Source organism: Ostrinia nubilalis, chromosome 30 (genome assembly GCF_963855985.1).
Source record: "Ostrinia nubilalis chromosome 30, ilOstNubi1.1, whole genome shotgun sequence".
Lineage (NCBI taxonomy): Eukaryota > Metazoa > Arthropoda > Insecta > Lepidoptera > Crambidae > Ostrinia > Ostrinia nubilalis.
This window is the reverse complement of record NC_087117.1, coordinates 4,347,473-4,491,008: the sequence shown is the minus strand read 5'-3', so window position 1 is coordinate 4,491,008 and position 143,536 is coordinate 4,347,473. Positions and strand designations below refer to the sequence as shown.

Sequence of the window (143,536 nt, the reverse complement as noted above, 5' to 3'; positions counted from 1 at the left end):
CTTGTCAAAAAATATCTAGGTATTTACTAAACTGGACAGTGGGCACGGTTAATCAAATAGTTAACTTCATTAATCGTTAATCCGTTACTAAAAAAAATAACTTTGTTAACGTTAATAAACGTTACGTTTCGGAAGATTAAATGTTAATCGTTAATGAGTTAACATGATGTACTTAAATTGCATTTTTATATCGTTGCGTTAGTGATCTTACAAACAAAAACTGTTCAGGTTCTGAAAGTTTTGGAAGCCCGAACGTAGGTATTCGCCAGAACGCGTTTTTCGCGACACAGCGCGGTGCCTGCGGTATCTTTTTGGTTAATACTTGTAGTAGTTACTGGATTAACGATTAACGGACTTAGGATAATTTTAACGGAGGTTAACGAGTCCGTTAACATTTTTAAAGATAACTCAAAAGTTAAACCTGTTAATAGAAATGTTGACTTCGTTAATTAACGGATTAACGAGTTAACGCCCAGCTATGGGTATTAAATATTTATGTACAAAGCCTCTTTCAAACAAACAATGAAGAATGTTCACTAATTTTGTTTTTTAGCTTTCTGTATTCTCTGTTAAAAATAAAAAATACACGTGAAAGAATTATTTCGATACGTTAATTAGTTTCCAAGATATTGAATTTTAAAAGTGCGGGCGGCGTCCGGCCCGCCATTTTATGCGCGTGACGTCATATTACATCGACTGGCTCATATTTGTATGGGTGGAATCTTGCAAACTGAATTAAGACCCACTTCCAGGCAACCGATTAAGCTGAAATTTCGCAAACACATGTGATTTGGATGACCATGCAATATTATGATGACATGGAGCTGATCTGATGATGGAGCTGGAAGGTGGCTATAGGAACTCTATAATAAAACGACTTAAATGCATCGAGTTTGGGCTCGTTCGTTTTGTATTGATGAGTATTTTAATTCTATATAGTAATCGGGGTCTAATGATGGAGCTGGAAGGTAATTCGCAATAAAACGACACAATCGCATCAAGTTTGGGTTTGGTTCAATTTTAATTTCTGTGATGGGTCTGGGTGTTAATATGTATAATAAGTTTGTATTTACAAAAAAAAAATTATTTAAGTATGTTAATATCCGTTTTCTAGTGAGCGGACGCTGTGAATGTACGTCACACGGGGTCACGTGACCGTCGGCGGGACTCAATATTTAAGCGAACTTTGAATGCCTATAAAATCATAACTACTGGGTATTTTTGAATGAAATAAAAACTAATGTATTTGTAAATGTAAAAGCTTAACTGTAACATAGGTTTCAAGTGATTTTGCATACCTAGTAACATTCTCACATAATATTAGCGTTAATTTAAAAATTCAAATAACAGCCTGTTAAATCATTAGGGTGTTTTTAGGGTCCCTTACTGTCAGGTTAAGCGCATTACATCTCGAGGGGTGCCGTTTAATGTCACTGTCATTAGTGTCATTGTGACATTTTCGTTGCTCTAATTCGGCCATTTTGGGTTTTATTGCGCGCTTGATTGACAGGTGTAATATTGTTTTGTTAGAAAATTACAAAAGTGCTATTACAAAAAGTTAAAAATACGTTGAACATTGATTTAAAATGACTTTTCCGTACCAAATGACAATTTAAGCAAGTGTTCAACCGGCGTTTAACTTTTTGTAAGAAGAAGCCCCATAATGATAAACATTAGATAAACAAAAGATTATTCGGTAGTAAATAATAATATAATACGCGATCGCAGACTTTTCTTAATAAACGCTACAACACAGCTTGAGTTTTTTCCAAATTCTTTAAAAACAGTCTTTTTCATAATTCTACAAAACAATAAAATTGAAAGAAACTCTTAATATTCTCTTTTCTTCTTCTTATCATAAATATGAAAATAACTGGGTTTGTCTACAAAATTATAGGGTATTTTTTGCGAATCACTTGAAACAAAGCCTAGGCAGGCACAGACCACCAACTTTTAGTTAGCCGTAAGTTTAGTCAGGCAGTTAATCAGTATGGGCATGTTTGGAAACTAAGTGCGCACATTACACCGATTTGGTATCGGCCGATTCTTCATACAAATTAAAATCGGGCCCAACTATCGGCCACCTAAAATTCGGTGGTCTGCACCTAGGCAAAGTGATCTTTTGCTATTTTTATGTAACAGACCATTAATAGGCTAGTTTCCTAAAAAATTTTTTTTAGTCCGTAATGTTTAATATCAAAAAATATTGGACACATATATTTTTATTTGTCAATCTAACAAATAATTACATAGTTATGGTGCGTTGAAGTTCCGCACGACGTCACAACGTGCGGCACTTTTATGCACGCATTGACGTCACGGGCCTCTTCTTATGAAATTTGGCGCGCTTTATCTCTTTAAATTTTCATTAGTTTGAAAAAGTGAAAAATACGTGTACCTAGAGTATTTTTTGATAAGTTAACTGACGGACTAATTAAAACTCTTGCTTTTTGACCCAGGAAACATCCCTATTATATAGCCAAAGCCAAACATATAGAGCAAATGTGTTTAAAGAAATCTATATCTATAAAAGCGAAAGGTCACTTATTGACTGACTCACTCATCAAGAAATCTCAGAAACTGCAAGTGCTAGGAGTCTCAAATTTTGCATGGGGGTTCCTTTTAAAACGTAGGTGCTCACTAAGACGGGACTTTGCAAAATTCTTAAGTATCTCTATGCAACAAAAAACATGTAATACACAAAACCGCGTGCCATTAGAACTTATTAATATTTCCAGCGAAGCACTTTCATTTTGATGAAATAAAAAATAAATGATTCAACTTTTATCACCGCAAATGTCGTGCTGTGTTGGATATGGCTTTAAATTACACTAGCCTGCAAAACTTTTATTCTTTTTTTCTTTTAATTTTTTTTCAACCGTTGAAATGACAAACTGAAATATAATAACTGCCTCTGTGGTCTGGTGGTAAGACCACCTGCTTCAGATGCAGAGGTCCCGGGTTCGATTCCCAGTGGGGGCAGATTTTTCTGTTCGGTTTGGTTGGTGGAAGAGGTTGTTTTAAGTCCGCCTGGTTAGCTACCACCATCTTACCTAAGTCTGTCGCCATAACAACAATGTTAACATCATTGTTGTGTTCCGGCAGTTAGAGGTAAGATGCCAGTTCCTCTGTGGTTCAGCTTCCCCGTTGGGAATAAAAAAAAGTGCTTTAGCTAGGCATCTCATCATCATCATCATCTTCATTTCAGCCATAGGACGTCCACTGCTGAACATAGGCCTCCCCCAATGCTTTCCACGTTGATCGATTGGTAGCTAGGTAGGTAGATCGTCCGTCGTCCCACGCTGAGCTTTCTGGTACGTGGCCTCCACTCCAGAACCTTGCTGCCCCGTCGGCCGTCAGTTCTGCGTACTATGTGCCCTGCCAAGGCCCATTGCCACTTCAGCTTGCTAATCCGTCGGGCTATGTCAGCGACTAGTTCGTTAACGGATCTCCTCATTTCCAGGATTCGATCTCGTAAAGAAACACCGAGCATAGCACTATCCATAGCACCCTATGCAACTTTGAGCTTATTTTAATTAGGGCCTATAGCGGGAGCCACGTTTCAAAAAAAGAATAGACAAAAAATATCCAATCTCAAATTTTATGCCGCCTCCACGTTTCGTAGTCTGTGGCCCGAGTACCTATCGGACACAGATTATGATATTAAATTGTTTCACGGCAGACGCGCGGGGTGGGGGGCAGGACGGACTCAGGGTGAATGGAGCAATTTGAAAAAATATTTGCGGGATAAAAAACAGAATACTTGCCAAATATTTGCCAAATTGTCTTAATGGTGTCTGAATGCACCGAGGACAATGCTTGATAGACGCTTGGGGACTTTTTAGCGGAAAAGCCACGATAGCCGAACGGTGAAGGGACTGGCCGACTCGGGTTCGATTCCCGCCGCTCGACTATTGTGGTGAGCTCACTCGTAACACAAGCATAAATTATTAACTTACCACGAAAAAAAGAATGTGGCAATAGGTATCTTTACTGAAACTTAAGGGCACTGAGGATTCAATTAATCTATTAGGTATTAAGAGTTTCATTAATCAATATTACCTTAATATTAGTTTATGACTCTGCAAACCGCACATAGCCAAAATAATAAAAAAAGATTATGAGACTTGGCCCTTGATTTTTTTTTCCAGTGATGACTGTAATAATGTGATATTAACTTGTTTCTAAGAGGTAATTAACACATTTCCTCCTAAATCCGTCCCTGCGTCAATCAAAGGCTTCGCCGACCGCAAATCACAGTGGAACCACACCCCCTAAATCTGGCCCCGCCCATCGCGCGCATGCGTCCGCCCGCCCAATCCGCGCCCTGGATTCACCCCCACTCGGCACCCATCGACAATCATACACCCTCGATTGACCGCTTTTCGCGTAATGTCATTTTTTCCCTCTAAACCGATACCATAGACAGACACGCCTAGCCAATTTTAAAATTACCCTTTCATACAACCGCAGGCAAACGCGCTCGAACCATCAGTGATTTCGCTCGTCTATTGCGAAAATTAACCTCTAATTCACTGTGCTACCTAATTACATCTCAATTTAAACTGAACTTTATCTAAACAGTTTTAAAAGTGGTTTCAAATTTTAATGTTCAATCAAATGTTTTAAAAATGATGGAACAGCGGCAGAACCAGATTTACCCGGCGAATTTGACCGACTTGCTGGCGGTGTCGGCGTATCAGCAGAACGTGGATAGATTGGCAATTGACGGCGAAGACAAGTACAATGCCGACGCGTTCGCCGACGGCCGTTTCGCCGACAATGCTGAGCGGTCTTCGTCGCCTGTGTCGACGACTGATGACGGTGATAGCGAGTCGGCGTTCGGTGTTGATTTGACGGGGAAGGGAACCAATTTGGCGGGGAAATCTTTCACGATTGCCGCCATTTTGGGGCTGACTAATACAGAGGAGGATGTGATGAACCTGAGCGTTCAGGAGAGGCTGCAGCAGAACCAGAGACACCTGCAGAACTATTTGTACGGTGGACACGAGATGCAGAGGCTGAATGATGGATTTTGCAGGAGTATGAACGTGCCGACGGGTTTGCGACAAGGTAAGTAAGAACCTCTTTTCACATAGCATAGCAGAACACTATAGCAATTCAGAAATTATATAAATTATTTTGAGTTAGTAATAGTTATCCCAATAATTCCAAAATTATTTTCCCACGTGTTAAAAATAGGCTTCCTTTTCCTATTGAGGTACGGAACGGGGAACCTTAAAAAGAACGTTATTAATTTTAACAGCAGATATTAAATAAGTAGAATATTCACTTATCCATTCTTATGCATTTAACTAAAGAAATTATAATCTCAAATAATAACATAGGTACGGGATTTCCTTTCTTTATATTAGTTTGTACACTATACTTTATGCGTTTATAAGGTTTTTTAGCTAGTCTGTAAGATATTAGCCGTGTCTAATTGACGTGACTTTTGTCTGTACTAAATAAATAATAATTGAAAAAGATTTCTTACAAACAATATTTAAGATATTACGGGAACAAAATGCGCTCCTAAATGAAAACTCTAACAATTAAAAACTTTGCATAACACTTTAAAGAATTGAGGATAAAATATTGTCCCAAATCTAACGAAACTATCTTCAAAATAGCATTCCAAATTATTAAATTTTCTGTAAAAACCAATAAATTTTCAAACAATTTAAATGAAAGTTGAAATGAATATCATTATGGTCTACAATTATTTTAATAGAGTCTGAGCCTAAGCAATCAATTAAGTAAGCGTTTATTTTTAACACTCGTAAATTAAAATGTAACATATCAATTCAATTTAGGATTATTATGCTTTCAAAGCTACTAAAAATCTATTAATTGAAATCCAACTCGATTTTCAGGGCTAGATTATTATTAAATACTGAAAATTAAAGTTTTTAATTCTACAGGCCCTAGTTCCTAAAATAAATTAAATTTTTGGGATACGGAGTTTTAGTTGTAGAACTACGGAGCCGTAGCCTGTAGCCTACGTTACTACGGACTCCCGTAGTCCCGGTTCGTAGTAACGTGGTAGCTTTCGTAACGCTACGAACGGCTGTAGGTAGTCAGTTCTACGAAACTGTAAATTACGTAACAAGACTACGAAGGGGATTTTTTAAAATAAAATAATGTATGAATTATTATTTTTGTATGCAGAACTGTTGATTTTTTGAATGTTATTATTTAGGAGTTACCTATTTGTAACGACGAAGGCATATTATTATAGAGCTTGAAACACTGTAACCTTATGCCCTTATTTGGTTGTCATTTATGTGATATTTTGCAACTACAAATATACTAGATACTTAGACTAATAAAAATATATACCTATAGATATAATATGGAAGAACTGTCGATGTAATTAATTTCACGGGACCACATAATTATGTTTAAAACATTCTGATTTCATCTGCTGAACTATTCTATCCGCTATTATGGCGATTCTTTTAACGCCTGCAAGTAAGTGAAATATTAATAATTTATAATATTAAGGCTGAGTTTAACGGTAACTACAACGATAACCGGTGCTTTTGGTTGTATGGAGTTTGACAGATTTTTGACGTTAAAGTAAGATGGTGCAATCCAGCCTAAGTGTTTTTTAAGTCTCGTCGGTTCACCAAAATAGTCCAGCGTACGAAATAATGTCATTATTACAACTACAATACCTACTTACCATAAATTAACAAATGCAAGTTTTGAAACACAAAAATTCGTAATAATATGAAAATTTTACGTTTTTTACACGCAATAAGTTTTTGCTTTCCTATTTCGTACCACATTTTTACCCGACTGCGCCAGAAGGAGGGTTATGTTTTCTTCGAGTGTATGTATGTATGTATGTATGTATATTTCTTTGGCACGGCCTACAGCCTAAACGGCTTGACCGATTTTAGCGTGAGGGTGTAGTTAGATTCGTCTTAATTGTGAGAGTGACACTGGCTACATTAAAATTGGAAAAAATCAAAATGGCGGATTGTAGGCGCCATAGTGTCTTCAAAAAACTTTTTTTTCTCGAAATCTATCGTGTGGGTTATCAAAATAAAGGGCTTTTTAAGTAGCTTGCAAAAATGTATTCATATATTAATAAAGCTAATATTTGCGCAGACAGCGAGCGCACCGAGCTGAGGCCGCAGCAGCAGATCAAGAGTGCCAGGAGCCACTCCATGGCGTGTTCCAACAGGTTCGTTGACTGACAATTGCTTGACCACTAGACCTCTAGTCCAGCGATCGACGCGTATCTGACTGCATTAGACAGTCTGCCAATAGAGAGAGATGGCGGGATATCATGCGGAGAGCTGTACCCGCCTCTACAATCGACGTGTACTGCCAAGAGCGGAAAGACTGAGAAGAACTTGAGCTATTTCGCTCATGGCTGTCTGTTCATTGCGTTACTTACGTGGCATTGTAAATAAGTAAAAGATGTCACTTATTAATTACAGTTAAATTACAGAGCGAAGGCGCGCTTTCCGCAATTCACATTTCGCTGTCTTCTTATTCGTTACGCTCTTGGCAGAGCAGTCGTAGTCACGTTGAGGCGTTGTTCAAATCGGTTGTAGAGGCGGATACAACTCTCGCACGATCTCCCTCCATCTCTCTCTATTGGCAGACTGTCTGGTGCATGTCACATACGCCGTCTCCCACTGCTGCTTTCACTTGGTCGGTCCAGCGCATTGGTGACCTGCCACGCGATCGGGTTCCTTCGACTTTTCCCTGGACGACCAGTCGTTCTATGGAGTGGTCATCCCGCCTCGAGACATGTCCGAAGTATTGCAGTATTCGCGACTGTACTACGGTTGATAAACGCTGAGTGACACCGAGCTCCTGGAGTATGGACACATTGGTACGGAACTCTGTCCATGATATCCCGAGCATCTTTCTCCAGCACCACATCTCTAGGGCATCTATCTTCCTCTTTTCCAAGTCGCGTACTGTCCATGTCTCTGCTGCGTAAAGAAAGATGGGGAATACAAGCGCTCGCACAAGTCTAACTTTGGTGTCTTTGGTAATGTTGCGATTCCTCCATAACTTCCTTAACTTCTCCATCGCAGTTCTGGTTATGGCCATACGACATTTTACTTCATTTACGCAGCTGCCATTATTTGAGATGAGAGCTCCAAGATATACGTAGGTCTGAACTACGTCACAGTTTTCGATTTCGCTGAACCTAAATGCAAGAGCGACACAGCTCTTATGGTCAAACTATAAACCCATGCCAAAATGAAAAAATCCACATTGTATTGGTTATGACTGAAAACAGCATATTAACCTGCCAAAAAATGTCTAAGTACCTTTTGGTATTTCAAACTTACCTGTACGAATGAAAGTTGGAAAGCAATGAATTCCGTTGTTATTAATATTTGTAGTATTTGCTACACAATTTTACATAGGCGCATGGAAAATTTTGTTACAAGCTAACCAAGGCGGTAGTCTTAGGTACTCTACAACTAGGTACTCTATTTAATAATAAAGCGTGTACTTTGGCATTGACTATTAATTTTCCCTACAGCAGCTCCGGCCGAAGTAAAAGGATACGCACGATCTTCACTCCAGAACAACTAGAGCGCCTGGAAGCCGAGTTCGAGCGGCAGCAGTACATGGTGGGCCCGGAGCGCCTGTATTTGGCACACGCACTGCAGCTCACAGAAGCACAGGTAACCTGTTCAGCTAGCATAGAATGCCTGCGAATGAACGCGAGCACGTTCGTGAGCACGCTCGCGAACTCTGTAGGGGATATAAAAGATGATGGAGCGGCGGACGCACGGCAAGTTTCAGCGATCGCACAAATGCACGCGAGCATGCTTGCGAGCGAATATTGACTCTCTTCAACGCTGGTTACACATTTCGCATGACGTCCGCGAAGCATCTTCATTCTTTCATCATTTTTTAGCAGACGCTTAAGACCGCATGCGATGCTCGTGAACTAATTAACTCTCTTTCATAGAAAAGTTAAAACCATCTTAGTTTCTAATCCGTCTAAGTCTATGAAAGTCGTCTACTTTCATAGACTCTAAGCTCTATTTTATGTTTTTAAAAAACATTACTTTGCAAGCAAACGTATTCCGTGTTAAATTAAGTATATTGAAATTTGAATTGAAGCGAGCAATTTTAAAGCACTGTCTCTTATCCAGGTAAAGGTGTGGTTCCAGAACCGGCGCATCAAATGGCGCAAGCATCATCTGGAAGTAACACAGCAACGTTTGGCTGTGTTACAGCGACACAGGCCGGACGAGCGCGATGACGACATGTGAGCGGTGACAGTGAAGTGAACTGTTACAGACGCGGTGAAGCGAGTGAAGTGAACTGTTACACGAAGTGAAGCAAGTGAAGTGAAGTGTTACCAAAGTGGAGCGGAATTGAGTGAAGGCTAAGTGATTGTTTATAAAGGGGATACTACATTAAATTTAAGTAAATGGGGGACAGTGAAAGTGAAATTAAATTTTACCAAACTATGTAGATACATCCGAGTAGAGAAAAGTGAATTATCAATTTTAATTTTAATTTATTTCAAAGTGCAAATATGGATTATTTCCATTAGACTCTACTTTTAAGCCTATGAGACTAAAGTGACAAGTGAAAATAGACTTAAGTCACGTGTAAAGTGAATATGGGAACAATTACTTTTTATCGATATTAATTAATTTGCTACTGGTAATATAAAACATTTAATATCAGGTAAGTAAAGTACAGTAGAACGCCGATTATCCGAACGCCGATTAACCGAATCGCCAATTATCCGAATCGGTCCTAAGCGTAATATAAAAAATTAAAACCAAGTAATTTTTGATTTTTTTGTTAGAATTCGGATATATTTCAACTGAGCGTTATTGTAGCAGTTCTACAATAACGCCAAGTAGGAAATATATCTGTTTGTTAAACTAATTAACGTTTATTCTATGTGTGACAGTTGGTTTTTCCCTATTACCAGTATATGTCCGATTATCCGAATTTTCGATTATCCGAATCGACCCCGATCCGAATTAATTCGGATAATCGGCGTTCTACTGTAATTGATTTAAAAGTAAGTGATCGTAGACTTATACGAAGGTAAAACGGTATTTTGTAATTAATTTTGTTAATATTTTGTAAATAATATCACAGATTACATTGTACTTAGTCATTTGATTGTCCATATTTATCTAAATTTAGTTTAAAACATAATTTTAAATATGCATCACAGTTATTATCACATAAGTAAGGTTACATAAATCTCTAAATGTAAATCTAGTCATTAAATGTAAGATTTTAAATAAAATGATAGTTTTTTTTTCACGGAGATTATTTTTTTACTTCACATGACGTCAATTGACTTGGCTCAGCTTCCGTTGAGGAAATTCTTGTGGTTTTCAACGGGACTTGATGAGAATTAAAAGGTAGGTATTATAAAAACAAGATAAAAAACAATGTCATCTTAACTATGCCAAATTGTTGTTTTGTGTGTTTTTCTGTGCGTGATAATTATAAGAGGTTTTTTAAGATAAAAAGTGTGGAGACTTAGGTATAATAGTGAAGTTTAAGCTACGAGTGAATCCAGACTTAATTTTGGACAGAATATCAAACTAAACGCTAGGTATCTTAGATAAATGATACTTTTTATCCGTCAAAATGCGACTCTTCTATAGATTTTGTTTGGTAATAAGCTAGAATGAAGTGTTTTTCATGTTCAAGGGCAAAATCAAAGATTTTTATTCAGTAGGTCCTGTACTTAGGCCATTTCCAGGGCGCCTATACATAGGATCTTGTAACTAATGGTTATTTGCGTCTACAAATAATTTTGCAACAAAAATTATAGAATTTACGCGTGTGCGTACATTTCTCTTAATATTTTGTTATTCTAAGGCTGAGTTGCACCACCTAATTTGACCATAACTATAACGATAACCGGTGTTTTTTGTATGGAGTTTGACAGATTTCAGATGTATGTCAAAATTAAAGTAAAATGGTGCAAACACAAGCTTCTTGTCGGCTGTTTGGAGTAGTGGTTCGAAACGGACTACTATTCCGGAGGTAGCGGGTCGATTCCCGCACAGTACAAACATTTTTGTGCATGAACAATGAACATATTTGTTTGTATTGGACTGGGTGTTTTCTGTGTATAATAAGTATGGATTTACAAAAAAAAAGTAATTAAGTATGTTTATATCCGTTGTCTAGTACCCATAGTACAAGCTTTGCTTAGTTTGGGACTAGCGGCGCAGTGTAAAATATCCAAGGATATTTATTTATTTATTCTTAAGTAGTTGTAATAGGGTTGAGTTTGCGACAGAAAAGTATACTCTAATGTGCTTACGTCACACGATAACCTTACGAAAGTCGACGACCTCTGTAATCAGAGTTGTTAACAGATAAACAAATAAACATGATAAGGGCTTTGTTTTTATGAAAATCATTATCTCTAGACAATTTGTTAGGTAAGAACAATAGAAAGAAAGAAACAGTACCACTCACTGATTAATCACGAAATCTCAGAAACTATACTCCTTCAAACGTGAACTTTGGCAGATAGGTTCCTTATAGAGTGTAGACATCCGCTAAGAACGAATTTTACGAAACTCCACCCCTAAGCAGGTAAAACGGGGTCCATGCGTACGAAGTGAAGACGGCTGCTAGTGTTTAATATTTAGAACTATGAAAAAAAAAACTTATTCAAAAACAAAACAAAATTATAGCACCAAATTAGTCACAGCTTATTTATTTATAATAAGATTTAGGGATAATGTCCCTAACGTTGAGAAAGAGTTTAATTTAACTTTTAGTTAGATGGCTTTTTTCTTGCATGGATTTCTGTGATAAAAAAATAATCATAACGACATTTAATAATTTATCTATCTACCTACACTAATATTACAAAGAGAAAAGATTGTATTGAGTGTTTGTACCTACTGAATAGGCTCCGAAACTACCGGACCGATTTGAATAATCCTTTCACTATTGGAATTGGTCAGCTAGTAATCGATAAAAAAACATGATTTTGAAATCTACGTGAACGAAGTCGCAGGCAAATGCTAGTTAAAATTTAAATAAGATTATCGCTGGGCGACAACATCAACAGGAAATGTCATTGGATGAAGGTGAAATGAACGCGGGTTCAGTGACTTATTGAGTGGTCAAAAACAGACATGTTGACACAAAAAAATTGGTAAGTAATACTTGAACCATCGACCTTTCTTTCATCATCATCATTTCAGCCACAGGACGTCCACTGCTGAACATAGACCTCCCCCAATGACTTCCACATCACACGGTTGGTAGCGGCCTGCATCCAACGCCTTCCTGCTACCTTTATCAGGTCGTCGGTCCAACGTCGGGTGAACGTCCCACGCTGCGTTTTCTTCTTTAAATTAGTGTAAATTGGATTAAAACTTATAATAACCACATAACGCCCTACTGACCTAACCCAAGGTTAAATTAGCTAACCACCAGTTAGCTAACCATCCAAGTTGTGACGTGCATCTAGGAAATGGCGAAACCGACCGGTTGCACTCGCTAGTGATGTCCGTGGATTGTTTGTATCGATAATTCGATAGCTAACATGCTCTATCTTATCTGACGATTACGATACGACTTAAAGACCGATAAAGATTATGATTGTTTTTAGATAAAAAAAGATTGTGGAAATTGTCTTCTTTGTTATTGTAGGCATGATGTCACTAATTAAATAAAGAAAACAATATTTTTTATATTGATAAGTGCAGTCAGTACACAAGATGCAAATATTGCAAAAATGGACGATGAAATTTCCGATGTCACAGCGTTTAGCTAATACCTAATAAAGTTCTGAAAAAGAACCACATAATATTTGAAAGAAGGAAAGAATGTTCATCCACTCAGCATTCAGCATATTTTATTTATTTATTTATTTAAGGATAGTACACAGCACAATATCTATCTGTAATAACAATGTTTTTAGTAGATTTTGTAGGCCAATTATGACTATCCAACATTAAACATATAGTTGATATTCTGCTGAAGACACAGTTGACAGTTGACACAGTTGGAAAGAGCGTCATCAGTGGATGCCTTACCTAATACTCGTGTACCATTGAAAACAATCAATGACGTTTACAATTATTATACAATGTGTTAATTTTATACCTACTTGATCAAACAAAAAATGGTTTCACTGCTCAAATGCAAAAACTTTTCCTGCCGAGACCGAAGTTCAAATGTAAAAGGAACTAGCTTTCCGCCCGCGGCTTCGCCCGCGTTGAATTTTGTCTGTCACAGAAAAACTTTATCGCGCTCGTCATTGTTTCAAAAAACCGGGATAAAAACTATCCTATGTCCTTTTGCGGGACTCAAACTATCTCTATGCCTTTCATGAAAATCGGTTCAGTGGTTTAGGCGTGAAAGCGAGACAGACAGACAGACAAAGCACAGTCTTTTATTTTTCCTTAGAAGCGGACATCCATGTTTTATTAATTCAATCGTTAGATATTACTATTATGTATAAAATTGATGAAGGAACTAGTAGTTGTATTTGCTTAGTTTCGAAGAAATATTAGATTTTGTGATTTAATAAAAAATCAGTTTTAGAAGCATATTTTCTAAAAAAACTACATGAAGTCAACATTTTGTAAATAAATTGACCTATCACTATAACGTCTACCTTTATGCAAAAATAAATGGTTATTGCTGCAGTAATTTAGGAATTATTTTAATTTATGATTTTCAGAAAGCATTTTTTCCTCCGTTGTCCTAGAAAATTGGCAGCTATTCTTACTTTATATTGATGCATAATACAGTGTGAGTCACGTTAAAGTGTACATATCAAAATAGATGAAACTAGACCTATTTTTATCGACAAAAAAGAGGTCAAAAAATTTTTGAGATTTATTTTTTATTTTTTATAGATTTTTTTTTCTTCCAATTACTTATTGTAAAGAAAACATAATAACTTTTAAACTAAGCGGTATATCTTGATACAATAAAAACAGTAACAATGCTAAATAACAGGCAATACTAAAAAAATACATAAAATACACAAAAAAGGCCAACAAATAATAAAAAATGATACTTTTTGAAAAAAATCTGCTTAAAAATTCGTGTTTTTTTGGTTATTTGATAAATTTCTCCAAAAAATGCCCCTATAACCGGTAGTTTTTATTACTTTGTATTATTCTCTATCATAGTACCTTCGTAAAACGAAAAATCGTATGTCTCTATCCCTATCACAACGTTTGCAATGATCGTTTGAACTAAGCCTCTCCGGGCGCGCCATTCAACGCTTCGTTAACAACAAAACTGAAAATGGCTCTAGATTTGTAATTTTGATAAAGACAAGTTAGATTTCAAATAAAAACAAAAGATTTCGAAGTAAAATAAGCATTTTAGTTAAAATTAAAATTGTCTCTACCTGTAGCGGAGAATAATGTTGTGGCAGGCCTTTGTTCAAACGATCATAGCAAATGTTGTGATAGGGATAGAGACATGCGATTTTTGGTTTTACAAAGATAATACGATAGAAAATAATACAAATTAATAAAAACCACCGGTTATAGGGGCATTTTTTGGAGAAATTTATAAAATAACCAAAAAAACACGAATTTTTAAGCAGATTTTTTTCAAAAAGTATCATTTTTTATTATTTGTTGGCATTTTTTGTGTATTTTATGTATTTTTTTAGTATTGCCTGTTATTTAGCATTATTACTGTTTTTATTTTATCAGGATATACCGCTTAGTTTAAAAGTTATTACGTTTTCTTTACAATAAGTAATTTGAAGAAAAAAAAATTCTATAAAAAATTAAAAAAAAATCTCAAAAAATTTTTGACCTCTTTTTTGTCGATAAAAATAGGTCTAGTTTCATCTATTTTCATATGTACACTTTAACGTGACTCACACTGTATAATTATCTGTAATACCTTATAATATTACTTGCCTATCCCATAGGACTTCGAAGTGGGATGTATTTTTTTTTTAAATTTAAATAAGTCCTGTAGTAAAAGTTGTAGTTGTATTTGAGTAGTAGAATCCACCTTTTTTGTTTGATCAAGTATAAAATTAACACATTGTATTATACGTCATTGCTTGCTTACCAAACAAAATACTTAGGTACCCATCTATGAAAAACAACATTTTGACGGCTCATAGTATAAATTGCAAAACACTGTTCAAGGAGCGTGTAAGTTTTATTAGTAAGGGGATATGTCAATAAATTGACTGGTGGTGTCTTAACTCTATTATAGTAATAAAGAACTTTAAAACTGCAATTAGCAACTCACTTTATCACGTAACATTGTAATTAACGATAAGTGAACACGTGTATTTAAATCGCTAGTTAAGTGACGCACGATAAGAATTTTACTACTAATAAAAATATGAAAGTTTGTGAGGATGGTTATACAGGGTGACAGGTAAAGCGATACATTCCTTGAAAGGGGTTAAAGTAGAGCTTATTTGCAGTCATTTAAGTCATATGACACCATGTCCGAAACTTGTTCATTTCCAAGTTATTCGAGATTTAAGTATTTTTTTTAAAATCTCCAGTTTTTATGTTAAAATGTACCCTTGCAATGAAGAATACGGAATAATGTTAACTTTTTTGTTGTATTCGTATAGCTAAATAATAAGATTGACATTTTAAATTAAAATTTGCAAGAAATAATCGTCATTACTCAAGTAAAAGCTAAAAAACCATGTATTATTTTGCAAAAAAAATATGTTTTAGGTAATTAAACGAAGAATTTCCAAGAAAAAATGTACGGAATGTTGTGTACAAATTACAGAATTTAGTTCCTTGATTCATTAGCTATTCAAAAAGGTACAGGTGTTTAACAAACAATACATAATTATTTTTTTATTTGAATTTAAACGTCTAGTAAGATACTTTCATAAAAAAATAAATAAATAAAAAAGTCACACTAACAACTGTTCTTGGGTCTCAATGAATGAAAACTTAGTATTTTAATAATAATTGTATCACCTTATTTTATCTAGGTACATTATTTTAAGTCCTGCTCAAACTGTGAGCCCCGTCTTCTAATACAAGCTTGTAGTCTGTTTCTCACTTCTGTTTTTGTGACTCTTGTTGTCAAACTTTGCTGAATATCTTGAGCTGCCCTCTGAATGCGTTCACGAAGCTTTCACACACACAGCACACTTTCGGCTCAGTGTACGCCAATGGATGGATCAACAATATCCACTTCGTTGGATTGGGCACGGTGGACCCATTCCTTGGCCAGCCAGAAGTCCGGATCTGACCCCTTGCGATTTTTATTTATAACGTAAACAACGAGCAAAAGCTTCGTGAGCGCATTCAGAGGGCAGCTCAAGATATTCAGCAGTTTGACAACAAGAGTCACAAAAACAAAAGTGAGAAACAGACTACGAGCTTGTATTAGAAGACGGGGCTCACAGTTTGAGCAGGACTTAAAATAATGTACCTAGATAAAATTAGGTGATACAATTATTATTAAAATACTAAGTTTTCATTCATTGAGACCCAAGAACAGTTGTTAGGATGACTTTTTTATTTATTTATTTTTTTATGAAAGTATCTTACTAGACGTTTAAATTCAAATAAAAAAATAATTATGTATTGTTTGTTAAACACCTGTACCTTTTTGAATAGTTAATGAATCAAGGAACTAAATTCTGTAATTTGTACACAACATTCCATACATTTTTTCTTGGAAATTCTTCGTTTAATTACCTAAAACATATTTTTTTTGCAAAATAATACATGGTTTTTTAGCTTTTACTTGAGTAATGATGATTCTTTCTTGCAAATTTTAATTTAAAATGTCAATCTTATTATTTAGCTATACGAATACAACAAAAAAGTTAACATTATTCCGTATTCTTCATTGCAAGGGTACATTTTAACATAAAAACTGGAGATTTTAAAAAAAATACTTAAATCTCGAATAACTTGGAAATGAACAAGTTTCGGACATGGTGTCATATGACTTAAATGACTGCAAATAAGCTCTACTTTAACCCCTTTCAAGGAATGTATCGCTTTACCTGTCACCCTGTATAGATGGATGCTTGGTACTCTTTCACGCGAAAACGACTGAGCGGATTTTGATAAAACTTGACAGTAATTATTGTTTACACATTGTTAAATACTAATTTCGCACGATACGAATCCATTAAAATTGTACTTGTCCGTGTGTTTCTTTTAATTTGTCTTGGTTATGTTGTGGTCTTGTGGTGTGCAATAAAGAGTTCTATTATTATTATTAGCAATGGTGTAACCTTATTGGTGACTAGCGACCGCCCGCGACTTCGTACGCTTCGGATCCCGTTTAACCCCCTTAGAGGTGGAGTTTCGTAAAATCCTTTCTTAGCAGATGCCTACGTCATAACATCTACCTGCATGCCAAATTTCAGCCCGATCCGTCCAGTGGTTTGGGCTGTGCGTTGATAGATCACGATGTCAGTCAATCAGTCAGTCATTTGGATTTAAAAATAAAATGTTGAGTTATATATTTAGATCTAAAAATAAAATTTTCACGCCGGCGAAGCCGCGGGTAAAAGTTAGTATAGACTAGGTATTATCGACAACGCGCGCTTGCCTCCCTACAGACAACCGCGCGCAGTTGTCAAAGAAACAACATTCGAGTTGTTTACGTTCACTTGTTTTTGTGAGTTCGCGCCAGAAACTTGTGATTGTTGTGTTTTGTTTTTGTCATGGGGACCGAAGTGATTTCAAGTGAGTTATTATTTGTTTTTGTTTTTTTTTCTGTGCGTAAGTAAAAAGAGAAGAAATAAAATAAAAGAAAAAAATTAAATTAATTTCGAAAGAGACTTAAATTAAAATATTTTAAAGTATTAGTGATATTATTATCATCATTTTGTTATCAAAAAGTTCAATAATTAAACATTTTAATTTAGTTTTTGTTATTGTTATGCCTACAAGTAGTTTACAAAAACAATTTACAAAAACAAACTACTATTATTACAAGAATTACGACACAAGATTACGAACAGTTACTACGCATTTCTTACATAAATAAACATTATTATGTACTATGACTTAGATAATTTATTATGTACTGTAGATTGTAGGTACAGGTATTGTTGAAAACATAATATTTGTATAATTTTAAAAACAATAGGTACTTAGGTACTTAGTATGTTTTAGTATGGAAGAGTAGGTATCTACGCTTTTCTAAAAAATATAAACAAAGGGCATATTAAACTAAAGTAAAAATGTAAAAAAACGAGTAATAAAATATTAAATTCGCAATCAGCAACTTCATCTTCAATCTTCTAAAAAGTTAAGACGTTTTCAAGTTATGGCATATCCAGGGTAAACATGGATTCATTATTAAAAATAAAGATTATACGTTTACCTAATGAAAGTATAAATAAAACTAAAATAAAATATCAAAACAATAATATAAACATCATTGTGGACTATGACCCCTTTATCAAAACCGGGCAATATACACAATGTAATGTGGATACTTACCTACATACTTAATAATCAGTTACTAGCTTTGGATAAAGAGTAGGTAACAATTATATTGTAACCATGTCCTATCTGATAAATTTCGTGGCGGGTCCAATGACAGTTCAACTTTCCCCCGGGCCCGGGACAAACTTTTACTTTTACTGGCGGTCAAGCTGTAGATCCTGGCTACACAGGAGTTGCAATGGTTGGATTTAGTCCCGTTTATTCCAACGGTAGAGTGAGACTCTACTTAAGGGTTTTAGGTTTTTTTAACCACAAGGTGGTAGAACCTCTTGGCTTGCATCTCACCTGATGGAAAGTGATGATCAGGCCGAAGGTGGAAGCAAGCTTCACTCGGCATCCTCAACCACGGAGGAACTGGCTATCTTACCTCCATCTGCCGGAACACAAAAATGCTGTTAACATTGTTGTTATGGCGACTTACGCCCGTGGTCATAAACATCACTATGAGGTCTCACAGTGCTGGGTTGACACACGAACCAATCACGCTGTGCGTTCGATTTGCTGCTTCACTTAAGCAAGCATCGTTTGTGAATACGGGCGTTAGGTAAGAAAATGGTAGTAGCTAGCCAGGCGGACTTAGAAAAATCTCTACCACCAACCAAACTGGGTTCAAAATTTTGCCCCCACTAGGAATCGAACCCGGGCCTTCTGTCTGGGACAGTGCTACTAGAAAGATGCTGTTACATCCAGACGTAAAAGCAGGAAGGCGCTGGATGCAGACCGCTACCAATCGGGCGATGTGGAATAAGTCATTGGGGGAGGCCTATGTTCAGCAGTGGACGTCCTGTGGCTGAAATGATGATGATGATGAAATTCAAGCCGGCAATGTATCAAGGTAGCTCCAAAGTCCATAAAACTAAAATAAACCATTGGCAAAAAGTGAAGAGTTGGCAAACATATCGAATAGATGAGATTTTTCTATTTAACAAAAAAACTCGCTTCGCTATGTTTTTAGTACGGTGTAGTTTGTGTCTTGTAGGGTTTGGGCTCGTTTTACGGGATCCAGTAATGCCGGATCCCTGAACTGATCCTGCAAAAAACAGGATTTCTCTGTGGGAAAACACCCTTACTTGGGTTGGGGCGTTATAGATTAACGTCCGTATTAATTCACAAACATTAGGTACCTACTGTGAGATCTCACAGTGCGTGTGGACGCACAGGGTGACACATGAACCAATCACAGAGCTCTATTCAACGCTGTGCGTTCGATTTGCTGCTTGACTTAAGCAAGTATCGTTTATAAATACGGGCGTAAGAAGCTTTAGTTAAGGCGTATAGAGCAAGAAGTTTGACTCTACATGGGATTTGATAACTTTTTGACAGTACGAGTTAAAATTTTTACATGAAAATGTGAAATTATGTTTTCCCTGGGTCTCAATCTATCTTCCCCCTTTTCATCATCATCATCATCATCATTTCAGCCACAGGACGGACGACGCACTGAACATAGGCCTTCCCCAATGACTTCCACATCGCACGGTTGGTAGCGGCCTGCATCCAGCGCTTTCCTTTTACCTTCAACTAAATCGGTTCAGTAGTTCAAAAAGATCTACCAGACTTTCGAATGTATAATACTTCTAGTGGTCAGCCCCGGCTTCGCATAGGTAGTTGTAATGGAATTTCTCGGCTTTTGTCTTCCATAATGCATGTTTTATACCTTTATATCCTCCTCTTGAGTCACTCTATCTATTAAAAAAAACGCATCAAAATCCGTTGCGTAGTTCTAAAGATCTAAGCATAATAGGGACTGACAGCGGACAGCGACTTTGTTTTATACTAAGTATGAAATAGTGATAACTAACTAGTGATTAATTGTTAGTGTCATTGATGAAATTATTTATTAAGTACCTACTTTTACATTACAACATTCTTATAAATCAATTAGAAAGTTAGGTAATAATCAAATCATAATCATAATCATTTATTTGCAATTAAACATGGTAGAACAGTTAGGTAGAACAGCTAGGTAATAAATTGTTTGTTTTGTGTGTACGTACGTCATCATCTAAAGGTATAAACGTAAACAAATACCTAAGTATACACATATTATATCATCGATTAGCGAGCAAAGGTTAACGAAAAACGTCAATTATGATGCCGAAATATTGACAGAATTGACGTAAACATTTTTTGCGCTGACTTTTGTGAGTGACGTCCACTTGAGTTGTATTGTGCAAATATAAATAAAGTTGAACGACTTTGAAACGTCAAATGGCAAAGATCGGAAATAGTCACTCGGCATTGATGGCAGCGCCCTCCTGCAAATGACATTTCAGTGTATTCCAACGTGGCAAAAATCGGAACCAGCTATCCGGTATTGACGGTGGCGCCCCCCTGTCAATGTCACGGGTGGGTTGAGTTCAGTTCATCTTTAAGCGAGGATCAGGCTTGGCCAGTGTAGGTCAAATTCTCCATTTCGTTCGTTCGTTCCTTGGTTTCAGCCTTAAGACGTCCACTGCTGGACAAAGGCCTCCCCTAAGGTTTTCCACAAAGACCGGTCCTGCGCCGCCCGCATCCAGGCACCTCCCGCGACCTTCACCAGATCCTCGGTCCACCTAGTGGGAGGCCTATCCACACTACGTCTCCCGGCTCGTGGTCGCCGGTCGAGAACTTTTCTGCCCCAGCGGCCATCAGCTCCACGAGCTATGTGCCCCGCCCACTGCCACTTGATTTTATCGATTCTGCGGGCTATGTCAGTCACTTTGGTCCTCCATTTGCCTCTGGTAAATTAGCGTGGTGTTCCTGCAGTGGAGATTAAATGACGATAATGGTGATGACGATGGAATCGTAGTAAATCGCTTAGTTAATAATTACCGTCTCTTTCATCATAAGCAATTAAGTACAGTGTAGGTACAAAAGTCGATACAAAGGTTTACAACTACTTCTGAGATAGGAATCGCAATGTCTAGACAGTTAAATGTAGGTGTAGTCAACGTCAAATACTTATTGACACCCAACGTAGCCAAAAAGTTCGCAACACGTCTTTGTTACAATCTGAATAAGGTGGTCAAGTCGACTTTTTAGTCACCTTTGGTGTCAAGAACTATTTTTCGCAGACTGTTGATTTAAACTACAATACAACACATCATTTTACACTTTCGCTGCAAAATAACACTTCCTATGACTTTGAACATTGATCTTTTGACATTTTCCGATGCACCGCGTAGGTTGCAACTTGCAATATGCCTAGTGTATAAATAGTATTAGGTATATTAAACTGCAATTAAAAATTTTACGAGTATTATGTAGGTACTAGCGGCCGCCCGCGACTTCGTACGCGTGGATCCCGTTTTACCCCCTTCATCTATCTTACGCGGTTTAGATTTTTTCATACAAATGTTTTTTCTCGCTAACTCCCGTTCCCGTGGGAATTTTGCAATATCCTGTTGTAACTAAGCTTTAAGTTTACTAAGGTACCTACATACCAAATTTCAAGCGTCTAACTTAAGCGGTTTAGATTTTTCATACAAAAGGATTTTTCCGCTAATTCCTGTTCCCGTGGGAATTCCTAAGTATCCTATAACCTGCCCAGGAGTATGAAGAATAATTGTACCAAGTTTCGTTAAAATCCGTCTAGTAGTTTTTGTTTCTATAAGGAACATACAGACGGACAGACAGACAGACAGACAGACAGACAAAAATTTTACTGATTGCATTTTTGGCATCAGTATCGATCACTAATCACCCCCTGATAGTTATTTTGAAAATATATTTCATGTACAGAATTGACCTCTCTACAGATTTATTATAAGTATAGAAGATAGATAGATGCCTACTTACTTAATACGTAATTATGTTTGTTGATTATGTATGCACATGTATATAAACATGACCTTTGTAAAAGTTATCATGCTTAAGTATTAGGTAGGTACCTATTTACTAGGGATTAAAGTGTCAATATTGTGAGTTTATGTGTGTATAAGTTTTCAATTTTCAAAGCATTTATATTTGAAAAGATCTTTCTTTTACCATTTGAAAGGTTGTGCCCATGTCTTCGTACCCGTGATAACACTCAGTTTGAATAATATTTCCCGTCTTTACAATATTTTTCTTTACTGCTCCGCCCCTATTGGCTGCCATTTTTGGCTACTTTGGGTGCCCCGAACTAATTTGATGCTAACTGTACCAACTGTACCAAGGTAATGTTAGATTTGGAAATTGAACAGCTTATTTAACCTAGTTACATATTAAAATTCAGCACTAAAAAGTCATCTTCTACATAAAACATCGTTGCGTGATCGAAATACTTAAAACTAAAATGATGTTGTAACGTAAATCGTAGAAAGGCAGCATTGCACGCGCGAGCAAAATGGCGCCAAAATCAGCTGCCGGACAAGGTGACGCGGTCAGTGACCCGTTGACATTTGTACGCGCGGGAAATTAACAAAAATCATTTGTACGCGCGGGAAAATAAAAATGTCTGCCAAATATTAAAAAATACTTTGAAAGCTTTGTGGTAAGGTAAATTATTTAATCAGAAAACTTTAGCAAAGGTTTTTTATTATAGTTCTAGCGATTATCCATTTAAGTTTTTGAACGTTTCCCGCCAGGTGCGCTGTACAATCCGTCATACATTTAATTTTAATTTCATTTTTAGTTAGCACTATGTAAACTCACACTAGGCCCTCTGAAGCACATTTTGAAATCTAGTTTGACATCACAAAAACCCCCTCCCGGGTCTCGCCTTTACCTCAGGCACTAACTCAGATAATCGCTAGATCTATGATAAACGAATTTTTCTCGGGCAAAGCGGATGACAAATGATAAAAAAGTCATAAGATTTAAAAACCTTAAATATTCCGTGAAGGGTTTAATGAACGAAAAACATCTACAACCAGACATCGGTAAAACAACTACGAATACTTAATGTTATAGAAAAATTAAAACATGTAGGTATTTTTTTTTACTAAGCTTAAAAATAGAATCGTTTCCGCGAGTCAATAGGGCAATGCTAGCTGAAAAAAAAATGAAAAAAATGTGTATTTTTTTTCTTAAAAAACTAGTAAAGGAGTTTTAAATTCTATTGTTTGATTAAAAAAAACGATGAATTGTGTATACAGAAGGATGCTGGTTAAAAATGTATTTTTTTTTGTTAAATGGCTTGCGTAATCGTTTATTCTCGTATTTGAATAAATTTGCTTATTATTTATATTATATTTGATCAACTAAGGTCATCAAAGTGGACTCCAAGTGACACTTTGGCGTCATTTGCTCACCCGTGGATGATCCACCAAAGTGTCACCTGGAGTCCACTTTGATCACCTGGGTGATCAAATCCAGGTGATCAAAGCGGAATAGATAGACCAAAAAGAGAGTTCTACTCAACTCTAGGCTCAACTTTAGACTCAAGGCTAGGGCTCTCCAACCCTTATGTAATGGACCCCACTTTTCCTTGGAAGTCGTAAGATACGACTAAGGAAGGGAGGGAATCTACAGGGTGTTAGGTAAATGGGTATATGAGCCGACACTAGCCCATGTTAACATGGGCATATAAATGGTATGGTGAAGTCAGAAATTTGATAGCATCATTTTTTTTTTGAAATTTTCATACAAAATAAATTTTATAAAATCCGATTTGTATGAAAATTAAAATAATTAAAATGAAGATATCAATTTTCTGATTACACCATACCATTTGTATGCCCATGTTAACATGGGCTAGTGTCGGCTCATATACCCATTTACCTAACAGCCTGTATACTAATATTATAAATGCGAAAGTAACTTTGTTTGTCTGTCTTGCTTTCACGACAAAACCACTGAACCGATTTTGATAAAAGTTGGCATAGATATAGTTTGAGTCCCGGGAAAGTTTTAAGTTTTCCAGTGAAAAACTTAAAACTTTCCCGGGAAGCTAGTAATTAATATAAGTTACTTTACTTTTTCTTTTTATTTCCAGATCCTGGCTATTCTGGCGGTCTAGAAGAATTGTACACGGATTTTGACGCCTGGATAACTAAAAGGAGTTGGAAGTACAGACAAAGGTAATTTAATTTTATACGGTAAATCTAAGGCTGGGTTGCTCCATCTTACTTTAACTTTAACAAACGTCAAAAATCTGTCAAACTCCATACAAAAAACACCCGTTAACGTTATAGTTACGGTCAAAGTTAGGTAGTGCAGTTGCACCACATAGATACTTACAAAACGTTTAAACATACTTTTGTTATAAAAACATGTATTTTCATAAAAACCAAATAAAAACTGAAAGTCATTAATTAATCCCTTCCCATTTTCAGACCTAGCAGAAGCCCTCAATGCTTTTCTTCAGAAAAACCACCGAGCGCAGCCACCATAGACTTCCAAGAGTGTCTAGTCAATGGGTTTGACAGAAGAGTCCTAAACACATTCCCTAAAGACCTTATAGGGTTATTAAATGTGTGTAGAAACGTAGATTTGGTCCATTTTGACTTGGCCATGGTAAGACTGGTGAGAGAAAATGGTAGAAGAAGGATTTTGTTCGTGAATAGATCTAAGTTGTAATATGCCATGATATTTAGACGTAATTACTTATAATATGGTAGGGTACAATACCTACAAGGTGTACCCGGCGACATCATAAAGGTAGCGGGAAAGCGCTGGATGCAGGCCCCAATCGATGTGGAAATCATTGGGCGAGGCCTATGTTCAGCAGTGGACGTCCTGTGGCTAAAATGATGATGATGATGTACTTATTAATAAGTAGAAACACTAAATAAAAATAGCGTGTATTACGTAATTTTTCCTGAAAAACAACGGATTTTTTTCAAGAAAAATAATATTTCTGTATTGTTTTTGTTTGTACCATTGTTCATATCTAGGTATACTTTATTATTCAGTTGTGATATTGTATATTGTTATTTTTCAATTATGTAATATAGGTAGGTACATGTCATACAACTTGTGTGCTACAAAGGAACGGATATAAAATATGATAATTTCTGTATAAATAAATAAATTATCTACTAGAAGCGTTTGTACTATGTACTGTGGTGGTGACTTTGTTAAATTGCAAATAGATTTATGTAATTTGTAAGTAGTCATAATAATAAGATTTACAAAAAGTAAACTCATTTTTTGTCATTAACTGTGTGTTCTTACTTCCTTTGCATCGTCATCGCCATCATCATTTCAACATTGTCATCACGAGTTTTAATAACAGACTCCAACAAAAGGAGGAGGTTCTGATTTCGGTTGGTATGTTTATTTGATTGCATTTTAATAAAAAACTGGGTGTCAGAGTTTGGAAAAAGATGGATTGACACATTGATACGCTGCATTTACACATTTTATTCTTCAATTACAATTTTGCCTTAAAATGTTCCAACAAAAACCTGGCTACATCATCAGCCAAGCACTGGGGGTTATACACGTGGACATCATGATGTCCATCTACAATCTTGAAGCTGTAATTTTTGTTCGGCCAAGAGCCAAGATCCCAAGTAAACTCGCAATTTTCGTAGGCCTTCAAGTCAATTTCTGCTTGGGCGAGGATGGCCAAGGTAGGGGTGGTGGTGGTGGTGTAAATCTTCTTCAGGAGTTCTCCAGAGAAAGGAAGGACGGTCACCTCTTTCATGCGTTGGTCGTATGTGAATCTGTAATTGAATTTAAAGGATGAGATGGAGAAATAAACGAACATTTTCAATCAATCTTTAGGGCCACGCTTCGATCCACAAAACTTCTATCCACACGTAGGATGATGATAAAAAACCATTGGACATTTTATTTGGACATTTTATTCAACTTTTACAATAAAATGTCCAAATGTCCACACGTAGGATGATGATATGATGATAAAAAAAGCCTGTAGGCCTAAGATGCGCGCCGTGATAACTTTTATCAACGTCAAAATATATGGGCAAAATCGATAAAATGGCGTGATACCCGCTTATCGTGGCGCGCATCTTAGGCCTACTGGAGAACCATAGTGACTGACATAGCACGCAGAATCGCTAAAATCATGTAGCAGTGGGCGGGACACATAGCTCGCAGAGCTGATGGCCGCTGAGGCAGAAAAGTTCTCGAGTGGCGACCACGGGCTGGAAGACGTAGTGTGGGGAGGACTCCTACTAGGTGGACAGACGATCTGGTGAAGGTCGCGGGAGGTTGCTGGATGCAGGCGGCGCAGAACCAGTCTTTGTGGAAAACCTTAGGGCAGGCCTTTGTCCAGGTAATTTAAAATGAACTCCTGAATATGTTTCGATAAATAATAATCACCTGTACAGTCCATCTCCGACCGGCTCCAAACATCTCTCCAGGACTTGCTCCGAAGCTTCCTTCGTCATTTTCCGCGATTTCATCATCAGCTCTTGGGCCTGCAATTGAAAATTAAGGAATATAAACTTCATCATTATCACGGGGATTATTATTCTTACTCTAGTTCCCAAGGATGCAATTCCAGTGTATCCAGGATCTACAACTTGACTGCCAACAAAAACCCAGTTACATGTAAATGCCAAGTCAAGTTATCCCGGGGGAAAGATAAATATAGGACCCGCAAAGAAATTAATCTGAAGAACATAGGAGAGAAAGCCATGGATGATTCCCTGATGGCAGGTAAGTACACTAAAATCGATATCAGATATCAAACTTCTCCTATTGTCATCAAAGCATACCTTTTCGTAAGTATATTTAGGGGCTGTCTCCGGAAGACCATGGATTTTCTTATACTTGGTCTCTTCATAGGACCCGTAGTAAATGTGGTACCAGGCTCGCATAGCTTCTCTGCTGGTATCCTACTAAACTATAAGACTTCTATCTTCAAAAACCCTACCTTTTCGTAAGTATACTTAGGCGCCGTCTCCGGAAGACCATGGATCTTCTTATACTTGGTCTCCTCATAGGACCCATAGTAGTTGTAGTACCAGGCGCGCATAGCTTCTCTGCTGGTATCCTACTAAACTATAAGACTTCTATCTTCAAAAAAACATACCTTTTCATAAGTATATTTAGGGGCCGTCTTCGGAAGACCATGTATAATAATATACTTGGTCTCTTCATAGGACCCGTAGTAGTTGTGGTACCAGGATCGCATAGCTTCTCTGGTGGTGTCCTACTAAACTATAAGACTTCTATCTTCAAAAAACCGTACCTTTTCATAAGTATATTTAGGCGCAGTCTCCGGAAGACCATGGATCTTCTTATACTTGGTCTCTTCATAGGACCCATAGTAGATGTGGTACCAGGCGCGCATAGCTTCTCTGGTGGTGTCCCACGTGTGGTGCGCGGGTACTGGGTCTAACTCCACCACGCGGGTGATCACGTTTGGATGCACTATGTTATAGATTTTGCCTGGAAGGTAATTTACAGATGTTCAAACTTATCTTCTACACTATTAAGCGATCACTGACTCACTCATCAGGAAATCTCAGAAACTACAAGTGCTAGGAGTCTCAAATTTTGCATGGGGGTTCCTTTTAGAACGTCCCAAGTAGCATTCGGGGTTCTATATAGTATGTCTAGTCGTTCACATGTACTCCACAAGCTGTGTATGTCAGCTGTATACGAGCTGTATAGCTTGCTATAATGCTTTTATAGAACCAGTTTGGGCACAAATTAGACAGCCTTAAGTTCACTATGGCTGTACATTAGCAGTATAATAGCATTATAATAGCAGTTTAAGTAGTAACATCGGACTTAAGGCTGACTTACGGCACTATATGGGACGCAGTGTGAACCATACAACGTACGTGAGTGTAATAAAGAGTAACAAGTGGCTAAATGCACAGCTTTCAAAGTTATAAAGTCCGACAAAAGTACTCCAATGCTACGTAAAGTTCACGTGTGTCCTAAATTATTTCCACATTTTAATATTAGTTTGGTATTTGTACGTGAGTGCCAAGACGGAAACAACTCGGGCGGATAATCATTTATGCAAATAATAACACGGGTTTTAAATACTTAATAATGTTAATGCCATTGGGAATGCAACTTTATCGTGAAATGTATACATATTTACAGCTAAAATATTTACGCGCCTCTGTAAAAACGCTATATTTATTTTAAAAAATTTAAAACTGGCTGAGAGGAAATCTACAATTTTTATATTGTATTGGCATTATAATTATATTACGGTAATTAATTATAACATGAAACCAAAACTCAATCGCTCTATCTGCGAATTTTGTGATAAATCTGCATTAATTTTGGAGATTTATTTGGTAAATATTTTAGGTTATGTAGAACAAAATGGTGGAAATGAAATACGGCTATGTGAACTGTTATAACTCCAATTTAATGCGGTGAGCGTATATTAGGTTCACATGTGTTCTGTTAGAATGCTGTTATCTATATGAAGTTCCACATTTGTACCACTACAGCGCTAATGTCTATAAATTTATTATAATGTGAACTTATGTACAGCTTTAAGATGTACCTAGTTCAGGTCAATTGTGTATCTTTAATTCTTTCAAATACTGAAATTTTAGAGATCCGCAATAAAAACTATTAATGTCCGTTAAATCGCCTAGCCCAGGTACTAATAGTCAAGTATGAATACCTAAAGCATCAGACGGTAGTGTTCCCGGTTTAAATTCGTTTATTATGCCTGACAATTTATTCAAAGCGGAATGAGGAATACGATTTTCAATAGCCCATGTTCTTATTTTTTTGCGAAAGGTTAAATAATTGTCCAAATCAAAATTGTATTCACTAATATGTGGAAATCTGTAATTAGCTGTAAGTTTTATTCAATACTAATGTATAATATTATCATAATGTATCGCCGTTGATTTCCCAAATAAATAAAATAAATAAATAAATAAACTATCACTAGAACTGCAATCATTGCACTCTGATATCTGTATATTTTGAAGGGAAATTTCAGGTTCAGGCATAATATTTTCCTCTGCATCATGTACAGAACCACCATGAACAACTAAAAACAGGCTTGGGGAAATGTGTAATAGAATATCATATTTACATTCATGTTCAGCTTAAAGCAAATAAGAGTAGTACTTGTGGACAAATAAACTGCTATTGATGTTAATGGACAACACATATAGTCCTTTTAACAGCCTACAGTGCACATGCGAACCATTGAAACACTTTTGTACAGATAGTAAAAAAAGGTTATTTTAATTATCACAAACAAGTACTACTACAGCTACTAGCTGTATAACAGTCTAAAACAAGTAAACATAACAGCCTTTGGCTTTATAAATGACCACGTGTGTTCTATTAAAATGCTAGCTCTATAACATCGTACAAGTAGGCCGTTAAACAGCGGTTGCCGTATCTCTACCCTCCTATAATGCTCTTAGTCAGACGGCTGACTAAAGGATAGTTGTTAGAGTATTATAACACCAACAATCGTATAAAAGTATAACTCTACACTAGTCTACACTCCTATAAGTCCCTTAGACAGGTATAGGTGTAATTAATTGCAATAATACAGCTTATACATCACGAGTGAACTGTACTAATGCTTTAAGTACACATTGGAACTAAATGTGAACTCTTAAATGGAGTAAAATGCTACTTGGGGTAGGCTCACTAAGACCGGATTTTGCAAAATTCAACTCATAAAGGGGTAAAACGGGATCCACGCGTACGAAGTCGCGGGCGCCTGCTAACTAGTTATAAATAAGATTTAATATAGACAGGCTTGTTTAATTAAATCACTAAACAAATTACATCTACAGAAATAATATGCTGCATGACCTGTGCTATATTCCCTCCACAAGTCACCCACCCTTTAAAATGTATAAACAAGTCTAAAGATAAAAGGAATGAAATCTTACCAATAAGAGCGCCCAGCGAATGCCCCATGTAAATAAACTTATCCCAGCCGAACTTCTTCTTAACAACTTCAACAGTCGGCACCAGGTCGAACACTGTGTACCTCACCCCTCGGGGCAGGTGGTCGGAGCGGCCGTTGCCTGAAAAAAATAATGTAATAAAATACGGGAGTATTTTTATGACATCTACGACGCGCGGCTACAGATTAGTGGCAGTGGGAGAAAGCCACTGTCATTGGACCGCAACGAAATTAATCAGTACGGCTAGCACGAAAAACTATCGAGTTCGAATCGTTTGCGTATTCTTAAAGGATTTAGTACGAAAACTACAACAGCGCCCTTGTGTCGTAAAGTGAACTCAGTATGAGAAAGGGTAGCACGAAACTTATTTTGAGAATCAAAATTGTCACGTTATTGTTTAATTCGAAGGTTGAGTATCGAATTTTGTCGAATACGCAAACGATTCGAAGTCGAAAGTTGTTCATGCTAGAGGTACAGAAGAATTAGGAGGAGTTCGAAGTTTCATTATAAGAAGTATTGTAATATTTAATCATATTGTTTGAGATAAACTATTCTAAACGTATTCTATACTAAGTATCTACAGTACCTCTCTACCTCCAGTGTTAAAGCAGATTTCAGAGGTGACAAACAAATACATATTTAAGTAACCTTTAACCACAAAAATAATATAATAATTAGTGTATTTCAACCATATTATGTATTTGATGCTTTCTATCCGTGGTGTATTACTTTTTATAAGGTTCTTAAGCCTGGTGCTTAGTCTAGACTTATCTTGATCTGAGGTTTGATTCCTAGAAAATACCTATTGCCCAGTGTCTCCGTAACGCTGCGGTCTCAGAGCATTCGTGCGGCAAGCAAAAGGTCGTGGGTTCGATTCCCACCTAAGGTAACCGATTATTATTAGTTTTAAAAAAAATTATAATTCACCTGGTAAATCAACAGCGACATAGTAAAAAGAGGGCGGGAGCAGCTTGACGAGCGGTCGGAATCCGGTACACACGTCCAGTTTGCCGTGCACCACTAATACTGGAGGCTGGGATGGACTGCCCCATGTTACACCTGGAATTAGATAGAAAGAAAGAAGAAATGTTTATTCAGTATCATCGACAATACACTTAACTTACAACAATGCCTACTTAAAAAATATTTAACTAGAGTCTGCTCGCACACTCACTGCAGCCAGTCGCACAGTCGCGACAGTATAATTACTCGCGAACGATAAGGATGGGTAGCTAGGGGTCATTGGACAAAATTCTACGTGCTCACGGACCGTGCTTTAGTAGGTAATTACAATAATACTGAAAAGGTATGTCCACTCAGCATGGAATCATAGCATCTCAGTAGATTAAGCTGGTCTTCCGTGGACGCAAATAAAAAGATATATAGATTTACATTTGGGCTTGATCAATATTGCATAATTTGCATAACTTGATTTTTAACTAGTTTAAATTGTGATTAATTAGTAGATCCTCCTCTCTTTTAATTGCAGTGCCCGACAGGGTCCATAATGATCTTGACATGGGGATAGCCAGGTGGATTCGTGGAGAAATGTTCCTTTAACCCACCTGGGTGGGAAGAGTGTATTTGGGAAGAGGGGAGAGGCGGGATGGCCAGGTGAGATAGGTGGAATAGGGGATTTCTGATTCGATCACGCAGGGAAACTTCAGAATAATTCACAAATATTATTTTTTAAGTCACTTACTTACTAAAAGTTACGCGCAATATTTTACTTCGCGCCGTTAACAAAAACAAATGAACTCACCTCTTATTTTTCCCCAAGGCGCTTCGACACAAAATTCTTTTTCTTCACTCATTTTCGTCGAAAAATACTTTTTCGAACAGAAACGTCTACATTGGCTGTTTGACACTAATTCCTTTGCGATAATGCAATTAAAAACGCTCAATATTCTCATTAATTCGAAGAAAATTAATGATTACACGTTTATTACTACACTGTCGGTATAAAACTAGATAATGATAGCATGACGCGATGATTTAGTCGTAAAGATAAAATGATTTCGTAATCGATTACGCCGGCGCATCTCGGTATCTGGGGGCACGGCAGTGCCCCCACCAAGTCGAGCAAAAAAGCGGCACGGCCGTACCATCCTTTTCTCGAAGCAATTCAGGCCATTTTCGACTGCCTGTAACTTCGTTGTGGATAAAACTAGAAGGCTGAATTTTCATTAGCTATGCAGGCATTTTAAAGACACGGTATATTTAAAATTTCATTCAATTTGAACCAGTAGTTTAAGAATTATAACGGGTCAAAGTTACTTAATTTTGTCACTCACTGACTCACTGACTCACTGACTGACTTACCGATCATCAAAATTCTAAGGCACTTCTAGCAGACCTAGAAGCTTCAAATTTGGAATATAAGTAGTGTTTGGTGTATGAATCAAGGAAAAACTAAAATATTTCGGGGCACGTTAGTGCAACCGCCAAGTCGAGTAAAATTTTTCAATTTCGGTCCAGTTTTTTAGATACATAACTGCTGTCTACAAAATACAAAAAGAAATGAGATCCCATCAAAAACAATACTTGTCAAAAAAACCAACACCCGTATTCACAAACGATACTTACCTATGCAAAGCAGCAACGCTATGCGAAATGAGACATTTCTCAATGCGTTCCATATGACAAGCCTATCAATTCATAAACAATACTTAAACGACCCTTGACTATGCAAAATCAGAGTGTTGAATAGAGTTCTGTGATTGGTTCGCTTATGTTACGCACTTCACTCCGCTAACTGACATGACATTCCTGTCATTCAAACGGTGCAACGGTTTATAAGTGTCGTTATTTTGTGGATTTGTGAATTAAATAATATAAATAAATATGGATAAAACTACAACTATCAGGTTAGTATGAATATTTCGATTAATAATAATAGTGAAAATCATATTTCAATCATTATTTTTCAGATGAAAAAGCTGCCGTTTTCTTCTTCCGAAAGAGAGCTGCTGATTGTAGCTTAATAAGAGAAAGGCCTATTATTGAAGACAAGAATATTATTATCCTCTCTAAAATATCGAGTTGACGAAGCAGGCCTGGGAAACTCTAACAGTGGCTTACAATTCTCAACCATATTTTATGTTTCACAAAGGCTCACACATCAACTGAAAAGCTGCTGGAATAATTTAAAGACCCAAAGAATGAAAGAACTTTCTCAGGAATCAATCAAACGTTCTCAACACCCACTAGTAAGTAATGTTTTTAAAATATATAGTACGTAGATTTATGAGGAATAACTAAGCAGAATATACCTACTCAAAGGAATTAAATTCATAATTAATTTGCTTTTCAGGTAGGTACCTATCAAGAAATTAAGATTAGTAGTAGCAAGAATGAAGATTAAGACAGAAACAAGAATCAAACGCACCACATTGAATAATATACAACAAGACCAGGCTTTGCACGAGTTGGGGCTACAAAGAGAAAAAATATTGATAGAAAGAGAAAACAATTTGTTAGAATTAGTTTAAATGAAAGAGTATTTAGTTAACTTATTTTATTACGTCTTGCACAGCTCAGGTTACCATAGAGAAGAAGGAATATTCATACAAATGTCATCGAGTCTTCTAGCTGTCATTTACAATTTACACAGTATAAAAATCAATGATCCCAACATAAAATATTATTATTTCTCAACTTTCTTCACGACCCCTCGATTTAGACCTTATAAAATACAAGTATTGTTAAGTTTAAATCGCTAAATAATACAAATCAACTTATCAAATAAAGTATTAGAATCCTCATTTAAAAACAAAACTTTTACACTTTAATACACAACATTAGTTATGTTATTAGTTATTTTAACATAAACATTTAAAAAAGAAATCAAGATAAAAATCCTTTTACAAATCTTAGAAGTTAGTAACATCAAAAATCAATTTTTATGACAATTTATTAAAACTTAAATAATAATTAAGTTTTATTTCACACTTGTCAGCTTTGGCAACTTAATTAAATAACATTAACATTTTTCTTTTAAGTGTAAGTATAAAGTGATAATAATATTAATTTACATATATCAGCAACATGTAGGATATTTTAGTTAAGCCTATTTTACACTATATCTTATACCCGCCTGCAATTTCAAGTTTCCGTTTAAGCAAGTTTTAAACTAAAGTACAAATTTATATTCAATCTACAATTCGGACTTGAAATTGACACATTTTTATTACTGGTCATACTACAAACGTCAAATGTCATGTGTTGAAATGTCAGTGATTGTCAACTGTCAAACAAAAAATAACCTAAATTAAAAAAATAAAACCTTACTTGATCAAATTTTCCCTAAACTTCTGAAACTTTTCACGACACAAGGGTTTTGTCATGATGTCCGCGATATTTTCATCTGTCGACACATATTTCACTTGTAATAACTTCTTATTTACGATGTCTTTTATAAAATGCACTTTAATGTCAATGTGTTTCGATCGTTTAGTGTTTTCATAGTTCGATATCATTTTAATTGCACTACTATTGTCCACAAACAACACAACACTGCATTCATTGAATTCACTGGCGAGTCCTCGGATGTACAGGAGCTCAGCAGCGCATAGTGCTGCGGCGACATACTCCGCCTCGGCAGTTGACAAGGCGACAGCAGGTTGCTTCTTGGATGCCCACGAGATGAGGTTGTTCCCATGGAACACTGCCATGCCACTCGTGCTCTTTCGATCGGACTTGTCTCCTGCCCAATCTGCATCTGAAAAAGCTGAAATATTATTGACATCATTTCTGGTATAAGTCAGTTTAAGATCCTTGGTGCCTTTTAAGTATCTGAGCACTCTCTTTGCTGCTCTCCACAGTTCTTCAGTGTGTTTATCCAAGTATCTACTGAGATAACTTGTGGCATAGATTATATCGGGCCGTGTCATCATTGACAGGTAAGTAAGTCCTCCAATTAATTCTCTATAAGGTACTGTATTAATAATCTTGTTTTCTGTTTCAGGTTGGAAGTTACTTGTCATTGGTGTAGAAACTGCATTACAATCAGCCATATGAAAATTTTGTAACAATTTGTCAATAAACTTTTCTTGTGATAATGTTAATGTGTTTTCATTTCTCTCTATGTCAATAGCTAGGAAACTTTTTACATAACCCATGTCTTTGGCTTTAAATTGGGATTTTAGTTTCTGTACAGTTGTTTCTATTGTCTTTGAGTCTCCAATTATTAAAATATCATCTACAAATATAACAAGCCATATGCCATTTCCAGTATATAAACACACATCATATTTAGATCGCTTCATTTCTATGGACTCACAAAATTTGTTTATTGTTTCATTCCAACAACGTGGTGCTTCTTTAAGTCCGTATAAGGCTTTTTGTAATTTTAGTACTTTTCCATTTTTAATATTCATCCCTTCAGGAACTTTTATATATACTTCTGCTGTTGATTCCAACTCTCCATTTAAGAATGCAGATGGTATATCAAGCTGTCGTATTTCCCAATTGTTTGTCATAGCTTGTGACAGCATTAATCTTATAGTTGTTGTCTTTGCAACTGGAGAATATAACTCCGAAGTGTTTGCATCAGCTTGAAACCCTTTTGCGACTAACCTCGCCTTTTTAGTTCCATCCTGTTTTGTGCGAAAAACCCATTTGGTTTCGATAGCCTTTTTTCCTTCAGGTAAGTCACTTTCTGTCCATACTTGTAGATCTTGTAGAGACTTAAATTCTTTATTAATTGCATTTTCCCAATCTTTGTCTTTAATGGCTTCTTTATATGTGTTTGGACTTTCTATACTACTTAAGCAATATGCCATATACAACTCATAGTCGTCAAGATGTTTTGGTGTAACTCTAGGTCTTATTGGCCTCTCTGATTCTTCATCACAATTGTTTTCTTCATTAATATTTTCTTCCTGTTCTTTCATATTCATTTCTTCAACATTTACTTCTTCATTAGTATTAATTTTCATATCATTTTCTTCTTCATTACTCTTATTTATAATCATGTTTTTCTTTTCAGTTTTTCCTTCCATAACATTTTCATCTTCATTACTGGTAATTATTATTTTATGTTCATTTATATTTTCACTGTCATTTTCATTCTTCCTGTAGTGTATGTCTGTTTCATCAAATGTAACATCAGTAGCAACAACTATTTTATTTTCTTCATAATCCCATAGTTTATACCCAGATCCACAATATCCAACCATAATCATCTGTTTAGCTCTTGGTTCCAATTTCTTTGGTTTTGGTAAAGTTACACACCAAGCTTTGCTCCCAAAAACTCTCAATTTTTCTAAATTATTTTTACCATACCATAACATAGATGGTGTCTTCCCATTTAGTGCAGTAGTTGGACTCCGGTTTAATTCATAAGCTGAACTGAATAAAGCTTCACCCCATAGTTCTTTTGGTAATTTTGTTTCAATTAATTTGGTCCTCACTTTGTTTAATAATGTTCTATTCATCCTCTCCGAGGTACCATTCTGTTGGGGGGTGTAGGGAGTTGTATACTCTATTTCTATTCCTTTATTCATACAATAATTCTTGAGCATATTCGAACTGAATTCTCCTCCATTGTCTAGTCTCAGCCTTTTTGTTTTCTTCCCAAACTGTGTTTTTATATATTTTATAAAATTTATTAAATTACTTTCTGCTTCACTTTTTCTTCTTAACAGTTTAACCACAGTGTAATGACTAAAATCATCTATTAATACTTGAAAGTAATTATGACCATGTAAAGTTGTAGGTTCTACTGGACCACAAACGTCTGAATGAATAAGATCTCCTATTTGCTTACTATGTCTCGACTTTGAATTATGAAAACTTCTTCGAGTACTTTTTCCTTCTATACAAGTTGTACACTTTTTATTAGGTACAGGTAAATTCAATGTTCTCAAATCATCATAATTAATGTGTCCCAACCTTTTATGCCAAATATCATTTCCATTTTCTTTTGAAATGTGAGCACTATTTATTACAATTTCCAAATCTAGAGTGTATATGTTACTCATTTTTGTGCCACTCAAATATATATCACCTTTTCTTAATGTTACATTTTCTTGATCAAAGATTACTTGAAATCCTTTTCTTGTTATGTTGTTTATTGATAATAAATTATAGGACAAGTTCTCTACTAGTAATGCTTCCAATTCTATTTCTATGTCTTGATATTTTGTGTTTAATTTGCCTTTTTTCTTTGCTATTAAAGTTTCTCCATTTGCTATTTGTATTTTAATTGGGTGTTTTAATTCTTGTATGTCTGTCATAAATTTTTCATTCTCCATAACTACCATATGATTACTGGCTCCTGAATCTAAAATGAATTTATTTAATTTCTCCACAGTACACATGGCTAGAAATGCTAACTTTTGTCTATTATTTTGTGGTGTTCTGCCTCTGTATCTTGGACCTTGGCCCCTGGTCATGGTTCGGCCTCTTCCTCTATAGTTTCCAAATGAATTTCTGTAGTTCTGATTCGAATTTGTATAACAATTAACGGCTTTGTGCCCTTTCTTTCCACATTTAAAACATGCCATAAAGTTAATTTCATGTATAGTTTCTTTGCCTTTTAATTTTAATTCCGCATCCAGCAGTCTTGATTTCACAAAGTCTAGGTTTAACTCTTTATCCACAGTCATGGTTTCCAGCGTTGTTATTACTGTTTCATACACATCCGGTAAAGTTAATAAAAGATGGGCCACCCTGTCCGTTTCCTCCATGTTATGTCCGGCAGCCTCCATGTCACTAATCACAGTGTCAAATGCCAGAAAGTGGTCTTGTAGATTTTGGTTATCTGTACATTTTAGTGATAATAATTTCTTCTTTAGATATAATTTATTAAATACAGATTTTCTTTCGAAAATTTCTTCTAATTTTAGTAACATTTCGGATGCAGTTTGCGCCTTTTTAATGATATCTATATATTTATCTGATACGCATTGCACAATTATTGACCGCGCCTTGGCGTCCTCAATCTGGAACGCTGTGATCTTTTTGTCGTCCTTTTCGTTCAATATGTCAAAATTAATTGCTTGGACTACACCTCTCTCTTCGAGTAGAGTTTTTATACGAAATTTCCAATGGGAAAAGTTCAATTTATCGGTCAGTTGAGGCATTAATAAATTTGTTGAGCCGGTAGCCATCTTTAAGTTCGACTTGATAGTAACAAAGAAAAGACGCTCCTGAAAAATGTGAGAACTAACGCTTCCCTACGGCCTGTGCCATCTGGCTTAATAGCAAATTACACTCTTTATCACTTTTATAATCTAATATCAGCCCATAACCTGTTAGAATTAGTTTAAATGAAAGAGTATTTAGTTAACTTATTTTATTACGTCTTGCACAGGTCAGGTTACCATAGAGAAGAAGGAATATTCATACAAATGTCATCGAGTCTTCTAGCTGTCATTTACAATTTACACAGTATAAAAATCAATGATCCCAACATAAAATATTATTATTTCTCAACTTTCTTCACAATTTGTTAGAACATGAAAAAAAGCTTTATGATTTACAAATACATACAATTAAATTAGACATTGAAGATTGATGAAAATAAAACTTTATTAAAAATTTTATGTTTTATTTGCCACTAGCAACTGATACATTATGTAGGTGGCACTGGAAGGCCTCCTCGCAGTTAATTTCCTCAGGTCTTCTTTTATCAGTGGTAAAAGTATGAAAAGTACCCCATCATTGGAAAACCTAAACTAAATTCGTCTGAATTGTAATAATCAAAGGGATTTTGGGAATCCCGTATCACTTTTCTGGTACTTATTCTACTTTGCTCATTGATATAATTATCAAATTCTTCTTCACTACTGTAATCCATTGTAAGATAATATTAATCGAATACAACCATAAATAAAGCAAACAAACCTCAAAAACGAGAATAACCTAAAAATTTTGACGTAAATAGACACTATGCGTTGCGTAATACAGCTCCCTGTCTACCTTAGCTTTGCGTTCATTCTAAGGGACGCATAGTGCTTGTCACCACTGAAGTATTGTCTATGAATAGGTTTTTGGGACCCTGTGCGTCAACGCGCACTATGAGGCCTCAAAGTAATGTTTGTGAATACGGGTGCAAGTCTCGCAACTCAGTTGTTCTACGGTAAAAAGTTGTGAGATCCATGTAATACCAAGTCCAGGCCAGGAAATCTTGATGGCCAAGTCAATATATTTATGTAAAACGTTAAAGATTTCCTGGCCTGGACTTGGTATTACATGGATCTCACAACTTTTTACCGTAGAACAACTGAGTTGCGAGACTTGGTTTTTTTGACAAGTATTGTTTTTGATGGGATCTTTTTAACATTTGGGAGAATAAGTAGTACTTACCAACAACCCGATCGAGGTAACTAGCAAACTCACCCAGCGTTCGCCCTAGTACCAGCGCGATGTAACGTCATGACCGCCAGGTGCGCAGTTAACTCGATCACAGATCACAGAGATAACTAATCCACAGGACAGGCGGTGCAGGTGGAAGTCTGTTTTTATTTTGTACTCTTGATCTGGCAATAAATTATTTTTCATTTTCAAATAACATAAAGCAATTTCGAGTATTGATTCCTTAACGATAATTCAATTGCAATGTGAATTTCCTTACTATATTTTTACGATTCTATACGAGTTTTCGCAAATTGACATCACTAATTACACTTTTTTGACAGTGACAATAATTGTCAATTAATGACATGTATTTGTTTTGATTGCTCAGCTCATGATTAGTCGACGATTTCACAAAATTTATGCAAAAAATTAGTTTTGAATTAAAATGTATAAAATAAAAGCAACAAATGAATGGTTTATTGATGCGCCATGGGGTAAAATAGCTTGTGAGTACTTTACACAAACCTTTAGGCACTTAAAAACTTCATGCAATCTTTGGTATTTTTATTGCTATTCAAACACTGCTATCAATAATAATGAAGAACTTTGGACTTCCAATATTGGTACGGGTATACTAAAAATAGCGCAATAAATTATAGTATAATTGTGTAAACAGGTTTTTGTAGGCTTTAGAAAGAAATTTAAATGCCTACTCGAAAACTTCCTACCTATTTTCAACAAACTTTTTCAGCTATGTTAATTCCGCCTCCTATGCTATATCTTTGGGTCCTATCTCATTATTATACTATGGTGACGCCTCTGGTCGCCCCACCGTGAAGTCTTGAGCTACCAAAGTGCTTGAATGCCCCAAAAAGGCCTACATACTAATAAAGAGTTTTCGCTTTTCACCATTTCAGTGATATCATGGGGCGATCCCTCTGGCACTCCGGTTCTCCTGGTCCACGGACGTCAAGATAGCGCTGCCACCTTCATCCCTCTGTTAGAACATCTACCGGACTCATACTATTACGTTGGCATGGACCTACCAGGGCATGGGCAGTCAGATCCACTTCCTATAGGTTAGTTAGTTAGTTGCAGAGCAATCAAATGCCGCACTTAGCCTCATGTTTGGGTCGTAGTTCTGCTACACTTTTGCACTCCATGACCACATGCTGCGGTGTTTCTTCTACCTCCATACATCCTTAGCACAGAGGGCTGTCTGACTGCTTATAGGTAAAGACAGGCCCCTCTTTCCCACTGGGCACTCAGGGCATGCAAGGAGGCCCCTGTCTGTTCTTATAACAGATCTTTCTCCAGATGAGAAGGGCCTCCCTTGATCCTTATGTGCCCAGGGTAAAGATTAATAGTTCAGGCGCGGATTTACTGTAGCCACAACGGACATGCCCACAATTTTACACTAGTGTTGTTACACTTACAAATAAAAATTTCTACGTTTAATCTAAAATTATTAAAAAGTGTAAGTACATAACAATATTATACTTAGCACAGTATTGTATAAATAAATAAATTATTGGGGAATGGTGTCAAATAAGTAATAGTATTATTGTCGGCCGTTTGGTGTAGTGGTTCAGAACGGACTACTATGCCGAGAGGTCCCGGGTTCGATTCCCGGCCGGGCAGAAATTGAAATGATGAATTTTAATTTCTGTGACGGGTCTGGGTGTAACTATGTATAATATGTATGTATTTAAAAAAAAAGTATATAAGTAGTATATCCGTTAAGCTAGCACCCATAACACAAGCATTAAGTTGCTTACTTTGGGGCTAGCTGGCGCTGTGTGAAATTGTCCAAAGATTTATTTATTTATTTATTTTATTTATTAACAAACAATTTTATTTCAGGTCCAATGTTAACGAGGCTCCACTTTCTTGTTGCGGTTGAGTATGCATTGAGACACCTCAACTGGGACCAGTTTGTGTTTATTGGACACTCCATGGGCTGCGAACAGGGTGAGTTCCGTGTCATCATCATCATCATCTCAGCCACAGGATGTCGACTGCTGAACAATATTGATGCGAGCTAGGCAGTTAAACATTCCAAACATTTTTCTCAATCACTAGCTTTTGCCCGCGGCTTCACCCGCGTGGAATTTTGTCTGAGAAAAACTTTATCGCGCGCGTCCCTATTTCACAAGCCGAGATAAACACTATCCTATGTCCCTCCCGGGACTCGTACACTATATCTATGCCAAACATCAAAATCGGTTTAGTGGTTTAGGCATGAAAGCGACACCGACAGACAGAGTTACTTTCGCATTTATAATATTAGTAAGGATAAAGATGCTTCAATAAATTTCTAATTAATTTCAGGTTTATTCTACAACAGAATATATCCCGGAAAGATCACAAAATTCATTTTTCTTGATCCGTTGCCGTCTCTTCAAAGACTTCAAATTCACAACTATGAGGAGTACTACGGATCTTTTTACAAAGAATACTATAGTAAATACAAAAAATACAACCATGACGACCGAGTGTATACTAAGAAGAAAGTTCTGGAAGCAGTGATGAGGAATAGAGGGTTAAATGAAAATCAAGCGGAATTGGTTCTGTCAAGAAATCTTCATTGTATTGGAGAAGATTTGTATAAGTATGTATTTTATGGTTTTATTAAGTTGGTTTCATTTTATTTAAGAAGTAGCTTTGCCCGCGACTTTGTTCGCGTGGAATAATGACTGGGTCAGGCATTTTTAATAATTTAGTCTAATTTATTTTACAAATAGCTTTTGCCCGCGACTTCGTCCGCGTAGAAGTCGAAAACGTTCTCATAGGATTTTTAAATGATTTTTAACGTTATTATCGAAACGTATGAATATGTAGGTACTTATAAAATATACAAATCTTATTATTTACTTTTTAATGTTATTATTTACTTTCAGATTGGCCTGGGACAAGCGGTTAAAATTTCCAGCACCCCAAAATTACCCTGTTGATTATTATGTAGACCTTTTTTCAAAATTACTACCCCCCACCCTTATAATTTCAGCTTCAAACAGCCTGAACCCAGATTTTAGGGAACGGAATGAGAAAGCATTGCATTTAGTTAGGGAATTACAAAAAAATACGGATTATTTCTTCGTAGAAACAGTGACTGGTGGCCATGACGTTCATTTGACTGATTCTGAGTCGGTGGCCAGATGTGTTTTAGGTTTTTTGAGTAAAACAATGAAGAAGGCTAAACTTTGATTGACTATACATACATATTTGTAAAAAAATATTACTATTTATGTTAGGCCATTATCACACTGCACCGCGCTTCGCCGCGGTCCGCGTGGCGACATATAACTAATCCCGCGCGCAAACGCGTTGTCAGTGTGTTGTGCCTCGCGTGTTTTCTATACAAACTGAGGTACTTGCATATAATGATTAAATCTGTCGTCCCGCGTACCGCGGCGGAGCGCGGTGCAGTGTGATAATCGCCTTGTCTTCTTTCAAAAAAGTAATTATTCAAAAAAATGTTGTGTCCGTTTAAATGAAAATTAAATAATAATTTTCTAGCATCCTAGGAATATGTTTAAATACTCGTAAAAATGTTATTTTATTGACATTTTAAATTGATACTCTCTGAAATTATAATGACAATGTACTTACTTAATGAATTGTTAAGACTGAATTAAAAATAAGTGAATATCATAAAAATAAAAAATATTATTTACTATACTTTTGAGGTGTATAAAGATTTTAAAGGTTTAGGATTTTTATATTATTTAGAATCAAAAATTTGAAAAGAAAGAAAACATATTTATTTTATGGTGATTGTGATATTTTATTTTAATTGTGATTTTGGAAGTTATCAAAATGTTATGTATACTGAAATAAATTCTATTTACAATTCATGTTTCATTTTAAAGAACTATAATGTCTAAATAAATATAAGTCTGGTCTGTGAGCACGTAGAATTTTGTCCAATGACCCCAAGCTACCCATCCTTATCGCTCGCGAGTAATTATGTTGCTGTCGCGACTGTGCGACGGGCGCCCGCAGTGAGTGTGCGAGCGAGTGAGGATGGGTAGCTTGGGGTCATTGGACAAAATTCTACGTGCTCACAGACCGGGCTTTAAACATTATTATGTTTTTAAAATCTTCTTATACCTACTCTACTTAGTGCCCGTTACATTCGCTAGAGTGCGTCATACTTACAATTAGTTATTCATGTAATTTTTTATAAGCAGTCGCTAGCGATGACATATCGATGGCTCCTACGTATACTGGCGTAAGTGAAAAGTTACAAGTAAGGTGTTGCAACTCAGCCTTACAGTTTGGCCTTCTTATTGACCAACGGATCTTTTTTCAAAAAGTCCGCAATAAATGGCGCCAAAAGTTCCGGATTTGTGACATGAACGTCGTGGTGACCTTCTATGGTATGGTAAAAATTACGTTCTCTCTTTAGAACATGGCTTAACTGCTCTATAAATTCCTTCTCATGGGTTTGAAACCTTTGTTTGGAGGCCACAAGGCTCAGTATGGGCGGTTGCTTTGATAATACGTCGATTAGCATGTTCAACCGTAACGGCAGACAGCCTAGTTTCTTCATTATAGGCTGCGTTGTGAACCTGGAAGTTTAATTTTTACTTCGTTAAGTAAAGGCAGGCTTTCCCCCTCGGTGAATCGACGACCTAGTGAAGGTCGCCCAGGACTGATCGTTGTGGAAATTGGGGGAAAAAATTTCTAGCAGTGAAACAAAAATGCTATCGTTTGCATTGATATAGCCTAGTATTTGCGAGTTTCATCATAATGGGTCACAAAAATGCGTTAGGCCGAGTTAGTAGTAATCAAATCTCATTTATCAAATGAAATGGTGGCTTCACATATTATTGGCCCCAATTCCCAACGCCATCTACCAATGTGAAAATAGTATTGGCACCAAAGTTGGACCAACATTGAACCGTCCCAGCTATGACATTGTAAGGAGGGCGCTACTATCAATACTGAGTTATTAGATCCGATGTTTGCCACTTCTTTCAGAATCGTTTTCACAATAATGTTTTTACCTAAAGGCACTATTCCCACCTCTCGTTCCCACCGCTGCAACTCCTGTGTAGCCAGAATCTACAGCTTGCCGTCATAAACCAGTGAAAGCCAAGTTTGTCCCGGGGAAAGTTAAACTGTCATTGGACCCGCAACGAAATTAAATCAGTAGAACATAGGAGGAGTTCGAAGTTAAGGTTCGAATTCCGTTCAGTGCAAAGCGGATAATGTTTTTTTTACCTGTAAAGACCTCCTGTAAGTGGCTCTAAAGACCTGGAGAGAACGATTTCAGCCTGCTTTCTGGTCAACTGTCGGTTCTTCATTATGACTGAAACAGCTTTGTCATATGGATACAAACTGCGTGGATTTTTATTGCTGAAAGAAAGATTTATGGTCATTTACCTACAAAAACTCTGCAGTCTTTTGCCGGCTTTCCCCGTATTTTTATAAATTATTTTTTCTAAATTATTAGTTACTTTCTTTTACTAATTTTTAAAGTTAGGTAGTTTTACTTTAAATGTACATATAGGTACCTACAGTAGTAGTTAAAAGCGAAAACAGGTCTTTTGAAATACAACTGTCACGTTGTGCTACGTCCTTAATTATCTAGGGGGACAGAAAGTTTACTTACGTAATAACCTGGTCGTAATAATTATAGTAAGAACGCCGATAATGCTCTTGTATGTCGTGCGTTACATTGTAATAGACGGCCAGAGCCAGCAGAGGATCCAAAAGCACTATTCTAGTTATTTTCCCAGGGTAAAGGCGATTGTAGAGGACACCTGAAAAGAAAACGGACTTTTTTACATCCATGCTCCTATGTTCTTCTGATTAATGAGGGCTATCGTTTTTAAATACTTAACAGTTGGCACCCCTGGCGATTGACAGGACCTTACTCTACAGTGGCGCCAACTGGTGAGCGCTAAAACGATAGCCCTCATTTCGTTGCGGGTCCAAAGACAGTTTAACTTTCCCCCGGGACAGACTTAAGCTCGACCTTCACTGGTTGGGTTTTTAATGGCGGTTAAGCTGTAGATCCTGGCTATACAAGAGTTGCGGCAGCGGTGGGAATAGTTGGAGCGAATTGAATTACATGCAAAAATTCCAGAACGAACATAATGTTTGTTTTGTCAATAGTTAATTACTATCCGTTCGCGCTAAGTAGACACTAAGTTTGCCGCTGGCGTTAAGACATCATTCGAGGGGGAGCGTAACTATAACAAACTACCATTTAAAATATTTTTTATTTATTATTATTGATACAAATTGTGTATTTGGGTAAAATAAGTCACATTAATTGCGTTTAATCACTAACTAATTGCGTTTAATCGCGGTTGGATGACGGGACGCGCATTCCACGGACTGGCAAACTTAGCGCGAACGAGTTGTCTAATACTTTACTGGTTATGCCAATGACAGTACGTACCAGCCATGCCTCCTATGGAATGCCCCATAAACAGGAAGGAGTCCCATGCCATATAATTGACCACGGCTCTCACAGATTCTATGGTAATAGTCTGGGTCGGCGAAGGGCCCATGGGAAGGTGACACGACTTGCCATGGCCTGGAAACAACAAACAACAACAACAAATTGTTGTTATAGCAACAGACTTAAGGGCGTAGCACACTTATCCACCCGGAAAGGGATCGTAACCATATCAACTCGAGGCGTTCAGTATTCTTCGTATGAAACTCCATACTGCAACGCTTGACAGCGCGCGAAAGACGATACGGTGTTGATCCCTTTCCGAGTTTTTTTTTTTATTTATTTTTATTTTTTTTTATTCATTATTGAGCAATTACATATTTGATCCAAATAGTTGATATGACGTCTGCTATTGCACCATTTACTTTAACTTTAGCAAACGTCAAAAGTCTGTCAAACTCAATACAAAAAACACCGGTGCAGATGGTTATAGTCACGGTTAAAGTAAAGCGGCGCAACTCATCCTTAGGTAAGATGGTGGTAGCTTGCAAATCCTACCCCACCAACCAAAAGAGGAGAAAATATTACTACACTGGGAATCGAACCCGGGACTTCTGGGTCTATCAGGTGGTCTCACCACTCCCCACAGCTCGCACTAAGCGTTGCGATAACTCTTTTATAATGCGAACAGCTAGGGACTGGAATTCGCTGCCTGCTGCTGTCTTTCTCGAACACTTTATAACGGGCCTTTTCAAGGCGAGAGTGAATAGGCACTTACAGGGCAGATGTGTACCATCCTAGACTGCATTTCACTTCTACGTGCGATTGCGGTCAAATACCTGCCTTGTTATGCATAAAAAATATCAAAAAGTAAATAGATTCTGACCTGGAACATCAAAGGCGACGTAGTAATAACTATCAGGCAGTTCTTCCATCAGAGGAATGAATGTGGCTGCGGTGTCCATGTACCCGTGGACCATCAGCACTGGAGGACGGCTGGGGTCTCCCCAGGATACAACTGGAACCAAACAGGGACGTAGTCAGGTACATTTATCTATCTATCTATAATCTATCTATAGCAGCCTTTAGGGCAGTGGTTCTTAACCGGTGGTCCGCGGACCACTGGTGGTCCCTGGAGGCATTCCAAGTGGTCCACGAAGACATCGCAATAAACTAGTGACGTGACGTGATGAGTCGAGTCAACACAACGCAAACGGCGCACAATGGGCGAGAAATCGACCTCCCCTTTCATAGGATTTTGAATAAAAATAAGTAGTCCCTGACAAGACAGAAATTTGGTAAAATGTGGTCCATCGTGACTTAAAGGTTAAGAACCACTGCTTTAGGGGATTCGCCTTCGAACATAGGCCTCCTCTTCAAGCCTCCACCGACTTCCGTCCCTGGCCACACGCATCCAGTTCACTCCAGAAAAATCCTGGAGTGGAGACCCCGCAACAACACCCGCGGCATGGGAAAACCGCCTAAACGGTGGTCAGACGACATCCGGCAGCTGGCTGGAGGTACATTTATAGCCAGCTCTATTATAAGAAGGGCAAGTAGCAAAAAAACAGGTGAAAGCTCGCCGAGGCGAGGGTTTTTTACAAACTTGTAGAGAAAAAGGGTTTTGATAGACGGGCTACACATTGATCATAGGTTGTCTGGTAGAGATCGTGTTATAGCGATATCTAAATTGTACTATCTCTATGTATTTCTTTTATTATTCTTGTTCTGTGTGTGTGTGCTTACTATTTATAATTATCCTATTGAATAGTTTTTAGGTACCTAAGTAGTCTGGAAAAGTCGTACATAGTTTTTCCATTGTTTTTGAAGTTGTTTCGTTACGTTCCATTGTCATCGCTATCGCACACGCAGGTTGACCGCGTTGGCACGGTAATACTCAAAGAATAGATACTCATGTAATACTACGTTGGTTTGGAACGTGTACCTACTTAGAAAATAATAATGATACTTACTTAGATTATGGAACTCACCTGCCAATTTTCCAAAAACTGTATCCACGAACCACTCTTTCACTTCTTTTCCGGACATTTTGGAATTGATTTCCTTTTAGAATCACTTGTAAAATTAAATACTGTTTTAAAATTATTATACAAAAACATTGGCAATACTTGGTTGACTGTCACAAAAGAACACCCACAATGAACAGCATTCGCTAGAATCGTGATGACAAAGACTACGGTTTACGATAATTACATATTTAATTATGTACTCAAGTAGGTAGGTATTTTTAGGTATGAAGTATCACATAGAACTAGAAAATAATCAGCTAATGAAGAAAAAACAAATCATTTAGTTAAAAACGTTAATTAAATAATAATATCTAAGTAGTTATGTTTCGAATCAACAAAACTTACTACAAGATGGTTGCATTTATGGAACTTAAAACATTCTTCGTAATAACATTGTTATGATAATTTTTATACTGGACCAACAGTTAAATATTTCACGGTCACAGAAGATATTATAACTAAACATGTAAATTGTTAAGAGAGTAGAATAGTGACAGACTTGCGTCTACCTCAGATGATATCGCCAGACATCAGCAAATCAAGTTGGTATCAAGAAATAAGAAATTTAAAGACAATTTTATGCAGCTGAGTTAGACAGCTCATCTGTATAAAATTGTCAGTTAGATAAACTTAAATAAATCTCAATAAAGACTGACAAAATTACTAATGCATTCAATTTAAATCTATCTATCTATGTCAGCCTTTGGGTTCGCCTTCGAACATAGGCCTCCTCTTCAACCCTCCACCGTTTTCTGTCCCTGGCCACACGCATCCAGTTCACTCCAGCCTGCTGCCGGATATCGTCTGTCCATCGTTTAGGCGGTCTTCCCCTGCCGCGGGTGTTGTTGCGGGGTCTCCACTCCAGGGTCTTTCTGGCCCAGCGATCCTGGTTCATCCGTGCAATGTGTCCTGCCCATCTCCATTTACGGCTCTCTATCTCTTCCACCACGTCGCTGATCCTCGTCTTTTCTCTGATCCACTCGTTCGTTTTGTGATCTTGTAGGGAGACGACTTGATCAAGGGCGGGCCTCAGCTACTTGACGGGTCACAGGTGGCGGATAGTGATACATCCTATAGTATGTAGGATAGCTGCGAATAAGGGGAAACCTCCCCAAATAAGCAGTCCCGGACCGAGGCGGCAGGGTACGGAAGGTGTGGCGGGATGTTCTGTGGCATGAGCATCTCCATGGAAATACCACAATACCTAATGATGGCTCTGTGACACGGCGAGTTTGCACCGCCATAAAATAAGTGCATGGCCCTAGCAGAGGAAGCAGTCTGCTTGCGTTCTACCAGGCGGACCTCAGAAGGAGGCACTCGGCTGTAGAAGCGAATATCTTTGAGCGGTGATGGAATCCGTCAGACCCGGTCATTGAACTGCGATCACCAACCCGTCGTTGCTGGCGTGGTGATTAATGGCTAAATACCCCTCCTCAACCATGACAAACAAATACAAGAATCGACCCCGAGTTCCCAGCGCTCTGTCACTCCCTGGCTCTAGCAGCAGCCGGGTGACACGGAGCAGGGGTGCGACAAGGAATCCCTGGGAGTTGACTGGCTGCAACAAACAACTTTACGTGGCCACATATAACACGCAAACGCTGTCCACAGAAGATAGGCTTATAGAACTTGAAACTGAGCTACAGCGAATTAAGTGGGACATTCTGGGACTGTGTGAGATTCGAAGAAGCGGCGAAGAACTTGTTACATTACCATCAGGTAACATGCTCTACTATAAGGAAGGTGGAAGCAAGGGCGTGGGAGGAATCGGTTTTCTGATTAACAGGGAAATAAAAGACCGCGTACTAGAAATTGGCTGTGTATCCAACAGAGTGTCATATGTAAAAGTGAAACTCCCAAGTAGCAATTGGTATTAATGGCAAAATCTTACTTGTCTTAACTCTATCTAAATTTACACTTAAGCTAAAACCAAATTAACTTAGAATAGAGATTTTTTTCTTTAAGACTTTATATTCTTCATCGAGTGCTACTTAAGCAAATTAAGAATACCCAAAACCAAGTTAAGTATTCTTTAGATAATTTGGTCTTAAGTTATTCTAAGCTTAAGTTAAAAAAATCTTATTTTACTAAATTAAGTTTTTTTGTATGCTCACTTAATACTAAATAGTATAGATAAAGTACTATTTAAGTGTTGCATAGTAAATAAAGTATTCGTAGATTTACTTAGGACTTTTTAAAGACCATTGTCTTAGAAATAGTTTTCTGAAGATTAAGTTAATTACTTTTTTACTAGAATTAGTACATTTTGAGAAAAAATACACTTAACGGGACGATTTCGATAAAACAGGATCACGCCTATTAATTCAAGGTAATGCAGGAGCACCTGCGTGCGTATTAATTACAACTGTCTACAGTATTTATGCGCACGGGTTATGCATAGCTTATTTTTATTGCTTTATAACCTAGAAACAAGAATAACAACAAAAAATTGTTCTGAATTTGCTTTTATGTGTAAAAAAATAGAAAAATTCATATCAATGAATGTATGAAGCATGAACATAGAGATGATTTAATTTGTTGCCAAATATATTTTTTTCTTTCTTTCATTCATTCTTTCTAACTATTAAAACATAACAAACATCCATTTAAGATTCATTCTCACAAGAGAAAAATTAAAATAGGGTCCAAATATTTATTAAAAATGAAAAGTTCTAATTTCCTGTCATGTTCCATAGAAGATTTTTTTCATAAAAATCTAACCCTATCATGCTTTCAGTATACTGGCCTTGGTAACGTCGTTTCTCAAATCCCACTATATTTTGATGAAAGCGTGCCCCTTGTTCTTGCGAATAAGCCCTCATAATTATTTATAAATATATCCCAATGAGAATGTGACGTGCATCTTAAGAGACATTCTACTATGAAGATGGAAAATTCAAATCGCTATAACTTCTTAAAAAGCAAATATTTTCGATTTGTAATCTCACTTTTTGATATACGTTTGCTTATAATTATAATCAGAATATAATGAGTAAAATCCATGCGCAAAAAAAATTTTTTTTGTTGACCGGTGTTATTGATACAAAATGCGTGCGGTCGCTCGCAAACTAAATTATGCTATTATAAGTAAACTCAAAATATGATTTACTAATTAAGTATTGTCTAAAATATTTTCGAAATTGTATGGTAAAGTTGGGTACAACATGAATTATACAATTTAACTAACCAGGTGACAGTAGGCCTACCTTTAAAAAATCTTAACATAATAACTACCGAAAAATGTTTCTAATAGTTGTAATCCACACTTATTTACGCTTCTCTATCTTCTCATATAATAAATTAGAAACACTGTGTGATTAAATTTAACAAAATCACAAATTGTTAAAAGTTCCATAAAAACAATTAAATAAAAACTTTTCATAATAAATACGGCAAAAATCATATATCCGATATTCAATAAATTTAATTGCTTATCGCTGAGTGTTACAAATAATACTTTACGAAATATGCGGGTGGTGCAATTTACCCGCCCAATATGTTATAACAAAACTAAAAACGTAAAAACCAATTTAAATCCTATTAGAACCATTTTCGACTTCCACACGGACAATCCGAGGGAGAAATTATGTAATTAATAAATTAGTTAGTAAATGAATTGTTCTTTAATGTATAGTAGCAACAATAATTTAGCAAGACTAAGACAGAATGAAAACTATCTAGTTTTAACTAAATAAAACTAAAGATCTACTTGATACCATATGCACTTAAGTAATACTTCATCAAGTGAATTTTAAGTGTAAGTTAAATCTAATGTTTCTAAACTAATACTATGTAAAGTATAACTTGACTCAACTCTTTCTTAACTAAACTTACAAATTCAAAATCTTCTATACTCTTGCTACATTAAGACGAATTAGAATTACCGCCATTATGAGCTATGTGTAACAAAAAATAAATCAGAATTTAACCTATAATATTATATCAAGAGGACATTTAAATTGAAGTACGTCTTTGTTACACTTTTTCTAGTTGCATAAATGTCTAAGAACGTTTGCATAAAATAAAATATTATTTTATAACCTCAAAGTTTTCTTTATACAATACAATTTCGTAATATTTTATTTATCTTATTAGGTCTTTTTCAAGGCCCTCCTGTTTTATAACATTATCCATTGATTTTACACGAGAAACCACAATGCGTTTTATATTTCCTATGCAAAAATGACATTCATGGTCTATTCTAGACATATAAATTAGTTATTAAAATAATTTAATCGCCATTTTCATTAACCTTTATCTAAAGTTGATTTAGTGTTAAAGATCACAATGTTTACTAAATTAAAGTTCCTCTTTAATAAAAAGTGTCTTACTTAATTCTTCATGAAGTTAAATAAACCTTAGCTGTAAAAATAATTATTACTCTTAAATAAGTATTCAAGATGTCTTCAACTCTATTTCCTTGTCTACAGTCATACTACAAGTTATATTATAGTACTTGTTTAGAAATTCTTAAAACTACACTCTTAATTAGGGTTTAAGTCTGCCTTAAGCGTTGTCTTAACTCTGTCTCAGTGATTTCCAAAGGATTGTGCCCTTTTTTGCCTACCATTGTCTTGGGGCATAACTTCAAGATTTCTTGAGTGCGACTATTGTCTTGGCCAAGACAACGGCTAGAATTAGGCTACTAGCCTTCAAGATATCTTCAATGCCTTATGAAGATAATCTGTTGCTACTTGGGCTGTCAGCTAAATATACACTCGCTATCATACAGGTATATGCCCCCACCGCAAGTCACCCGGATAGCGAAATCGAAGATTTCTACGAAAAGGTGATCACGGCCACGCAAAAATGTAAATCCCATTTTACCATCATTATGGGGGATTTTAACGCTAGAATCGGTAAAAAGGAGATGGATATTGAGTACTGCATCGGTGATTTTGGTCATGGTGTTAGGAATGAAAGAGGGAAAGAACTGGTGAACTTTGCAATGCGAAGTAACATGTACGTCATGAATACGTTCTTCTATAAAAAGCCACAACACAAATGGACATGGCAACACCCTAATGGTGTTCACAAGAATGAATATGACTACATAATCAGTAATCGCAAAAACATTGTGCAAGATGTGTCAGTGCTCAACAACTTCTATACTGGCAGCGATCACCGCTTAGTTCGTGCAACTCTTAACATTAACACCAGGACAGAGAGACGGAAACTCACCCGGCGTCATATCCCACAACACATTATTCCTGATCTATTTAGAGCTAGGGCAGAAGAGTACCAACAATATAACAGTAAACACCTACATAACCTGGACACACAGAAAACAATGCCAATAGAAGCTCTCAATGAACACATAACATCGATAATGAAGGAAGCACAGAAAGAGGTCATGCCTGACAAAATCGATTTCAGACCTAAAAAGCTAACAGCGGAAACACTTAAGCTCATGGAAAGACGTCATCAAATGAGAATCGAAAATAACTCCGACACTACAGATTATCGTAGTCTCCACGAAGAGGTTCGCCAAAGGATAAGACTAGATTTGCGAGAATACCAAGAGGACAAAATTACCACTGCCATAGAATCAAATACTAGCAGACGTATCTTGCGATCTCAGTTATCCAATGGACGAAAGGAGATTTTCCAACTAACTGACGAGAAAGGAGACTTGGTCACTAATAGAGAACAGCTGTTAGAAGTAGCGAGGAAGTACTATGAGAGTCTGTACAAAAGTAAGACATCAAACATCGCCTCACCATTAGATGGACAGTCATATAGAGCGCCTATATCCAATGTTGGCTCCGAAGAAATCCCAGACGTTACAGTGGAGGAAATACGTTTTGCTCTTGGCCAGATCAAGAACAGAAGGTCACCGGGACATGACAATGTTATTCCTGAAATGCTGAAGCTGGCACCTGAAACAGCCTGGAAAGCATTGGCACTGCTTTTCACAAATTGTATACTAGGCAGCAAGGTCCCGAACGACTGGCATAAAGCAATTATTGTCCTTCTTCACAAAAAGGGAGATATCCGGAAACTAGACAACTACCGTCCCATTAGTCTTTTGTCTCACATGTATAAGCTGTTCACTAGAATTATCCTAAACAGACTGAGAGAAAAGCTGGATGCATACCAACCTAGAGAACAGGCTGGATTTCGTGCCGGATATGGAACCAACGACCACCTACATACCCTGAAGACAGTGATTGAAAAATGTCATGAATACCGGAAGCCAATTATTATCACCTTCGTCGATTATGAGAAAGCATTCGACTCAGTGGAAGCATGGGCAGTGGAGAAAGCTCTGGCGGACAGTAGAGTTGATGAAACGTACATCCAGCTCATTAAACACCTTCAGCTATCTGGAACATCCTCGATACGCCTCCATAAGTTAACCAATGCGTTTAGACTGGAGAGAGGAGTCCGTCAGGGTGACACCATATCGCCCAAGTTGTTCAACGCTGCCCTTGAAAATATCTTTAAAGAGCTAGATTGGACAAGCAAGGGAATAATAATCGATGGAGAAAGGCTAAACAACCTGCGATTTGCCGACGATATCGCACTGATCAGTGATAGCATTGAAGATATGATTGATATGGTAGACCAACTACAACGTGAATCAGCAAAAGTAGGGTTAAAAATGAATTTGTCAAAAACGAAAATCATGACGAACATTGAAAATGCGAAAAATCACGTCCTACCTGTAGAATTGGTCGACCACTACATCTATCTAGGCCACAAAATCACTCTGAATTCTGAGAATCAGGTTGCGGAAGTAGGAAGGCGCATCGGACAAGCTTGGGCGGCATTCGGGGCAAACAGCCATGTTCTACGCTCCAAGAAAATTGCTCAACACCTAAAGACCAAGGTGTTCAACCAGTGTGTACTGCCGGTCTTCGTGTATGGGATGGAGACCACGACGCTGACAGAAAAGTCTGCTGAGAGACTCCGAGTCGCACAACGAGCAATTCAATTTAAATAGATGGGAAAAATAAAGATTAAAAGACATTTTTATAACATTTATTTAATACTGTGTGTAAGAATAACGTGTCGTTAACGTTCACAGTTCAAGGTAACGCAAATATTCGGATTATTTCTTTTTAAACTACTTCTTCAAAAATTCAGTGATCAACTTTGCGCATTCTTCGGGGCTGTGCAAATGAACATCGTGGCCTACATTCAAAATTACATGCCTGTAGTTCCTATTAGGCCACGCATTATCGTCTGTAACCATAGGATAGTTCTTGTATATCTTCATGGATTCTGGGGAGAGAATAGCCAAGATTGGGGTCTTAGAGGCCGTGTAGAGATCTATGTATGCGCCTTTTGGGAAGGGCAGAAGAGTATTCAGTTTCAAGCGCTGGTCGTGGGTCAACCTGGAATAAAATTGAAATTATAGGAGATCCGTAAACGAACTAAAAGTCACTGACATAGCCCGACGTATTAGCAAGCTGAAGTGGGCAGCACAAGTACGCAGAACTGACGGCCGATGGGGCAGCAAGGTTCTGGAGTGGAGGCCATGTATGTACCGGAAAACGCAGCGTAGGACGTCCACCCACAAGGTGGACCGACGACCTGATAAAGGTAGCAGGAAGGCGATGGATGCAGGCCGCTACCAACCGGCCTTGAAAACCCAACCAATGAAGGTCGAGTTTGTCCCGGGGGAAAGTTAAACTGTCATTGGACCCGCAAAGAAATTAATCAGAAGAACATAGGAGGAGTTCGAAATTAAGGTTCGACTTCCTTGACAAACAAAGGCTTAAAACCTTTAAACCTTTAAAAAGAAAAGATTATGGTGGTGATTATGGGTTAAGCTGCAGCTGCAGTCAGAAGTTACTTACCTAAATAAACCATCGCCAGCCGGTTCCAGGCATCTCTCAAGAACGTGATCTGCAGACTTTTCGTCCAAACCCCTTGCTTTCATTAGCCTTTTTCTAACCTAAAAACAGAAGGATAAAATCACTTACAGTTACACTATCATCTTCGTTAACCTCTTAACTAGATTATTTCACGAGTGAGTATACTATCATCATCGGTTGCCTAACGTCCTGATGCGTGCGTGCCTTATTCTGTGGCTCGACTTTCGCCTGGCGCGGCAGCCAAATAAAAAGCCTAACAAAAGCCGGACAGGCCGGACATCGGTTATTTTGGCCGGACACGCAATCAAAAAGCCTAACTATGTCCGGCTTTATCCGGACGCCTGGCAACCCTACCCCCAGTGGCGTAACTATAGGGTAGCAGGACTGGCAACCGAGGGGGCCCCGGCCCAAGTCTCTAATCGCCCTGCTTCAAGGCTGGATGGTCCCGGAGCTCCCCTGAAAAGAAACCCTAGAAGAGGAATTTTCTACGGGCCCCGGGTCCCGGACGGTATATTTATGCAAGGTCCCCCTAGCCCCTTCTTTCCCACTAGGCACATGAAGACGCTTGGATCGCAGGATTCCCGTTTGTTCTAAAAAAAAGTTATACATATAATTTCATTATTATCATTTCCCCTTCTTTTTTTAGAAAAGGGTCTTGATCTTAAATGCCCAGGGGAATCCAGTTTAAAGACCACAAGAGGCTTCATAAAAATGCTAAAAGCACCTAACTAAAGGGCGATGGAGTGTGCCATGCTAGGGAATTTCATGAGCTTTTCCTACGTGGTCGAATCAGAAGAAATGAGAATAATCATGTGCCAATGTGCAGGCGACTTACGGTCCAGTTATGTACTCGTATTGTAAGATTGCAACTGGCTGAAATAATGATGATGACTGACAATAAAAAGTATTTAACAAAAAAGCAAACAACTTGTTACCTAAAAAAAAAGAGAGCCAAAGATTTTCCATTCAGGAAAGTGAAGTGAATTCTTTCAAGAAGTCCGTCAGGAAAATGCCACTATCCAAACAACAAAAATCTCAGGAACTAACCTCCTCATAAGTATACTTCGGTGCATTTTCGTACCCCGAATTTAATTTCTGATAATGCTCATCGCTGTAGAACGGCCCGTAGCCCTCATGGTACCAAGTCCTGAAGTCGTGAGTGGGCCAATAAGCTGGGGCCGGGTCCAGCTCCACTATACGCGATAGATGACCTGGGTACGCTATGTTATAGAACTTGCCTGGAAACGGGAGATATAAGTAGATCGTTAATTTTATCCACGAAGATGCGCCCCACCAATTTTTGGTCTTGGACGCGCGGGGTGCGGGGAGTTTGATCCGAGCAATCCGAGCGGCATTATTGTAGTGTGCGTGTATCAGGGATAATTTAGCGTGTGCCGATAACACTCAAACATTAGCGGAAGAATGGTGGGACGCGTCTTCGTGGATCAAAACACACACGAACTTCCAAAAACACACACGAACATAAAAATGTTTAAGTACTTACTAAATAATGCTCCGAGCGAGTGCCCAATATAAGCGAACTGGTCCCATCGAAAATGTTCCTTAACCCTCGCTATAGTAGGTACAAAGTCCATTGCATTAATCTTAGCACCCCTCGGGAAGGGATCCGAGTACCCATATCCAGGCAAGTCTACGCTGACATAGAAATAGTTATCAGGCAGTAGGTTCACGAGGGGTCTATACGATGAGCAGGTGTCGAACCGACCGTGGCAGAGAAGGACTGGTGAGTTGGATGGATTTCCCCAGGTTAAAGCTGTAAAATTAAAATAATATTTATGTATCTACTTAGGGGCCATCTATAAAGTACGTTACTCACTCATTAAGGGGGAAGAAGAAGAGAAGAGTGACATTGTGTGACAAGGGGGTGGGAGGGGTTGGAGTAGTGTGACATTGTGTGACAAGGGGGTGGGACGGGGTCGGAGAAGTGTGACATTGTGTGACAAGGGGGTGGGAGGGGGTCGGAGAAGTGTGACAAGGGGGTGGGAGGGGTTGGAGAAGTGTGACATTGTGTGACAAGGGGGTGGGAGGGGGTCGGAGAAGTGTGACGTTGTGTGACAAGGGGGTGGGAGGGGTTGGAGAAGTGTGACATTGTGTGACAAGGGGGTGGGAGGGGGTCGGAGAAGTGTGACGTTGTGTGACAAGGGGGTGGGAGGGGTTGGAGAAGTGTGACATTGTGTGACAAGGGGGTGGGAGGGGGTCGGAGAAGTGTGACATTGTGTGACAAGGGGGAAGAGGTCGGAGAAGTGTGACATTGTGTGACAAGGGGGTGGGAGGGGGTCAGAGAAGTGTGACAAGGGGGAGAGGGTCGGAGAAGTGTGACATTGTGTGACAAGGGGGTGGGAGGGGGTCGGAGAAGTGTGACATTGTGTGACAAGGGGGAGGAAGGGGGGTCGAAGAAGTGTGACATTGTGTGACAACGGGGTGGGAGGGGGTCGGAGAAGTGTGACATTGTGTGACAAGGGGGTAGGAAGGGGGTCGAAAAAGTGTGACAAGGGGGTGGGAGGGGGTCAGAGAAGAGTGACATTGTGTGACAAGGGCACGGGGTCTGAATTTAATATTATACCCTACATGAACGGGGAAGGGGGTCAAAAATTATGAAATTAGTGTGACGTAATTTATGGATAGCCCCATAAAGAGATGCCGCAAGCGTTGACGTTGACTAAAAAGCTATGGAAGTTTCATATAAACTTATTATGCTACGGAGTGATCGGACCCCCTAAGAACCCCCCCATGGGTCCACTGACATAGATCTAAAGTAGGTGTAGGTTATTAAACCTACCTGCCAATTTTCCCCACGGTACCTTCACTTCAATGTTTTGTTCCGTTGCTTGTAATGCCGAGTTTGTAAACCTGTGGATGGATATTCGTCAATTTAGAAATGAGTTAAGTAACTATTTACAAAAACGGACACAAGTGCATTTTTTTGAAACTAATCATTTCACTAATATTGAAGCGGCGCGGCATCGCAGTGCGTTATTTAACAACTTTTAAAAGTTTCGCGCCAAAACTGACTATTTTTAGGTTAGCTAGGTTAAAGAAATAATACACCTTAAAAACAAATTAATTATTATAATAACACTAATTAATCCAAACTAAGTGATAAGTCTGTAATTAAAATTAATTGTTCTGTTAAAAACTTACGATTTGGCGAGCCGCAGTGCAGTAAGTTTCATTGTTTACAAAAACACTGTGACATCAATTCGATATTTTAGCCTTATGTAATAGGAATACGTGTTATAATTCCTTGAAGAATGTTTTCAATGCAGCAATAAAGGACTTTGTTGTTGTTTCTAGTAGATATTGGTGTGTGTGGTGTGTGTGTGTGTTATCGAACAGGGTTGCCAGATATCAGCTAACTCAATTCGCCTAATTTTTCCTACCGAGTAGCCTAAATCGCCTAATATTTTTTGTTTCTTAAAGTAGCCTAATTCGCCTATTTTTTTGAGCTAAGTATACAAAAATTGCTAATAGAAATACATATCAAACGACACATTAATGACAAACAGCTGTTTATCTCTTTCTAACTCACCCATGGTGACGTAGGAAAAAAGAGATAGATTATGTTTGGTCAGTACTCATTCTGGCAACATTTTCATATGACGTCACTACCTGACTTGTGCCGAGTACATACAAGATTTAAGAAAACAACATGGCAATCAGCTGACAACACAAACAAACGCGCGCGCGCGCGCGCGCGCACACACACACACACACATACACACACACACACACACACCTGTCAGCTGATTGCCTATATTGCGGCCATGTTATTTTCTTAAATCATGTGTGTTTGTAATGTATGTACTGAGCACGTTTATTTTAAAGTTACGCCAAGTCCATGAGATGAGATACCTACTTATCCTACTAATATTATAAATGCGAAAGTGTGTATGGATGTTAACATGTTTGTTACTCTTTCACGCAAAAACTACTGAACGGATTTGATGACGATTTGTGACAAACTAAATTTCACGCAGGTGAAGCTGCGGGCAAAAGCTAGTATCTTATATCTATACTTGTACGCAATAGCTCTATCTCACTCTTACAATGAGTAACCGAATGGAAAGAACGGTGGGATGTCTTAGATTAAGTGTTAGGTGGATGTGAATATTACGTTTCGTTACTTTTGTTACATGAAAAATCTCTTTTATCAAGGTAATCCTGAAGAAGCCTAAATAGCCCGATCTTTTTTTCTAGGTAGCCTAAATGGCTACCGGTAGCCGTTTGCATTTTTTGGTCGCCATTTGACCCCCGAAGGTAGCCTAAATGGCGATAATTCGCCTAATCTGGCACCACTGTTATCGAATTTGGCACAGTGAACATTGGACCTTGGACTAGAGATGGGTTTCCACCCGGGTAAAAACCCACATGAGGGTAAAAACCCAATAAAAACCCGTTTCATTCCACCCGTGGGTGTTTACACCGGGTGAAAACAAATAATTTTATAATTATCACAATTGGTATCTTTTCTTTATTTTTATTGAATTTTTATCATTTAAGTTTATTGATTAATAAGTAATAAGTCAAATTTAACACTAATATGCATTTATATCGTGGCCAAATCGTAAAATTGATCACGTTATGATGATGTGACCAATTATTTTATAAAATGGTGTTATTTCAAGAATCGTTGAACCGATTTAGAAGAAATTTAGTAGGAACACAATAATTTGTGATCATGGCAAGGACATGGAGGGGGGGGGGGGAGGATGCCAAAGATGCCAAACTCTCTCTTTGATGACATTACGGTATAAAGTTACAAATAACAACACCAACTACAAAGTACTTCTGCTTAAAAACTTGAAATCGAACCGCCCTTCCGCCACTGTAACGCATTATAACGTTTTTCAAGACCTCCTCTCCCCCCAGATTGCATTACGTAACACTAGAACGCCCCCTTAGCAACAAATACCACTTCTCACTTTAAAAAAACGCTATTTTTGTTTTCACCCACCAGAATGGGTGATAATGGGTAAAAACCGGGTTTTTACCCAAATCACCCAGTTTTAACCCAATCGGGTGAAATGGGTTTTTACCCACTACCCATCTCTACCTTGGACCATAATAAGCGTGTGATTAAAAAGTGTTTCATCTTGATAAAACTTTTTATCACTTCATGGGCTCAAAGCAGATAAAAACTAAATAGAAGAAAAAGCCTAAAATATCCTAAAGCGAAGTACGAGGTACAAATATTATCTATCTTGTGAATTTTAAAATCATTCAATAAAATGCTAATCGATTAATAGAACTCGTAATAGGTAATGTATATCCTGGAACATCACTAGCTTGTTTTGACGTCTGAACAGGCGAGTTCTGTCAACTGCTGTCATCACTGTCATTCTGTGCAACAAGTAAAAGTTTGCAAAAATTATGTCGTACTAGTTTTGAACTTTGGTCTAAAACCTTCTAGATATAATAATATTTATTTAATAGTCTAAAATAAATAATACGTTTTTAGTGAGAATGGAGATAGATTATAACGATCTAAGTATACCTGCTCCTTGGGGGAAAGTTTCAGGTAATGTTTATTAATTCATTACAGTCTTGTATAGTGTTGTTGCAGTGTTGATTAAAGTGATTGACTGGCCTGAAACAGTTGTTGTATTAATTTTTTCGTCATTTTATTATTTACTTACTGTCGGTACCTTTGCATTGATCTATATTTTTTTCCACAATTATTATGCCTAAGCGTTTAGTTTTAATTTGTTCCCCATACTGTCACATGAATGTTCATTCTTCTTTTTACAAGTGAAACTTAACAATTTTAATTGGTAACTAGCGGCCGCCCGCGACTTCGTACGCGTGGGCCCCGTTTTACCCTTAGGGGTGAAGTTTCGAGTTTTTTAGGGTTTACCCGGAAATTATTCACACTTTTCTCGCTGTAAAAACCATCCTTGGACTTCAACAAACATTTAAAAAAAAGAATTGGTAAAATTGGTCCAGGCGTTGTTGAGTTATGCGCTTACCAACACATTTTGCGATTCATTTTTATATTATAGATAAATGAAAATAACAGGTTTCTATGCAGTTTTATGCCATTATTTAAAAACAACTTTTTTGTAGGCCTACGATGAGCGCTACAATAAACCTTTATTGAGGCATTTTATAAAGCCATAAGCCCATACATTTTTCTCTAAAATCATCGATAAGATTTTCTCGCACATCCTATCCTGGCAGGACAAAGTGTAACATAAAATAATTATTATAAATATTTTTTCTGAATTGCAGTGGCTACATGGGGCTCCCCATCCAGCCCACCAGTGCTGCTAATGCACGGCAGACAAGACAGTGCGGCCACATTTGTCGCGCTCGTGAAACTCCTGCCAACGGACCACTATTATGTTGCAGTTGACCTGCCAGGACATGGAAGATCAGATCCCTACCCCAAAGGTATACTCTTTTGAGTACTATCCACCTAACTATCTCAATTTATTGCATAACCAACTTTGATACTCAATCATTAAATTATAAAAAAATGTTAAGAGATGTACTACAGCACGATCAGTGGGCTGAGTGTAAGTTTACATTAAACGCGCACATTAGTGAAAAATGTATGAAAATTTTAGTTTTTGAACGTTTCCCGCTAGGGGCGCTGTACAATCCGTCATACATTTAATGTCATTTTTTGACGCGCTCACTAGTGAGCGCGTTTGATGAAAACTAGGCCCTTTGTATAAACATTACTAGTTAGTACCATTTTTTCCTAGCCATACTCTAAAAAATAAAAAAATATGAAGATGATGGCAGAAAGAAAAATAAAGGAGGGCATCTTTGCAGCTACAAACTAACTATAACATACATAATTGTACTTAAGGAAACAATAAAGATTTGAGTACTGATCCTTAAATCTTCCAGGTCTGGTGGGAGCAAGATTTCACTACGTACACACTGTGGACATAGTGGTAAAGCATATGGGCTGGAAGAAATTCGTCTTCATAGGCCACTCCATGGGCTGTGAAATTGGTATGTTATATTAATGTATTATTCAATTCATTTTATTTATTTAAAGATATCAATGATCCACATGGTTAGTAAATGGGTGCCTTACACAACTATACCATACCATAATATTCTCCCTAATACCCTTTCGAAATAAAAACTTGCATTCTGTTTAACTCTTTTTACTAGAATAAATTCTTTTACAGTGCATAATTTGAAAGAAAGAAAAAGTAAATATTTAATAGTTTCTTTTTTGATCATTTTATTCGTATGCTTTATATTCAGAAAATGTGTTTTTAGCTTTTCAACCCCTACCCTTATACCTACAACCCTAGTCTAGGTTATGCAAGCTAGATCCACCCAAAGAACCCAATTTCACCCTCAATCTGCTATTTCCAGGTTTATTCTACAACGCAGCAAATCCAAGTCGGATCAGCGCGTTCATCCTCCTGGACCCAGGACCAACCTTCCAGAGGCTACAGCAGCCGGATCATGTGCGCTTTTTCAAACACTTCTACGTCAGATACTATGGGAATTATAAAAGGTATGCATAACATTATCACGGCATGAAAATCGATTTTATTTATTACTAGCTTTTCGCCCGCGGCTTCACCCGCGTGGAATTTTGTCTGTCACAGAATAACTTTATCTCGCGCGTCCCTGTTTCAAATACCGGGATAAAAACTATCCTATGTCCTTTCCCGGAACTCAAACTATCTCTTTGCCAAATTTAATCAAAATCGGTTTAGTGGTTTAGGCGTGAAAGCAAGACAGACAGACAGAGTTACTTTCGCATTTATAATATTAGTATAGATTTAATGCAGTATAAATTGACACATAAGGCGACGTTAATGGCAAAAGGTATTCTCTATCAGTTCACCTTTTGCCGGGCTAGGATCAAGGATGCGCGTCGTGATAAAATCTTATGGATGATTTTAAACGACAAATTAATGTATGAGATATCGCGTAAAATCGATAAAAAATGTCGCGATGAAAGCTTATCGCGGTGCGCATTCTAGGTCTAGGCCTACTGGATAAATAATAAAATTATGTTGTATGTATAAAAATATTTTAAGTGCATCCTATGAACCAATGAGTTGCTAACTTATAAGAGTAATGCTAGAGACTATGCAAATGCTAGAAACAAGTCGTACAGTTAATTATTATTATTAATATTATAACAATCTCATTTCTTTCATTTTTGATTCCACTAAAAAACCTGTTATCATTACCCCACACACGTACCTAGTTATGAGGACTTTGATTCTCCGCAAAAATGTTTCTTATCTGATATGATGATAATGATATGATATCTGCCTATTTGTAGATAGATCAACTCTGTAATAAACTTAAAATGGCTCTACCAACCTTATTAGACTTGTGACGTCAGACTCACAGGTTAATGATAATTTATATAAGTTAAATTATATTGGTTTTTATTTTTACAGATACAATGGGCCTGGTTTAGTGTACACAAAGAGAAAAATCCTAGATAACGTGATGAAGGGCCGCCAGTTCAATGAAGAACAGGCAGAAGTAGCTCTTTCTAGAAACCTGGTGCAGATCGGGGATGATAAATATAGGTAATTAGATAGACTGAATATACTATCAGCGGAGACGGCCCGATAGAGTAGTGGGATGGATGGCCGGATTCGATTTTTTGCCAGAGTCCTTTTGTGATATTATTATTAATTTGATCTATTTCAAGAACATTTCAGAAATTTTACCCTACTACTGCTTTGATGCAATAATTTGGGCTAGTCCAGTAACATAATACCTATTACCTAACTAAAGGTTTTTCTAATCTTGATAGTACCTAAATCAGAGTATCATACATGGTGTGCCTAAAACACTGCAATAGCTTGTGTATTTGTACTAAGTTTGATTTCCAACAAAAGTTCTGCAGTCGTCTGTACCTATAATTCGATGCAGTAAATGACATATTCTTCTAATCTCTATTTCAGGTTAACAACGGACTCCAGATCTAAATACTGCGTACCTCAAAACTTTCCAAACAACTATTACATACACCTATTCACTTACAACGCTCCCCCCACCCTTATAACGGCAATGAGTCACGGTTCCCGCGGTGTTAAGAGGGGGAAAGAAGGCGCTGACGAGTTATTAGAAGCAATGGAAAAGAAAATTCGTATTTTTAAAAGATTAGAACTGGTAGGAGGGCATGATCATCATGTGACACATCCTGAGGAATTGATAGCGCCGATTGAAGAGTTTTTGAGGGAGCACTCTAGTCAGGTCCAGTCAAAGTTGTAGGCAAAAGCTATTAGACTAGTTAAAATATGATAAAGAAGAGCCCAATTGTATTTACAACAGTAAATCAAATAATTATGATTTTTTGTTTTAGCCAAAATACTTTGTTTGGTATAAGTTTGCCTAATATTATTACAATGACTTATAAAGTTGACGATGTTTTATATGGGTATACGGGTATTACACAGTGCATAGTAATTATTTCTTGGCGAGGTTAATTATACAGGTTTAAGGTAAAAATTAGTAGCAGGCGTCTGTAAATAAATAGCAAAGTATAACATTCAGGCATTTATTTCTCAGTCTCATTCACGCCTGTGTAAAAAAAAACTTATGAGCTAGGTACCTTTATTAACTACTTTTAAGGCCAACACACTTCATAAAGATTCTTCTTCTTCTTCTTCTTTTCAGCCAAATGACGTCCACTGCTGGACAAAGGCCTCCCCTCATAAAGATTATTGTAATTGAATAAAACAAACATTAATTAAATCGCTCATGAAATTACATTATTTAATTGCCCAATATTTGTTTGCATTCCGGTACCAGTGAAATGTGATATTTTTAATTTATTGTATTCTTGTTATTATTTTATGTGTTTGAATTTTATTAAAATGTTTTTAAACATTACAGTCATTTAATTTGACGATTGCTTCTTGTATAGAATATAGTTTTTTTTATCACACAATAGCATTCACAGATAATATGGATAGCATTTATCACGATACATCTTTTTTTTTAGTTGTTTGAGTAAAGCTAGTCAAAACTCTAATTCCTTACATAAAAATAACTAATTTAAACTTAGAATTTAAATAAACACGAGTATTTCAATTTTATTATAAATTAGTTGGTACTAATCGAAAATTTGTATCGATTATGAAAATCATTACATTATATCGATCAATTGCAATCGTATCACTTGCTATCTTTAGCTCAATTTGGTACATCCTTACTGTTTTGACAGAAACTTCAAACTTTAGTTCATTTCAGTTTTCAATTTTGGATTTGCCTGCGAGTTGTGTGAATAAAAATTTATTCTAAATTAATTTGTATAAAAGTCTAAAAACATCTAATTTGATTTTGTTTTGAATTAGACCTTGAATATTAAGTGAAAACATCATAATGCCTCTGAATGAAAATGAGTGGTACATTGAAGCACCTTGGGGCAGAATTTGCAGTAAGTAATTAATAAAACAATTATTTTTTATTAAAGAACAAAATGTTTATCCGCACACTTTTTGTTAAATCTAATTTTAAAGCAGTTTTATAAACATAACCTAATAAAAGTTGTTTTGCACTTTGTACCTTTTTTTTATACAACTAATGACATCAGATAAAAATTTACGCAAATCATTTTTATCTATTTGATGAAGTTATCTAGTAGCAATAAGTTACATACATTAGAAATTTAGCTTGTTATTTTATTTGTACATGAAGATATTTGTTTGAAATCATCTCGGTGTTTTCTATTATATTAAATTTATGTATTTATTTTACAAAAAAAGTATTTAAGTTTGTTATTTCCATAGTGTGAAGCCGTGTGGTGACAGCAGAGTAGAATACATTTGTCACCAACTCCTACTCTTCCCGCGGGTGTCGTAAGAGGCGACTTAGGGACTACACATCAAACAAAAAACGGGCAGCAGCGCTCTCTGAAAAACATCAATCTTTTAAACTGCGATCTCCAACCCGCCTGCCAAGTGTGGGGATTATGGCAAAACCCTCCACTATTGTGGACGAGGCTCATAGTCCAGCAGCGGACTGTAAAGGGCTGTTGATGATGATGATGATTTCCCTTGTATAGTTTGGTTTATATTTATTTGTTAAATCAAACCTCCAAATATCAACTATAGCACCATTTTTTTATATTGTTTTCAGAGTTTTATATTATTATCATTTCGTATAATTAGGCTCCTATTGTTGTATAACTCAGGGGCCCTTACAAGGGCAGTTTTAACAATTATGTTGATACAAAATAATTTTGTTAAGTATCTTCATTTACACAAAATAGAAGACTGTCATGTTAATGGATAGTTATAAAAGGTGTCCCAAGATAACGCAAAATTTGTATTTGTATCAATTTTTCTTATCAGACAACCTGTGTTTTCAGCATCTTAGTTTGCTTGAATTTTCCAAATAAACTTTTTAACTTTTACAGTTGATCTGTGGTCGTCAAACGTTCCTTATTATTATCTAATATTGTATTAAAACTTTATGAAATTTATTAAAGTTAAATAGGTGTTGAACACTTGTTTAAATTGACATTTAGTATGAAAATTATATTACATTACTTTATCATTCATGTCTTTACTGACTCCAGTATTTTTATGGAGCCTAAACATTTATCTATTAAGTTTTTTTTGCCTCGTTTTTGTAGCGCATCAGGGATGTTTGTGGATTACCAAACAGACGGGTTTAGCGCCATAATACGCAAGAAATCTGTTTCCCTTATTACCAGGTTACGAGCCAGTCGCAACAGCATTCTGAGGACCCTAGCGGACAGATACACATCGCCGCTATGGAAGTGTCTTGTGCAGAGACTGATCACGGGGCCTTATCCACCCCCATGATGGTCCGTCTCTGCACAGGGTACAAGTTTTTGTATTTGTCAAGTTTTTTGAATCTGTTATTGTTTGTGTGTATGTTTATTTTCGAACCCGCTTAAAATGGACTTTTAAAATTGTCTGAAATAAAGAATTTTTATTTAGGTATTTATTTTTTTGGGTTGAAACAATTTACTCTTTTAAATATTTGCGTCAATTTTGGGACAGCCTGTTGGAATCAAAACTTCTAGCTATAATTTTTTTAAGCTTATTAGGAATTCATTTCATTTTAAGAAATTTTCGTCAAGTTGTCAAGTTAGGTATTTGATGACAAGACAAAAGGGAATTTAAATGAGACTCATTTGAATTTATTCAATAACATCTTTCTGTTGTCTGTTACACCAGTTACGCTTGAAAAGAATGATTGATTACCAATGATATTAAAGAACTATAGATATGTTACGTTCATAGAAATTACGATTTGAATCCGTGCCGAGCTATTCCAAATTGCACACATTGACAAATGTAACTGATAAGTGAAACAAAAGATACGAAATAGCACGCAAATGAAAGAGATAGCTATAGTTTTAACGATTCTGCACTAACTAATCTATGTCCGCAGCGCACGCATCCTTATCGCTCTAACGTCAAAACAAGATCGCTTTCTCTTTCTTAACTTGAACATGGCGCATGGCCTTGATTGTTTGCATAAATAATTGAAAATATAAATACTAAATAATTTTGCATAATCACATGTGGTAAGAGATCCCTTGTATTTTGTTTACTTTAGAGTCATAATTGGTACACTTTCGAAACACACACGATGGCATTTTTTATTTATTTTGGTAAGAACAGGAACTTACGGTGTGGTACGCACGCGATTGCGCACGACGCAGGCCACACGAAGACTAAACTAAAGACGTCCCAATTGGGACGTATTTGAGTATTCACAGCGCGAGCGCTTATAACATATCTGCTTTTGTTTTTATATAATATCATTGTTGATTACGCATTAAGACAATGTACTTATTGTTGCTTTCAAATTAATAAAACCAAAAGAGCCTCATAACTATTGATCGGATAATCTGATACGTATTAACCTTTAAATTAATTATGGAAACGACTTCTTAAAACACATATTTTAAAATATAAATCCTGGGATTCCAGAAAATTCGGATATGCGAAAATAAACCAACACCTTAAATAAATAAATATCCTTGGACATTTTACACTGCACCTCTAATCCCAAACTAAGCAAAGCTTGTACTATGGGTACTAAACAACGGATATAAACATACTTAAATACTTTTTTTTTTGTAAAAAATACATAGTAACACCCAGACCCATCACAGAAATTAAAATTCATCATTTCAAATTCTGCCCGGCCGGGAATCGAACCCGGGACCTCAGCATAGTAGTCCTTTCTGAACCACTACACCAAACGGCCGACTAAAAAAGTACTTGAGTAAGAGTAACTAACTAAATAAGTGTGTAATATGTATGGTGCCAGGTCGGACAAAATGCCATGACCCAAGGGGCACTGGCCCAAGACCCCGTCCCGTCCCAGTGCCCCCTGAAAAATAACCCTATACCATACCCTACGCCAAGAGCCCCATGCACAGCCTTTGCCACGGGCCTCTTATAGTATTGTTATGCCACTGTCGATAGTACATACCTAATTTAGGAGGCCCACCTGCAAAACGCTAGTACCTTATCTATCTTTTTGTTTTAATCTAAGCTTGTAACATTTATTTTTCAGTCATAGCATGGGGAGACTGCTTGAATCCCCCGGTACTACTGTGCCACGGGTCCTTGGACTCCGCCGCCACCTTCAGGCCTCTGGTAGCGATGCTGCCCGAAAACTTTTATTATATCGGTAAGAATAATTAATTATTTAAATACAATATCGTCACTTATGCAAATATAAATAGACAAAAAAACAAAATTGTTGTTTCGATTGTCCCTACTAATATTAAATGCAAAAGTAACTGTCTGTCACACTTATAACATGTCTGTCACATGTATAAACCAGAACCGTGATAAAATTTTAGTTTAGCGATAATTTGAGTCCCGGGATTTTAAAGGACAGGATAGTTTGAGTCCCGGGAAAGGACATAGGATAGTTTTGAGTCCCGGAAAAGGACATAGGATGATTTTGAGTCCCGGGAAAGGACATAAGATAGTTTTGAGTCCCGGGAAAGGACATAGGATAGTTATGAGTCCCGGGAAAGGACAGGATGATTTTGAGTCCCGGGAAAAGACATAAAATAGTTTTGAGTCCCGGGAAAGGACATAGGATAGTTTTGAGTCCCAGGAAAGGACATAAGATAGTTTTGAGTCCCGGGAAAGGACAGGATAGTTTTTATCCTTGTTTTTGAAATAGGGACGCACGTGATACAGTTTTTCTGTGACAGACAAAATTATGGAAACATTGAATTTTCGGATAGATCCAGTTAATTCTGTAACTTTTTTTTTTCTATTTATTAATTTAGGGACTTTTACATAGTATGTCAGTCCCATCATAATTCTGTAACTTATTATTGAGACCGTTTGATAGAGCTTGTGAAGCACTTTCAGGATCAGTAACTAGTTTTTCGATGATGTCAATGTCACCTTCCCCTGTTGCTCCCATACCTCGGGGACTGACTGAGTTAAGAGCTAGCATTGGTTCCCAAACTTATTTGAGACACGCCCCCTTTCGACCATACAAAAAATTCTGCTCGCCCCTTTCTCCAGTCAAGATTATTTATTGATCGTATCGAGCAGTCTGGAATGCATTCTCTCAGCGGTCGCAGGTTTTATTATACTTAAGTACACAGATGGCCCGCGCCCCCCTTTAAAGGTCTTTGCGCCTCCCCACAGTAGTTTGATATTAAAAATAGGTGGACATACGATCGAAAGTCATGATTTCACCGAAACAAAAATTGTTTTGGATAGCATTTTGAATGCTGATCAACATTTGTCATTATGCATTTTTCGATAAAACGAGCCTTTCATGCTTAAAAAAAATATGACAAGAAAATTTGTATGGAGAAAAATCTTTTTTATTTTTTTTCTGGCTACTGTTGCAAACTGTAGCGGTCAAACCTTATGTAGTCGTAAGTACCTATGGTGCCTAACATTACTACATAAATACTTTTTGCGGGCACGCGCGGCCAAGCGAGTAATGGACATGCAAAATTTGAAATATTTTTATTTATTCATTATTGATTTTAATGCACTTATAGCAATTATTAATAGATAAATATACTTAGTCTAACTTACTACAGCCCCCTATTACCTCATTTCACGCTAAAACCTTTCAAACTAGAACCTAAGTTTGTAGGTACTTAGAGTACTTATTATTATTCTGTGGTACTAGGTAGTCTAAGTTGTTTTTATTGTCATTATAATATTCACTACTGGTCTACTGGTTATCGTGTAAGATAGATTAGGTAGATATCAACCCTTTACCTACTTCTTGGCACTTATAATACCGACATACATGATTAAAAAAAGTCTTCCAGCAAGAACCCTTGACTTCAATGGTTATGAAAGATTTTTTAACTTTCTAGAGTAGTCCTGAATAGATCCTTAAATCATTTTGACTGTCATAATCGATTACAGTAGGTAGTGGGATAGTTTCAATTTTGATAGAACTGTAATTTCCAGTTCTTCTGTTGAATAGTCTTATACTTTCGCAAAAAGATTCTTTTTTTTGGCTCCTTTAAAGAGGTGTAAGTTTCTTTCCCTTCGTCTAAAAAGATAACGTACATAGCACCTTTATAAGTAGCCTCAAACATAAAGCATACCTTTACCCAATCATCGAACTGAGAAAAATCTGAAATTTGACATTTATCACCTTCTTCCATTCATGTCTTTAATTATTATCTTCGTTCGAAAAACAATCAAAAAAAGATATTTTAGCCTATTCACTTATCTTGATCAGTGTCCAAAATAATCAAAGTCACTCACATACTTACTTTTTCCGAAATAATCCAATAGGCAGGTTTGCAGTAGGTAGGTACACCAAAATGTTATCACATTATCTGCACCATGTATCAGCAGTTTTTGTGTACGTTAGCTGGCATATAAAACTATAGGTAGAGGCGTACATAATGGATCTGCAATAATGTGTGTATTGTAATGTGTGCAATACGGCTCAGAAACGTGGCCTCTCAATATAGGCCTTATAAAATATAAGCTCAAAATTGCACTACGTGCTATGGAGAGGGCTATGCTCGGTGTTTCTTTACAAGATCGAATCAGAAATGAGGAGGAGATCCGTAAACGAACCAAAGTCGTTGACATAGCACAACGGACTAGCAAGCTAAAGTGACAATGGGCAGGGCACATAGTACGCAGAACTAATGGCCGATGGGGCAGCAAGGTTCTGGAATGGAGGCCACGTACCGGAAAGCGCAGCGTAGAACGTCCACCCACAAGGTGGACCGACGACCTCATAAAGGTAGCAGGAAGGCGCTGGATGCAGGGCACCACCAAGCGGCCATTGTGGAAATCATTGGGGGAGGCCTATGTTCAGCAGTGGACGTTCTATAGTTGAAGTGATGATGGATGATGAATAATGAATAATGTGTAGAAGAGGGTTACGGATATTTCCATTTATGATGGAATTATTTGACTAACTGAATGGAGAGCCATAAAAATGTATTGTTTACTATATGGGTTGCAACCCTTACTGAACCCACTACCTACTGTAATCGATTATGATAGTCAAAATGATTTAAGGATCTATTCAGGACTACTCTAGAAAGTTAAAAAATCTTTCATAACCATTGAAGTCAAGGGTTCTTGCTGGAAGACTTTTTTAATCATGTATGTCGGTATTATAAGTGCCAAGAAGTAGGTAAAGGGTTGATATCTACCTAATCTATCTTACACGATAACCAGTAGACCAGTAGTGAATATTATAATGACAATAAAAACAACTTAGACTACCTAGTACCTACCTACAAACTTAGGTTCTAGTTTGAAAGGTTTTAGCGTGAAATGAGGTAATAGGGGGCTGTAGTAAGTTAGACTAAGTATATTTATCTATTAATAATTGCTTTAAGTGCATTAAAATCAATAATGAATAAATAAAAATATTTTAAATTTTGCATGTCCATTACTCGCTTGGCCGCGCGTGCCCGCAAAAAGTATTTATGTAGTAATGTTAGGCACCATAGGTACTTACGACTACATAAGGTTTGACCGCTACAGTTTGCAACAGTAGCCAGAAAAAAAAATAAAAAAGATTTTTCTCCATACAAATTTTCTTGTCATATTTTTTTTAAGCATGAAAGGCTCGTTTTATCGAAAAATGCATAATGACAAATGTTGATCAGCATTCAAAATGCTATCTAAAACAATTTTTGTTTCGGTGAAATTATGACTTTCGATCGTATGTCCACCTTTTTTTAAAATCAAACTACTGTGCTCCCCTGGGGGGCGCGCCCCTCACTTTGGGAACCAATGCACTATAGTCTGGTCCGTGAGCACGTAGAATTTTGTCCAATGACCCCTAGCTACCCATCCTTATCGCTCCCGCGTAATTATGTTGCTATCGCGCTCGCACACTCACTGCGGGTGCCAGTCGCACAGTCGCGACAGCAATATAATTACGCGCGAGCGATAAGGATGGGTAGCTAGGGGTCATTGGACAAAATTCTACGTGCTCACGGACCGGGCTTTAGACCTAAATATGTATTGACTATTTCAGCCATGGAGTTCCCAGGCAATGGGAAGTCAGACTGGTTTCCACCAGGGCTCATGCTGAGCTCTTACGACCTGGTGTACCCCATAGCTGTGGTCGTCGAACACTTCCGATGGCAGAAATTCGTCTACATGGCACACTCTTTTGGCACCATTATTGGTAAGTTACATAATAGGGCAGAAGCATCGATTTTAAAAGTTATTAAATTATGTTTAAATATACACTAGGGGCCGTCCATATATTACGTCATTCTAAATTAGGGGGGGGGGTTGGTCCTCGGATGACGGTAAATGATAGATAGGGGGGGGGGGGGGTGTTTCGAAATTGACGTCATTCTTATTTATTTATTTATAGTTTATTGTTCACCTACAAAAAGATTATTTCTAAAAAGAAATTTCTTCCAGCACACCTAGGTTGGCACCCGGGGCGATCACCCCCCCCCCCCCCCCCCCGTCACAAGTCCTATGGCACCCCCTGGTACCCCCCCAGGATTTTTGGGGTTTCCTACCGATTGAAAGACAATCGCACCCCCCACCCCCCCCGTATCATGACATAGACCGCAGATTTGCCATGCAGATGTGCCAGGGAGTACTAATCTTCGCGACTTGTGTCACCCCCTGATGCTTGGCACCCGGGGCGGACCGCCCCCCCCCCCCCCCCCCCTCCGCCGCTACTGATTAAGTACATATAATACTAGCTGCCCGCCCCGGCTTCGCCCGTTGTACTTACGTGTATTATACATATAAACCTTCCTTAAGAATCACTCTATCTATTAAAAAAAAAATAAAAGGTGATTCTACAAGTGTTTTAATTTTGTCAAACTGGTAATGACGTCAATTTTGGGAGAAGGGGGGGGGGGGTCATTAAGAAATGACGCTAGGATGATTGTAGGGGGGGGGGTCTAAAATCTGAAAAAATCGATGACGTAATTTATGGACGGCCCCCTAGTTAAAAAAAGTAGTAGAAAATAATAAATAAAATCGGACTGGAAAAAAAGTTTCAACTTTGTATGGAAATAGCTGAGACGAAGTTGTATGGGACTCTGGCGGTAAAGGCATCCTGGCTACACAGGAGTTGCAGCGGTGGGAATATTCCCGTTACTTAGTAGATGATACCTTTATAAACGTTTGTTTCTTATGACGATATCGAAAACGTAGTCAAACCTTATACATAGTATTCACACACACACACACACACACACACACACACACTCACACACACACTCACACACACACACACACTGACACGCGGTATAATAGAGATTAGAATAGATATACTTAACACAAGAGCGGTGTTCTCTAACACAAGCAACTGTATGCTTAAAAGGAAACTCCCTGTATGTTATTTAAGTACTTTTGTAATGAAATAAAATATTTTGTATATTTGTATTTGTATTCTTCATTTCAGGCAAGCTGTACAATCTGTCCTACCCAGGGAAGATCTCAAAAGTGATCAATTTAGATCCCACGCCGAATCTACTGACAGTGCCTGCCGATGAATTTAGCGAATGGTAAGAGAAATTGTAGTCAATACGTACTTATTTTTAATTAGTACAGGAACTTAAGCTTACCTTTCTGCCGCTCTATGAAATGTTTCTTTCTTTCTTTCAAATGTTCTAGAGTCAATGCCAGTGTCGCCCTTTCACGAACCAAACGTCACACATTTTACGTGTATTGTACTTTTCATAAAAACGTTACATTACATAGAAATGCTCTAGACCATTGGTACCCAAAGTGGGGGGCGCGGGCCATCTGTGTACTTAAGTATAAAAAACCTGCGACCGCTGAGAGAATGCATTCCAGACTGCACGATACGACCAATAATAATCTTGACTGGAGCTCCATTCTTTACCAATAAATAATCTTGACAGGATCCCCCCTGGGCGCGGAATTTTTTGTATCGTCCAAAAGAGGCGCGTCTCAAATAAGTTTGGGAACCAATGCTCTAGACTATACTCACCTTATGGGAGAATAACTTTGTGGTACCTGTTAATAAGTAAATGCAAATGAAATTAATTTATCTATTTCAGGTATCACTTCTATTTTTCGAAGTTTTACGAGAAATATGAAACACTCAACACGCCGAAGGAGACTGGACCTATTTACACATATCAAGAGGTTCGTTTTTACCTTCTAGGTCTAGAAATAATTCACGAATAATACCTATCCTATGGACAAACTTGACCTTCACTGGTTTGGTTGTTATTGGTGGTCAAGCTGTAGATCCTGGCTACACAGGAGTTGCAGCGATGGGAACGAGAGGTGGGAATAGTCCTGTTATCCTATCCTATAATTATAAAGTTAAAGAGTTTGTTTGTTTGAACGCGCTAATCTCAGGAATTACTGGTCCGATTTAAAATATTTTTTTTGTGATGGATAGCCTATTTATCGAGGAAGGCTTTAGGCTACATAACATCACCCTACAACCAATAGGGGCGGAGCAGTAAAGAAAATTGTTGCAAAGACGGGAAATATTATTCAAACTATTTTCACGCTAGTTAATTAGCTAGTTTTCGTATAATTTTCTTTATTTACTTACAGGCCATAGATACACTTAAGAAGAAACGCGACCTAACTGATGAGTTAGCTGCCGCCACACTGGAGAGAATATCAGAACCAGTCTGCAAGCATATGATCAGGTAGAACCAGTTAGTTATTTGACTGACATGATAGCACAGAATAATAATAAGTACTAAGTACAGAAGTTTTACTTCGCGAAGGTATTTAAAAAAAATTTTGCTTAATGTCATTAACAATATGGTGTAATTTAGCCTGTCTCAAGAGTCAAGCACCATTTTGTTGACAAACGTCAGTGATCGGCACTGCGCCGAAGCTATAGAGCTGACTTCGGTAAAATGATGTGACGTGAGGTGCCAAACTACGGAAAATGGCGGAGGAAATACATGATTTAGCATGAATTATCATGAATAATATTAACTACTTATTTACCTCTCAGTGTCTTGAGGCAACTTAAAAAAGTACATTCTGTGTTTTTATTATTATTTAGGCAGTTAAATACTGCACAGTATTTAGGACAGCATTTTCTTTATTTTCTTCCATCATACACAAGAATACGCGTGCGTGAGTCAATGTTCGCTCGTATGTGAGGCCTTGTCGAATAGTATCCTGTAGGTGGGCCATCGTGCGGGATTTGTTTTCGATGTAAACTCGCGGAGATGAACAGGCCTGATGATAGTTCATTTGACGGACTTTAACGCCCGCATTCATTAAACGATGCTTGCGTAAGTGAAGCAGCAAATCGAACGCAGCGTTGAATAGAGCTCTGTGATTGGTTCGTGTGTCACCCTGTGCGTCCACGCGCATAGTGAGACCTCATAGTAATGTTTGTGAATATTGGCGTAAGAGCTGTCAAAAGTCAAAACACACAAATCCAATATGTTTTATCTTTAGAAAGTCGTGTTAGTTACACTATTTATAACTCAAGAACGGCTGAACCGATTTGTCTGACAATTGTGTGGGGAGATACTTAGCTTAGAACCAAAACACAACTGCCAGCAAAACGAAAAATGTATGTATTGGTGTCAAACACAAGTCTAGCCGTTTATTTGTTAAAAATGGTATAACAACATACAACTGACAGCTAAAATGTATAATGTTTTGATATGATCATTTTAATTTTTTAAATATTCATACAAAATAAAATTTATAAAATCAGATTTGTATGAAAAATAAAATAATGAAAATGATATCAATTTTCTGACTTCACCATACCATTTATATGCCCATGTTAACATGGGCTAGTGTCGGCTCACATATCCATTTACCTAACACCCTGTAGTTCTTGCAACTCACGATGGCCGTTGAGCTTTACTTGTATGTGTACGTGTACATGCACATAACGATAGTGTAATGTCTGTCAAAACTTTTGAAAAACGAACAGTAACGAGCCACCATACATGTAAAGCTCGCTCGCCTTCGTGAATTACAACAACTGTATCATTGTTTTAAGTTAACAAAAAAATAGGTATAAAAAATACACTCGCGAGCAAAACTATGGAATCACTTACATGAAGTTGTTTCCACGCGATCTTGTGTACTAACGAATTTGTTAGTAACAAAAAAAGTGGCACCATTTTAAAGAATAAACTTTTAACTTTAAATTGATACCAAATTCATTTAAATCACACCGGTATTTAAAAAGATATCCCGGCTGATGTGAAGAAGTAAGGAAAAAGACATGTATCAACTGTTTGATACGTCGCGTATTGCGGCCTATTTACCCCCTATAAAAGCACGTGTTTTCGGATTTTTGCTTTCACACGTTGATCCACACACATCTCCAATTATTTTGACACTTTACCTGGGATTCTACACCTTCAGAAGCAGCACAAATCATTGCACTATTGCAAGAAGGGCTCAGCCAGCGAGCTGTCGCACGTCAGCTCCACATAAGCCAGTCCTGGGTTTCGAAAGTTTTAAGACGCTTTGGGGAGACTGCTGGCTTTATCCCGAGACCAAGTTCTGAACAGCGCCGGTGCACATCGCAGAGGGATGATCGTTTTTTCATGTCAACCTCTCTATGAAATCGTCATTTAACTGGTATCGACGTCCAGCAAGAGCTCAGAAATGTTCGTAGGATAGCTGTTAGCGAGTAGACAGTTCGTCTAAGATATAAGCAATAGAATTTGACTCCATAAAGGCCTGCCACAGGCTCGAAACTGACGGCAGGTCACCGATAAGCACGCTTTCAATTTGCTCGTACACATCTCGATGGGAAGTCGAGCAAGCCACCCCGAAAAGCCACTGTTTCAGCGAACCAGCACTGCATAAATCGCTCCCCATGCCGCTTATAGACCCGACCTCTTCGACTACTGCACTGCAAACACAGTCTGCATTTATCGGAGAACAAAACTCGCCTCGATTACTCGCCTTCCCACCGAGATATGTACGAGCAAATTGAAAGCGTGCTTATCGGTGACCTGCCGTCAGTTTCGAGCCTGTGGCAGGCCTTTTTGGAGTCAAATTCTATTGCTTATATCTTAGACGAACTGTCTACTCACTAACAGCTATCCTACGAACAATTCTGAGCTCTTGCTGGACGTCAATACCAGTCAAATGACGATTTCATAGAGAGGTTGACATGAAAAAACGGTCATCCCTCTGCGATGTGCACCGGCGCTGTTCAGAACTTGGTCTCGGGATAAAGCCAGCAGTCTCCCCAAAGCGTCTTAAAACTTTCGAAACCCAGGACTGGCTTATGTGGAGCTGACGTGCGACAGCTCGCTGGCTGACCCTTCTTACAATAGTGCAACGATTTGTGCTGCTTCTGAAGGTGTAGAATCCCAGGTAAAGTGTCAAAATAAGCGGAGATGTGTATGGATCAACGTGTCAAAGCAAGAATCCGAAAACACGTGCTTTTATAGGGGTAAATAGGCCGCAACTCGCAACGTATCAAACAATTGATACATGTCTTTTTCCTTACTTCTTCACATCAGCCGGGATATCTTTTTAAATACCGGTGTGATTTAAATGAATTTGGTATCAATTTAAAGTTAAAAGTTAATTCTTTAAAATGGTTTCACTTTTTTTGTTACTAACAAATTCATTAGTACACAAGATCGCGTGGAAACAACTTCATGTAAGTGATTCCATACTTTTGCTCGCAAGTGTAGTAATTGTAATTCCAATTTCTTTCCAGGTTCACCTTCGACCAGCGAATGAAACTGGTGACCCGCCCCCCATTCTCCCCGGATTCTCTCCAGTCGCTGTTCACGAGCATCCCCACCCCCACGCTGTCTATTATCGCGGAGCAGTCCATAGACAACGGGAGATACGACCGGGCGCTGTTCAAGCTGGATGAGAAGGCGTTTCCACTTAAAAACTACAGGTGAGTCTCTTTTAAGGGAAAAGGGGAGGAAGAGTTCCTCCCCTTTTTTCCTATATCCTCTCTCTTTTCCCCCTCTAGCACCACTCCCCTTTTTCCCCTATCTCCCCCACTAGCACAACTCCCCTTTCGCCCTTATCTCCCCCTCTAGTACTTTTCTCCCCCTCTCCCCTTCTCCCCTCTAGCATTTCTCCTTTTCTCCCCGTTTTCCCCCTCTCCCCCTCTAGCATTTCTCCCTTTATCCCCGTTTTCCCCCCTCTCCCTTTCTCCACTCTCTCCCTTTCTCCCTTTCTCCCCTCTCTCTTTCTCCCATCTTTCCCCTCTCTCCCTTTCTCCCCTCTCCCCTTTCTCCCCTAATCCCTTTGTCCCCTATCCCCTTTCTCCCCTCTCCCCTTTCTCCCCTCTCCCCTTTGTCCCCTCTCCCCTTTGTCCCCTCTCCCGTCTCCCCTTCTTCCCTCTCTTCTCTTCTTCCCTTCTCCCCCTCTCTCCCTCTTGCACCTCTACCCTTCTCCCTCTCTCACCACTGTTCTCTCTCTCTCTCCTGAAGCTGGTGACGCGCCCCCCATTCTCCCCGGACTCTCTCCAGTCGCTGTTCACGAGCATCCCCACCCCCACGCTGTCTATTATCGCGGAGCAGTCCATAGACAACGGGAGATACGACCGGGCGCTGTTCAAGCTGGACGAGAAGGCGTTTCCACTTAAAAACTATAGGTGAGTGTCGCTTTTTGCCTTCTCCCCTCCACTTTCTCCCCCGCCCTTCTCTCCCTTTCCCCCTCTCCCCTTTCTCCCCTCTCCCTTTTCTCCCCTTATTCCCTTTCTCCCGTCTCCCTTTCTCCCCTCTCTTCCTTTCTCCCCTCTCCCCTTTCTTCCCTCCTTTTTTTTCTCCCTTTTCTCCCATCTCTCCCTTTATCCCCCTCTCCCCTCTTGCACCTCTCTACCCTTCTCCCTCTCTCTCCCTTCTTCTCTCTCTCTCTCTCTCCTGAAGCTGGTGACGCGCCCCCCATTCTCCCCGGACTCTCTCCAGTCGCTGTTCACGAGCATCCCCACCCCCACGCTGTCTATTATCGCGGAGCAGTCCATAGACAACGGGAGATACGACCGGGCGCTGTTCAAGCTGGACGAGAAGGCGTTTCCACTTAAAAACTATAGGTGAGTGTCGCTTTTTGCCTTCTCCCCTCCACTTTCTCCCCCGCCCTTCTCTCCCTTTCCCCCTCTCCCCTTTCTCCCCCTCTCCCTTTTCTCCCCTTATTCCCTTTCTCCCGTCTCCCTTTCTCCCCTCTCCCTTTTCTTCCCTTATTCCCTTTCTCCCGTCTCCCTTTCTCCCCTCTCTTCCTTTCTCCCCTCTCCCCTTTCTTCCCTCCTTTTTTTTCTCCCTTTTCTCCCATCTCTCCCTTTATCCCCCTCTCCCCTCTTGCACCTCTCTACCCTTCTCCCTCTCTCTCCCTTCTTCTCTCTCTCTCTCTCTCCTGAAGCTGGTGACGCGCCCCCCATTCTCCCCGGACTCTCTCCAGTCGCTGTTCACGAGCATCCCCACCCCCACGCTGTCTATTATCGCGGAGCAGTCCATAGACAACGGGAGATACGACCGGGCGCTGTTCAAGCTGGACGAGAAGGCGTTTCCACTTAAAAACTATAGGTGAGTGTCGCTTCTTGCCTTCTCCCCTCCACTTTCTCCCCCCGCCCTTCTCTCCCTTTCCCCCTCTCCCCTTTCTCCCCTCTCCCTTTCTCCCCTCTCCCTTTCTCCCCTCTCCCTTTTCTCCCCTTATTCCCTTTCTCCCGTCTCCCTTTCTCCCCTCTCTTCCTTTCTACCCTTTCTCCCCTCTCCCTTTCTCCCCTCTCCCTTTCTCCCCTCTCCCTTTTCTCCCCTTATTCCCTTTCTCCCGTCTCCCTTTCTCCCCTCTCTTCCTTTCTCCCCTTTCTCCCCTCTCCCTTTCTCCCCTCTCCCTTCCTCCCCTCTCCCTTTTCTCCCCTTATTCCCTTTCTCCCGTCTCCCTTTCTCCCCTCTCTTCCTTTCTCCCCTTTCTCCCATCTCCCCTCCCCTTTCTTCCCTCCTTTTTTTTCTCCCTTTTCTCCCATCTCTCCCTTTATCCCCCTCTCCCCTCTTGCACCTCTCTACCCTTCTCCCTCTCTCTCCCTTCTTCTCTCTCTCTCTCTCCTGAAGCTGGTGACGCGCCCCCCATTCTCCCCGGACTCTCTCCAGTCGCTGTTCACGAGCATCCCCACCCCCACGCTGTCTATTATCGCGGAGCAGTCCATAGACAACGGGAGATACGACCGGGCGCTGTTCAAGCTGGACGAGAAGGCTTTTCCACTTAAAAACTATAGGTGAGTGTCGCTTTGAGTCTCTCTACTTTTCTTCCTCCCCTTTCTACCCCCTCTCCCCTTTCTCCCCTATCCCCTTTTCCCCTCTCCACTTTCTCCATTCCTCCCCGTCTTCCCTTTCTCCCCTCTCCACTTACTTCCCTCTCCCCTTTCTCCCCTCTCCCCTTTCTGCCCTCTCCACTTTCTCCCCTCTCCACTTTCTCCCCTCTCCCCTTTCTCCCCTCACCCCTTTTTCCCTTTCTCCCCTCTCCCCTTTCTCCCCTCTCCCTTTCTCCCCTCTCCCCTTTCTCCCCTCTCCCTTTCTCCCCTCTCCCTTTCTCCCCTCTCCCTTTCTTCCCTCTCCCTTTCTTCCCTCTCCCTTTCTCCCCTCTCCCTTTCTCCCCTCTCCCTTTCTCCCCTCTCCCTTTCTCCCCTCTCCCTTTCTTCCCTCTCCCTTTCTCCCCTCTCCCTTTCTCCCCTCTCCCCTTTTTCCCATCACCCCCTTTTTCCCATCACCCCTTTTTCCTTTTCTCCCCTCTCTCCCTTTCTCCCCTCTCCCCTTTCTCCCATCTCCCTTTCTCCCATCTCCCTTTCTCCCCTCTCCCCTTTCTTCCCTCCTTTTTTTTCTCCCTTTTCTCCCATCTCTCCCTTTATCCCCCTCTCCCCTCTTGCACCTCTCTACCCTTCTCCCTCTCTCTCCCTTCTTCTCTCTCTCTCTCTCTCCTGAAGCTGGTGACGCGCCCCCCATTCTCCCCGGACTCTCTCCAGTCGCTGTTCACGAGCATCCCCACCCCCACGCTGTCTATTATCGCGGAGCAGTCCATAGACAACGGGAGATACGACCGGGCGCTGTTCAAACTGGACGAGAAGGCGTTTCCACTTAAAAACTATAGGTGAGTGTCGCTTTCTCCCCCTCTTCCCATTCTCTCCCTTTCTCCCCTCTCCTCTTTCTCTCCCTCTTTATATCTCCCCGTCTTCCCTTTCTCCCCCCCCCCCTTTCTTCCCCTTTCCATTTCTTCTCTCTTCCCTTTCTACCCTCTCCTATTTCTTTCTCCCTTTCTCCCCTCCCCACTTCTTCCCCTTTCCATTTCTTCCCTGTTCCCTTTCTCCCCTCTCCTATTTCTTCCCTCTTCCCTTTCTCTCCTCTTCTCTTTCTCCCCTCTCCGCTTTCTCTCTCTTATACACTCAGCGGCACGGAATTTGGCCCATGCCTAAACACCCAGATATGTGGCCAAATAGGTGTTGTATACCTAAGTTTCGTGTGACATGTTAACAGAACATTTGTTTTTGTTAATTTAAGAGGCTAGATTAATAAAAAAATGCGTCTGTTTAACTTTTTTGACTCCAGAAACGCATTTCGTTGTTGGAGCGTAAAGAGTACGGGTAAGTTTAAATTCGATATTAAATGTTCTAAGGGATAGGCGTTTTGTTTTTTGTTTTTAAATTAATCTTAGAGTTATTCTCGTTTCCATAATTTGAGAATAATGCCCATTACTCCAGCGCAAGTTGCTCAAATAGTGTTGCTTAGAAGTCAAGGGCGTATGCAGCGGAAGATGGCTGAAACTTTCAATTTATGGCGTACAAACTTAAGATACACGTTAAAAAGGCATGACCAGACCGCCTTTACACAAGAAGATCAAGAAGTGGGGAATTACGGTGTATGTCAGTGCGCGATGACCCGATTATCGAGCTTGCAACATCAAGAAATCGGGTCCTCACTACGTTTGACATATGCCAGCGTTTACAAACAGCAAGCGCAGTGAATGTCAGTGAGCACACAATAAGAAGAAGGATGGAGGATCATAACCTGCATACTCGAAGACCAGCTCGAGGACCAGAACTTCTCCGATACCTTCGCGAAGTGCGACTTACGTTTTCTAGAGAACATGCAAATTGGACGTTAGACTAATAAAGTAAACTCTTTATGAAAACTTGTCTGTTTGCGTATTAACTCTTCTCCGCACCTTCTCTATTCACTTCCACGGCCGTCTGGAGCTCTTAAGGTGACTCTACAATCATCGATCCATAGAACTTTACTCCATTAGCCTTGCGTACAATTTGCATGTTCTCTAGAAAACGTAAGTCGCACTTCGCGAAGGTATCGGAGAAGTTTTGGTCCTCGAGCTGGTCTTCGAGTATGCAGGTTACGATCCTCCATCCTTCTTCTTATTGTGTGCTCACTGACATTCACTGGGCTTGCTGTTTGTAAACGCTGGCATATGTCAAACGTAGTGAGAACCCGATTTCTGGATGTTGCAAGCTCGATAATCGGGTCATCGCGCGCTGACATACACCTTAATTCCCCACTTCTTGATCTTCTTGTGTAAAAGGCGGTCTGGTCATGCCTTTTTAACGTGTATCTTAAGTTTGTACGCCATAAATTGAAAGTTTCAGCCATCTCCCGCTGCATACGCCTTTGACTTCTAAGCAACACTATTTGAGCAACTTGAGCTGGAGTAATGGGCATTATTCTCAAATTGTGGAAACGAGAATAACCCTTAGATTAATTTAAAAACAAAAAACAAAACGCCAAACCCTTACAACATTTAATATCAAATTTAAACTTACCCGTACTCTTTACGCTCCAACAACGAAATGCGTTTCTAGAGTCAAAAAAGTTAAACATACGCATTTTTTTATTAATCTAGCCTCTTAAATTAACAAAAACAAATGTTCTGTTAACATGTCACACGAAACTTAGGTATTCAACACCTATTTGACCTCATATCTGGGTGTTTAGGCTTGGGCCAAATTCCGTGCCGCTGAGTGTATTAGTCTCTCTGTGCGCCTTCATAAACATATTAATACGTGTCTAGCATAATAAATAAGTACAGTAATAATTTACAGATAAGAAGACATGTAAAGTGCCCCATAAGGGCTACCTTTTCTTTTTATTGTTTGCTATATTTGACGTTCATAAGTGCCACTTGTGGTCTAAACTGAATAAATATTTTTGATTTTGTATTTAATTCCTTGTAAAATGACCCTTATTTCCTTGTCCACAGGGTCAGAAGAGTGGAAGGTGGTCATGACGTGCATCTACTAAACCCAGAAAGACTTGCCGGATTCGTCTCACAATTCTTACTGCACGGGCTTGAAGGGTTAGACTCTAAGGCTAAGTTATGAAGAACATTGGGATAGGAAATTGTAATAATAATATTTATTATACAAATGTTATGGAGTATTTGGTAAGTTGGCACTTGGCGTTAGTTTTCAATTTGCTGTAAAATCTCTTTAAGGACTGATCTTTTCAATCGTCGGTTAACTGAAGAATATCCTGGAGGAATCACTGTCATCTAAGATACAGGTTTAATCCTAGTTTAGTTGGCAGGGACATACTTAAGATTAACACGATTGTCAATCGTAGTTTAAGTAATTAATACATTGTACAATATTGTAAATCGTCATCTTCTTGGTTATTAAATAAATTATTATTATTAAAAAAAAAAACTTTTAACTGAAGAATAAGTTTGGCAAAATGACAAGGATATTCTTCAGTTAAAAGATATCTGACGATTGAAAAATCAGCCCTAAAAGCAATAAAAAATTGTTAGTCAATTGAGTGACTGAAAATCTAAGAGATTCGTGTTTGACAGCTCATAAAAAAGAGGTTGATTTTATAGTAAAATTATTTAAAAAAAAACATTAATTAATTAGATTTTTCCTTTGTGTTACATGTCAGTGTTACCATTTATTATTATAAAGTGATGTATAAAACGTTAAAAATCTTATTCTGTTTTAAAATAATATAATTAGACACATTCCGAAATGTTAATAAATTGGTGCATTTAAAAAAATAATGTTGAAAGTTTAGACTATTCGTACTATGTAGTAAAGTATTATAATACTTAACTACCGCTTTTTATGTAGTTAGAGTTTATTAAGTACTTACATTCAGATAAGTGGCAGGAATTAACTTAAAGTCGGGTCTCCAGCTCGTGTTTTGCCCTACACATTCAACCAAAATATCTCAACATTCAACAAAATTGCGGCGGAGCGCGGTGCAGTGTGACAATCGCCTTACTTTAACAAACTATATTTAAAATATTTTTTATTTATTATTATTGATAAAAATTGTGTATTTGCGTAAAATAAGACACATTAATAACTGCGTTTAATCGCGGTTGGAAGAAGGGACGCGCATTCCACGGACCGGCAAACTTAGCGCGAACGGGTAGTACAAAAATGTTGAATGTTAAGATGTTTTTGTTGATTGTGTAGGGTACTTAAGACCCGTCATAAGAAGTGTCTTTAAAAGCTGTGTACCTGGCACATTTATAAATATGAACAAAAATAAGTAACAAAGAATAGGTACGCTTTTTAACAAAAATGTGCCTTCTGGCTGTATGGAAATCAAATGCAAATATTATACGTATTATTAAAAATCACAAGTGATGTTAATATTTTTATTATTAACTTTTCTTATGAAGTGATATGGATCAATTAAAAACCAACCAAATATCAAAGTATTTAAAAATAAAATAGTATTAAAATTATAAATCAAACAAAATGTTTTTAAATGTTTTGTTGATAATAGTTAAGTTAATATTTTTTGTTTGGATTAAGGTTTTATAATACAATAAATAATGTCCCATTTTATTATTTTTTACAGGTAACTAGGTAGGATAATTCTTTATAAATAGTTTTTGTTAATTTTGGTTCGAACAACGGCACATTGTACACTTGTAAAAGGGTATTTTGCGACATAAATGTATAGTATGCTGTATGATGCGCTGCCGACTGCATTTAATTTATGTTTAAATCTGTGGTGGTTGTTTGTAAATATAAAGGTTATACGGTTTATAATTTTGTTTTTTATTTTTACCCCAAGTCAATCAACCCCAATAATTTGGCATTAACACGAATGCTTTTTTTGATTTATTTATTTTTTCTTGGCTTTCACCACATACCTACCTATCTGTGGCTTTCACACTTTAGTGACAGTGTATTTCGGACCGCGCCGTGAAATTACATTACACTCGAGTTTATGAATCCAGTCAATAATAATGCAAAGGATTATTAATTTATATTTAAAAACTTTCTGCTTGCGTGGACTACAATCTCTTGTTTTCAAAATCTTTTAAAATGTTAATGCTTAATTCATTTTATTTACAACTTGCTTGGACGACTCATCCGCTAAGTAAAATTTTACCAGCTTCGTAAACGTGACATGAAAGCTAATGTCAAAAATTTCAATACAGTGCAGTGTTATAATTTATCTAAAAACTAGAAATTTTAATATAAACTGATATATTATTATGACATCATCAATTACTTATTAATCTCAAGGTATTGTCTCAAGAATTACAAATTGAGTAAATCGCTTTTTCCGTAAATAAACATGAGTCAGCTGACGTTACACAACTTTCGCCGATTTTAATGCGTTTTACGTTTTTATTCAACCTTTAGTTTCATTTTATGTATTTTAAGAACAATTTCAAGATTTAAGTGATAAGTAAATAGCGATTAATTTGATATAAAATATGTAAAAGTTTAACTTGTTACTAAGTTAGGTTAGATTCTCAAAATGAGAGTGAAAATAAATTAAAACTGTTATTACTACCATAAGGTACTTCAAACAGTCAATAACATCTATTTAGTACCATAATAAATGTCTACATCATAAATATTAGTCGGCTTGTGTGAGATGAGATGTGATTTCTAGTTCATCTGAAAGATTTTTTTTTTAGGCACTAAAGCTAAGTCTATATTATCAAATTTTACAGAATTCCTACTAGAAGTGTGCTATTATTTTACCTTCAAACTATTAACCCGACCATTGTAAGCAGTCTAGTAAACTATTTTCGGTTTTCAGGTTCTAATTATGTTACACTTATAATTTTTCAATGTTTTCAGATGGCACTTTACACTAAGCAAGATTTCTCCCCTCCAATCCTGTCAAGGAGATGGATTGCTATGAAGTTTAGGCCCAATATGGTAATCATTTGTAATTAAAAACATCTTTTTTCTCTTTTAAATACAGACAATTATTTCCAGTTTCTTCCGCTAGGGGTAGCTTGACTCTTACTTTCTCTGCCTAACTGCACTGAAGTGAACACAATAGGTTTACCTACACCACAACCATAACATCACACAGTCATGGTTAATTGTTATTCATATACTGATGATATTCTATCTAATACCTTAACTTTTTAGTTTATTTCACTATTGTAATTTTCTTGAGTTATCAAAGTAACATTTTACAGATTTATTAATTTACAAATGTTTGCAAACACCCACTGTGATGTAATTGAGTTCTGAATTTGCATCTGCCTAAACAACAGTTGACTGATAGAGAAGGCCTGTTTAAGATCTTTATTTCTAACAAAAATTATAACAATTCACTTAAAGTGTGGTAACAATATTTTAGTAATAAATAGCAATATTTATGTGCATAAAGGTGTAAGTAAATATTAATGAAATGACATCATCTCTTCCAGCTAATAAACAACCGTCAGCACATCATTTCAATCCTCGAGAGCGGCCTGCTCTTCCGAGAGGACAGCGTAGAGGTGGAGCAGGAGACTCCCTGCCCTTCTGCGGTGTGGAGCGCCGCGGGGGGGCGACGAGGCGGCTGGCTCACGGGCGGGGAGGGGGCCGCGTCTGTGGCGGCCGTCGCTGTGTGCGTGGCTGCCTTCCCGCCGAGACAGTGAGTGTTTTATTTAAGAAACTTTGGCTTGCCACTGGACCTGGTGTGACGACCACGTCCACTCTGGCAAGAGTGTAGCGACGAAAAAGAAGAGAAGAAACTTTACCTTTACTGGTTGGGTTTTTATTGATGGTCAAGCTGTAGATCCTGGCTACACAGGAGTTTTTTTGAATCCTAGGATTAGAATGCTCCAAGATAAGAAATGATCTACTCAAGTTACTGCGGACGGCCATTATTATGTCCGAAAATAATGATAACACGGTGACTATTGTGAGAGCTGTATATTTGGCTAGGTAGCCGGAAATCAAGTGGCCTAACCTCAAAACAAACATGTGAATTGACATTGACATTTAAAAGTAAAAAGTTCCACAGATTAATACATGACATATCTCCCCCCTAAGTGAATATCAACATTACCAAACTAATAAATTATCCCCATGAACACTATGTATTTAAATAACAGTAATTAAGTTAGGAAATTTATGTAAAGGTTATCATCTGGTCGGTCATAGGGGCTTCTAGAATGCAAATTTGGTTTATTTTTTATCTTTCCCAGAGCCGGTGTTGTAGTAGCTTGGCTTGGAATGCCCAAGATGTCAGCCCACTTGTCTGCATCTGGTATCTCTATGATATCGTCAGTAATCAATTCCGGCGTTCCTTCTACGACTGCATCTGTATCATTTGTTACTCTGGTAGTTATCTCCTCTGCTGCTGTTGTTTTGATTATTTGATCAATATGACGATTTACTACTCCGCCACCATTCGTCTCTATTTGGTAGCTGGAGGGTCCGTTCTTATAAGTAACTGTGCCCCGTAACCATCTAGGGCCATGGTTGCTGTAGTTTCTGTACATCACTGATTGTCCAACATTCGATTCTCTTCCTTGTCTTTGATTGTTTTCTTCAATTTGTTGCTCAATTCTCTTATGTTGAATATTCTCAGGATGTACAGTATCCAGTAACGTTCGTAAACGTCTTCCCATTAGCAGTTCTGCAGGACTTTTGTGTGTTGTAGTACATGGAGTAACCCGCAGGCCTAGCAACAAGTTTGGTATTTTGATGTCCCATGATGAATCATCCATCTTTCTTAGTTTGTCTTTCACTGTCTGTACCATCCTCTCCGCTATCCCGTTTGTGGCCGGGTGATAGGGAGCCGTGGTGACATGCCGGATGTTATTAGCTTGTAGGAATCTCTTCAATTCATCTGATACAAAAGATGTACCATTATCCGACACTAGTACGTCGCACAATCCGTGTATGGCAAAAGTGTTTCTTAAAACTTTTATCACTGTAGCGGAGGTTATGTTATTTACTACAAACACTTCGGGCCAACGAGAGTATGAATCAACCATTATCAAAAAGTTTTTATTGTAAAATGGGCCTGCAAAATCAACGTGGATTCTCGACCACGGTCTGGTTGGTGTAATCCATTCATGGCTGGTCTTAGGTGGCATATGTCTGTGTTCCAGGCATTTTGAGCATCCGCTCACTAGCACTTCGATGTCTTCGTTAAGGCGTGGCCACCAAACGTAGCTTCTAGCCAAAGTCTTGGTTTGAACAATTCCAGTATGTGTTTTATGTAAAACACGTAGGATTGTTGGACGAAGGGACCTCGGCACTACAACTCTGCAGCCCAGTAGTATGCAATCATTTTGTATTGAAAGTTCTGCACGTTGTAACCAGAAAGGCCTTAACTCAGGATCGGTTATTTTAGCTGGCCAACCGCATTGGATGTAATGCATGACTCTAGATAGGATGCGGTCGCCTTTCGTCTCGGAAGCTATGTGTGACACATCATAAGGGAAATCCTCAGGTTTTTCAGCCATCAGTAAAATTTCGTAGAGTGGTTCTTCAAGTTGATCTGGTACCGGTTGAGGCCATCTACTCAAACTGTCAGCACTTCCGATCTGCGGCCCAGGTCTGTATGTTATTTCATAGCTATGTGAAGTCAAGGCTATGGCAATTCTTGTCAAACGGGGTGAAAGCATACTAGTCATTGGTTTCTTGGGGTTGAATATTCCCAATAACGGCTTGTGATCAGTCACAATCCGAAAATGTCGTCCCATCAAGTAATTATGGAACTTTGTTATTCCAAACATAATTGCCGCTGCTTCTTTATCAAGTTGTGAGTAGCGTCGTTCGTGAGAATGCAGAGTTCTTGAAGCCATGGCTACTGGACACTCATTATGGTTCTCGTCTTCATGAGACAGTACCGCTCCCACACCGTACTCTGAACTGTCACAGGTAAGGATCAGCGGTTTGTTCACATCGTAATGGCTAAGTGTCAGATCAAAAGTCAGTAAGTGCTTTGCTGTGTCAAAGGCATTTTGTTCCAATTCAGTCCATTTCCAGGTACGTGCTTTGTCTAATAACCGATGTAATGGTTCAAGAACTGTGGCCTTGTGTGGAATGAACCTTTCATAAAAGTTGTATAGTCCGAGAAATGCTTGAAGCTCTTGCTTATTTTTAGGCTCCGGTGTGTTAGTTATGGAGTCCACCTTACTTGGTGCAGGGTGAATGCCTTCTGAGTCTATTCTAAAGCCTAGAAACTCTACACTGTCTCTGGCAAATTTGCATTTGGTCTTGTTAAGTCGTAGTCCTGCACGTTTAATTCGGTCTAAAACTGTGTCCAGTCTGGCCTCCATTTCCATACTTGAGCAACCAGAGACAATTATGTCATCAATCAGGACTGCAACTCCAGGGATGCCTGCCAACAAGGATGTCATAAGGCGTTGGAAAATTCCCGGACATGCTTTAACTCCAAAAGCTAAGCGATGTACTGTGTAAAGTCCTTTGCACGTATTGAGTGTGAGAAGTTTTGACGTTTCTTCATCCACTACCACCTGTGTGTACGCTCTGTCTAAATCTAGAGTTGTAAAACATTTCCCTCCGGCTATGGTTGCAAATACCTCATTAGATGTGGGCATGGGGAAAGTGTCTGATTCGGTAGCTGCGTTTACAGTACTGCGATAGTCTCCACATAATCTAATCTCTCCTGTTTTCTTAACTATTGGCACTACTGGTGTAGCCCAGTCGGAGAAAGATGTTGGTCTTAATACTCCTTCTTTGACCAGTCTGTCTATTTCACGTTCTACTCTGTCTTTTATTGCAAAAGGTACCGGCCGAGCTTTCAGAAATTTAGGTGTCATACCTTGTTTCAGATGTATCTTGACTGGATTACCACGATATGTACCTAATCCATCTTGAAAAACTTCTTGGTGTTTTGATATAATCTTGTCTATCAATTTGTTGTCGCAAACAAAGTTGATATTTAATGATATGTGAAGCGGCGTCAACCAGTCACGACCCAGAAGGTTAGGTCCTTTTCCTTTAGCTACTATAATACATAGATTCTGCTCCTTGTTTTTATAGCAAACTGACAAAGTGACTTGTCCCAGCAATTGAACCGGTGTCTCCGTCCAAGTGCGTAAAGTGAGTGATGCGGGGCGTAGTGCGTCGCGCGCAAGTCGTGAGCGCAACACGTTCCAGGTGTACTCGTTGATGATGGAGAAACTGGCGCCCGTGTCCACCTGCATGCGGACTGGGACACCCGCCAGTAATACGTCAACCTCGTATGGCGGTGTGCGACTAGTACTTTGCACACAGTAGATGCCGTTCAAACGATCACTCGGTTCACTAGTGAAGTTTACATCGCGACTGTTCTTCTTCTTGCTTAAACAGATTTTTTCTAGATGTCCTTTTTTCTTGCAAAACCGGCAAATTGCATTGATAAAACGGCACTCTCCAGGGTGACGATCACCGCAACGATAGCATAGACGAGTTGTTTTCGTTTGAACCGCGTTTACGTCCATCGGCTCCGCTACGGGCTGCTCAAAGTAGGGCGCCGCTGTTGTGGTGGGCATCGACGCCGCATTCGCAGCGTCTTGAATCATGCGCACGTCCCGTCCGGCACTTTCCGATGATAACATGGCGTCCACTACGTCTTGATAACTCAAATTGTCACGTTTTAACAGTTCGTACTGTAATTTGCTATCACTCATACCGCACACAAGTCTGTCGCGTAACATTCGTTCTAAGTCATTAAAATTGCACCCCGAACTTAATTTTCTTAATTGTGCGATATAGTCTGACGCTAATTCACCACGTCCTTGATCACGTTTGTAGAATTTAAACGACACCGAAATCTCATTCGGTTTTGGACTATAATGTCTTGTAAGAACAGTCACTATCTCACTGAAAGGCAAATCAGAAACTTTCCTCGGTGTAATTAACGCAAGTAATGTCTCATACACACGCGCACCACACACTGTCACAAAATTAGCCCTTTTTGCCGCGTCCAATATGACGCCATTAGCCTCGAAACAAAACTTTAACCGATCTAAGTAAATGTCCCAATTGTCAGTCTGAGGGTTGAACACATCGAATTTCACTGCTTTTGTATCCATTGTTCACTGTTTTAACCATACGTCGCCACTATTATGTCCGAAAATAATGATAACACGGTGACTATTGTGAGAGCTGTATATTTGGCTAGGTAGCCGGAAATCAAGTGGCCTAACCTCAAAACAAACATGTGAATTGACATTGACATTTAAAAGTAAAAAGTTCCACAGATTAATACATGACAGCCATATTAGCAGTCACTCGAGTGTCTTTTGTCGATATTAAAGTAATTTGCGCGTGCGCATCTCTATTACCGAGTATCTCTCTATCGAGTGTAAGTAACAGTAATTTCTTGCATTAAGAGTGTTTTTGTGACGTCAAACTTCAGCGAGACTTCAGATTTATATAAGGTGTTATTTTTTATACTGATCATACTTTACCAACATATCTAATAAAATCATACAAATAAGACCCACGTGTTTTTTCAAAAAAATTCAGGCTAGTTTTCGAGTAAAACGACAAAGAATGTTTCGAAAAAAATAAAAAATAAATCATCCTTTGAGCGCGGTGCGTATTCGTTTACGCACTATCGTAGTAGCCGGCCGAGGGCAACGACCGCTGCCACGTGCCGCGCCGCGTGAGTCGGCCATATTGATATCGCTGCCAGTCGCTCCGCGCCCACAGCCCGCGCCGAGCCAACGATCGGCATGCGGGAGCGCAACAACATAAATAATCGTCCCAGTCCGTCCCATGTGCCCAAACGTATTGCAGTGTATGTGCGAGTTATTAAAATGCCGCGCTTGATAAATAACAAAACGCAGGTGAAATTATGTTTCGGGCACACTAACTGGCCGACGAGAAACATTGACGAGTCGAAAACCTTCACACCTTGTTTGTTTGGAGCCGCGCAGCGCTTCAGGGAGCGCAGCCGTTTCCTGACTTGACGAGATCCCGTGCGCTTCGAGGACGAAGTTCTGGATATCAATTTCAATCACCGGCACAGTGCTGGCGGTACCCAGATGCGAGCGCCGCAGACGACGGCTTTTGCGTAAAAATACGGAATGCCTTATCAAGGAGTTGTTGCCAGAGGGCCACGACCGCGACCGAGTTCTATCGATGGATATTGCGGAAGTCTACCTAGGTACATACCTACAGTGTGATTTGGACAGATGAGTGCTTGTTTACGCGAAAGGGACTTTTTCCGTAAAAAAGTTAGTGCGCGAATTGTGAATACAACATCCGACGTGGTGTCTAGTGAACAGCAAGCAAGTGTGCAGCCCGGAAGCATCGTGGCTAGATTAGACAGTGCAAGACAGTGTTTACGTGAACATTCAACAAAGGCTTGACGTTCAAAATGTATTGTGATTAGTGTAATTGAGTGTAATAATAACCTAGGAACTTTAAATAACAACATTCAAAATAGGTAAATGTGTGAATAAGTAAAATCAATGAATCTAAAGTGTGATGGCAAATCATAATTTAGGAATTAAAACCAGGAAAATTGATCAGTGAGTTTTATTTCCAACACCTATTCATATTCAATATTAGGGTGCATTTCCACTGAAGCGAAGCGAAGTAGTAATAGGTATGTACCTATCAATTTTTTATTACGTCTCTAAATAAATTGCGTAGGCATTACGAAACCGTAGATATTGAATTCCAAATTTCTATCCTTTTTTAAATTTCTAGTTTAACGCGGATGATTCGCCTCGGTTCGTTGGAAAAGTCCCCCGCTATTACACTAATGAAAATACACTTATTTACCTACTTATGTGGCTAGATTTTGTTTCTCCCAGCGCGTAGTACCTATTAACATGACGTAACATCGTACATACTCACGAGTGATAATTTTTGGTAACGTAGGTTTAGTGTAATCTAACCTTTATGTGTGTGAACGTTGAATGAACGGGCGCGGCCATTGTTCGTACTCGTATGAATGAAATGAATAAAGAAAGAGAGAGAGGCAGTGAGTGAAGACAGGATGGTTGTAAAAATAATATCTTTTTTTTGTTAGGAAAAGTAAAAACAAAAACTAGCCTGAATTTTTTTTTAAAAACACTTGGGTTGTATTTGTATGATTTTATTAAATGCCTTGGTAAAGTATGATCAGTATAAAAAATAACACCTTATATTATGCTCTGTCACGTCATAATATGTCACCCTATCCGTGCCGCTCCTATACCTCGGGCACTGACTCAGTTCACTAGAACTGATTGTTACTCCAAAAAAGTTATCCGAAGTTTCGTATGTTGCCATCTCTCTCACACAAGCGAGATGCCAGTATGAGCGACAGTGACAGATAGATACGTAAACAGTGTTTAAGTTAGCCCTGCTGTATTAGTCTCTTCCGAGAGGACAGCGTAGAAGTGGAGCAGGAGACTCCCTGTCCTACTGCGGTGTGGAGCGCCGCGGGGGGGCGACGAGGCGGTTGGCTCACGGGAGGGGAGGGGGCCGCATCTGTGGCGGCCGTCGCTGTGTGCGTGGCTGCCTTCCCTCCTAGACAGTGAGTATTTTATATGTGATTTTCTAGTTTTAATGGACGGCCATCTGTGTTTCTACAAATTGATTCAGCTACGTGAGTTTACATCCTAAAGAAACTACAAATCAGTAAGTAATAGGATAAGAATATGTCAACTGTCACATCATTATGTCCTAGGTGCAATAAACGCAGCAACGCGACGCGCTACGACGCGATCTGGTACGAAAATATGGCGTCTTTGTTAGTCTCCTACGTTGTCACCTGTCATGCGTCATGTGAAGTACTTTTTTGGTCGCATTCTGTCACTCTTTATTATGTCACATTACGTCGCTCACTAATCAGACTAATTTTTGTCCAAAAGTAGTCTCTATTACAACAGTTTAAGACTGTGTTTAGCTTAATGTGCTATCGTCCGTCCTCCGTAAAGCTAATATCAGTCCTCGCGAGCGGTCTCTTCCGAGAGGACAGCGTAGAAGTGGAGCAGGAGACTCCCTGTCCTACTGCGGTGTGGAGCGCCGCGGGGGGGCGGGGCGGCTGGCTCACGGGCGGGGAGGGGGCCGCGTCTTTGACTGCCGTCGCTGTGTGCGTGGCTGCCTTCCCGCCGAGACAGTGAGTGTTTTATTTAAGAAACTTTGGCTTGCCACTGGACCTGGTGTGACGACCACGACCATGAGTGTAGCGACGAAGAAGAAGAGAAGAAACTTTACCTTTACTGGTTGGGTTTTTATTGATGGTCAAGCTGTAGATCCTGGCTACACAGGAGTTTTTTTGAATCCTAGGATTATAATGCTCTAAGATAAGAAATGATCTACTCAAGTTACTGCGGACGGCCACTCCGACTCCGTGTCTTTAACAGCCGTCGCTGTATGCGTGGCTGCCTTCCCGCCGAGACAGTGAGTGTTTTTGTCCATTTTTCTACTATTTAAACGGCCTACCACAAATTTTGCTGCCACATTAAAGAAACCACAAAACAGTAAGTATGTACTATGATAAGAATATGTAATTTTTCCAACCATAACACTATTGTCCTAGGTGCAACAAGCGCGTGATACGATACGACGCGACGCGAACAAAAGTAGTCATTGTAAGTAGTGTCTTAGACGAGAAGTACCTAGACGAGGGTAATTGGTGCGTTGGAGTATTTTTGGATCCCCAGAAAGCCTTCGACACTGTATCTATACCGCTATTATTCGCTCGGCTAGAGAGTTCAGGGGTTTATTTATTTAAGGCACAGCTACAGAAAACAAACAATAACAATACAATTAGGGTTAGAGACATAGTACGTACACTCTTGACAGGTCTTCGTTAAATTGTGAGAGTAGATAAGTATTACAGTCTGCTCCATGCAACTACGGTGTCCCGCAAGGCAGTATCCTCGGTCCAACACTATTCTTAATTGATATTAATAGCCTATCGTCCCTTAGCTAACAACACCGCCTAAGTCGATTTTTGGCGGTTTTGACATTTTAATACCATTGGATAGATCTGCTCATCGCGCGTCTAACCATTGGTCACATGTTATAGATTTCAGCCAATAAGAAGCCGTAATTTGAATTTTAGTGACACCGCGCAAGTCGGTTTGCCTCGCAACACCGCTCAAGTCGTTAGTCTGCCATACATTTCTCGTAAAGTTCCTTCGCGCTCCGTAATTTTTATATTTTTAAGTGAGTTTTATCGCGAAAAGGTCTATGAAAGAAGTTTTAATAGAAGATTAAGAGGTAAGCTATATAATAATGTAATTTTTAATCATTTACGCGTATTAATATATAAGGAAATTATAATAGAAAATATCTTCATTTACTTAGGCGGTGTTTACAATATTTTTTTACAAACTTAGGCGGTGTTTCAAACTGTATTTTAATTCTTTTAGGAAGCTATACAAGTGAAATACACTATTGATGGAGAAGGAATTGATTCTTGAAGTATTCCGAGTTCATGTAATGAATTTTTATGTGCACAATTACAAGAAGCAGGACATAAACGGCGTAAACAACTGCCCAGGTTTCAATCGAATCGAAGGCTGTCTCATAGTCCACAAACGCCAGGCAAAGTGGCTGATTATACTCCTCGGTCTTCTGTATAATCTGCCGCAGCGTATGTATGTGATCTAAGACACTAAAGCCTGCTAACCAGCCTGGTAACCAGCTTGATCAGGAGGCTGGAAGGCCTCGAGTCGGCGAGTTAGACGATTCATAATTACTCGAAAACAGCTTGTAGACATGGTTCAGAAGTTAGATGGGTCTATAATTCTTCAACAAGATTTTATCGCCGTTTTTTGAAGAAGAGTATCACCAAACTTCTGTGCCGTGCCGTAGGAGTTTTTCCCCCGAGGATGACGGAAAAGAACAGCTTCCAAAGAGCCTTTAGCATCGACATTTTACCTGCTTTCAAAAGCTGAGCCGTAATTCTATTATCACCCGGGCCTTGTTGTTTAGAGCTATTCCAGAGCTATTCCAAGCTCGTGTAGACTGGCGTTCGGGACATCTTAGGTATTGTGTCGGGTCAATCTAGCTCTTGGGTCTTCGGTTAGATTTGTAACAGGTGTGAACACAGTCGTGTATAATTGTCCGTAGAACTTCTCAACCTCTTTCAATATCTCAGGCCCCGACGCTCTTCTCGGTCTTCAGCTTGGTCAGTTGGCTTTGACAGACGAATCTCTTACGAACACCTTAGAGCCCTTGTTATGCTCAATTGTCTCTATTATATGTGTAGGTCGCGAGTCAAAAGACTTAGAGATCTATCTGTTAAGACGCCGATACTGAGTAGCATCTTCAGATGACTGCAGATCCATGTTTCGTCTCTCTTCTATAAGGTTATTGGTGAGATCAGAGATCTTTTTTGTTTCTCTTAAACGACGGGTTTTAAAGACCTTAGACCCAGTCATTTGGACAATTCCCAAGAACCTGCTATTGTACTCTTCCACATTTTTGCAATGTCCTGGCATTGGAAACGATTTTGCAACTCGAGTTGAGCTTTCGGGGTTGGATGGACGCTGGGCGGAGTGTAGACTTTATCAGTCGACATCTATCGAGATTCGGACTTATATTTAATGTGCCCCTTACCATTTGGTGATTGCTTCCTGTTTTGACCAAATTGACCTCACAGACAACATGCTTCTACGTCGACAAGATGAAGTTGATCTCATATTTCATAGCGTCATTGGGATGCGGCGAAATCTACTTTCGCTGTTTTCTGAAGAAGGAGTTCATCATCCCTCTCCATAAAGCCAGCCAGCAGTTAGCCACGTGCGTTCCTCTCTCCATACCCAAATTGCCCCACTTCCAGCTCATTGTCGTTTCGTTTGCCCAGCTTCGCGTTGAAGGCCCCCCCTCACAATATTTGATCTATACACTGTGATTCTTCAGATTTAGGTTAACGATAGGATAGGTTATAATGATTGTTTAATTATTTTTTAAATAATTCTTAATAAAAATTTTCTTTGTAAATCATCTATTAATACCTTATTCCTTTACATTTCGGCAAACAACACCGCCTAACTCTACAAAAATATCAGTCAATACCGCTCAAGTCATAAAATATAGGTTAAAATAAAGTAAATCGTCAAATTAAGTATAAATAATTATTTCTCAACCGCTAAATAAAGTATTTAATAAGTAACAATAGGAAAAATCCACCGATTTTTTAAAATAAACAGTTTTTTTCGTCTCCTGTAAAGTTGGTAAAAATGACTTACGCGGTGTTGTTAGCTAAGGGACGCTATGTAATCTAATCTGAATGTTCCTGGTGCTGACACCATCATATTGCACAATCTTCTAACAAAATCTGGACTAAGTCGTATAATAACAGATGGTGAGACCAGAGGAGATGTACAAAATGTTTCTAGTTTATAATATAATATGTATTTGTTCCAGCCTCAACCGCTCCACACTGCTCAACATAGCGGCCTACGTCAGCATACCAGTGGCGATCCGGGCGGTGCACCGGGCGCTCATTCGTGGTTCGCTCGCGAGCCTGCTCGCGATCATGCGCGATTACTTAGCGCTCGCTCGCCGAGCCGCCGCATGCTTGAAGGAATACGCGGCGCTGCATGCTCAGCTGTAAGTGTAAATTACTGACTAAGGTGACTGAGTTTCTTGCGCTGCTCTCAGCACTGGCCTATTTATTGTCCCGAAGCAGTGATAAAAATACTTTTAAAAGCCTATTTACAGAAAATAAATGACTATGACTTTATTAAGTGTCAACATGCTCACGAGGATAATGTGGGAATAAATATTCGTGAGCGCTCGCCGAACCGCTGCTTGCCTAAAGGAATAAGCGGTGATGCAACACCGCTTAAGAGTGTGCTAAATCGCTCGCGAACATGTAGGTAGATAATGTTCGCGCTCGCTCGCCGATCCGCCGCGAATCCGCGAATCTCTTTTAACGTCCTCTCACAGCTACTTCTTACCCTTAATTCTTGTTATGTGTAGCATAGTTTGATTCTGCAATGGATATGTCCGAGTTTTTAGCGTCTTCTTGTAGCTGTATTCTCTTTCAGCGGTTCAACATCGCCTATCGTCCGGAATTGAGACCTCATATCGTACGCTGCTGTGCAGGCAGCAGTGCCCAAGGCTTTTTGCACATTACTCCTGGTTTGATTGGCATAGTGTTGAGCAGCCTTGGTCTTTACTGTCCCCTCATGGTTATTAATCTCTCTAGCGTCGTTTTTTGTTTGTTCCAATTCTATTTCTAGTGGGTCAATATCGTCCGCCATCGAGAACACCCGCGCGCTGCTGTGCCGTCAGCAGCGATCATTGGCGTTGCTGTTATCGCGAGCATCGGCGGCGCTGCTCGGCAACGCGCCGTGACTGTTATAGTACAGGAGACTCTGCTATGAATGTGTCTTTAGAGGCTGCGCAGGCTTAGATAGATACTCTTTGTCTAGTTGCTACTAAATATGACTTATTGTCAGTCTAAAGTCTACTGACTCCGTTATATTACAGGAGACTCTGCTGTTAAAGTGTTTTTAGAGGCTACGCAGGCGTAGACACTTTTTGTCCAGTTTCTTCGACACGTGTCTCAGTCTTTAGCGTCTCAGTCTCAGTTTTCGTCTACTCGTGGTTACTTCTTCTCCCAGCGGCTTAATAGCGTCTAATCTAAGTCTCAATAAAATCAAATTTTAGACGCTTTATGGCTTTCCCCCTTTTGGAAAGATAGATAATACCATTTCTAGAAACTTATTGCAGTCTGACACTTTAGAAAGCAATGGTTTATTATTACGCACTCTTTCACGCCTACTCCTCCCCCTATCTGAGTCTTTAGAGTCCTCTCAAGGCTATATTATACTCTCTTTTAGTGGCTCAATATCGTCCGCCATCGAGAACACCCGCGCGCTGCTATGCCGTCAGCAGCGATCGCTCGCGTTGCTGTTATCACGAGCGTCGGCGGCGCTGCTCGGCAACGCGCTGTGACTGTTATAGTGCAGGAGACTCTGCTATGCATGTGTCTTTAGAGGCTGCGTAGGCGTAGATACTCTTTGTCTAGTTGCTTCTAAATGTGACTTATTGTCAGTCTAGACTCTAGCGTCTACTGAGTCCGTTATATTACAGGATACTCTGCTATGAATGTGTCTATAAAGCTACGCAGGCGTAGACACTTTTTGTGTCTAGTTGCTTCTACATGAGTCTCAGTCTTTTTAGCGTCTACTCATGGTTACTTCTTCTCCCAGCGGCTCAAAACACTAGGTCAGAAAAGTCCCTACAGTTATTCAGACTGTTCACACTAAAAAGAGCTTATCTATCCTCGTAGACTAGAGCTCTCTTCGCTCCACTCATGGCAAGATGTCTAGGGCACTCTTTCTATCCTGATCAGTCACGATTAGTGTCTCCACATGGCACTTACATACTCCAAGGCATTGGCATATTATTGAGCAGCCTTGATCTAACATGGAAGTCATAAGAGTCCACTCAAAGCTACTCTCATACTGTCTTCCAGAGGCTCATGCAATATCGTCCGCCATCGAGAACACCCGCGCGCTCCTATGCCGTCAGCAGCGATCGCTCGCGTTGCTGTTATCGCGAGCATCGGCGACGCTGCTCGGCAACGCGCCGTGACTGTTATAGTATAGGAGACTCTATGAATGTGCCTGAGTCTTTATAGAGTCCTGTCATGGCTTTACTCTCTTTTAGCGTGTCAATATCTTCCGTCATTGATAAAACTAGCGCTGTGTTATTCCGGTAGCCCTCGTCGCTAGCGCTGCTTGTCTTTTTACCCATTATTTGCACTGGGCTGCTCATTTAAAACAGGATTAGCATAGTATTGAGCAATTTTGATCCAACAGAAGTCTTAAGAGTCCTCTTAAAGTTATAAACTCTCTCCTAGTGGGTCAATATCGTCCGCCATCGAGAACACCCGCGCGCTGCTGTGCCGTCAGCAGCGATCATTGGCGCTGCTTCTATCACGAGCATCGGCGGCGCTGCTCGGCAACGCGCCGTGACTGTTATAGTATAGGAGACTCTATGAATGTGCCTGAGTCTTATATAGAGTCCTGTCATGGCTATATTTTCTTTTAGCGTGTCAATATCGTCCGTATTGATAAAACTAGCGCTGTGTTATTCCGGTAGCCCTCGTCGCTAGCGCTGCTTATCTTTTTACCCATTATTTGCACTGGGCTGCTCATTTAAAACAGGATTAGCATAGTATTGAGCAATTTTGATCCAGCAGAAGTCTTAAGAGTCCACTCAAAACTATATACTCTCTCCTAGTGGATCAATATCGTCCGCCATCGAGAACACCCGCGCACTCCTGTGCCGTCAGCAGCGATCGCTCGCGTTGCTTCTATCGCGAGCATCAGCGGCGCTGCTCGGCAACGCGCCGTGGCTCCGAGCGGACGTCGCTTGGGCGGCGGTGGCTGACGACGCCGGCAACGATTTGATGGTAAGATGGTTTTACAAGCTTTCATACGGCTCTGACAAATACAGGGTGTCCCCTAAATCACATCCAGGGTGACACGCCATTACCAATTCTATTTAGTTTTGTTTTAATTTTTTTGATGTTGTTTTGTGTCGCTGAATAAAATGTTTCATTTTTATTTTTAAATCAAGGACAACCTTACTACCACGTACTACACAAATCATTCACATTTGATTTATTTTGTGAATATTTAAATAAACACTAACGACATACTTTTGTTCACAGAAAATCCACCACGCGTTCTTAGTAGTCCAATCTACATTGCTAAAACACATCGCTATGGCTCACTTCATACCGCCAGTCCACGCTCAGAAGATATACAAAAACTTCAACGAAAGAATCTACTGGATACACACAGTCCTATTGAGCCATTTGTACGAAGAATTCAAGCAAAACTACGAGGCTCTAGAACGTATGTACAGGTTGCTAAGAAACTTTGGAAATAACGACAGAAATGTCGTTAAAAAACCAGGGGCGGCCATGTTGGATAGTTGGGCGTACAGTGACATACACAATGGGGTTGCCAGAACGAATTTAGAGTTGAAATTTGTGGGGAATAAGTGTGAAGCTTTAGATGTGTTTTTAGATTCGTGTGCATTGAACAAGCAAGAGTTGGATTTGACAGTATTGAATAAAGATATAGATGAAATCATTGATGATATCACTAAATGTTTGAATACAATGCAGAATTCGCAAATTAGGCTCAAAAAATTAAGAAACAAAGTCGATGGTTCAGAAAAAGAGGTTCGGATTGAAGAAAAGAGTCCTACTGACGATGAAAATGTTATTAAAATTGATGATAAATTACCAGAGGTTAAAGATGAAGTGTTCTACTTCGTCAAAACCGAAGACGATGATGTGGCAACACCGGCAGATGACGTCACAACAGGTCCAGGGAAGAAAGAGAAGGAAACAACGAAGATTGTCCTGAAAGAGCTGAAAAGAAAGCTGGGGAAAAGAGAGGACGTGATGAGGGAGAGAGAAAGGCAAGCGTTAGCCAAAACGATGCCAGAATTGAAGGATTTAGTGCCAGAATTCCCCAGACAAATAAACTACGATGATTATATCGTGAAAAAAGGTTACATAACCAAAATTAAAAAGGATCCACCGAAAAAGAAGTTGTTTCGAAGTTATAGGATAAGCAAAGGTGATAAAAAGAAAAAGTACGCGTTTAAAACTAAAAAGTATCAACGCGAAGATGAAATATCCAAACCTTTTTACGAAGCCAACTCCAAACTGAATTTAAAGAGCAAACTCATTTCTCTAACCAAAGAAGAATGTGGCTATTGTGTAACGAAATGGTGTAAATATGTACCAGCGTTAGAAATACATAAAGATAAAGAACTTGATCCAGTTTGTATGTCAGAAACAAGCGACATCGAGGCCGGTCCGGCCATAGACAACAACCAAGTCAACACAAACCATAGATTCCAAGTCAGCACTTACAAATTCTCCAAAAGGGACTTGGAATTATCACCTTCATCATCAGAGAGTGACTATGAGTTATACAAAGAAAAACAGCTGGCGTTACTAAAAGACATCAGAAGGCATAGAGCGACAAGAAAGAAGAATCATCCAACTAGAAGGTCCATAGACAAATCCACAGACAAAGAAGATGAGAGTCTGAAGCCCATAGAGTACAGTTTCGGGACAGGAATGGCGATGGCGTCAGTTTTGCAGATAAATAGTAAAGCGAAAATACCTAATTTGTCGCAAGAAGAAGTATTCATAGGAAATGGTGAGGTATCGACTGACAGCGGAAACGATGAGGATGCATAGACCAGGGTTTCCCAATTTTTTTTTGCCAAGGAACCCTAATTGATTATACTTTTCCTAGCGGAACCCCCGTACTACTCCGCCCGCACGCTCTGCCCCTCCCTTGTGCGTAAACAAGTCGGTGCGCGCGAACAACGTCGGTCACGAAACGTGGGATAATATTTTTTACGGAACCCTTGCGGCCTTTCCACGGAACTCCAGGGTTCCGCGGACCACCATTCGGGAACCGCTGGCATAGACAAAATGTAATTTTGTAACGCTTCCTAATAACTCTTAGATGGGATGCAAGCACTTCGTATAACTACAGTGTGGAAACGATAAGTGATCTCGATTATTTCTAAACTATACAAGATATCGAAAAACTGGTTACTGATCCTGAAAGTGCTTCACGAGCTCTTTCAAACGGTACCAAAGGTTACAGAATAAACGGGATCTATCTGAAAATTCAATGTTTCCCATTTGAAAGAGCTCGTGAAGCAATTTCCGGATCAGTAATTAGTTTATTGATATCTTGTATAGTTTAGAAATAATCGAGTGAGATCACTTATCGTTTCCACCCTGTATAGTGAGGTATAAATCACATGTCATCCAATGTCACCTTACTTAGTTCGTTTTCCACTCGGACGCGCCCCACCAATGTTTGGTCTCGGTCGCGCGGGGTGCGGGGAGTTTGGTCCGAGCAATCCGTAAGGCATTATTGTAGTGTGCGTGTGCACTCATGGATGATTTAGCGTGTACCGATAACACTCGAACATTAGCGGAAGAATGGTGGGGCGCGTCTTCGTGGATGAAACGATCTATAATACGTTTTCACTATAGGTCAGCTCTTAACGCAGTCAGTGCCTGAGCTATGGGAGCGGCAGCTAGATATAGAGTTTAACTTCGCATTGTTTTAGCTTCATGTACCTTCGGCTATTATTTTTATTTCGTCGTCTTTAATGCGACGTCACGTGCGGCGTACCGGAAAACGCAGCGTGAGACGTCCACCTACAAGGTGGACCGACGACATCGTAAAGGTAGCAGGGAAGCGCTGGACGCAGGCCGCTACCAATCGATCAACATGGAAAGCATTGCGGGAGGCCTATGTTCAGCAGTGGACGTCCTATGGCTGAAATGATGATGATGATGATGATGAATGCGACGTCTTTTCAAAGATACTCATTTATTTAAATTGCATTTTAATTTTACTACTGGTTTTTGTACATTAATACTGTATATTTGAAGTCAAACAATTATAATATTAATATATCGTATTTTATGAAAGCGAAAAAAATGTGTATTAACTTATCCAATAAATAAATACAAATCTCGTAAAGTCCACAGTATTGTGAATTATATTATACATGCACTTATATCTAAAATGATGTACTATCGGCAACAGTGTTAACTGCCCATTGCCTGTCATGTCGTCTCGTTCTATCGCAAAGAATCACCATTAATTGATGAGAGCGAGAGCAAAAACGGAAATGGATAGTTAACACTGTGGCCGTGTGTACTGCTTGCTATTTCTGATGAAGATGATTTATGTCAGACTAAAGTTATTCTGAATTCTAATGGAATGAGGGCTATTTTTTATACTTAACAGTTGGCACTACTGGCAATTGACATTACCCTACTCTACAGTGGCGCCATCCTTTTGAGTGCAAATGCGATAGTCGTCCTACCGCTTCTGCTTCGAAATTAACGCTCGTATTCACAAACATTACAATGAGGTCTCACAGTGCGCGTGGACGCACAGGGTGACACACAAACCAATCACAGAGCTTTTCAACGCTGTGCGTTCGATTTGCTGCTTCACTTAGCAAGCGTCGTTTGTGAATACGGCGTTAGTTTCATAGCAAAACGATAGCCTCCATTTTGTGAATTTAATGCTTGAGAAATTAAGTTTTTTGGATTTTTAAGTTATTTTTATGCTGTATGTGTACGATTGTAATATTTAAATCTAGTCTGTATTTCGTTTATCGCAATAATTAATGATGTGATAATTTGTAAATAATAATTGGAATAATAATAAATTATGTTGATAAAGTTTTATGTTTATTTTCAACCCACTCATTTTATTAGACAGGGTGTCCATGAATGGGTGAATCAAACTGCTAGGGGAGGTAGCTCTACTAATGTTCTATCCCTAAAAAATATAAAACCCATTCTGGGACACCCTGTATATAGGCACCTAAGTTTAGGCAGCAGGATAAAATACTTGTATAAATAAAGTACCTACAGACAAAAAATAATGCACGGTTAAAAAACAGGAAAATTAATCTAAAAAACCAATCGATTCTATCAATGCACTGACCTTTTGAAGATACAAACTAACACACATTTATTTTGATGACCTCAAGCAAAACGTAGGTCACCGATTGAGATCCATATTAAAATCGCCAAAACATAATGCCATCGGTCAATACCTCGGAGTTATACAAGGGTATTGTTTTATTCAAATCTTTGAATTTTTCCTTAAATCCGCTCGATGATCTGGTTTTCTAATGACATAAATAATTACTTATTTGTTTGTGACAACGTTAGTGTTGTGATTTCTACCGTGCAGGATGGACGCGTCTCGTTTATTGTAAGTTTATTTACTTATGTACCTGTTAAAGCTTTCTTACTTTAACTTTGACTTGACAAACATCAAAAATCTGTCAAACTCCATACAAAACACACCGGTTAACGTTATAAGTAAGTAGTCACGGTCAAAGTTAGGTGGTGCAACTCAGCCTTTTTTTCAAAGGATTTTCGCGGGACACTACAAGATTTTCGTGTGAAACTGTGAACGTTTATTGATCCTGCAAAAAACGAGGTGTCTCCGCAGGAACAAGCCCTACTTATTTCTTTACAAACTGTAGACTGATAGATATTGTGCGGTCGACTGTACTTTAGATACACTTTTGAACTTGAACTCGTAAACTGAAGTTAGATAAACAACTCTAAGGTCTAGTGTGTATGAACATTTGATTCTCAGATGGGGAATCCTTTACTTACGGCTTCCATTATCTTTACTTAGTTACTTAATTAAAGATTCGGTCTAGTAAGAAGAGTCTAATAAGACAAGTAAATTAAACTTGAAAAAATCGAACTGCCTAAGGCGGGAATCGAACCCACGACCTTTCGCTTGCCAGGCGACTACTTACTCTTCGATCTGAGCTACTTAAGACAGAGGTTCGTACCTACTCGTAATTTTTAACCGACTTCAAATAAGAATAATTAATTAGGTAGGTAGTGAATTCTTTACAATAAATTATTTGACACTGGAAACATTTGTAACTCGTAAAAGACGACTTTACTTAGGTCAAGGTACTACCTACTTATTATACCAATCTTAAGTATTGATTTATGCAAAACATCCATTGTAAGCAAATATTGGAAATAATTTGCCGTAGGGTCATGTGTTCAACAATGAAACACTAAAATTTCAAAGTCTCATAAAACTCTTATTTTCATAGATAGAAGTCTAATTTTTGACAGGTATGTAGGCAATTTTATTGGGTATAGGATGGCATTAACGTTTTTTTTAATTGATGTTTAATCAATCAGCAAAAAAATAAATTCACATAAATTGGAAATGTTTTATTGTGTCCACTGTTGTGTACACAATGAAACACCTCAAATTCAACAATGAAACATAATAATTAATTGTGTGTCAACAATGAAACACTAACAATTCAATATCTCGTACACCTTTTGTTTTTACAGATACAAGTCTAATTTTTTGAAGCTACATAGTTAACTCAGTTGGGTAGGTATCGGATGTCATTTATGTTTTTTTTAATAAATTTGTAATCAATTAGCAAAACAATAAAAACAAACATATTGGAAATGTTTCATTGTGTCCGTTCTGATGTGCACAATGAAACACTACAATTTCAACAATGGGACATTATAATTGAGTGATTGATTCATATTTATTGAATTTATGAAGTAAGTGAATAATAAAAAATGCCCGAGTCCAATCAAAAGGTTTTATTAATAATTGAAATTTAATCAGACTCATCAGATTACCTATAACTAGTTAAGATAAGTCCTTACTATTTACTATTATATTTTTTTATATAAGGTGTTATTTTTTGTACTGATCATACTTTACCAACGCATCTAATAAAATCATACAAATACAACCCAAGTGTTTTTAAAAAAAAATTCAGGCTAGTTTTTGTTTTTACTTTTCCTAACAAAAAAAAGATATTATTTTTACAACCATCCTGTCTTCACTCACTGCCTCTCTCTCTTTCTTTACTCATTTCATTCATACGAGTACGAACAATGGCCGCGCGCATTCATTCAACGTTCACACACATAAAGGTTAGATTACACTAAACCTACGTTACCAAAAATTATCACTCGTGAGTATGTACGATGTTACGTCATGTTAATAGGTACTACGCGCTGGGAGAAACAAAATCTAGCTACATAAGTAGGTAAATAAGTGTATTTTCATTAGTGTAATAGCGGGGGACTTTTCCAACGAACCGAGGCGAATCATCCGCGTTAAACTAGAAATTTAAAAAAGGATAGAAATTGGAATTCAATATCTACGGTTTCGTAATGCCTACGCAATTTATTTAGAGACGTAATAAAAAATTGATAGGTACATACCTATTACTACTTCGCTTCGCTTCAGTGGAAATGCACCCTAATATTGAATATGAACAGGTGTTGTAAATAAAACTCACTGATCAATTTTCCTGGTTTTAATTCCTAAATTATGATTTGCCATCACACTTTAGATTCATTGATTTCACTTATTCACACATTTACCTATTTTGAATGTTGTTATTTAAAGTTCCTAGGTTATTATTACACTAATCACAATACATTTTGAACGTCAAGCCTTTGTTGAATGTTCACGTAAACACTGTCTTGCACTGTCTAATCTAGCCACGATCGAATTGAGGTAATGCTTTCGGGCTGCACACTTGCTTGCTGTTCACTAGACACCACGTCGGATGTTGTATTCACAATTCGCGCACTAACTTTTTTACGGAAAAAGTCCCTTTCGCGTAAACAAGCACTCATCTGTCCAAATCACACTGTAGGTATGTACCTAGGTAGACTTCCGCAATAACCATCGATAGAACTAGGTCGCGGTCGTGGCCCTCTGGCAACAACTCCTTGATAAGGCATTCCGTATTTTTACGCAAAAGCCGCCGTCTGCGCGGCGCTCGCATCTGGGCAGTCATGCCATATCTACCAATTTTTTGGTAGATCTACCACTTTTCACTTCAGTCTACCTATCTACCACCCTAGACCTAAAATCTACCTATTTTTTTAATTTTCATATATCACCACAATGTCGCGTCTATAACCCGACAGTAATTAGCCACCCTGTTCTCTTCTCACTACTTAGTCTGTGGCCCAAACGTGTGAAGCCAAGTTTATAAAAAAGTCTGTGGTAATTATTTATTTCTCTCTCATCTGTGATGATCTGTGTGTCGTTTGGATTTGGATTGTGTGTGTGTGTGTGTGTGTGTGTGTTAAGCTTGCTATGTTGCGAAATAGAGTGATTTTAATGAATATTTTCTTTGCTCCTCGAAAACTCCGTTTAAACGGTGCCCGTGCTTGCATTAATTAGCGGTTTCTTTTTAATAATGGATTCTGATAGCAGCGAAAGCGAGACACGGAGTTCTAGGTTAGGAACTCCGCCACGAAAACAAAGAAAAAGGCACTATGACCAAAAGTATTCAAAATTATGGGAAAGATAAGGAATTTGCAGGTTGGCTTCAAGAAAGTACTAAGGGTGAAGGATATTTTTATTGTAAATCATACTAGGTGTGATCTAAAGTGTGCCGGTGGACGATTTATTTTAAATAAACATGCAAATAGTTTAAAGCATGTAGCATGTGTGAAAGGCAGCGTTGCCAGACGTCCCGATTTTGGCGGGACGTCCCGATTTTTTAATCAAATTTAAATGTCCCGCGCGGGACAGGCTCGGTCCCGCTTTTCGGAGAGAGACACTCACTTCACCAGAGCCCAGATTACAGTAATTTTTAACGTCAACGTATCAACGTAACAGTTGACGTCAACTGTTTTGACCAATCCGTATCGCAGAATCGAAGAAGCGCGTCTGTATTGGTTGGAGACGTTAAAATTACCTTAATCGGGGCACTGACTATTGTTTGAAACGCCATAATATTATTCTAAAGAATAAAACTTTTTTAATTTCGATTTTTCTTTTATTTTTTCTTTTTTTATTCTAAAGACGAATTTAACGATAAGAGTAAATCTGATTTAAAATATTATTTTTTTGTTAAAATACATTTTCTATGGCTACTTTTGCTATCTATTGTCACGTAAACGTAATTTTAAGTCAAATAAAAAGATAAATATTTGGAAACTTTTGATTATTATACGTTTTTTTACTATGTCCCGCTTCTGACGGAAGAATCCCGCTATTTTCACTCAAAAAGTACCAAAGTCCCGACTTGGCGAAAAAAAAAAACTGGCAACGCTGGTGAAAGGTGACTTTCTATTCCATGGTTTTATGAATCTTAATTTTTTTTCTAAGTTGAGGTGGTAGATCTACCAATTTTGCATTTTACATTCTACCAACTTCTACCAACAATTGGCACATAATCTACCAATTTTCTAAAATTTGGGTTGGGAACACTGCATCTGGGTACCGCCAGCACTGTGCCGGTGATTGAAATTGAAATCCAGAACTTCGTCCTCGAAGCGCACGGAATCTCGTCAAGTCAGGATACGGCTGCGCTCCCTGAAGCGCTGCGCGGCTCCAAACAAGCAAGGTATGAAGGTTTTCGACTCGTCAATGTTTCTCGTCGGCCAGTTAGTGTGCCCGAAACATAATTTCACCTGCGTTTTGTTATTGATCAAGCGCGTCATTGTAATAAACCACACATACACTGCAATACGTTTGGGCGCATTGGACGGACTGGGACGATTATTTATGTTGTTGCGCTCCCGCATGCCGATCGGCGGCTCGGCGCGGGCTGTGGGCGCGGAGCGACTGGCAGCGATATCAATATGGCCGACTCACGCGGCGCGGCACGTGGCAGTGGTCGTTGCCCTCGGCCGGCTACTACGATAGTGCGTACAAACGAATACTCACCGCGCTCAAAGGATGATTTATTTTTTATTTTTTTCGAAACATTCTTTGTCGATTTACTCGAAAACTAGCCTGAATTTTTTTTTAAAAACACTTGGGTTGTATTTGTATGATTTTATTAGATGCGTTGGTAAAGTATGATCAGTACAAAAAATAACACCTTATATTATCTCCTAAATGATCACTTTTCTTCCTCTTTAGAGATTTAGTTCGCGCCATCTTAAATGAAAAATAAACAAAATTTTAGGATAACCTAGTAATTTATAGCCTTAAAAATGATTATTTGCACGGACAGTAGATTTTGTTTGCTATATGGTATTATACAATGAAACAATGTTTCATTGTGTCCATCATGCAACTGTTTCATTGTTGACTACATAGGGTTTATTTTAATAACCCCAAAAAAAATCACTAATTTGTAACACTTTTAACATATAATTTAGTTCCACTTAGTCTATGATATATGTGTAATGCTAGGTAATCATGAAAAATATAAATTTATCAACCATATTTTTATCAAAAATCTTTTAATAACGACAAAAATATTTACATTTTGGTGAAAAAAATAAATAATGCTCCACAGACACGTCTTCTCACACGTGGTGCCGACACGAACTGAGGTGCGGCGGGGTATTGTCGAAAGTATCCTTACGCGATATAGTGCACGATATGGCAACGCAGCATTTAAGAAATATTGCAGTGTTTTATTGTGTACCATTGTTTCATTGTTGAACATCTGACCCTACTTATCTGATTTTTCGCAGTATCACAAGTATGATTTTTCACTATTTTTATAGTTTTAACAAAAGACTGGCAATTTTGTACGCAGTGTTACAAGGAGGTAGTTAAGTAAGTAAGTACGGGTTCAATTCTTAGTTGGGCCGTGGGACACGGAAATTGAGATTTCAGCACTTTTGGAGATAGTTCCTACATAAGTAGAATCTAGGCTAGGACATGCTAAGAGAAGGCAACTTTTCAGGGTTCCGTAGTCCTAGTCCTGACAAGGAACCCTTATTTTGTGGATTTTAACCTAGTACCTAGGTAAGACTTAAGTATGCACAAACATTTTGGATTAACGCGTGTTATTTTAATAATACCTTACTAAACTTACAAGATCATTTTACTTAAGTATTGTCCGTATATTAAGCTTTAATTAAACCAATTACCTACTTATTTTCCTGTTGTGTTTGACGTAGTTCTTTTTGCTTTTACGAGAGGCTACTTATCTTACTGACAATATTATTGTAGCCCGCAAGTAGTGCGAGTGCATAACTTAGTTAAAATTACCTACCTTATAGTTATACCCACTCATGTAAATACGAGTATAAATTATGTAAATATTGCAAATTGTATTGCAAATATACTTAATCAAACACATAACGACAAAGATACAATCCGCTCGCAAGCAAATTATGTTTCCGAAGAATTTGCATAGGTAGGTACACATCGCGTGCAAACTGTCTTTAAGTGCATTCCTACATAAGTATTTATTAATGTAATGACTTAATACAATATCAATTAGACGAGACAAGATTACATACTAGATGAAACTATGCACATAATATAATTACTTACTTACCGACTATTAAATGGTTTCTGTGACCGTGTGTGAGTTGCAACTTGCTTACTTTTTATTGACCGACAGTTTGGTGGGTTTATAATGTTTTTAAGATTAGAGATGAAACGGATATCCGGTAACTATCCGGTAGGCCGGATATCCGGCCTAAATTTACTATCTGGCCGGATACCGGATAGTAACTCACTATCCGGCCGGATACCGGATATTAAAAACGTACGACAAATTCCTATTATAAAATTAAATACATTAATCTTTGAGGAAAATATCAATAAAATGGCTGGCTAATAATGACGGCTTTTATTTAAAGTCCAAAAATTATATCAAGTATACCATATTAAGGCCTTTCAAAATACTAATTTCTTTTTCTGGGCTATTCACTCTAATAACGAATACATAAATAGTAAAATCTGTTAATGTCGAAATATTGCCAATTAAAATAGGCGATCTTTTTTTCACTAATAGTCTGATGACATGATGCAGTTCAGTCAGATTACGCAAGTAAACTAATTTAATTTTCGCTATTTAATCACACGATGGCAACCGAAATCGCCCCTAGACAAGTTGCAAAATCTGACATTCCGTTCGGACTGATTCGATTTTCGAAAAGTGCGACTAGTCTAGTCTACTAATAGACCCACTGGTCGCGTTCGTAGCACCTGTGCGGCGCTAAACTCGTCACGACATGCAACGAGACAATGGGCCAACTATCCGGCCGCCGGATATCCGGCCAGCTGCTAGGCTGGATAGCCGGTATCCGGTATCCGGCCAAACAACTATCCGTTTCATCTCTAAAAGATAGTTAAGTTTTGTTTATATTGACTGATTAACAGCCCGATCAAGCTATCAGCCGAAAATAATCCGTATTCCGTAGTCTACGGGGGGGCTTAAAAGTTGCAGTATAAAAAACAGAAGGAAAAGTCGTATCGAGGAAAAAGCTGCGTGGTTTTCCAGATTATTTGGTTAGCATCATTTAAATTATTATTATACTTAGGTATTCTTAATTTAGGTACCTAGTTAATAGTTATCATAATATTTTGTTTCCTCATAGTTAGTGTTCTTTTTTAAATAGGACGGACTACAAACAGCTTCATGATTTCTTTTTCTAGAAGTTTGGCAGTTTTGTTGTTGGCGCTAGTGTCGCGGTCAGTCGCCGTCACTACAGAAGCTGAACCACCCTCAACTGTGACCTCTGCTGAAGAAATTGAAAGTAAGGTTTCTTTTGATTTCGAAGGTTTATTTTCATCCACAACGAGGTTGTGAAATCCCTCGAACCAAGTTAAAATAAATGCTTGTTATGAGTGGGTTCACCACAAGTACTTGTACAGTGATGGGGTAAGAACTACCAAGATGGGAATCGTGTCATCTTCCCCCGATTGTGACCTTGTGATTATGGGAATACCTCCCGCAAGTGCCACTTGTCTAGGGGGGCAGAGCGTCGACGTGACGTCACGGCTGCCAGATGCGCAGTTAACTCTACCAGTTTGTACTTATCTAATCTTTCCTTCCAGCCACAACCATGTCACCACCGCCGCCCCCACGCAATTGCTCGACTGCGAAGCGCGTCGAAGGCGTCTGCGTTCTGAGACAGGACTGCGACCACAGCGTGGGACCTATAGACCTGAGCTTGTACAAGCCTAAATGGTACACCAGGTCAGTTCGTTCGTTCGTTTCAGCCGAAAGACGTCCACTGCTGGACAAAGGCCTCCCCCAAGGATTTCCACGAAGACAGGTCCTGCGCCGCTCGCATTCAGGCACCTCCCGCGACCTTCACCAGATCGTCGGTACACGTAGTGGGAGGCCTGCCCACGCTACGTCTTCCGGCTCGTGGTCGCCACTCAAGAACTTTCCTGCCCCAGCAGCCATCAGCTCTACGAGCTATGTGCCCCGCCCACTGCCACATGATTTTACCAGGTCAGTATCACGGGAGTATTCCCACCTCTCGTTCCCATCACCAGCATCGAGGCCTGTAGCGACCTAGATAAGCTGCTTGCTTTCTGGGAGGATCTGAGGTGGTTGGAGTAGGAAGATAAACCACACATCGCGTACACAATGGTTGTGCGGTTTCGATTACCCTGTAAAACTAACCTCTCGTCCCACCGCTGCAACTCCTGTGTAGCCAGAATCTACAGCTTGACCGCTAATAAAAACCCAACCAGTGAAGGTCAAACATCATCATCTTCAGCCACAGGACGTCCACTGCTGAATATAGGCCTCCCACAATGGTTTCCACATCGCGGCCCGGTTGGTAGCAGCCATGGCAAGTAGGTCAAGTTTGTCCCTGGGGGAAGTTAAACTGTCTGGACTCGCACACTTCCTCGCGTTCGTCCCAGAGCGTTGATGTGACGTCACAGGCGCCAGTTAACTCGACCGGGTTGTTTATTACATCATAGTACGCGTCGCCGAGCTAGGCGTAGTGATTTCAAAATATGGATGCAGATTATCACAATTTGATCTCAAAAGGAAAAAGTCGCGATAAGGAAAAAGGGCGATTGTGGATTTTGCAAATAAAAACATTTTAATTAAAATCACTGTATTCTTGTTTATTCACTTTGAAGGTTCATGATCACACACATGCCGCCATTTTGACGCCGTCAACTGCTCCATAGAAAACACAACGTGACAACCTGAACACTGGTAATCTTTCTCACCCCGATGGAACTCAAAGTGCGCCTGGATCATAGAAAACATATAAGCCCCAGCGAAAATGCACTCGCATAACGTACACTCAAGTTTTAAAAAGGACGCATCTTGAGTTATTTCAAGCTCAGGGTCGCTGAACCTTATGAAATGGTATTGAAGCTGAGGTATTCCCGACTCTTCAAGCACCAAATCGTAATTATTAGAAGAAAATGAATCTGAGTTCACTTCGGCACACAACAATCTCTTATACGGATACTTGCTCAAATTCTGACGGTAGCTAGACGGACTGTAAATATATTTCGGCGCTTCTTCTAGGTCAGATTTGATCAATGCACTCAGCATCCAAATTTTATCCATAAGGTCTTGGTTGCGGTATTTCCCGTTGCCAATCCTGTGAATTATATCGTAGAACGTTTTTACGTCTACATGACCATGATTGGTCATTCGGGCTGTCCGGACTTGGTAATTTGTCTTCGCCTCCTGTAGTGGTGGAGGAGGGTAGTTTAGTTTTTTATTGATCAATAAATGCTTTAACGGCATCTTGATTTCTCGCTTGTACATTAATCCAGGAATCGAAATGCTTATTCGTATCCCAGGCCAATTCAAAATAGATTGGACAGCGACAGGCTGCAACCTGATTTTCTCCGAAGGAAGCTCAATGTTGAAAATGGTGTTATTTTGTTCCGGATGCGGCCGCCTGAAAAACAATTCATTCAGCTGTTGCCTTGTGCATTTAACTTCGATTGCCACCTCGTCGTTTGACGTCGTCGTCGGTTCTCTGACAGTGCTTTCATTTACTTCTTTTATAACTTTCTTGAGCATCGGATCGACTGCCGTTAACATGGACTGCAGGTACTTTTTGAGGCTTCCGTAATTACTTTGCAGCATATCTTTCATTTTGGCGATATTTTTTTGGTCTTTCAATATGTTTATGTCGAAGTCAAACTCGTCCCATTGAGGCCAATCTTTTAAGAAACGCTTGAGTAGGTTCAGGTAGATCTCTACTTCCAATTCATGTGTGTACACGATGTCCATTTCAAACTCTTTTTGTAGTATGTCTATTATTTGGGCGTTAGTTAAAACAGTATTTTGCTTCGTATCGTTTCCTATTAGACGTAGAAACAGCATTATGAGAGGTTTTTCTGTAAAGAAGAGAAATAATGTTAATTAACTATGTAATATTTTAAAGACTGTAAACCCTTGAAAAGGTGGCTGACAATAGTGACTGAATTTCTTGCACTGCTTCATCTTAGCATTTGCCCTTTTTATTGTCTCGAAGCAGTGGTAGGGGAAACGAACTAAAGTAGCTAACATACCCCGACGATTAACATGGAAATTATTGGGGGAGGCCTATGTTAAGCAGTGGACGTCCTATGACTGAAATGAGGATTAATACTGAGACGTGTAAAAGTGCTTTTTATAAGCCTACTTGCAAAAATAACATGTTTTTTTATAATTCCTATGAAGTAATTGAACCCTAAAGATTTAAGTTTATGAGTTTACTATGAGAGGTGATTCTAATTTGAACTCCTCTTATTTCTTCTGATTAAATTCGTTGCAGATTCCAAGACAGTTAGATAACCCCTGGGACTACTCAACCTTTACTGGTTGGGGCTCATTGGAGGCCATGCTAGTTTCAGCGGTAGCCGGTCGATCTCAAGATTTTAGTCCAGTCAATTGTGGCAAGGCAAAAAATACTACATGATTGTGTACTAAACTATGCTATTTCATTTAAGTTTCAAAGTGATAGATGGCCCAGTGTTTCGTTAGTAAACAGTAGATCTTGTCTAATCAAGTTGGCCACCCCTGCTGTATATTAAACTGCCTGTATAGGAGTTACAGTGATGGGAAAATGTGGTGGGAATTAGGATAAGTCCCATTACATTTGAGTCCTTAAGCGCCCTGTTGCGCGCCTTCTTGACTGGTAGCCTCAATATGGTCCCGGTCAAGAGGGCGCGCAATCCGCAATCTTCATCGTGTTGGTTCCCGCTGAAAACCAGCTTCTCGACATGGCGCTTGTTATGTCGCGAATATAGCTGAGCGGACGCCTCTTCAGCATAACTTGTAGTTTAATGTTATATGTACTGTATTCTTATTCTTATTCTTAAGTATAAACCTACTAACTACCACTAATGCCTTTATTCACAAACATTACTATGAGGTATGGACGCACAGGGTGACACACAAACCGATCACAGAGCCCTATTCGTTTGATTTGCTGCTTCACTTAAGCAAGCATCGTTTGTGAATACGGGGATAAGTTTCCCAACATATTCTAAAGCAATTATAGCATGTTTTATCTCAAAATACAGCCTAAATCTATGCAAAATACCACTCACTGATTAATCACGAAATCTCAGAAACTACAACACCTACAAACTTGAAATTTGGCAGGTAGGTTCCTTATAGGGTTTAGACATCCGCTAAGAAAGGATTTTACGAAACTCCACCCCTAAAGAGGTAAAACAGGGTCCACGCGTACGAAGTTAAATTATGAAATACCATACAGAAAAATAATAACACGTCATGGTATATCCACGCAATTTAAAGAGCAGCTTTTGTAAAAGATCTGACCGAGACTTGGAGACAATAAGCCGATAATTTATGAGATTTTTAAGAAGAATAACTTACCAGCTAAATCGCCTAAACTTGTAAGTAAAGCCGTATCATTATTGTCCACAATCATCACGTCCTCGTTGTCCGTAGTAGCTGTGGACATTGTTATTGTGGTTTTAGACTTATTAATTCAAAATTAGTTTTGAAATCTGCTTTAAAAATCGACACGAAACTTGGAGAAATTGAAAAAACAACACACAAATAAGTGACATTGACTGAAAGTGACACTGACAGACAGTTGACAACTAAACCACAGATTAAACAGACAGGTTACGTCAATATGGCTCTCAGTCCATGAAGCTAAAGATAAAAATGGAAGGCAAAGTTGGAACAAAAACTTGAGTCAAATACCTACTTATATCTATCTCGCTCTCTGCGGCCCTACCTCTCTTTTTAGTGTGAACTGTAGTATTGCTATCTTCTGATTTAAATCTCCTTGTAAATTCTTCGAAATAGCCAATTCACTAACCAAATCAGAAGTTAAACAAATAAATAATTAATATTTGAAACTAAGATTACCTAGTTAAATAAAAAATCACGAAATTGTCGGCCATTTAGGCTTAATGTGTTGGCGAATCAGGGAATTACAATCCCAATTCCTGGGTAATCGGTACCATGTGGCAACATCGGCCCAATCCGGCCCATCATGGAGGTTGTTTACTATTTTGTTTATTAAGCAGTTAATTTTGTTTGAGATTGTTTACAGGAAATAATCATTGTTTTATCACAAGAATTGGTGCAAAATTTTGTAGTGCGTGGTTGCGGTAGTACGTGGTGTCCTGGAAGTGACATAAGATTCCACGCGTAAGTGTTTATTTCGTGATTTCCGACATTGGATCATTGTAAACATTTTTCACATTTTTTACAGTAATTTCTTCCTAAAACGTTTTACCACTAATTACACTTATCATTTTTAATGATACCTATGTCAAGAAATAAAGATTTTACATTGGTTTCATTGAATTTGAGCAATTTTATATTTTTTGTTTATTTAGAAAGAGCGAGTCTGCCCACAGAGAGCGAGATAGTGATACTTAGTTTGTGCTTCAAGTAGGTATTCGGAGTGTGGCCTCCATTTTTATCTGTAGCTTCATGCCTCAGTCCGATTTGTTATTTTTTTTTTTTTTTTTTTTTTTTTAATGGACGCGCGCTGGTAGCTTGAGGAGCTTTTCCAGCTTCACCGGGCAGAGTGGCGAGTACAGAAGGTACTCTAGCCGTTGGCGATCGTCGGTGCGCGTGCCGACGAGGCCGAGTGTGGGCTTCGCGAAGCGAAGCCCAGGCTCGTCCGCGTCGGTCGCAGACCGACGTTCGCGATCGGGCCGTATCGAGCGCATAAGGCGCCCGATCAGTGGCGAAACCAACTAGAGGGTTGCCCACCGCGGTGTTGGACCAAAGTCCAGCCTACGGCGGGCTCACTCTAGTGGGCCCGATCGATCGAGGGGACTACGGACGCGGCCTGAGGGCGCCACGGTAGGCTCGGACCTCGGCTCAGGCCGTGTCCGGGGGACGGTTTTTTTTTATAATGTTGTGTTAGTTTATATTTCACTCTATATCCGCGGGAAGCTGGAGCCCGAGCGAGACGAGTCGCAAGTTAATAAAGTTCTTATTTTGTTACAGCCCCTGCTTGGACGACGAAGTGTGCTGTCCTTTCACGGCTCTCGTCGTACAAGCACAACCTACCGGCGAAACCGAAGACAACTCCGTCAATGATTCGTCTTTTGATTAGTTAATAAATTAGTTTACCAAATCTTATCTAATAATTTAATAATAAAAAAAAAGACTTCAGTTTGTCATAATTTAATGTTACCAATATAAATACCACAATAAAAACAATAATTATTACAAAATATTCGATTTGGCAAGCTTCATGAAACAAAAATCATTTTGATCTTGATTTTTTTGTCTGCTATCACAAATTCAAAATTGTTGCAAATAGTTTTCAAAGAGGCCATCTATCGGTGGGAGTAAGTTTCAAGTAGCGCCATCTATTAGTGAAAACTGGCATTCATAGCGCCATCTATTAGTGCGAACTGGCATTCAAGTAGCGCCATCTGTTAGTAAAAACAGGCACTCACAGCGCCATCTAGTAGTGAAAATGGGCATTTTTAGTAGCGCCAGCGGTTCCAAAAGCGCCATCTGTTGTCCAGTTGAGGTATCATGTTTTTGGGTTATTGCTCGAAGTTGCAAAGACTGCAGTCGGGGCAGCGCCTCTTCCTGCGGCGACTGTGTTTGTCGTCCAGCTTGTAGTCGTAGTGACCTGACCTGGTTCTGGAGCGGGATGCAGACCTGAATAGGAATTAGAGACCATATTCATGAGGAATCATTTCAAATTAAATAACAATTTCACGCGAAGGAGTTAACGTTATTTAAGGACTGACTTTAATCCTAAATCTCAAATCTTTGTGCCGTGCAGCGCAGACGTAGATTTAAAAAAATAAAACAAAACTGTCAAACATGACGCTTCCATTTCCCGCCAAAAAGCTTACCACAGATAACTAAGGCTGAGTTGCACCACCTTTATTTTGACAGTGACTATAACCAGAACCGACGTTTTTTGCATGGAGTTGACAGACTTAACGTTTGTTAAATTTAAAGTAAGATGGTGCAACCCAGCCTTAATAGAACTGTTTTGCATTACAACAAAACAGTTATTATGTGTAGAATAAAACACAGCGTTCTGTTGAGAGAGCTGTCTATGATCTTTGCCTAATTTTAGTCTATGGTATAAGAAAACTTACCAATGAAGAATGTTCACTAATTTTGTTTTTTAGCTTTCTGTATTCTCTGTTAAAAATAAAAAATACACGTGAAAGAATTATTTCGATACGTTAATTAGTTTCCAAGATATTGAATTTTAAAAGTGCGGGCGGCGGCCGGCCCGCCATTTTATGCGCGTGACGTCATATTACAACGACTGGCTCATATTTGTATGGGTGGAATCTTGCAAACTGAATTAAGACCCACTTCCAGGCAACCGATTAAGCTGAAATTTCGCAAACACATGTGATTTGGATGACCATGCAATATTATGATGACATGGAGCTGATCTGATGATGGAGCTGGAAGGTGGCCATAGGAACTCTATAATAAACCGACTTAAATGCATCGAGTTTGGGCTCGTTCGTTTTGTATTGATGAGTATTTTAATTCTATATAGTAATCGGGGTCTAATGATGGAGCTGGAAGGTAATTCGCAATAAAACGACACAATCGCATCAAGTTTGGGTTTGGTTCAATTTTAATTTCTGTGATGGGTCTGGGTGTTAATATGTATAATAAGTTTGTATTTACAAAAAAAAATTATTTAAGTATGTTTATATCCGTTTTCTAGTGAGCGGACGCTGTGAATGTACGTCACGCGGGGTCACGTGACCGTCGGCGGGACTCAATATTTAAGCGAACTTTGAATGCCTATAAAATCATAACTACTGGGTATTTTTGAATGAAATAAAAACTTATGTATTTGTAAATGTAAAAGCTTAACTGTAACATAGGTTTCAAGTGATTTTGCATACCTAGTAACATTCTCAATTGTCTCTGCTTTATCATCTAGTTTACCTTCTTCATACACCAGCTGGCACCACTTTCTATGGAAATTGGTGATCTGTCAACTTGACATTTCATAGTCGTCCAACACCAGCAAGCACTTGCTGGAACGCTGTGTTTTATTCTACACATAATAACTGTTTTGTTGTAATGCAAAACAGTTCTATTATGTGCCTTAATAAAACACAGCGTTCTGTTGAGACCTGTTTGTTATCTGCTGGTGTCAAGCACAAACGCTATGTGATATAAAATGTATTAAGAATGAAAGAATATAAAGAAGTTTAATATCACAATACAAAATAATACATTAAACAACTTATTGTACTCTCTGAGAAGCAGACGAACCAATAAGAAACTTATGAAACAAAAAACCAGTCTTTAGGATAAATAACTCAAATTATTTAGGACATCTCCTTGAGATCAACATTATGTCATTAACTTCTTATCAACCAATAAAATCATTCTGGTACTTATGGTAGGTTAATAGTAAGATCTCCCCATCTGAAAATATAAATATGTATAAACATAAACATGTTTTCATCTTGAACAATTAAAACATTACTAAAAACTTGTTATGAATAACATAACATTAAACAATTAACTATTAATAACATGCTTGTAAAATTATAAACTCATAAATACAAGATGTTATTGTTCCTTCGTAGGTCTGCAGTAATATTTCATAAAGGTATACATACCCCCACCTCCAATTAAATATTGGGGGTCTTATCAACTACTCTCTTGTCCAGCCAGTATCTGGATGTTACTGCAGACCAAACACTTCATGGAGAAGCAAATATTCACTGCACTTCTTGGAGAAGTAATTATTCACTAAAAATGATCTTAATCCAATTTGTAATATTTGACCTGGAAAACAGGCGTTATCATATTGTTTATGGAAATAAACAAATTTCACACATAACTCTGGGGTCTCCATTAAAATGAAGTCTTTATCAGCTCACTAATATGAAACTACAGGACATAATTATGCGTTCATCTGGGTGCTTAGCAGTCAGAGACAGTCTGTAGGTGGTTGAATCAGATTCAGATCCAAATATCAGCCAAAATGCTGACGTCATGTCTATAGCGGGGAGGTTCTGGGCCCCCCCCGAAAAACAACCCTAGATACGCCAATGTCACAATGTGATCATATTCTGATACTTCAAAAAGTAATCCTGTAATGTGTCCAAAGGAATGAGATCATGGATTCTTCGATCTGAAGCAAGAAGAAGAATGAAAGCTGTTTATCAAGTAAAATTCAATGCTAGAAGAAAGTCCAGCAGCCGGCAACCAGTCAAATTAATTCCAGTAATTTAATATTAAAGACCGGTGATCTCGGTGTACTTGGCCTTGCAATTGAAATGGCCTTAAGGAACTGATGTACAAAAAGGTAAAGGTAGATACAACTGACCTAAGTATCAGTTTTGTACTGCAAGTTCTTGCTGTAAAAAACAGCTTGGCTAACAGCAGCGCTATCTACAGTAACGGCGTAAAACATCTTTCATCTTCGAATCGGTAACCCAAAAATCCTGGGGGGCACCAGACCAGACCATTCTGGGGTGCCATAGCCCCCGGGGGGGCGGATATATATGGGGGGTACGGACCGCCCCGCGTGCCAAGCCATGCTACGCCGCCACTGGCTACCACATCACTACCAATTGGTAACTTGTGGTCAATGCTGTGAGATTGACCCACATAATGCATCTTATGATTGCTCCTTCCACCACCAATTTTAAATTTTGGAGAGATAACTTATCTACTTGTTGTAGACTAGGGTCTCTAACAGATCCTTTATTAGCACTGGGGCCGATGTTATTAGAATGTATGTTCCGTCTGCCATTCAAGTATGGTAACGTCTGTAGCTGGGAGGTGAAAACACTCATCCAGCTGATAATCCCAGAGACGGCTGAAGGGCGTCATAAAGAATCAGAGTTCTGATCTATTTGCCTTAATGTGGTACAAAAGATGGATAATACTATTTATTAGCTAATTTTCAATTAAAATTTTACTTGTTTATTTAAGGAACACAAACAGTATAATTTTATTTAATATTTAACATCCATCTTTTGAGTCCAGTGTAACATAGTTAATACTACTGCCGTGGCCCTGGAAGCCAATAAGTTTATTTTGGGACACCCCTACATAATGAATATAGCCTCTGTGGCCGGGGGTACTAATGGATTCTAACTGGAATCAAACAAGTCTCTGTCTGCGACTCCCCATACACTGAGTATGGCCTCCGCGGCCTGGGGTACTAATAGATTCCACCTGGGTACTACTCGACCCTTTGATGTTACAGGTGGTCTGGGATACCGTGCCTATGGCCCGGTCTGCAATCCCATCTCCTGGTAGATAACAAGCCGACAGCGTCATGTCGAGCTGTTCGGTCAAGTTCATGAGCTTGGTGGTCAATTTGAGGAGGGCCCGTGATCGAGTACCTCCTTCGTTTCTGACTGTGTCTGTGTCAGAATGTGACCTTCAGGAGCTTGGTGGTCAATTTGAGGAGGGCCCGTGATCGAGTACCTCCTTCGTTTCTGACTGTGTCTGTGTCAGAATGTGACCTTCAGGAGCTTGGTGGTTAATTTGAGGAGGGCCCGTGATCGAGTACCTCCTTGTATCAGGATGTGAACTTCATTCAATCGATCCTTATGACTTAATGCTACATCTCCATCGCATTGGAGTGTCATCATCACTAGTAAAAATATATATGTATTTTTCAAAAGTAAATGCCAACATTACATTTTAGGTGTGCGTTGTAACACTGACCTGTAAAATTTTTGTAAAGTACTGTCTATTTTCCTTCTCTGACCTTTAATCTACTGTTATAATAATATTTTCGAAAAAAAATAATTAGCAACCCTAGTTGAACGCCCCACTACGCATCCGCTGCGTCCACAGATATGGATAGATGCAGCATGTGTCAAAAATTGTATGAAGCCGAGCGTGCCACTTTTTAAACGTCATTAGTGTCATTTTAGCGAATTTTAGTGATTGCCGCAACTTAAAAGTAATCGTATCATCGTATTGCATTTGCAAAGTCATCGAATGATATCGTGCGACTCGATTCGAAAATTAATTAATTCCGATAAAACTGATAATTTGTTAAATACAAAACCAAAAACATCTTTATTTACCTTTTTAAAATAAATTAATTCTTACAAATCATCAAATCTCGTTATTTTTTTTACCCTATCAGCGTTTCAAGACATAAATTTGTCAAGTGCATGAATACATGCATCAGTGTGTCTTATTGTTATGAGTAAGTACGGTTCCTTGGGATCGGTATGAGTGCACCACATACAGGGACCATGGTTTTAACTCTTAAGAGTACATCGCAGGATATGTATTAAAAACAATGCTACTTTATACTTCTTCTACTGCTACTTTATTCTAATTAATTATTTGTTACTTGTGCTGTTAATTACAATTCTCAATCCGTAAATAATTTCTTCTTTCTACCGCACAGTGTGTTATGGGACTGTATAAACGGACATTCTCATTGATTTAATTAAACGTATAGAGCTCAGTTATACAAACATGATAGTAAAACTCCCGTTTGAAAATTCCACGTAGTTTTCGCGTTATAAAAATTCAAAGTTACCTATTTTTTTACTTCAAAATTATGAAAAAATATTGTCACTCGTTAACTAATAACATTTAATTCAGAATTGTTACAATACTTCATAGAGTTAACTAATAACATTTAATTCAGAATTGTTACAATACTTCTACTTATGTTTTTTCTCAAATATATCACGGAGTTTAAAGCTGATTTTATTAATACAATTAGATTAAATATCAGACTATATCTTGCAATTCAAAATGTTTGCATATATTAAGGTATAATTGAGAAAAAAAATAAAAACAAAAATCACTAAAATCATTTTTCCTAATTAACTGAATGCGTTTACGAAGCACTTAATACGCTTATTACGTGTAGTTTTAAGATCTCTATGAAGTATTATAACAATTCTGAATTAAATGTTATTAGTTAACGAGTGAGAATATTTTTGCATAATTTTGAAGTAAAAAAATAGGTAACTTTGAATTTTTATACCGCGAAAACTACGTGGAATTTTCAAACGGGAGTTTTACTATCATGTTTGTATAACTGAGCTCTATACGTTTCATCAAATCAATGAGAATGTCCGTTTATACAGTCCCATAACACACTGTGTACCGTGTTCGTACTACTGTCCTCGTAAAATCATCGTAACCGATTGTTGTAATCGGATTACATGAACATCACTCGACCATGTATGTCCATTTGGACATATCGGAATGGCACGCTTTGACGATCAACTTGCTGTATCTACTCTAATCCATATCTGTGGCTGCGTCTGTGGACTTGGAAGTCTGTGACTTCTTTTCGCCGCAACGGCTTTGAACTAAAGTCTATGGCGTCTATACCTCTTAAAATCCTCTCAGAAACAGCTGCATACTATTGTGTATTTAGTTGACATTGACAGTTTATAATATTGTAACTAATTGTGGGTATACAAATAATAAATCAGTTATGCTTTGACTTGAGTTGATGTTGTATCTTTTACATACCATACCTATTGCTTGAAGAGAGACGTCCTCCGGGGACAGTCAATGTTGCAGTTGGCAAATGTATAAATAATTTTTTTTTTTTTTTTTTTTAAATAAAGTCCCAAGTTTTTGAGCTTGTCTTAGTGCACAAATAAGATCCCAGTCCTTTAAGATATTTAGAGACAATATTCTGCCATGATGTTTCTGAGAGTATTCCAGGCTTGGGAATTTAGGATATTTGTGTTGGCTCTATTTACTTGCGATTGACATGCAAAAAAATAAGGTTTCTGAAAGTCTCAGTGTGTATGAGACATGAGCGATTAAGACAGATCTGTTCTGATGACCCAATAGAATAAATTATATTTTAAGTATATTATTACTCAAATGCCACTGGCACGAGGAGTTTCCGCAACTCCACTTGACACCGCTGAGAAAAATCTGCAGTGCCGAAGACAAAATAAATGGCAGGGCTTCAGTTGTAAGATTCCTTGGAGGAAACGCCTGTGAGTCTCTGCTCTGGCAGATGAAAGTAAGTGTTCTGAGAGTTGACCTTCCTAACCGGTCGTGCATTGTGATCCTGAAGAAGATCTACATACTATTTCAGAAACTAGATAAAAATGTCTTATCGCAACATGAGCATAAAGCCCATCTTTGAAAAGAAACATTGTTTCTATTAAAAGTACTTGACCGTAATTCGAGGCTTATAAATTGAGATAGGCATATCCGTTTCCCGTAGTCTTTACCAATTTTAGTACTCTTTTTACACTATAGAGGGCGTGTTTCCGGTCTCACTAGGCAGTGGCGCCACCTATCTAAAGTTTCGTTAGTTTTAACCGCGCCATTTTTACTCATTGGCGTTCTTGTTCCCGTAGCAGAAAGTTGTTCGCTAAAAAGCGTACAAACGTTTCTAAAAAATTGTGAGTTACCTAGTGCATTACCTACGGAAAAATAAAGTGTTAAAATTATAAGTGTTGGAACATCTAACAGGAAAAAATGTAAGTACTCGTACCTACAAAGTAACATTTTTGCAAGGATTATTCGTTTTGAATGTTTATTGGTATATTATATTTCAAATTATTACGTACGAATATTCACCCTCATAGTGAATTATAAAATATATATTTAGAAGTGAATATTTAGTGTGTTATTTCTTAAGAAGTTAACCTTTTTTTTTATAAAATAATTTACTACCCTCAAAGTGAAATAATTTTCTTACGTAAATTATTCTTATCTAATTACAAAATAGTGTTTAAAATTTTACGTTAAATGAACGAAATAATTATTAACAAATTATTTTAACGGATTTTCCGTTCGACTTTTTCAAAATACAACCTTATAGCAATTTTTCTGCCTGAATTCCTTGGATGGTTTGTAACATAAAGCAAATTTCAGAATGAGTGATGCAAAGTCTCCACTGGTTGAAGAGGAACCGAGGCCTGGGCCAAGTGGTGTGCGTCGGAAGCGGGCTCGCAGCAGTAGCACCGATACTACCAGCACCTCCAGTAGCTCCAGCTCGAGTTCTTCCTCATCGGGAAAACGTAAGCGATCTCGGCGACACCGCCATAAGAAAAATAAAACCCGTCATTCGAAATGGCGTCAGATAACAAAAGATATTAGTGAGTTGCGCAATTTGATTTCAAAGCCTCCTACTCAACATAATTGTGATTTAGATGATCAAGTGTCAATTTATTCGCGGGTCAGTGGGGATCTCTATGAGGATGAAGTGGGCAGTAATGAACTTAATACGATTGTTGATGGTCCGGAACCACACTTTATTTTCGATTTAGAAACTAAACTAAAGGAACCTTCTGTTCCCAAGGCCCCCGATAATTATGTTAAAATGTTAGCCGATGTTCAACGTTTCGGTAATTCAACTTGGTCTGAAGTTAGGTATGCGGACACACAAAAACTTTACAACCATACCCCGGGTTTCGTGGAACTCGAAACTAATGGTGAAATACGATCTTACGATTCCCTTACTCATTTGTCCAAAGCCGATAAGGCTTATGCCGCAATAACTTTTTGTGCCCTCAAACAAAAAGAATGTTTACAAGAGAATATTCGGAGCTTACTAACTTGGGCTAAATCCGATTCAGGTAATTTAAATAACCTAAATGCCAAAATCGAAGATTTATTTCTAAAAGGGGATTTTCATAAAATCTCAAGCGACCTGATACAATTAGTATGCGGCCATAGATCTGAGACTATAGAAATTAAAAGAGATGCGATTCTAAAACATGTTAAGGATCCGGTGGTTAAAGTATCTCTCAATAAGATCCCTCCTTCGAATACACATTTTTGAGGCTGATGCCTTTGCGTCCGCATTAGAAAAAGCCGGGGGGGGTACGTAAGGCCTTTTGGCCACTTAAATCTGATTCCTCACAAAGGGGAATTAATAAAAATCAACGCCATCCCTCGAGGGGAACAGGCGTCAAGAAATTTACGGGACCATCGAGTGGTCCTCAAATTCCTTGTTGTGTTTCTGGCACTTCTTGTCAATCACACAATACAGTACCAACCTCGAGGGTTGCGTACAACAATATGAATCAACACAACTGCCACAACACCATGGCTTACGAAAATGTAAGGGGTTCATTTCAATACCGAGGCTCGAGGTCTCGTGGTTCACAAAGAGGAGGAAGAGGACGAGCATCTTCTCATGCCTCTAGAGGTCAATTCAAACGTAATGATCAATGACTCGAGGTCATTCCAAGCCGGGCAATTAGTCCACTTTTACAAAAAATGGATGGAAATGGGCGCTTCCGAAATAATAATAAAATTAATACAAGGTTATCGCATACCGTTCATTTCGAAGCCTCCTCTGTTCATGCCAAATGCAAACAACTTGTTTCACACTCAAGTATCGGAAGAAATGACAATAATTGTCGAAAAAATGAAAGCTCAAGGCATTCTAAATCCAGTACATGTTGTGACACCCAGTTTCGTATCACACCTGTTTCTAATACCCAAACCAGACGGATCGCATCGTCCGATTTTCAATTTAAAGAAACTCAACGAATATGTAAAAGCAGAGCCATTTCGACTCATAAACATGTACCGGATTCCAGAGTTCCTCCAGCCAAGCGACTGGCTTTGCAAAATAGACCTGAGCCAAGCATATTTTCACCTGAAGGTCACGGAAACGCATCGGCGCTTTCTGAGGCTAATTTACAACGGTCAACTACTAGAAATGACCTGCCTACCGTTCGGCTTGAGTACGGCTCCAAAGACCTTCTCCATACTCACCAACTGGATAGCCCAGACGTTGCGTCAAAAGGGAGTACGAATATTAGTCTATCTAGACGACTTCCTTATCGCTCATCAAAGTCCTGTTATGCTCCAGAAACATGTAAAAATAACCCTAGCACTTCTAAAGACTCTCGGTTGGTGTGTCAACTTCGAGAAGTCAATAACAACTCCTCAAAAGAGCATAACTTACCTAGGCGTATTGTGGAGAACTTGGGACAACCTCAAGTCGTTGCCAATAGAAAAGATCATAACAATCATAGAAAAGGTTCGTCAAATTCTAAATCAGGGACATGTAGTACTGAGCGAAATACAAAGTCTCGTAGGACTTTTAAACTTTGCCAGCTTTGCAGTGCCACGAGGCCGACTTCATCATCGTCATCTCCTGAGATTCATGAATGCCTTAATAAAACAACCAAAGGCCAGATTTGCATTACCCCTAGAAGTCCAAACCGAGTTAAAGTGGTGGATTCAAAATTGCCACAACTCGTCATTACTACATTTCCCTCCCCCGTCGCATTTCCTCACGACGGACGCGTCGGATCTCGCGTGGGGTGCACAACTGGACAATGTACCTCTGACAGGCTCTTGGTTACCCGAGGAACAAAATCTCCATTGCAACATGAAAGAGATGTTGGCTATATTACACGTCATTCGGCTATATGCGCACAAGTTGAGTCACAGTTCTCTCTTAATACAATGCGACAACAGAACGGTAGTAGCTCACCTTCGAAAAGAGGGGGGGACGAAATCGTTACCACTGATGGACTTAACTCAAGAGTTATTGACATTACTGGACCAACACCAAATATTTTTTACTATCCACTACATTCCCGGGCGATACAACAACCATGCCGATCACCTATCGAGACACCGACGTCCACCAGAATGGCACCTGTTGCCAAAATGTCTAGAAAGGATATTCACAAAAATGGGGACCCCTGTGATAGACCTGTTTGCGTCGGAGAGAGCTCACGTAGTATGCAATTATGTATCACTAGACCAGACAGACCCCAAAGCACTGTTCTACGACGCGTTCAGCATGTTGTGGAATTATCCTCTAGCGTGGATATTCCCTCCGCCATTCCTAGTGCCCAAAGTTCTGGCACATCTGAACCAATCGACAGGTGTGTTCCTAATAGTTGTGCCTCGGTGGCAGAAGGTATTTTGGAGGGCAGACCTCAAAGCAAGAGCCCTTGCAGCTCCGGTTGTTCTGAAGAACCTGTCAATGAACCTAGTGGACACATCAACAGGCCTTCCTCCTCCGAATATAGAGGACCTGACACTCGAAGTCTGGAAATGTGGGGGTGGACCGACGAAATAACGGACTGGAATGATAGTCAGGTATCCCTACTAAAACATTCTTGGAGACAATCTACTCTCAAAACATATAAAGTAGCATGGGAGCGCTGGTTAGGATGGGCAAGATCGAATAAGGTAAACCCTAAAAAACCCACAGGCTCTCAACTTGCACAGTTTTTAGCTGATCTTCATCTAATTCATGGCTTGTCATATAATACCATACTGCTGCATAAATCGGTGGTATCCACCTTGTGTAACGCGGATATGTCCAGTCAGTTAAGTTCCCACGTCCTGGTCAAGCATATTCTTAAATCAATATCTCTAAAGAATCCAAAAGTAGTAAAATCAAATATTTGGGATGTTGATATTTTAGCTCAATACTTGTCCAATTGTTCGATAGACAAAAACAACGCTTACCAGACTTCACGACACACAGCTATTCTCTTGCTATTATGTTCAGGGCGGCGGATTCATGACTTAACGTTGCTTAGAGTTGATTCTGATCATTTTATAAAATCAGATAATTATGTTATATTTCGGCCAGAATTTGGATCCAAAACGGATAATATGGACTATAGGCAATCCGGTTGGAAATTAATGACAAATAATGACAACGTTAATCTTAACCCAGTTTTCTGGATTGAGCACACTATATCACTGTTGCAACCTAGACGGGATACAGCTAAGAAATTTAATTTGTTTATGACTGTTAGGGGTCCTGCTAAACCAGCATCTCGAACTGTTATAGCAGGTTGGATAAAACATTTATTTAAAGAAGCAAATATTCAGTTTTCCCCTGGTAGTGTGCGGTCAGCGGTGGCCTCAAAAAATTTGTTAAGTTATCCTCTAGATGAAATTTTAGCGCGCGGGAATTGGAGGTCCGCTAATACCTTTCAAAAGTATTATAGGCGCGAAGTTATTCCTAATAGGAACCCAACAAATACACAAGTATCTCGTTTATTTCATCCTATTGATTAAATAAATTAGAACTTGATCGATATACAATTATACAATAATAATTAATAATTAAAGTGCAATTGCTAACATGATTTACACTCGGATTAGAATCTTATATTATGTTTGTATAAATTATACATTATGTTAATAAATAAATGTAAACAGAATATTAATTGTTTTATTATAAAATCTTAGGTCACATTGGCGTATAATTCAGGTGTTTCCATGTCTCACCAGGCGATAACAGACACTTCTCAATTTATAAGCCTCGAATTACGGTCAAGTACTTTTAATAGCAGCGTTTTACCTGAAATAAAACGTATATTAAAATACTTACCTAATTCGAGGCTTAGTTTTTAACTCTGCCTGGTGCATTTATTCGAAGCCAATGAGTAAAAATGGCGCGGTTAAAACTAACGAAACTTTAGATAGGTGGCGCCACTGCCTAGTGAGACCGGAAACACGCCCTCTATAGTGTAAAAGTCTTTAAATCTCTATAGTCTTAAAATCACGCGCGAACGCCCGAACGAGCGCACGTACTTTGATCTGCTCCGTCTAATTTTATTATTGTAGCGGTTAAAAGTGAACATTAATACCTAAAATGTATACCAATCGATAGCGTACAAAAAACTGTAAAGAATGGTGTGAACTTCATAGAAATCAAAGTGTGTTTAGTGCATTAAAACAATACAAACGTGTTAACAGTCAACGAACAAAACAAACAGTCATCTAGTGCCGTGTTGTGTGTGACTCATCGAGTGAGCGAACGAAATTCGCTATTACCATATATGGTCACAAAGCGACACCACGGTGACACATACGTCCTTAGACAGAACAAGCTGTACAAATTTTTCATCGCATCACTCATCGACGCCGTGGCCTAGTGGGCGACGCGGTGGTTATATGGCTTTTTGCGCTTGAAATCGCAAGAGTCGCAGTGTTCAAATCACGATCATAAAAATATTTTTGCTTTTTTTTTGTTTGTTTTTTTTTTATTTTTCATATTAAAAATAAACAAACATGTCTATGTCAAAGAGTAAAACAATGAAGTTAAAATGCGATAAATGCAAAAACAACATTCCTAAGAGAGAATATCTGATTTGTACACAATGCAAAATGAACCTAGATTTGGAATGTGCAAATGTAACATTTGCGAGATTTAAGATTATGGACGCGGACCGCAAAAAGAAATGGAAATGCGACAAATGCATAATAATTAAACCTGCACTGAAACCCAAGTCACCGCTACTTAAAAATGCGACGTCGTCATCACTATGTAGCAACATTAGTAACAGCGATGTGACAAATGATAATGTAACTACCCGGCAGCGAAACAAGCTTCGCGCATCTTCAGTCGAACTACTTGATAAATCCTGCGAGGACTCTATGACTCAGTGCGGCTCCTCAACCTTGCTTCAGGACTCGCACATGAGTCTACCAGACCTAAATATAGCTGATGATAAAGAGTTACAGGAAGAAATTAACATTCTCAAAACAAAATTAGCAAGCGCTCACGCTGAAATTGATCGCTTAAGTATGCAAGTTACAAATCTACAGAAAAGAATGACCGAACAAACAAGAAAAAAACAAGTTTTAGAGCATCTACTTACAGAGCCTTCTTCACGTAAATTAACACCTCTGAAACAAAATCAATTGAAACATTCACATGCGAGCACACCCCGACGAAGGTCTCCTGCATCTGACTCATGTGAAAAGCCTCAAAAATCGAATAAAGCTCAAGCAAAAACTACGGCGCGTAATTTGAATAAAAACATACCATCTGTAGACAAATCAAACACGGAGTCACCAAAATCAACTCTCGACTGTACATTACCTGAACCTATCACCCGGACCCAACCAAAAATTTACATCTTCGGCAGTCAACAATGCGTTGGCCTGGGCTATCAACTTCTACGATCAAGATCTAAAAGCAGCTTCGGACAATACTCAGTATGTGCATCCACTAAACCAAACGCTACAACAGAGGAGATACTCAAAGGGTGCGATAATATTGATGACTCGGCGCAAAACTATGTAATACTATGCGCTGGTGAACATGATCACAATCCAACTAAAGTTGTCATAGAATATGCATCGGTTCTAAAAAGATTTAAACTTATTAACATTATTGTATTAAGTGTTATCAATAATCAATACCTAAACACAGATAAACTAAATAAATGTATTGAAAATATATGCAGACATATACCTAACTGTAATTTTGTTGACATCAATGATAATCATTCACAATTGAGTAATTATAAGTATCTAAGTATGATGTGTGGAAAAATAAATTTTCTTATTGACTATCACAATTACAGCAACAAGTACCTGTCATCTAAAGGTATACGAGATGTCATTAAAGCTAATAGGACAAAAACTAATAATAAAACAAATGGGAAATCGACCCTTAAAAAAGGCACTATTTTATATTACTTCCCTGTAATTAGCAAAATAGCATCTTCCGAGCAAAATTTTTTATTGGCAACGGGCAAGTCTCCAACACCAATAAGGTAACCGAACAAAATGAGCGGAAACTTACCTTATTTCACCAAAACATAGCTGGAGTCTTAAACAAAAATGAAATATTTGCTCTAACAATCACGGAACTTACTAACGAACTAGGTCAAATAGATTTCATATGCTTGACTGAAACGTTTATAAAAAAGGGGTCGGAATGTAATTTACAACTGCCGGGCTACCAACTGGCAGCTTGCTACTGTAGAAAAGACCAAAGACGAGGGGGCTCCTGTATATTGGTTAAAAGTGATTTAGATTACGTACCTTTAAATATCATTAATGAGATGGCATGTTCCTTTAACTTTGAGTGTTGTGGAATCGAATTGACAAGCTATAATCTTATAATAATATGCATATATAGGACACCAAACTCAAATATGCAGATATTTCTTGATAAATTGTCGCTACTCCTAGGAAAAATAACAAAAAATAATAAAAAGCATGTCATAATTTGCGGTGACTGGAATGTTGACATCCTAAAGGACAATTCCAAATCAAAGGACCTTAAATCTACTCTACTAAACCATAATTTACGCCCACACATAAATGTACCTACTAGAAAAGTCTCTAGTATAGATCAAATAGCCACTAATCTGGTAAATTCGAAGATAAAGGTTAAGATCCATAATTTAGCATTATCAGACCATGATACGGGACAATCACTATCTTTCTCCGTTCCCAAGATACGTAATGACGTCAAATCTGTTAAACAATGGTCTGAAAATCGACGAGACTTTTGTAAAGCAAATATTGAAAAATTTTGCGAATGCCTATCGTCTCTATCATTTAGCGAGGTTTATAAAGAAAAAGATTGCGACAAAGCGTTTGAAATATTTCATGATTTAATAAAACTTATGTACAATCTCTGTTTTCCATTTATACAGGTAAAAATTTGGAAAAAGTCCATAAAAAATAGATGGATTACTAAAGGTTTAAAAAAATGCTGTGTGACCAAAAGATCATTATATTTCAAATACCAAAACGACGCTTCCAATAAAAAACAAAACAAAAAATTATACTTACACTATACAAAACTATTGAAAAAATGCATACAAAAATCGCAACAAATTAATAATAACACGTATTTGACAAAATCTAAGAATAAATGTAGTGCATCATGGAATATTATTAAAAATAATACCAATTTGACTAGTAAAAAACATGACATAAATGCAATTAAGAACAATGACATAATTTATAATAATCCTAATGACATATGTGAATTATTTAATAACTACTATATTAATTTGACTAATAATGACACTAATAATAAAAATGTGAACAAAAATAAATGTAATATTAATGATACGCATATTAATAGTATTTTTTTAAATCCAATTAGTGAATCTGAGGTTGTAAAGATTATCAAATCTCTGAACAACACCAATTCTGCGGGATATGATGAAATATGCACAAAAATAATAAAAATATGTTCCGATCTCATAGCGTCGCCTTTAGCGAATTTATTAAATAAGTCCTTTGAACAAGGAATTTTTCCTAAGCGACTTAAAATATCTATAGTCAAACCTATATTTAAAAAGGGCGACCCTACTGAGGTGGTGAATTACAGACCGATTACACTAGTGCCAATCTTATCAAAGGTTTTTGAGAAGGCAATGTTCAATAGGCTGGAGGGCTTTCTTACCAAAAATAACACACTGGTGTCGAATCAGTTCGGATTTAGAAGGGGTAAGTCTACCACTCAGGCTTGTTTTTCTTTGGTCAAGGAAATAACTGAATCTTTAGATAAAAAACAAATAGTTATAGGTCTATTCTTGGACATGAGTAAAGCTTTTGACTATGTTTGTCACTCCCGGCTACTTTATAAACTTGAAAAATATGGCATAAGAGGAAAAGCATATGAATGGCTTAAGAGCTACTTATTTGAGCGTTCTCAGCTCACAGAAATAAACAAAATAATAAACAATAAAAATACTACCTCTCAATCTTCCACTAAAATTATTAGCTCTGGCGTGCCTCAGGGCAGTATACTAGGACCTTTACTTTTTTTATTGTATATAAATGACTTGCCTAAAACATTAAAACAAGAATGTATTTTATTCGCGGATGACACCACATTAATAATTAAATGTAAGGATAAAAAATATATAGAAAATGCAGTTAATGATGAGTTAAAAAGAGTTATAGAATGGCTGGACCAAAATCAATTAAAGATAAATTTAAATAAAACAAACGCTTTACACTTCAAAGCTTATAACCAGGCAGATGCATGTATTAATATAACGTACAATAACATACCCATACACCAAGTTTGCTCTACAACGTTTCTAGGTATAACCTTAGATACACATCTAAACTGGAAGGAACATGTAGATAAAATATGCATAAAATTAGACAAATTCGTATTTGCCTTGCGTCGCCTACGACTAGTAGCCTCTCAAAACACTGCCTTGTCGGCGTACCATGGCTATGTGTCTTCAGTCTTAAGGTACGGTATAATTATATGGGGACACTCAGTTGAAGTACTAAGAGCGTTTAGAGTTCAAAAAAAATGCATTCGTGCTATAAGTGGTGCCGACTATTTAGAGCACTGTGAACCGCTATTTAAGCGCCTTAAAATATTGCCTTTACCTTGCCTATACATCTTGGAACTTTGTTTGTTTGTTAAAAACCATCCGCATCTCTTTCCTTTGCATGACACGGTCCTTGGAAAGTCTAACAGCAGAGACGCAAGTAGATTATATGTACCAAGCCAAAGACTTACAATATACTCTAATAATGTGTATTGTAATGCAATCAGAGTATATAATAAGCTGCCCAGTAGAGTTAGAGAACTAACATTAAATAAATTTAGACACACTTTAAATAAATGGCTGTTGGAAAAGTGCTTCTACTCCATCAAAGAATTTATTGACATTAAAATAAATGACTCAATGTTTGAATGCTAATTGACGACTCAAAAGGAATAAAGGTTGACATTGTAATGTGTATTTTATGAATAATATTGTGTAGTGAAATGTATTATACAGTGAATGACTTTTTAAATGATAGAATGATGTGACATCGGTAATGTAACTTAATTTGACATATTTTATACAATTAATTTAAATTTATTTTGACACTTGCAATTCAAATTTCGTTTCCTGACATTTATTTATTGTATTGTTACTGTCATGGTATGAAAAACAACAACGAGTAAAATAAGATTTTGAGTCATTTTGAGTTGTAAAAATATGTAAAGTCTGAAACTAAATGTAGCAATAATTAACATAACTTTAAAAACAAGAACTTTTGCACGTCGCATGCGACAGAATATGCTGGAATTTATTAAATTAACACCTATCTGTAACCATGTTCTTGCAAATAAATGATTTTTTATTTATTTATTTATTTAAAAAAGAGTACTAAAATTGGTAAAGACTACGGGAAACGGATATGCCTATCTCAATTTATAAGCCTCGAATTAGGTAAGTATTTTAATATACGTTTTATTTCAGGTAAAACGCTGCTATTAACTTCTTATCTTGAATTCTTTTGAGAATTTTTAAGTAGGTATACTCGCATATTGTTTAATTTAAATATGATAGGGTGTTCAACCAGATCTGTGACCCACCCATGACTAGGTTGGGGGAGCCTTTTGTAATGTTGTACGAAGGTTAATATTAGCAATTACCTTAAACAGTGCTCGCATTCATTAAAAAGATTCCGCTCTTTTTTCCACAAAGAATTGCATTGTGGTTTCAGGGTTCTTGGATTATCAAGCCAGAACCAAACATTACAAAATAAAATTTTTGAAATAAATGATTAACATCTAAATTTAAGAGGCCTTTTAAGCCCAATCAAAAATAATTTTACTTATTTATGAATAGAATGATAGTAACAATTGCACCATTCAAACAGAATGTTCAACTAGCTGCCTTTAACCCGCTATAAGGTAGCCAAATTGCTGCAATTTATCTCATTAATAATTCGCTCAGTCAGCAGGAAAAGGAAAAGTAATATTCTATCTTCCTTATGATTGATCTTAACTTCACTTTACGATAACGAAGTAACTGAAATCGTTCTTTAGAGGAACTGAATACTACTTTGCAAGCTATTACCATCTAGTAGGCTTGATGTAGAAGGTAAGTGGTGCGCAACAAAGTTGGAAATAACATTCATCTGAGTCGTCAAGTTTCGACCGAGTGTCTTACGAGTGGGGTTAACACTTACATGGCCTCCGTCGCCTATTTGGAGGTGGTGAAGCAAACATTTCCATTTCCGAGGATGATGAGGATGAATCTGAAAAAGACGACTCGGATTTCGAGCTTTTCCTTCATCCGGGCCGACAGAAGTCAACCTTTCACCGTCACCACTCTTTACCCTTACACTCTGCTTCACTTATATTTCCTATTTGCACATTTTAACTGTGTTTTATTCTTATTTTATACTTATAAATAAGAGAGAAAACATTTTTGCTGTGTAGGCGGCAAAAATCACAAACGCTATGAAATGTCAAGTTGACAGATCACCAATTTCCATAGAAAGTGGTGCCAGCTGGTGTATGAAGAAGGTAAACTAGATGATAAAGCAGAGACAATTGGTAAGTTTTCTTATACCATAGACTAAAATTAGGCAAAGATCATAGACAGCTCTCTCAACAGAACGCTGTGTTTTATTAAGGCACATAATATTCTAGCGCATAGGTTAGGTTAGGTTAGGTTTTTCTTGAATGTTGGCATTACCTGGATCGCGAGCGGGAGAGCCGGGGTGAGTGCCGGCACTCGTCCATGTCGTCGTCAAGCTGCCCCTTGAACAGCACGCCCCAGTACTGGTAAGCCAGGTAGATGAGCGTCAGAACGCCTGCTACCTGGAACATAAACCGCGCGTTATGTCTTCACCCTTAAAGCTCAGTAAATAAGGGTCAATTTTCAGTACTAGTACACCAGGATTAGCGTCAGTCCGCCTGCTAACTGAAACATACATCTGCGCTTGTGCCATAGCTTGTGCAGGCAAAGCCGCGGGTAGAAGCTAGTTTTATCAAAAGGTACAACTAAACATAGGTTAATTCCAATTTGGGTAAGCTGGGAAGGAAAATAAATAAGTCAAATTGCTTCTGAAGCAATAAGCAAGCTCCTGTAAGCAAACAACACAATAAACCAATTAGTCGATTAAGATCCATTAAGATAAGACGTATTATTTACCACAATAGCAATTACACCATTTGACTGAATTTAGAAGACATAATAATAGGTGGTTAATCTAAATATCTTAATGGATTAAGTAGTATGACTTTCTGATATGCTTTATTACGCATGATCAGTGCGTGCTCTAGGTTCCTACGTATTTTCCAGGAAAATTCGTGTAAAAACACGCATTTAAAAGGAAAAATTGTAGAAACTACTTCTAAGTGACTTGAAAAAGCTTAATACTGGTTATTTACTTGATTGGAAGCAGACACCATAATTTTATTACATCATAAAGTAGTTACCAGGAGTCCAGGATGTCGGAAAGAAAAAAAGACCACAGAAAGAGAAAACCAACCGCAATATTCAGCTGTCTCGCTCGCACGAAGTCTATCATGGAGTCTACCAAGGACTCCATAGCTCCTGTATACGAACTTTACGCGGGCTTCTGCCGAGAAACCACTTTGCATGGATTAAAACATACTGTAAAAGACCAAGTGCACTGGTGCGAAAGGTAAACACAAAATACTGGGCAATTTTCTATATTATATTTCTTTGGGAAACGAGAATTTACATTGTGCTGTCAAATGACGGGACTGACAGTTGGCAGTTCGATTTGCAAATCTTGGTTTTTTTCTTGGTGGCCAGCTTGATCCCAATCTGCCAAGAAGGTTTTAATAAGTCCTCACCATGTTCGGTGTCCTCCCTTTATTGGTTATTTTCGATGAGGGAGATCCATAACCCAAAGATTTCCACAGCGACTGGTCCTGCTGCCAGCATCCGTACCTCTTTCCTATTATTTTTGAAGCTGGAGTGTATTATTTTACACATTCTTAAAGTTTGTTCGAGCAGGTTCCTCTGGTTCGTGCTGACCCTCAGTGCCTTCTTCGGTGCGGTCTACTGCGCACTGAGCCAGCTATCCAGGTGGGCACTATTTTACTTTCTCAAACCGTCTGAATTCGAAAGTTATTTTGTATTCCCAGTTGAGTTGTCAGCAGGGTACTCCTTAAGATTATGTCATTGTACACTTTAAGGATACGCCCATGCACACCCACATTGTATCATTATTCATCATCATTTCCCGACACTACCTACCAAAGTGGAGTGAAACAGAGGTGTGTGGCAGATTTTCAAATTTTTACACCCCCAGCCCTTTCTACTCCGCTGTAGTACCCACCCAACGAAGGATGGGGCCTACCCAGTAAAACTCGGCGGAGCTTCCAGTTGCTGTCTGTCAGACATTACAAATACAAATATTTTATTCAGTACTTTAAGTCCTTTCCAGGGCGCTTACTTATACATACCTACACGTCCCAAATAGTTTTCCCTACCACCACTTCGAGACAACATGGGCACGTGCTGAGAAGTTTCGTCCGCAGCTCCGTCCTAAGCTAGTATACCAGTAGTCCTAAGATGCACGCCGTGATAACTTTTATCGACGTCAAAATGTATGGGCAAAATCGATAAAACGGCGTGATGATAACCGCTTATCGCGGCGCGCATCTTAGGCCTAAACTGACTGATCTCATTAGGATATTCCTGCAGATACAACGTGGAGCCGGTGGTGGTGTCGATGCAGCGCGACTATCGGCGCTGGTGGAGCACCTTCCCCGCCGTCACCGCCTGCTTCACCGACCGCGTGGAGCCCGACAAGGCCAAGCTGGCCATCGAGATGTTAGCTACTGCCCTTAGCCTAGCCGCAGACTTATGCTTCAGCCACATCAACCGCGGACTGTCATGGGTCGCGCGACCTGTCATTGACCTATGATCGCGCCGGCGATGGCGCGGCGATCTGCACGCGTTAGTGCCTTTTCACACGTCCCGGTTGCCGGCTAACCGGCGCCGGGTATCCGGTGGTGAAGTGTATGGGCATGGTACGTAGCTTTCACATGTTCCGGCGTAATTAATCCGGCATGCCCATACACTTCACCACCGGGTACCCGGCGCCGGTTAGCCGGCAACCGGAACATGTGAAAAGGGTCTTAGTGTGGTTGAAGCTTTACAAACTTTTTGTCGGCCGATAGTCAGGTATAGGTCGCTCAACAAGAGTTGAGGCAATCAACTATCGTCGCGTGACCAATACGGATTGATGCTGGAGGGAGTTGTCTGTCAGTGTAAGGTAATATGGGCCACAGTTCCTGCTACCCATTTCCAGTCATGTTGTCTCGTTCTATCGCAAAGAATCGCTATTTGATGACAGCGAGAGAAAAAACGGTAATGGGTAGCTGGAACTGTGGCCCACTGTACATAAGTTGTATGTGTGTATGTGTTTTGGTGATCAGTTTATAAAAGATGCTGGTCACAGACCAAAAGCTAAGCTAAAAGTTATTGGTCATCCGTCATGTCTGTGAACAGGCGCTGCCTTCGGGGACTGGTCAAACCAAGTTGTCCAGATTTTTACGCTTTTAATTTTGGATCCCGCCTAACTCAGTCAGTGCCTAAGGTATGGGAGCAGCACGGGAGGGGTGACATTGACATAATGACATGACAGAGCATATAAATCTGAAGAAGATCTGAAGTCTCGCTCAGGACACGTGCAGCGCCGTCGTGGCCTCTTTAGAGCCCTTTTTTCCATCGGCAAATGCTTTGCGCATAACCACTGGCAAGCCACTGGCTGATGGGGGTGGTCAGTGGATTATGTGGGACACCCAGCCAGAAGGGCGGGGCCTACCCACTAAAACCCGACGGTGTCCTACGGGGTCATTGACACGGAGCCGAGGCCTCTTTAGAGCCCTAGTTTAGCTTAATTGAGCTCACATACTTAGCTGATACAGTTTTCCATAGCGTTGCTTCGATTATTTCACCACTTCTAGGAATTGGAACGTGACAGAAGAGTCTGACCCGACCCGCTACGCGTACTACGCCGGGTTCATCGACCTGGTGACTGACGTGTCCTTCAGGAGCAACCTGCAGAACTTCTGGAAGTACCAGAACGATGAGTCCGTGAGGGGCATCGATCTGCTGCAGCTGGCTCTGAGCGTGCACCCGACTATACTGCTGAAGGTCATGGTTTCGGACTCTATTAAAGAGGTACGCATTAAAGAGGGAAGTATGCATAATAATTGTTATCAGAGGTATACTGAATAATTTGTTAGTTTTAAGCTGAGTTGCACCTTCCCTTCTATGATCTGAGGTTGCACCATCATAACTACTGTCAAAAATCTGTCAAATTCCATACAAAAAACACCGGTTATTATTATAGTTACGGTTAAAGTAAGTTGGTGCATCTGAGCCTAAGCTAACTGGTAGGGAGTAACTCGTCACTCTCACTCACAGTGGCACGCGGCGTGGTGTGAGATTTATCTTTACTTTGACCTTCAAATTACAAAACTTTAAAACTTATCGGTTATCGGTTTCCCAAAGCTAAAATGCTCCTCAAGATTTGGAGAATACGTCAGGTCATAGCTATCAACACCGTACCACCTTTCGCGAGCTGTTATCATTTGTCATTACTGTGCATGGAGTTACATATTATACTACAACGAATACTGACCGTCTGAAGTTGATACGGTTACGATCCCTTTCCAGGTTGATAAGTGTGCTACGTCCTTAAGTATGCGTTGCAGTACGGAGTTTGATAAGTGTGCTTCGTACTTACTCGGCTCCCTTTAGACCCGTTATTTTTCCAGGTGTTCTGGATGCCAGTCATGACAGAGGTGGGCATGTGTCTGACCTTCAACTCGATGTATGCGAGGTTCCAGTTCATGCTGCCAGACATGGAATGGCACCAGAGTGAACTGCATAAATGCCACTACCATAGCGGGCAGTGCTATGTCAGGATCGACTCCGTGAACAATGGTGTTAGGGTAAGTGTTTAGGGAAATACAACCCGATCGAGCTAACTGCGCATGTCTCCCTCGTCTCCCTCGCACTCACCTGTATACCTCCGGTCCCCGCGTTTGCCCTGTCCGTACTGGAGCGTCGATGTGACGTCAAGGCTGCCACGTGCGCAGTCAACTCAACCGGGTTGATTTTTTGCAATAAGCAGTCCTTCGTTCGCGCGTTAGATCATAGCTTGAAGTCCTATCATCGCAGTCAGTCGATTTATTTAAGTTAAAAATAGTTTTTGAGATTTTACTATTTATAGGCAATTAAGGTAAATGGAAAAATATTTTGTTTAACCTTGACTTTTCATTTGTTTCCGACAGTATTTCGTCCATTCTCCGTTCGAGATATCCACCGCAATCTCCAATCCGACTGGAGAGGTAATGCCGGGGGAGGAGCTGATTATCGACTTTAAGGTCAGGAACAAAATAAATCGTCAAATGCTTGATTGATATTGACTGGTTCATACACTAAGGCAGGGCATTCACCAGTCTGACACCGAACCTTATCCAGTGCTGCCAGCCAACTGGGGAGCGAAAATGTATTACAAAAGTGACACGCTCACTCACACGCTGCATAAAATTCTTAAGTGCGTTCTTGTTGATTCACAATATTCACATCACCACGCACAACGGTTCTTTTAACCTCAACTGGAAAGCTCTTACAAACTTGAATCAAACTAGCAAAAATAAAAAAGAAGCAAAGAACCGAACTGTGACGATCAAGCCGAAGGTGGAAGAAAGCTTCACTCGGAATCCCAAAGATTAGACGACTGATGATGATGATAATGATAACACGGTGTTCACATGTTAATTACTGCACCCAGGCTGTCGAGATCCAGGCTTCACCAAGCGTGAAGAAGCTCCGACCTGACCAGCGCCGGTGCCATTACCCTGATGAGTGGATCAGCGACTCTGTCAGGGTAAGCAAACGACGTCTCATGAAAAGCCGGTAGCAGAAGTTGGACACGATAAGTCGAAGTTATCTCTCCTGTTTCTTATTTTTACTTTAGTTCTTTAATTCTTCCGACAAAGATTTTCACAACGACAAGTCCTAAACTGCCCGCATTT

At 38.7% G+C, this 143,536-nt stretch overlaps 11 protein-coding genes and 2 long non-coding RNA genes across 13 annotated transcripts; 9 read left to right on the top strand and 4 right to left on the bottom strand.

Annotated features, from left to right (window-relative positions):
- Window positions 1–4,631: 4,631 nt before the first annotated feature.
- Window positions 4,632–9,263, top strand: LOC135085925 (homeobox protein Nkx-2.2a). Its single transcript, XM_063980709.1, has 4 exons — window positions 4,632–5,073; window positions 7,120–7,195; window positions 8,522–8,666; window positions 9,144–9,263. The coding sequence occupies exons 1-4, from the start codon at window positions 4,632–4,634 to the stop codon at window positions 9,261–9,263; spliced, it is 783 nt and encodes a 260-aa protein (XP_063836779.1).
- An 8,284-nt stretch (window positions 9,264–17,547) lies between these two features.
- Window positions 17,548–25,506, top strand: LOC135086054 (uncharacterized). The gene is made up of 3 exons (XR_010260275.1): window positions 17,548–17,672; window positions 24,340–24,424; window positions 24,680–25,506. It is a non-coding gene; the product is annotated as an uncharacterized LOC135086054 (long non-coding RNA).
- A 183-nt stretch (window positions 25,507–25,689) lies between these two features.
- On the bottom strand, window positions 25,690–32,174 carry LOC135086043 (serine hydrolase-like protein). Its single transcript, XM_063980811.1, has 6 exons — window positions 31,941–32,174; window positions 31,106–31,237; window positions 30,161–30,298; window positions 27,511–27,710; window positions 26,637–26,734; window positions 25,690–26,014 (listed from the first exon to the last, which is right to left on the bottom strand). The coding sequence occupies exons 1-6, from the start codon at window positions 32,089–32,091 to the stop codon at window positions 25,720–25,722; spliced, it is 1,014 nt and encodes a 337-aa protein (XP_063836881.1). The 5' UTR covers window positions 32,092–32,174; the 3' UTR covers window positions 25,690–25,719.
- A 7,701-nt stretch (window positions 32,175–39,875) lies between these two features.
- On the top strand, window positions 39,876–43,167 carry LOC135086045 (serine hydrolase-like protein 2). The gene is made up of 5 exons (XM_063980813.1): window positions 39,876–39,987; window positions 40,399–40,560; window positions 41,345–41,452; window positions 41,813–42,092; window positions 42,382–43,167. Exons 1-5 carry the CDS (start codon window positions 39,927–39,929, stop codon window positions 42,686–42,688), a joined length of 918 nt encoding a protein of 305 aa, XP_063836883.1. The 5' UTR covers window positions 39,876–39,926; the 3' UTR covers window positions 42,689–43,167.
- Window positions 43,168–43,271: 104 nt separating this feature from the next.
- Window positions 43,272–48,022, bottom strand: LOC135086047 (serine hydrolase-like protein). Its single transcript, XM_063980815.1, has 6 exons — window positions 47,888–48,022; window positions 46,783–46,914; window positions 45,897–46,034; window positions 45,102–45,252; window positions 44,711–44,845; window positions 43,272–44,055 (listed from the first exon to the last, which is right to left on the bottom strand). The coding sequence occupies exons 1-6, from the start codon at window positions 47,943–47,945 to the stop codon at window positions 43,755–43,757; spliced, it is 915 nt and encodes a 304-aa protein (XP_063836885.1). The 5' UTR covers window positions 47,946–48,022; the 3' UTR covers window positions 43,272–43,754.
- Window positions 48,023–54,894: 6,872 nt separating this feature from the next.
- Window positions 54,895–59,097, bottom strand: LOC135086044 (serine hydrolase-like protein). The gene is made up of 6 exons (XM_063980812.1): window positions 58,912–59,097; window positions 58,550–58,620; window positions 57,254–57,523; window positions 56,797–56,987; window positions 55,732–55,829; window positions 54,895–55,266 (listed from the first exon to the last, which is right to left on the bottom strand). Exons 1-6 carry the CDS (start codon window positions 58,941–58,943, stop codon window positions 54,996–54,998), a joined length of 933 nt encoding a protein of 310 aa, XP_063836882.1. The 5' UTR covers window positions 58,944–59,097; the 3' UTR covers window positions 54,895–54,995.
- A 2,000-nt stretch (window positions 59,098–61,097) lies between these two features.
- Window positions 61,098–65,362, top strand: LOC135086046 (serine hydrolase-like protein). Its single transcript, XM_063980814.1, has 6 exons — window positions 61,098–61,288; window positions 61,999–62,160; window positions 62,626–62,733; window positions 63,109–63,253; window positions 64,158–64,292; window positions 64,674–65,362. Exons 1-6 carry the CDS (start codon window positions 61,234–61,236, stop codon window positions 64,981–64,983), a joined length of 915 nt encoding a protein of 304 aa, XP_063836884.1. The 5' UTR covers window positions 61,098–61,233; the 3' UTR covers window positions 64,984–65,362.
- Window positions 65,363–65,968: 606 nt separating this feature from the next.
- On the top strand, window positions 65,969–80,209 carry LOC135085924 (serine hydrolase-like protein). Its single transcript, XM_063980708.1, has 9 exons — window positions 65,969–66,151; window positions 69,277–69,393; window positions 73,219–73,371; window positions 74,620–74,722; window positions 75,242–75,329; window positions 75,753–75,850; window positions 78,871–79,059; window positions 79,657–79,767; window positions 80,095–80,209. Exons 1-9 carry the CDS (start codon window positions 66,097–66,099, stop codon window positions 80,207–80,209), a joined length of 1,029 nt encoding a protein of 342 aa, XP_063836778.1. The 5' UTR covers window positions 65,969–66,096.
- Window positions 80,210–86,522: 6,313 nt separating this feature from the next.
- Window positions 86,523–87,983, top strand: LOC135086055 (uncharacterized). The gene is made up of 3 exons (XR_010260276.1): window positions 86,523–86,646; window positions 87,214–87,294; window positions 87,798–87,983. It is a non-coding gene; the product is annotated as an uncharacterized LOC135086055 (long non-coding RNA).
- Window positions 87,984–95,228: 7,245 nt separating this feature from the next.
- Window positions 95,229–103,520, top strand: LOC135085923 (uncharacterized). Its single transcript, XM_063980706.1, has 8 exons — window positions 95,229–95,437; window positions 95,861–95,956; window positions 98,701–98,886; window positions 99,522–99,632; window positions 100,125–100,235; window positions 101,150–101,260; window positions 101,533–101,704; window positions 101,966–103,520. The coding sequence occupies exons 1-8, from the start codon at window positions 95,229–95,231 to the stop codon at window positions 103,517–103,519; spliced, it is 2,550 nt and encodes an 849-aa protein (XP_063836776.1). The 3' UTR covers window position 103,520.
- A 2,465-nt stretch (window positions 103,521–105,985) lies between these two features.
- On the top strand, window positions 105,986–119,163 carry LOC135085858 (uncharacterized). Its single transcript, XM_063980641.1, has 4 exons — window positions 105,986–106,085; window positions 113,262–113,362; window positions 113,664–113,805; window positions 119,029–119,163. Exons 1-4 carry the CDS (start codon window positions 106,066–106,068, stop codon window positions 119,135–119,137), a joined length of 372 nt encoding a protein of 123 aa, XP_063836711.1. The 5' UTR covers window positions 105,986–106,065; the 3' UTR covers window positions 119,138–119,163.
- On the bottom strand, window positions 114,698–117,627 carry LOC135086088 (uncharacterized). The gene is made up of 2 exons (XM_063980849.1): window positions 117,427–117,627; window positions 114,698–115,937 (listed from the first exon to the last, which is right to left on the bottom strand). Exons 1-2 carry the CDS (start codon window positions 117,512–117,514, stop codon window positions 114,700–114,702), a joined length of 1,326 nt encoding a protein of 441 aa, XP_063836919.1. The 5' UTR covers window positions 117,515–117,627; the 3' UTR covers window positions 114,698–114,699.
- A 20,891-nt stretch (window positions 119,164–140,054) lies between the features above and the next one.
- On the top strand, window positions 140,055–142,918 carry LOC135085922 (uncharacterized). Its single transcript, XM_063980705.1, has 5 exons — window positions 140,055–140,089; window positions 140,187–140,315; window positions 141,455–141,671; window positions 142,271–142,447; window positions 142,790–142,918. Exons 1-5 carry the CDS (start codon window positions 140,055–140,057, stop codon window positions 142,916–142,918), a joined length of 687 nt encoding a protein of 228 aa, XP_063836775.1.
- The last annotated feature ends 618 nt before the right edge of the window (window positions 142,919–143,536 follow it).

Coding starts and splice junctions, on each gene's coding strand:
- LOC135085925 (XM_063980709.1), top strand. CDS start 4,632: ATGATGGAACAGCGGCAGAACCAGATTTACCCGGCGAATTTGACCGAC. Junction 5,074..7,119: donor GCCGACGGGTTTGCGACAAG/GTAAGTAAGAAC, acceptor ATATTTGCGCAG/ACAGCGAGCGCACCGAGCTG. Junction 8,667..9,143: donor TGCAGCTCACAGAAGCACAG/GTAACCTGTTCA, acceptor TCTCTTATCCAG/GTAAAGGTGTGGTTCCAGAA.
- LOC135086043 (XM_063980811.1), bottom strand. CDS start 32,091: ATGAGAATATTGAGCGTTTTTAATTGCATTATCGCAAAGGAATTAGTG. Junction 31,238..31,940: donor GCCTTGGGGAAAAATAAGAG/GTGAGTTCATTT, acceptor ATCTAATTCCAG/GTGTAACATGGGGCAGTCCA. Junction 26,735..27,510: donor CTAAATATACTTATGAAAAG/GTACGGTTTTTT, acceptor TTTCAATTGCAG/GCCCAAGAGCTGATGATGAA.
- LOC135086045 (XM_063980813.1), top strand. CDS start 39,927: ATGTATAAAATAAAAGCAACAAATGAATGGTTTATTGATGCGCCATGG. Junction 41,453..41,812: donor CTCCATGGGCTGCGAACAGG/GTGAGTTCCGTG, acceptor AATTAATTTCAG/GTTTATTCTACAACAGAATA. Junction 42,093..42,381: donor ATTGGAGAAGATTTGTATAA/GTATGTATTTTA, acceptor ATTTACTTTCAG/ATTGGCCTGGGACAAGCGGT.
- LOC135086047 (XM_063980815.1), bottom strand. CDS start 47,945: ATGTCCGGAAAAGAAGTGAAAGAGTGGTTCGTGGATACAGTTTTTGGA. Junction 45,253..45,896: donor TTCCATAGGAGGCATGGCTG/GTACGTACTGTC, acceptor TTTTCTTTTCAG/GTGTCCTCTACAATCGCCTT. Junction 44,846..45,101: donor TATTACGACCAGGTTATTAC/GTAAGTAAACTT, acceptor TCTTTCTTTCAG/CAATAAAAATCCACGCAGTT.
- LOC135086044 (XM_063980812.1), bottom strand. CDS start 58,943: ATGAAACTTACTGCACTGCGGCTCGCCAAATC. Junction 58,621..58,911: donor GCACTGCGGCTCGCCAAATC/GTAAGTTTTTAA, acceptor ATCCATCCACAG/GTTTACAAACTCGGCATTAC. Junction 56,988..57,253: donor CTCGCTCGGAGCATTATTTA/GTAAGTACTTAA, acceptor TCCCGTTTCCAG/GCAAGTTCTATAACATAGCG.
- LOC135086046 (XM_063980814.1), top strand. CDS start 61,234: ATGGAGATAGATTATAACGATCTAAGTATACCTGCTCCTTGGGGGAAA. Junction 62,734..63,108: donor CTCCATGGGCTGTGAAATTG/GTATGTTATATT, acceptor TGCTATTTCCAG/GTTTATTCTACAACGCAGCA. Junction 64,293..64,673: donor ATCGGGGATGATAAATATAG/GTAATTAGATAG, acceptor TCTCTATTTCAG/GTTAACAACGGACTCCAGAT.
- LOC135085924 (XM_063980708.1), top strand. CDS start 66,097: ATGCCTCTGAATGAAAATGAGTGGTACATTGAAGCACCTTGGGGCAGA. Junction 75,330..75,752: donor CTATTTACACATATCAAGAG/GTTCGTTTTTAC, acceptor ATTTACTTACAG/GCCATAGATACACTTAAGAA. Junction 75,851..78,870: donor GTCTGCAAGCATATGATCAG/GTAGAACCAGTT, acceptor ATTTCTTTCCAG/GTTCACCTTCGACCAGCGAA.
- LOC135085923 (XM_063980706.1), top strand. CDS start 95,229: ATGTGCTATCGTCCGTCCTCCGTAAAGCTAATATCAGTCCTCGCGAGC. Junction 95,438..95,860: donor GCTGCCTTCCCGCCGAGACA/GTGAGTGTTTTA, acceptor CTATTGTCCTAG/GTGCAACAAGCGCGTGATAC. Junction 98,887..99,521: donor GCGGCGCTGCATGCTCAGCT/GTAAGTGTAAAT, acceptor TTCTATTTCTAG/TGGGTCAATATCGTCCGCCA.
- LOC135085858 (XM_063980641.1), top strand. CDS start 106,066: ATGGACGCGTCTCGTTTATT. Junction 113,363..113,663: donor CTCTGCTGAAGAAATTGAAA/GTAAGGTTTCTT, acceptor CTTTCCTTCCAG/CCACAACCATGTCACCACCG. Junction 113,806..119,028: donor AAGCCTAAATGGTACACCAG/GTCAGTTCGTTC, acceptor ATTTTGTTACAG/CCCCTGCTTGGACGACGAAG.
- LOC135086088 (XM_063980849.1), bottom strand. CDS start 117,514: ATGTCCACAGCTACTACGGACAACGAGGACGTGATGATTGTGGACAAT. Junction 115,938..117,426: donor AAGTTTAGGCGATTTAGCTG/GTAAGTTATTCT, acceptor TCTTCTTTACAG/AAAAACCTCTCATAATGCTG.
- LOC135085922 (XM_063980705.1), top strand. CDS start 140,055: ATGCACGCCGTGATAACTTTTATCGACGTCAAAAT. Junction 141,672..142,270: donor TTTCGGACTCTATTAAAGAG/GTACGCATTAAA, acceptor TTATTTTTCCAG/GTGTTCTGGATGCCAGTCAT. Junction 142,448..142,789: donor CCGTGAACAATGGTGTTAGG/GTAAGTGTTTAG, acceptor TGTTTCCGACAG/TATTTCGTCCATTCTCCGTT.